General features: G+C 40.2%; 2 protein-coding genes and 1 long non-coding RNA gene across 5 annotated transcripts; all 3 read right to left on the reverse strand.

Annotated features, from left to right (window-relative positions):
- Positions 1-416: 416 nt before the first annotated feature.
- Positions 417-16,053, reverse strand: CBX6 (chromobox 6). The gene is made up of 5 exons (XM_063309391.1): positions 15,661-16,053; positions 15,487-15,530; positions 15,191-15,256; positions 14,976-15,042; positions 417-12,347 (listed from the first exon to the last, which is right to left on the reverse strand). The coding sequence occupies exons 1-5, from the start codon at positions 15,727-15,729 to the stop codon at positions 11,364-11,366; spliced, it is 1,230 nt and encodes a 409-aa protein (XP_063165461.1). The 5' UTR covers positions 15,730-16,053; the 3' UTR covers positions 417-11,363.
- Positions 16,054-23,694: 7,641 nt separating this feature from the next.
- On the reverse strand, positions 23,695-55,016 carry CBX7 (chromobox 7). 2 transcript variants are annotated; one of them, XM_063309412.1, is made up of 6 exons: positions 54,716-55,016; positions 52,732-52,775; positions 34,644-34,709; positions 33,772-33,838; positions 32,740-32,908; positions 23,695-29,317 (listed from the first exon to the last, which is right to left on the reverse strand). In XM_063309412.1, the coding sequence occupies exons 1-6, from the start codon at positions 54,782-54,784 to the stop codon at positions 29,160-29,162; spliced, it is 573 nt and encodes a 190-aa protein (XP_063165482.1). In that variant the 5' UTR covers positions 54,785-55,016; the 3' UTR covers positions 23,695-29,159. The 2 variants fall into 2 exon arrangements, with proteins under 2 accessions (XP_063165482.1, XP_063165481.1); XM_063309411.1 differs by having other exon boundaries at positions 32,740-33,082.
- Positions 55,017-58,655: 3,639 nt separating this feature from the next.
- On the reverse strand, positions 58,656-72,974 carry LOC134500823 (uncharacterized). Of its 2 annotated transcripts, none has more exons than XR_010068296.1 (2): positions 72,885-72,974; positions 58,656-58,835 (listed from the first exon to the last, which is right to left on the reverse strand). It is a non-coding gene; the product is annotated as an uncharacterized LOC134500823 (long non-coding RNA). The 2 variants fall into 2 exon arrangements; XR_010068295.1 differs by lacking the exon at positions 72,885-72,974 and adding an exon at positions 72,459-72,870.
- Between the last annotated feature and the right edge of the window lie 34,544 nt (positions 72,975-107,518).

The following is a 107,518-nucleotide window of genomic DNA, read 5'->3' on the forward strand; positions in this document are numbered from 1 at the left end:
GAGGAGCTTGCTTTTCTCTATAGACATCTGTATGCTTATGACACATATCGGTTCAAACATCACAGTTCTTCAATACTGTTAGATTTAGAATCCATCCAAATCAAAGTAACTTAACAGGTAGTGGATAATGCTATCTTCTTTTAGTGTTCTGAAAACAGTAAGACTTGCAAATGAAGCCAAATAGAAACCAGTTATTGTTTCAAAAGATGGAGGAAGGGGGGGGGAGAAATGCCACTAATTTGAATGAGGTGGCCATAGGCAAAATCATTGTATGCATATTAAAGTACAACACATACAAGGTATTGGCTGTGGCACAGACAGATTTTACTATAATGATAACCAGTGAAATCAAGAGATCAGATCTGTCATTAGTGTGGCAATCCAATATGGTTGAACATAAAATTGAGGCAGAAAACTTGGAATGTAACAATTTATTGGGGTTCTTCTTCTTAATTCCCCATTTCTGGCATTGATACAATACTCAAGAGCAACAGAAAGAACAAAATGTACAAGGATACAAGAATAATTAGCATAACTTCCCCCCACCGCAAACTTGAAGCAACCCCCTTCTCTGATAAAAATGTCAATGGGTGATTCAGTCACCCACTGTATAATGCTTCCCAGTTGTCCACTCTAGACAGTTTAGCCAGTTGAACACTGGATTTTAAAAAGCAACCAAGCAAATGCAAACTCTATATTTAAAAAGTAATTAAGACAAAATAATATTAGATAACATTTGATTTGTGTACAACTGTTTAATTAAATGCATTTTTCCCATAATACAAAATAGTTACCAGATATATAGCTCTTGTTTTTAAAGCCTATTTGTATACCAAGAGGTAAGAATTTAATAAATTTAAACTTTAGCTCACTCTTCAACATAAGGCCTCAACTTTGTAAAAACTAAATGCCCAAGCTTATATAGATGCACTCAAATATCCAAACATTTGTAAGGCCCAAGTGAATACTCCAGATATGTTACAAAACTCTTATGTGTTATCAAGGGCCATAAATTCATTAATTCCCTATGAGATTCTACCATACACCAGCATCAGTTTTGGCAAGATTGAGACCTGGCCTTGGTAAGCCTAACAATGTATACAAAAAAGGAATAAGCACCAATTCTATACCTCCCTGTAATTGTTCATGTGAATATAAGAGATTTTTCTTGAAGAGAACCAAAGGACAACCATACCGTGATATATATATATTTCAAGTGTTTTGGATACAAAATTCTAGGATTTAGGAGGAATAGAGCATAAGGAACTTCACTAGAGCTACTGTTAGCTATATTAATCTCCATGTGGTAGTACTAAGACTATGAAGCAAATCTGATGTACTTAGTTGTCCCCTTGAAAATATTTACATATCTTGCCATCATTTTATACCTGTATTTGTTTCCTCCCATTTTTTGCATTTCAGTTCCTATAAACTCTTGGGTTTAAAATTATTAGGGCTTGCAATGTTTGACTCATTTTCAAAAAAGTATTTTGGAGAACATGAGAGTAAAAACGTAAGCCTCTCCCTGCAACTCTTTAAAGTGCCTGTTCACCACTGAGATGATGTGGCTCCTTTAAAGAACTGCAGACAGGTGCTACACTCCTGCCCTTACATGTTCCAAAGTTCCTCTTTGGAACTGATTCAAAGTGATGCATAGGCCTAAAAACTTCTTTGTTACCAGATTATAAAGGGTATCTGCCTTATTGCTGATAAGGTCCTATAAACACCACAGGACTATCTATCACTACTAACTGCAGCCTGCAAAGGACTGATACAGAAGTGTAATATTTACCTGGCTTGATAGAATAGTGCTAATGCAGCAGAACTGGGGAGTGCTTCCCTGGCATTATCATATATGAAACATGGAGAATTTCCCTATTTTGAACAGTGCCTCAAAACATAACAAAACTGATAACCAAATATAGCTATTTCCAAATGCTGCAAGATTCTAGAATCTCAACAGGCCCTCAGTTGTCTTCACAATAATAAATATTCCCTGCTTCCCTCTTTAATGATGTGGGTCAATTCCTATGAGTCATTCTTATAACTAGGCATGGTTAGTTCTCTGACAGATTCAATCATTGGGGGGTGGGGGAGCATTCTCAGACAAATGGGGGTCCTTTAAAATGACACAAAAAGGTTGCCAACATAATGCAGAGTTTTAAATTATGTGTTTACAATATTTTTAAGTGCTATATAAACCAAGAATCAGGTTTTGCCTGTTGTAGTAAAGATCTGAATGAATCCAATCAAAGAAAACATTTATAATATTCTTCAAAGCAGCTTCACCTCTAAATAATATTTTACTGTCCATTGTGAAGATAAAATTTCTTTTAAAAAACTGTATACTCCTTGGATTTCTCCTACTTCTCTGCCCTGCCTGTTCATATAATACTAAATATGGTCTTTTTCTCCTAGAGTACACTCTTTCTGGTAAGTAAGTAAAACTGTCTTCCACCTTCACAAGCATAGAATGCGATGCCTGTTCAGATGTTCTCTGCAGCCCTTATGGGGCTAGTGCTAGATAAGTGCCACTCTTTAGGAAATTACGAGATTCTGGATCCAGATATCTCCTGGGCATGCTTCTTCCTTGCCAACATTTTAACTATGATACATAGAAGAAATTCAGGTACAATATTTTTTTCTTCTTATCCATCCTACTGAAGAATAAGGAATGCAACTAGGTAGACCACCAAGGAACTTAAGAAGCCAGAAGGATTTCCTGAGAACTGTAGAATTTTTGTATTTAAATGAACAATTGCTGTCACCAAGAACTAAGTAGAGACAATGGCTCTCCAGATGTTGCTGAACTACAACTCTCTGCAGGACTGATAATGAAGATGCTGTAAGTTATAACTGTGCAACCTCTAGAGGACTGCAGTTTCCCTAATGCCATAACTATTACATTTTCATAATATAAAATAACTGAGAGATTACACTGGTTTTGTTCAGCTATTATTTTCCCTTAACAACAATTAAGTCTTATGCTTTTTCAAGGATATTATGTGTGCGCATGTGTACATATGCATACATGGAACACTTATAGGTATGTATGCAAATAAAATTCCACAAACAGTAATTCAGAGTTTGCAGGATGTCTCAGTTATGCAAATTAAGAACAATTGCACATATTTATAATAAAACAGGGTCACTCAGTTTCAAGTTCACAAGAGTTGTTTCAAGTTTCAAGTGGACTCCCTGAACCAGTCCAGAATTGTTCTGAGCTTGAAACAACTGTTTCAAATTCAAATAATAAATTTTAAGCATTAAAGAGCCTGTATTGATTTCAAAATACCACTGGAATGGTCAGAACAACTTTTTCATACTTAAAATATTTTGAATTTGAAACATTGTGTACCATCACTAAAAAGGAAACTGAAAATATGTTATCACTATTAGGACTTCTGCTAAGAACTGATTTTGACTTTTTCCCATCAAGCTTTGCTTATGGTTAACAATCATTTAAAAAAGAAATATAAATAATTCAATATTTTTAGATGCTGAGTATCCCGGCCAATTGTAAAATTCCAAACATGGAGAAGGTTCTGATTCTATGTTAATGTCAAGTCTAGATGCATATATGCAGGATAACTTCATCTACCTTTCAGTTTTAGAAGCTCCTTTGATAAAGTACAGAGAAATAAAAAAATATTCAGGAGGACTCGGTAAAAGGACATAAAAAACGTAGTGGGATAGCACATAGCTTAACAGCAACATATTTTGCATGGAATTGGGGCTTGGGCTCAATCCCAAGCATCACCCATTGAAAGGGGCTAGGAAAGTTCTGTCTCTGAGAGATCATGTCCATAATGAATAGTCAGTTCTCAGCCAGATTGACCAAAGAGCTAATGCAATATAAGGCAGCTCCACGTTTGTCATGTCATTTAACCATTCAGAAGTAACACTGATAAATAATCTTTATGTCAATAAAAAAACAGATCATGCATAGGTCTGAGTAGCTATTGTATCAAGCTGAAAAAAAAAAGCCATGTGGGAAAGAAGAACTTTCCAATCCCAATCTTCACTTGTTAAGATTCTCAATATCTGAGTTAACTGAAAACTAATATTTAATTAGGAAAATATTAAAAGGAAGTATAAATATTCAGAGGTTTTTGTAAGCACTGAGAACAGCTTTCATTACAGCAAGCTCCTTCTCTTCCTCATCCAACTAATTTTAGCTAGAGAAAAAGAAGATCTCAAAAAGAAAACTAAACAGCTTACAAATCACAGCATTCTTTCAGACCACAACTAGGTATTCCTAGTTCTCAATAGTATGGTCATACTACTGGCCCAAGCTGTCTTTGTTAACACAAAGCACGGTGGAGGATTAAGTGGAGGATTATTTATTTATATATACATAGTACATATACTTATATTGAAAAGATCCCAGCTTTGCACCATTAGCAGACAGTCCAAAAAGCAGCAAAGCAAGCAATACTGGAGCATGAATGCACCAGGCAAAACAGTGCAAGACCTTGGGGCAAGAAGCAAGGGGTGAGAATAGAGACATGATGGCTCCTGTAGTGGAACTCTGACCAACTAGAAGTACATTCCAAATCTATTACATTACTTTACCCAAGACCCAACAGGAATCCTACAACTGTTGGATTCCAACATTTTCCAATTTGCTTCACAAACTTAACAATTCCCCAACAGGGGCAATATGTGAATTCTCTTCACTATCTTGTTTTCCCCTCCGTATCAATTACCCAAATCTAGGCTATATAGAAGATGGACAGTAGGGAATGTAGCAAAGGAATCAAATTTCTCCTAAATAGAAAAAGAGAAACATGAATCCTTCTTACATCGAACACTCAGCTCAGATAGTACTCCCCCTTTTTAAATAGAAATTTAAAAATAGATAATATTCTTCTGTAATTTATTTATTTAAGTCAATTTATACGGCCACCCATCTCACAAGCAGCAACTCTGGGCAGCTAACAAAATTTAAAAAATCAATTTAAAAAACAACCAATCACAATAATATACACAGCGTAGAAATCTTCAAATGGGCAAGACTGAGTTAGTGAGCAATAAAGGGAATTATCCTCTTGAGAAGGCTCAACAGAACCTGAAGAGTGGCTTATTGTTGCTATACTTTTATCTTTCACTGCCCACTTCGTGTATCAGGCCAACCAACAGCCTATTAAGGCTATGCAGTGTTTTGGATTTATCACTGGAAGGCATCTGGGAGCACTCAGGAGTATGAATACAGTATCTGTCTGCAATGACATTCTGTGGCTGCATCTTTTCCCAGGATCATGTAATTGCCCTCTGCAGCTGCCACATAATACTGGGAAAGAATACAGCTGCTTTAAGGAGATGCAGGAAGTTCTATGTGCTGCATAGCTGTAGAAGCCATTATATAATATATACCAGCATTCCCTTCCCTAATCTCATGCTCTCCAAATATGTTGAATTACAAGCCTTCTCAGCATTAGGAGTGTAGTCTTACATATCCAGAGGGTATAAGAAAGTTTGATTAGCATGGAGTGAAATAGCAATCTCATTGAGCAAGTTCAACTGGTAAAAAATAGGTGAGAAAGCTTCTCTAACAGTGAACAGATGAAAAATATTTATCTGTAAAATACAGGCACAAATCTGGACACATTAGGGAACGGTATTTTGCTTCCTTGGGAAAGCATCTAGTATTTTTTCTTAAATAGATGCCAATTTTCCATTAGCCCTTGTTGCAGGTTATGAGAAATGAACAATTAAGAGCCAAAACAAAAATGCAAATTTCCATGCAAGAAATAAACATGCAAATTATGAGAATACTATAGCACTACCCATAGAATAGTAGAACACAATCATGTTTCAGTTAAAACAGCTATCCTTCCCCATTCTTGTCCAAAGTATGCCCTATAATATCCAGATCAATGCTGTGATCTGTATCTGTCCATATGACTAATATGGTATTCAACACACTTAGATTACAATAGGAAATTGAATGTAGGCATTACTGTAACACTGCCATGGGGTGGTGTGAATTCTCTCCTAGTACTTGTTCACACTCAACCTCTACAATCAGTACCTCACAGGTGATTTTTATGGATAATAAACATACACAATTACCACCTTGGGAAATTGTGAATTAGATCATACTGCCCTTTTATTATATATCTTCCTTCAATATTTGAATAGGTTATTTGATTTGCAAGGCTACACTTGCTTCTTTCATCTCACTTTCCTTATGACTCAGGGTGAAAATAATCACTGTGGCCCAAGCCATCAGTTAGTTTAGTGCAGCTTTCCACATGTTGTGGCTCTCCAAAATTCTTACCCTCTGTTAACTACTAACTGACTGGGAATTTTGGGAGTTGCAATCCCAACACATTTGGACTGTGCCAATGTTGGGAAAGTTGGTTTAGTATGTGCCCTCTTCAAGAAGGCCCTGAACATATATCTTAACTTAGGAAAGCTATTATACACTTGAAAAAAATCTAGGTTATATGAATATGAAAGATGTAAAGTGAATTTGGTTAGAAAAAGAATTTCTGGTATACCAACCTCAGTATCAATGAACTGACTTATCACTGGAAATTTTGCCAGCTTGTAAGGGTATGTTTCCAAACACACATACTTCTTGCTTGTCAGAGATCCTAGATCTTACTGAAAACCACAAAGCAGCAACATGTCCCATTCAATTCAGTAGGTCATCATGAAGTACAACTGATAACTTGCATGAACAAGTTAATAATAACATGCCACATAGTCCTGCCTGACCAACAGAACAAGGCTGAACTCTGGCTTCATAACTATGGAAGGAGGCATTCTCCCCACTCCTTCAAGTTAAGAGTAACAGAGGGAAGAATTTTTTTTCTAAGATAAGGATTTGCTTCCTCAGTTTAGAAACTGCTTCTCTTCTCACATTCTTTGCCCTTCCTTCCCAATTTAAATTATCTGAATGCCATCCTCTCTACCACTCACAATTCTAAAAAATACTCTTTTCTTTAAGGACCAGCTAATATCACTACATTTGTGCAATTACTGCATTTAATATTTTTAAATCTCTATCCTCCTCTGTCTGTAAAAATCTTGTCTCTTTTTTTAAAAAACTTTTCCTTTTTTCTTTTTTTTCTTTTTTTGCAAAACTAGTCTTCTTTCTTACCCCCCACCCCATCAAACTCTCCTCTCTAATAATAAAAGTGGCCACAAGCATGGCACAGACATAAAGAAAACCCACACATGCAACTCACATGGCATTTTTGCACAGAGTGTATGTATAGAGGGTCTTTTATCCTCTGTCAAACGAGGAGAAATTAATTAAGATTCAAGGTAACAAACAAAGCTCAAATCAAAACACAACAATAGCTCTGTATTACCCTCTAGTGGTTTGACTGCATCATGGAACAAGGTTTCCTTTAACAGAAAAGATCAACACAATTTGCTTTTAGAATGCATGTGCCAAATTAGGAAGGGAAAAACAATCTAAGGCAAGAACAATCTTGCATTCCAGTATTACACACAACTGGTCTCCCCCTGCCCTCAAGGGAGATGATTCTGATGTGAAGAAAATTTTGAGCCCGAGAGCAAGCAAGCAACTAGGCTGGTACAATGCTGACAGTACAGAACCCCCAAGGTTAGTTAGAAGCTGCTAGGAGGCTAGTTATAGTCCAAATAGCAGATATATTTTTGCATCAGACTGACTCAAATCCCTTACAACTCTGTGGACAAGTTACTTTAGTTCACAACCTTAGTCCAGTGCATCTTAAAATAGTCTGCTGGTTGTAATGAGATAGAAGAGATAATAGCAATGCAACCAACAATTAGCACAGCGCCAGATTCTGTTTTACTAGACTGGCTCAACAGCAACCTGCCAAAGATTTCTTACTCAAATGCCACTTTATTAGGTATTTTCAGGTAAGTCTCAAGTAATCAGCACAAGCCAGCAAAGCCAGACACAACTATCAATTGCAAATGTTGCTACTCCAAACAAATTTAAGGATCAATAATCACAGGAAGTGCACAACTTCCACTAACTCAAGAGCTACATCAGATATAGCATGTGACACACAGCAATCCAGAAATGGGAGGGCCAGGTCCCATTTGGGAGGCTGGGCTCAGGAGTAAAGTAGGTGCTGCATTAGTATGCTGAATTTTAAAGCAATTATTTTGTCCCTTAAAACATCTAAAATGAAGGAAAAGGCCCAGATTTTTAGCCCCACAAAAGAGATGCTGGACGGTCACATGCAGCTTTTGTACCACAATTTTTACACTCCTAACTTCTGCTTTCATTTTTACAGTGGCAATTATAGCAATAGAGGAATTGCTACTCAAGCAGCAGATGCTTGTGACAAGTCCTAGAGGTCTCAGCCTTTGGCTTAGCAAATGGAGCCTCTCTCTTGAGTGCTTTACTTGTTATGAGAACAAGAAATTCTTATTTGTTTCCCATGTATCACACTAAAGAACAAAAGTGTGTTGAGGAAACTTTATGTCTTAAGATGCAGTAAACATATACATGTTAGTTTTAAGTAGATATACCTCCTGAGCAAGTGTTTAGTGCATAAAAAGTATGCCCATTATCTTCATGTTAAAACAATCAAAAAAGAAAGGAGAAATTCTTCCTCTTCCTTTCCCTTTCTCCATGCACACACTCCACTGTTTCTACTACCTGGTCATTTTGGATGGAATAAAACCAAACAAAACTTGTGCCCTGTTTGACGCACTTGGCAGAGTTTTACATTAAAATCAGCCAGTTTCTAAAGAACTACTTTTTCATAATACCTCTAGGAAAGGTAAAAGCCTTATTCTATGGAAACTCACAGAAACTAAAGTGATAAGAGACTCCAGGGAACAGGGGAAATCACCCAAGAGAACATGTGCTAAAATATCTGAAGAGTTTCCTACTGAAATTCCTTTTTACAATGACAATCTAATTTGTTTCAAACAGTGGACGAAACAAAATGCCACAAAAATATACCAAACAATCGTAGAACATGATTGACTAGTATTCATCCACCCTTATAATATTTCCTCTTGAAGTTTCATAAAATAATTCTATTTTTCTCTTAAAGTCTTTTTTAATACAAGTCTCCCTGCTCTCTCCCTATTATATATCTCTATCCTCAGCCCAGCCCAGCCCAGCCCACCCACCCACCTTTGAAGCCATTAAAATAAACTCTGATAATGCCTCCTATTCTTCTGAGGCAATGCAATGATATAGCCTCTTACTGATTTCACAAAAAATTACAAACAGCTAATTCCAAAGCATGCATCTGTGGAATTACAGAAAGCCTTGGAGTTATACATCAGTGGGAGGAGCATGGAGGTAATAACCCTGCACACCTTGTAGATTTCACTCATTAAAAAAAATTAAAAGACACAAAAGAGTTGTTATCCATGGCTGGATAATAGCAAATCTTGAATATCTCTTCAATACTGACTGCACTCAAACTGTCACAAACAACACTTAACATCATAAATTTTGCTTTTGATAGGCATCTATATATAGACAATGATATCTAGGATCTGACAGTCCTGACTTCTTCTTACGCAGGGATATAAACAAGTGGAATTCTACAAAGTCCATGAAGAAAAGAGAGGAATGTTAAAAAGAAAACACAGGAAGGAAAGGTGTGAAGAAGTCCTTTCTAATGGAGACACTGAGATTAAAACACTGCTTTTTAAAACCTTAGCAATTGAGGAGTAAATGCCACAGTATTTGCAGCATCAGGCTTCACATGCATTGTTAATAAACTCTAAAAAACAAAACAAAATGAAACAAAAAAACTAAGCAGAATCGTAAAAGATAATTGTTCAGACTGGAATATAGAGAACAGAGATGCCATTAAGTACAAGATTTAGTTATTTCAGTGACAGCATAGCATGCAGTTGAGCCCTTAAGAATCACCTCAAACACATCCTTCCCACCATAGTGTAACAATGTATAAATAGTATGCCAGACAACATTACATATGTACCCACATGTGCCACTAGTAACAAATCAGAGGCATAGTACAGGGGAGGAAAAGCTTGCAACAAAGCTGGAACATATGACAAAATAATTATGAAGTAGAAATTTGAAGAAATTATTTACTCCTGCAGTGAATGTTAGACATCAATATATGGAGTCATAATTATTAACATTTATAGGTGGAGGAGTTGGAGGCAATATAGCAAATGCAACCACATTATTTGCCTTCAAGACAGAGTACTTAGGTTTCAGTTAGAATGAATTAATAAAAGGAAGATATTGCAGGCAGGTGGATGGGAGGGAGAGGCAAGCATACACTAAGCATACATACTATCTCCCAACAAACAAACAAACCAAGATCCAAAAGACACATAATAAATGTTTACAATAGGTTCTTAGCACCTCTGGTTGGCAACTCTACAGGCAATTTGAAATCTTGAGAACTGCAGATATGAATGTTCTTCCATCTCTTTTACTGGGAGAGAAGTAGAAAGAAGGAAAAGCACAAACAAACACCTTTTTCCTACCCCACTAAGATATAACTAAATCTACCAATATAAATAAGAATAGTGGGCCTCATCTCACTACACTTTTCTAAAAGAGTATTAAACTCCATTGCTTTTTGAAATAAGGTTTCAGAAAAAAAAAAACTCATGCATCTCTTATGTAAAGAAGCAGAACAGATGATACAAGGTAAGATTAACAGCTTCATAAGGCTGAAACAGCTCTAGCTTAACAGTAGTAAAAAAAAATACAAAATGTATTACAATCAAGACTAACAGAGATATCGTTCTAGGCTGATGAAAGGGGGAAAATGGGCCTAAGCTGTCTACAAGTGCTACAGAATTACCAAACTTGCACCTCTAATACATGCATAGTGGAAGAGTATTCAGAAGCGCATTGCAGGATTAGGGCACACCCAATCCCTATGAAGTTCTATAGCGGTTTCCCCTAACTATAGTGATATTTTCCTAGGATATTGTCAATCCAAATTATCTTTGTCAAATCACAGATATAAAATAAAGGTGACAAGAATAAAGTGGCAGTTCATGGAATATACTCTCTCTACCTTTGAGTTTGGCCAAAGGCTTACTTTTCTTTTTCTCTGAACATGAGGGGAAAATATACCCTTCACTTAATATGCCCACCATTCTCCCAAGTTCTTATTTATCAGGCTCCAGTCAATAAGATGTAATCTTTGAAGGCCTCCACACACACACAAAAGGAAAATTTATTTCCCAGCATGACTCCTAGCAGCTGTGAATTGGAGAATTTCAAACACATCTATTTCCATTCTTCTATCAACTTAATTTCCAAGCAAAAAGAGAAAGAACAGATGAGAAGGAAGAGAGAAGAAAGCAAGCATTCATACCATGCATGGTCTTGCAGTACAGCCTCCCTGTCCCATCCCCCTCCCCCAAAATTTGTGGAAGAGGAATGCACCTTTTCATTTGCTGCCTCCACCACCACCACCACCACCACCACCACCACCTCCAGCTGCTGCCACTTTTTCAAAATCTTCAGCATTGCAAAATTCCTTGATTGTGACTGTTAATAGATTGCTGGTGACATCAGTAACCACCACATTAGAGCATGGAGACATTTCAGGTCGCCAATCACCGGCCTCCTGCTCTGGGTCAGAAGACAATGGAGATGATGGGATCTGACCTACTCCACTCCCTCTGGAAGGAGACTGCTTACTGGTCACTGCTGACTCAGGTGGAATTGACAGATCGAGGACCTCAGATTCACGCCAGTCAGGAATGGCAGGATTTAGAATCTCAGGAAGCAGCTTTGGTGGGGAATCATCTGGATCAGATGAGGAGTGTGGAGCTGGTGAGGGGCAGTCAGAGGAGCTGGAACTGCGGGCATCATAGGCAGAAGAGCCCATGAGTCCACAAGAAGCACCTTGAGAACCTCCTGCCTCTGTCTTCCCCTCTAACGATGGGGCTGGAACAGATGGCTTGTTATACAGAGGGAAGCTTCCAAATTTCATGTGGCGGATCTGATTACGAAGTGTGCTCTCACTAAACTTCTTGCTCTTACCAATTACCCGATTTCGGGAAGGGATCTTAGGACGTGCCAAGCTTCCTCCCCCATTTGCTGCTTTGCTACTTTTATCAATGACTTTCAGATTGAGAATAATACGACTACGCTTGGGCTCACGAGGCTTCACTTTGCGGTTGATGATGCGTACGGTCTCTGAGAAAGGAGAGACAGGGGGGCGTATGCCAGTGCTCCCACCCACTCCACTGTTCTGTGGATCTGGGCGGGGCAATGGGCGCCGGGACATACGGTGGCATCTTCGGATGTCCTTCTTGAGTCGGTGCACTGCAGCACTGGAGTGCAGTTTCGGTGAGGATGTGCTAGAACCGGGCTTGACAGAAAAATGTACATCCCCAATGTGTAGGGCCTCTGCTTGGGCCCGAGCCTGCAGTGGGTGGGATAAAATGAGAAACATAAAGTCAGATTGGAATAAAATATATTCTATGTACTGAAGTCTAGGCTCCTTAGTGTTGGAAACATAATTCTAAACACAAAGCCTAAAGAGATGAAATGAGGAATGAGTTCTGGATTTCAAATATAGCTTATCTGTAACCCAAAATTAACAAGACAGTTTTGCCTAAGCTCAGTCTAACCTAAATATGATATACCTACAAGTAGGGAAATCCCAAGTGGACTATATTAAATATATTCCCATTTTCACTCTATGAGTTTAAATTATAATTTAGTATACTAGAATAGTTTAGGAACACAGAGTCATGGTTCTATGTTTGCTAGTTAACACTGACACTAGATAGTTAATTTTGAGGCATACATTTGAGCCCTGCAATGTAGTACTAGTTAGTCTGTCCAAATTTAAAATATACAAAGGGAAGGCGTACAAAATTAACAGTTCAAAGGACAATAATTTTCTCTGAGTATATTGCTAGCTAAAGTTATATGCTGACATCACTACAGTTTTCATCCAGACCCTTTTTTTAGACCATCCAAAGAAATGAGTGATCTTGACTACTCACTAGAGAAGAGAGACAGGAGATAGATAGATAGATAGATAGATAGATAGATAGATAGATAGATAGATAGATAGATAGATACACACACACACACACACACACACACACACAACCAACGTACCAATATCTGTTGGAAACATTATCAAATTTGGATAAAGACACTATTAGAAGCAAGATTCAAAGTAAAAATATTTAACCATTAAAATGTAATTTATTTATTTTATACAAAATTATTAGGAATATAGGCAATTTGCTCAAATATAAGATCTGGAAACTGTTTTGATTTCAATAAAGATAAACATATTTAGACTCTCTGATGCATGAATGACTAACAAGCAACCCATAGACAGACTAAATACAACCTTCTAGATACTGTCAATCATTATGATGCTTAGTCACTTGCTAATGAATTGACTCCTGCAGAAACAAACAATGTAATGTAATGCACTTTTCCAGGATTTGCAAAGATGCCATTTCTGGTCCTAAAACATTGTATCACACTGAGCAGCAGTCATTAATCTTTTAGACTGACCTCTACTTAATACTATACTAGAAAAGCCACAGATTATTAGCATATAGAATTAAAATTGTAAAAGCATCTAGTTAATGTTCAAGTTAAATCAATTACCACATCAGTTCTTAGGAATCAAAACACTAATCAAGACTAAGTATTGTTGCAGATCCTGGAAAAATCCATTACATTCTTCACTGAGAAAAGGATTTCAATTTCCCCTCCAAATTATTAGACTGTGGCATCACAATACTAGCTATTCAGGTAAATAAGGATTTTTCCAGTCCTAAAGAAATACAGATACATACTTTTGATACTTAAAATCTGTCTGGCCTATGATAGATCTCTTTCTGAACTAAAAAATACCAACTTTGCAAACCTCCCTTATTTTCCAAGGTTTAGTTTTATACAAGTGTCCCAAATACACATAAGCCTTTTTAATATTAAAAAAGAGTTGAAAGTATATAACAAAAGAGTTTCCCTGCTTTTCAAGTAGCATTCAGTCCCTTACAAATATTGAAAGGGAATTAAAACACAGATACACATAGGTTTTTGTCACTTCTTCTGAAAAAATAAGACATTAGAAAATAGAGGGCTTCTGAGGGTTTTGGATACTAACTGTAGTAGCTTTAAATAGATTGTCTGCTCCTGAAAGTTTATTTTTCAGGCAGACATACATAAAATTACAATCAAAAACTCCAGAATAAATGAAATTTGCAGAGTTGCTATGTATACCCAGACTATTTCACTTCACTGAATTTTTGTCTTAAGAATTCAAATCTCTTAACCTTTCATACAATCCCTGTGAAAGAATCATAAAACATTTGCCTGTTTTTTATTTGAAAAAAAAAATGGTTCACACAACTTTTCTTTCAGTGTGATAGGAACTGAACAGTGTGACAACTTGTGAATGTTCACACATATAGTAAAGACTGTAACTTATGCTGGTCTATGAACATAATAAACCATTGTTTATTTAAATGATTTATAAAACTGCCCATCTTACAGTAGTGATTCTACTGGCATATTATGTCCATGTAGTTTTCTTGGTAACAATACAGAAATTATTTACAACTGCCTCCTTCTGGGACTTTTAAAAATCTGTGATTTTCTGGTGGTCTCCCTTCCAATGATAATTGGGGTGACTTCTTTGCTTTTTTTCAAACAGTAACTCTCACATTCAAAATAAAGTCATTAAAAAAAATCTGAGAAATTAAAAGGGATAACTTATAGCCATTGGTAACAGCTTTTTTTTTTAGCACTGAAGTTTATGATTCAATGAAACAAAGTTCTCTTTTAACATCACACTGACCACAACATTCAACAAGTATACAGTTCTTCAGATTTATCAGTTAGAGACTGCATTCGACCATAATGAAGAAGACCAAAAAGAGAACACCAGACAAGAATACAGTACATGACATTTAATTTCCATCTATTCCTTTCCAATCTTACTTTTTAACATTTAGGTATCAGATAACTGAACCCTGAAAAACCTTAATCACCATCAAGTTATTAAAACAGAAGTTACCTTTAGCAGAAAAGTTTTAGGTTTAGGTCCTCTCTTCTTAGGTCCATAAAGCTCACGCTCACGTTCCCTTGATGAGATGGGGAAAAGAAATTAAACACTTTTTTTAAAAAGCCCAAACGTGAAAAATAACAAGAGACCGTCCTTCTAAAACAAGCATTTTAACAGGAAATAAAGCCACAGCAATTCCTTCTCTGGTTTCCAAGAATCGAACTCACTTTTGCTCAAAGGCTGCAATCAAGCGAGAATCTAGGATGTTCTCCTCGGGTTCCCAAGTACTGTACCTGCAGAGATTCAGAGGGACAGAGCAGGTACAGATAAGGAGAGCTCGAACACCGTGTTCATGTGCACCGAAGAGTTTGCAGGGGAAGGGGGCGGGAGAGGAGAGAGAAAACCACCCACTGTCCCCGTGGGTCTGGTCTCCAAGAGAGGAGGGAGGCAGAACGCCAGCCCAGCCAGGCCCCAGGAGGCGGGAACGGGGCTTCGCGCAGGGAGGCTGGAAGGCAGAACTCACTTGATGGCCCAGCCTTTCCATTTCACCAGGTATTCGATGCGACCCTGCAAAATACGTGGGCGGAAAGGAGGGAGGGTGGGAGCGCGGAAAAGGGGAAAGGAGAAGAAAGGGAGCGGGTTAAAGAGGTGGCAACGGCAGCGACCCCAAGCCAAGCCCCGCCGGCCCGCAACTCACCTTTCGGATCCGCCGCTTGATGATGGATTCGGCCGCAAAGACCCGCTCGCCGACTGCAGACAGCTCCATCTTTGCTCAGCCTCAGCAACAGCAGCACCCACAGCCCATAATAATCCCGCCCGCTCCCTCGCCTTCCCTTTCTCCCTCTCAGGGCTGGCTGAGTGACTGACTGAGGCGGGTTGGCGGCGGCGTTCCCGCGACAGAGGCTAGGGAGATTGAATCGCGCACACGCACGAGGGGCGGGAGCGCGCCGGCGCACGCGTGCATGCCGACTTGGTCTCGCGCGCGCCTGTCGAACGCACGCGAGCAGCAACGCGGCGGGAGGAAAGGGTACGTGACGCGAGCCAAAATCTCCCCCACCCCTCCGTTTCACGTTTCCTGCCGCTTGAGAGTTCGTGCCTCCTTCGTCCAGTCCAACCCGCACTGACGGAGAATGGGGAAAAGCCGGCAGAGCGCAAGCGCGGGCTCTTAAAGGGTCCGCGCTTTTAACTTCAGAGCACAAAAAAGGTGGTGGACGTGCGAAAAGCAAGAATAGGAAAGTACAGCGTGGACTCGCTCGCAGGCGTAATGCTCCCCCCCCCGTAGGTTTTCTGCTAGTCTTTCCATTTTCTCAGCGAGCGCCTGTCATTATTCATAGCTATCATTTCCTGCTCCCTCCTCCTCCGTGCAATGGTGATCTTTTTCCTGTAGCAAAACACGTTCCAGCATTTAAAAAAAAAACTTTTGACATTAATATGTAATACAAATATGGATTAGAAAGCATGAACTACCAGACCTCTGCTTAGAGGCATAGAACTTAGTCAACCTAATTTAGCCAAGACTCAAACCATGTTTTCGATTCTCAGGTTGTCTTGCCGTTCAGACTCCCTGCCGTTAGATGAGGAGGTTGTAGTCCAAAACGTCTATATAATCGAAGAAAGTGGCTTCAGCAAAATGTATAATGAGCCTCAAGGATTTGATTTGACATGCCGTCTGCCGTTTTTATTTGACCTAGACATTCACGTAACTTAAAACTGAACAAGCAAAACAAAGACTTTTTAGAAGCCTGTATCACACATATGCGCAAAAGCTGAAGAGCCTTGCTCATATCATGTTGCTATAATACATTCCCTCCCTCCTAAATAGTAGTACATTGTACACATTCCTCCCCTCCGATCCTACATCTGGGCATTTATTTGCTGTATCTTTATTTACTGGGCATTTATTTGCCTTATAGGCTGTAGTGTGGGAAAACAGGAGAACGGAGAGAACAAAAACAACAAGACAAATGAAGATTTAACATCCATTCATATTACTTTTCTTTTAGTCATCAGTTCATAGTGATTAAACCAGCCAAATGTTTGCTGTTAAATGGCAAATTCTGTGCTTGGACTTACTAGAAACAGAACTGAAAATAAAACAGTGTAAATAATACCTTATATAAATGTGTAGTGAGATCTCATCACAGTGCTGAAGCCACTGTGGTTAGTTTTGAGTACCAAATCTGAAAAAGGATATTACAAAGCTAAAAAAAAAAAAGGGCGGGTGATCAAAATTATTAGGATGCTAGTGCTGCTTCCTTGTTCCATGTATACTTTTAATTTTTTTTAAAAAACCCTACTGTTTGTACTGTATGTGGGTATGTCACTTAGGATTTGAACTGTGGCAACATAGACACTGAGAAATAAAGGGTACAACTTTTAACATGAAGGAAGGTAAGTAAGAGGAACTCTTATATTTCCTTTTCCTTCTTTCCTACCAGTTAAAAGCTGAATCTTGGCACATTTAATTTTAATGGATGCCTTCAACTTCTGCTATTGTTAGGGGAAGAGAACCTATGTTTGGTTTTATAATAGAAGTATACGAAATTCAATGTCAGAGATTCATAACTGGTAAAGGGTATGACTTTTTTACACAATATATAATTAAATTTGGAATGTGCCACCATCAAATACAGCGATAACTACCAATTTAGACAATTTTAAAAGGTAGCTGAACAAATTCATGGACAAGTATATGATTAATGGCTTCTAGTATTGATGGCTATTCGCAGCTTCCGAAATTGTTGAGAGCGTACTTTGTACATCAAATTCTGGAGAGCAAATGAAGGTGGTTATGATGTTCCTCCTCATTCTTGTGAACTTCCTGATCTAATTATCTACAGATTCTTAGATCTAATATGATTATTCGTATGTCTTTAACTCACAAGTGCCTTTTTAAGAAGGTATGTTTGGGGTAATATATGGTAATAAAAATTCAAGCAGCAGTATCTGATCTATCATAGTTGATTCATACATGCACTTGACCAGATCCAGCAAATATCCAGTATTTTCAACCATATGCATCAAACTGGACACATCACATGGTGGATAAATTATCACAAAAGCCCTTTAAAACCCAATAGTGATCCTGTTACATAAACTACCATTTGTAATTCAGAAACTGGCACCTAATACTTAAAAATATTACAGGCTTCTTTATGTACAATTCAATAAAGTGGTTCCTGCCACTTACTTGGAATGCCCACTTTCTTTACGCCATGATTGAAAGGTGAAAGGTCCCCTGTGCAAGCACGGAGTCATATCTGACCCTTTGGGGGGACACCACAGATAGCAATTAAGTGCTCTGATAAGCTTCAAAGATATTTGATTACATTGCCAAAGCAATCAGCACTCTGGAGAGTGCTTGGTGCCTTTTTGTTTGTTTGTTTACGATCAGTAAGTACTAAAAGGGAAGCACAAAAGGAAATTAAACTCACAATCACTGTAGTATGAAACTGAAGAACAGAGCCCGGTCTTAAGGGTCTTCCAGGACCTTTGGAGCCATACATCATCCAGGGGGATGCTGTTCCAGAGGACGGGGGCTGCAACCAAGGCGGCCTTGGTTTTCCATTTACGTACTGCTCCCCACTTCAAAAAGGTTGATAGCATTTTGTCATTTTCCTCAAAGTAATGGAAGAACTTTCCTTTATAGCTTGGCAGTTTTGTTTAATTCTACAGTATAGATCCATCCCTCGTAACTCAGAAAACTCTTTTCTTTGTTGTAATGGACCAACAGTGCATTCAAATTACTTTGATTAGACCAGATTTGATACTTAAATGGCCAATAATGTCCTGAACCCTGATGTAGAAGATCAGTAATTGTTTTCTCCACCCACCCCAAAACACGTCGTTTGTTTGTTCTATATCAACAGGTTTAACATACTACTACAAGGGAAAAGAAGTTGTTATTGAAAAAAGGAAACTGAACATGTTGCCTGTTTCAGAAAAAATATCAAAGAAAAAGATAGTTCAGGTAGTTACAATATAATTAATTGGAGATTAATCCATATATTACAGTCCTAGCTTTAGTAACTTGGAATACAATTACATGTTTTCCTAATCAGAAGATCAGTCTTCCAAAGAAAGGAATAAAAAAGAGAATGCCATATATGAAACTATCCTGTTTTAAAATTTAATTGGTTAGTTTGAAATATATGTTCAAGTACTGTTTGCCTTAATCTCTCCCGTTTTAAAAAATATGTTCTTTAGTCTGCAGAGTTAATCTGAGACCTCATGAGATTTGTAATTATTTTGAAACAAATCTACCATTAAGAAAATGCAATAGCTCCAAGCTATGGCATATGTTTGCATGCCCAACGTCCCAGGTTTAATCCTGCTATTGCCATATATGTTTGGAGAGATTCCTGCCTGCATGTACCTCACATTTTACAAAGATCACTGACAAAACTTAAAGAGGACAAAGATGATGTTGGGAAGATCTCTCGACTGTTCCTCATGAAACTGGGTAAATTTAGCTTGAAGAAGAGATTAAGGGAATCTCATTTCACTGTTGCCTTGAAATACATGAAGAATTGTTAGTGTACATAAAAGATGGAGCAAACTTGTTCACCAGGAAGCAGATTCTGGCTAAACATTAGTGAAAACTTCCAGAGTGTAAGAATTGCTTTACAAAGGAGTGGAATATTTTAACATTTAAGTAGAGGCTGGGCAGCTATCTGTTAGTGAAGTTGTAGTTGCTAGGTTTGTATATTGTGCACAAGATTGGGTGAGATGATTTCTCAAGTCTCTTCCAATTCTGTAGTTCTATTACAAAAATGCTTAGCTGCTTATGAAGCTGTAGTCTCTAATTTGCCACCAGCTGCTATTCAAAATTGTCGTAAGTGCAATGAGGCTTATCTAACTGCTTCAGTGCTGCTTGGCATATTATCCACTTTATTACATTATCCTGTTGTCTCTTCTTGTAAATACCTACATTTAAAGACAACATATTTTTTCTGTCATCATTTAATCAGATAGTCATACCCAAATTTAAGGTGTCCGATCAATGCTTAACCATGTAGATCTAAGGACCATCTATTTAGTCATATGCAGTACTCAAGTAATTTGAGACCATGTTGTATGAATAAGTGATCACCCCAATAAATGCAGAAAATTTTATATTCTTTTGCAGAAGAGGGACACAAGCCATATTAGGGGCAGAAATCTGCTTATTTAATATTACTGCAACCAGTCATGTAAGTTTTCTTGGCTAGGGCTATTTACAGAGTTTGAATGGCCATCTGACAGAGATGCTGGGCAGGTGGTTGAACTAGATGTACTTCAGTGTCATTCCTTCACTCACATCACATAATGAGATGACCTTATCTGAACTACCTGCTAAACTATGGTATAGTTAGGCTTAGTATAACAACTTAAACCAGAGTAGGGATTAAATTGTAGTGGAACATGTTAAAGTTTTATTCACGATTGGTAGAAAATTTACTTACCTCCACCATGTGTCCATTTATCATCTCACATGGATCAGGGAAAAAGGATTAATCTAAGATTAATTTCCCATTCTAATCTTTAAACAGAGATGGAAGATAAGAGAGATCACAAAATGGGGACAGTCCGGCATCTCTCTTCCCCTTGGCTGTCCTCCACAACCATGCTAAGATATGATCACCAACAAGGTGGCTTTATTTTAAATAAAAGGTAAAACATAGCAGAAAGTCAGTTGTCCAGCCACAAGTGTCTGATATACCAGTCAGTGTAGAGAATGATTGTCAAGCTACAGCTATGGTTTTGCTGTGTTAATTAGTATAGAACTAGATCTGCTGAGCATATTAGGTTGAAGAACCAGTTTAGTGTAGTGGTTAAGGTGCTGGATTAGAAACCCAGACCATGAGTTCTCATCTTCCATTAGGCATTCAAGTGGTGACTGGGTGACTTTGGGCCAGTCACTCTCTCAGCCCACCCATCTTACACGGTTGTTGTTGTTGTAGAAAAATAGGAGGAATCATCATGTATGCCACCTTGAGTTGTACAAAACAAAGGCAAAATACTGTATAAATCTTAGAAGTCTCGATTCTGAGGACCTAGTGTCCTCCTTTAATTTTGCCTATTTCCCCAGCATGGACAGCAGAATGCAGAAACACTTGTTGTGTTTTGTTTTGGTTGCCCTCTGTCACTGTGCATCATTTCATTTATTCTGAAACTTGGCCTGCTACAATCTGGCAATTGCATAAAGCATATACTACACCTGAAATCAATGCTCTTTGATACAGTAATTGTTGGCAAAGATACTGATATCTTTCTGTCGAGATGGTACTTTCTGGGGATGTGGCTTCCACTTCGCATGTATCTAAATACTAAGGCAATGGCCTCCCTACAGTTGTAATCAAAATTATTCAACCCACATTGCAAATCAGATTATCAAAATGTACACACTTTCAGCTGTTTGCAATGAACAAATCAAACAAAAGCAGTTGAAATAGCTCAACACAATGAGTGCTTCGAGTGGTATCCCCAAATTCAACTGAAAATGCAACTTATACTGACTTCTCCAGTCTCAAAATTATTCAACCCCTTCATGGCAAGCATCTTCAGTACTTAGTAGAGCACCCTTTTGCTGTTATGACCTGCTGCAAATGAGATGCATAGCCAGACACCAGCTTCTGGCAGTGTTCCTGAGGAATCGTAGCCCATTCCTCATGAGCAATGGCCTTCAGTTCAGTAATATTCTTGGGTTTGCGTGCTGCAACCGCCTTCTTCAAATCCCACATTTTTTCTATGGGGTTCAAGTCAGGTGATGTGACTTTTCAGCGTATGCTTCATTCTTCCTCCTCCAGACATAACACTGATCCGTCGGGCTGAAAAGTTCCAGTTTTGTTTCATCGCTCCACAGAACAGAATCCCAAAACTTCTGTGGCTTATTTATATGATTTTGAGCATATTGGAGCCGGCTTTTCTTGTGCTTTTGGGTCAGTAGTGGTGTATGTCTTGGAGTTCTAGCATGGAAACCTTCTGTGTTTAGTACACTGAAAAGAACACTTTGCCTACAGTTAAGCATGGTGGTGGCTCGGTGATGCTCTGGGGCTGCTTTGCATCCTCTGGCACTGGAAACCTGCAGCATGTGGATGGCAAGATGGATTCATTGAAGTATCAGGAAATCCTAGGAGAAAATGTCATGCCGTCTGTAAGGAAGCTGAAGCTTGGGCGTCACTGGACCTTCCAACAGGACAATGATCCCAAGCATACCTCCAATTCCACTAAGGCTTGGATGCAGAAGTCCTGGATGCAGTGGCCATCAGTCACCTGACTTGAACCCCATAGAAAAAATCTGGTGGAATTTGAAGAAGGCGGTTGCAGCACACAAACCCAAGAATATTACTGAACTGAAGGCCATTGCTCATGAGGAATGGGCTATGATTCCTCAGGAACGCTGCCAGAAGCTGGTGTCTGGCTATGCATCTCATTTGCAGCAGGTCATAACAGCAAAAGGGTGCTCTACTAAGTATTGAAGATGCTTGCCATGAAGGGGTTGAATAATTTTGAGACTGGAGAAGTCAGAATATGTTGCATTTTCAGTTGAATTTGGGGACACCACTTGAAGCATTGGTTGTGTTTTGCTATTTCAGTTGCTTTTGTTTGATTTGTTCATTGCAAACAGCTGAAAGTGTGTACATTTTGACAACCTGATTTGTAATGGGGGTTGAATAATTTCGATTACAACTGTATGTGATAAGAATGTTGGAAGAAGTGTTCTGTGCATGTCTTAGTCTTCTCAAGAGCAGGAATCTGACCTGAACAGTGATGAGTCAAACAGGTATTATAACTAATATAAAGGAGATCTATTTTCAGGAAATACATTATAGGTGTAGGCAAAACCTAGCACCTACCTAGTTACATCCTACTAGGAGAGCTGAAGAGCATGTGCTCTGCATGTGTGCGCCTGGAAAGAAAGGCAGAAGGAAATGACCTCAAATTAATAATCTTTTACACAAACAGCAGGCAGAGGACAGAGTAAACCCCTAACTATCTATGCCCTACTCCTTCTTGTGGTGAGCTGGTCATGAGGTGCTGAAGAGTCAGTGCCCCCCCTCCCCAATTTGGGCTTCTAACAAGGAGTACAAGTCCCAGAATTCCAAGATAGCTTGCTAGAAGAAATACTGGAAATTAGTGCTAACCTAAATAGGAATCACTTTGTTGGGATATTGATATATAGACATGGTGCTCAACTGATTCTTGCACTGTATCATCAGTTAAACCAAAGAGCTCAGTACTGCAAATATTCAGTGTCTCTAGGGAATTGTCTGGAAATCCATGTTAACGTAACCCACTCTACCTTTGTTTTACCCAAAGACTGATATGATGTATTTACCCAAGCATCTTCACAAAAATTCCCAAAACCTCTCAAACTATTCGCAAGCCCACAGTAGTTACCTTTTGCAATTACCATGCCAACCTACCACTTTTCTTTGTTCAATTTCTCCAAGAGCTTGGAACAGTATTCATCTTCATACAGATACACAGAGCAGTGAGAAGACTGTAAATGCCATAGCTGTGTGGGGATTAAAATGTATGTTGCCTCACATCAAAATCTAATACCCTCTTAACACTATGATATATCATATTGTCTGTGCACTATTCCACAGTATGATGAAAAGACTGAATGGCAGTGAGGCAAAATAAATATACATATCCACACCCCAGGTCACAGATGCTACCAGAAAACTGGTCTAGCATAGAACTGTAGACAATGGAGATCAAAGGAAGACACAGAAACAGGATGTTAGCTAAATGTCAGTTCTCATTTAATGCTCTTTGATAGCCTTGTTTGCAACATTTACTACATAAATCATCTAAATAAATAGATGTTGTACAGTCTCTTAACCATCATCAGTACAAAAATAAAGCCACACATTGCATCAATTAAAACTCGCTCTGTCCTCCTTGTTTGTATTACAATCTCTGTTTTGCAGCAAACACTCACTCACAAAAAGGCATTAAAACTGCAATTTATTTTTAAATTTTTGTTCGGAATTTGTTCCCTGAACCCCTCCCTTTCCAATACATTCAGTCAGTCTGTACAAAAAACCCAAGAAGCTCATTCTGTGCAAAGGAAGCTTTTGTGTGCAAAGGTAACTTGGGCACTGGGGTCAGGAAAATATCAACTCAGGTACCATGCCAATAATGAGGAGTCAACCCCTCTCCCAAAATAACACACAGAAAAACAAAGCAACACACCTGGTCTATTTTTCTCCCATCCATCAAATACATTGCCATATCTATCCCAAAGAAAACAAGGTTATAGGAATAAGCAATTAATTCAGGCAGTCATTCTGAGAGATCAAGCAGTGCAAACAACAAGGAAGAACACAGCTCAAACCCCCTTAAATGGGATGTTCTTGGCACTAAAATGTTTTCTAAGTTCAGTAGACAATAATAATGCCCTGTTTTGGTTTTTTAAAAATTTTGATTTCATATTTCCTCCCACACTTTTCCAAAAAAAGTCACCAATTAAAGACTGTAACAGCCATTAAGAAAAAAACTGTTGAACTGTTTATATCCCACAAAATATCCGGATGTAGCCCCACATCCCTAATAAGTTATTAAAGTGCAATTTGTTAGGGAAAGGAGAACTCTGAAAATATGCATTAAAATATACATCATATATACACACATAAATGGAAGAGTGTCACAATGCTGCATTTGACTAGTGTGCACAACGCTGGGGGGAATCTATCAGAAACAACTTATTGCTGATATCTGGAAAGTTTTTTGAGTTCAAGGGGAAGTCTGGAATTGTTCTAGGGAACATTCTCTTCCGTCTAAAATGGGGAACCTACTGTGCAGTTAAGTGTGAAAGGGTAACTGCAATTTATAAAAGAACAGCAACCTGGGGTCTACAATGGCTAAATCTGTGTCTTACTAATGCCATTTATTTCTAAGTACTATGGAAATAAGCATTTACAGTGCAATCTTACATTTAAAAGGAAGCATCACTGTGCTTGCTAGTATTTGCTCCCAGTAAGATGCATAGGACTGCATCCTTGGTATTAACGTTTGTGCATTTTAGACTGGCTTGTCATAATACAAATCTGCAAATCATTTATCAGATGTACAGACACACTACATTATAGGCAAGTACAACCATTGGTGCAAATGTAGTGTTAATCTCTTCACACTAGTGCACAGTTCAAAGTACTATGAATTGGGCCAATTAAAATCTGCATTTTGATATATTAAAACAATTTATTTCCCTTCCTCCAATAAATTCTGTTGATTGTTAAGCTTTAGACTAGGGCAGTGGCCCAATACCTATATGAGTCTGGAAGTACCAATTTATCAGGATTCTTCAAATCTGCTTTAAACTTACACATGGTTAATGTTTAGCTTCAGGAGGCGATGAGAATTTGCCTTTTTCTACTAGATTTTCCATACTAGGGGGCTGTCTCTTCCAAGGAAGTTTCCTATTATTAAAAAGGAAAACCTAGTACATTTCAACATTTTAACAAGTTCATATTTCCTAACATTTCTTAAAAACTGCTATACCCTCTTGTGCAACTGACAGCCCACAACCATCAAGCAAAAATGATTGTATATAGTCATATTACAGCTGCTTCTGTTTTCATCAATATGCACATCAAGGAACATCAACATAACTATACAATAACTTGTAATAGTCTTCATAAATATTATGGTTTTTATCTTTAATCCTTTAGTGGCTTAAGGAAAAGGATAATCTTTTTCACAAGGAACAGCATCTATTAAGGTATTATGTTACTGGAGGATATCAAATTGTACACTTATGTTAGATTTCCTTAATACAAGACTTCATCTCTCTCTTCTTTTACATCTACTCATACCTCTGTTGTTATCTAGCTTAAGAGATTACTTTTCCAAATCATGCTGAAAATACAAACATGAAACATCAAATTATCTTACCTTCTCTTTGGCACAAGGCATTACAGCATATGCACAAATAGCATATATACATATTAGCTGCAGTAAATTAAAACATGGCCCTTTCTCTACATATTCCTTCTCACATAAATTACATGCACATCAAGAAGATGAACAGCTCAACTATCTATGCATATAGGAATTATTAAACAGGAAAAATGTATGGTAATAGGATTAGATCTCAAACTGGACTTGGACTAACTTGGTGACCACTGGACAACTTTAAAAATGTTTGTACTATACTAATCACTTTGGCATTTTTTTTAAATGGGAGAAACTAAAGGATGAAAAATCTACAGCCATAATAATGCTACATTTTGCTGAAGCAATGCATCTAACCCTGAACAGTATAGCAAAATGTTACTAGAAACTGAGGAGAAGCTACAAATTTTCTACATATGTCTTGGAAACCAAGAAAAACTATTGCCAATGTAATGTACTATATAATGATGTAATATGAAATGTATATTCATTAATCATACACATACATATGACAATGCTATTCTGGAAGATCACCTTAAACTCAACTTATACTCAATTTCTCTTTCTGTAAGAAATGATGCATTTTAAGCAATGTAAAATGAATTAAACTGGATCCTCTGCTCTCTCGAATTGAACAGACACCATTCCTTTAACAACTGCATACTTACCAATATTACTGTATTTATTCCTTTAAGTATTTAGATCTATAATTAATTTATGCCATCACTTGAGTTGAAGGAGGTCAGGTCTTAGAAACTCAGTTTCAAACCTCACTCATAACATACAAATGGAACTTGTTTATCATGCTAAGCCATGAATTGTTGACTAAACTCTGGGGAAAGCACAGCTTTCACATTTTTTCTGGGACTCATATTAAGAGCTCAGAAAAATTGGGCTCTTACTATGTTAATGCTGTCTGCAATCTAATGTAGAATAAAGGAGGCCAGAATAGTTCAGAAAGGTGGAAATCAAATATATTCCTTCCCCACTTTCAAGAAGTAAATCTTCCTTTGTCAATGTGAAATAACATGAACTATCCTAATTTATACCTTCTGACCCAATAATGACACCTCTTCCTTTAAGAGTTTAGGGAAAGAAAAAACCACAGCTGTTGCACTGAGCATCAACAGATAGTTCTCTAAATTGGCAAGCAACAATTTTGTCCAGCAGTAAACTACACTTCCAGAATTTGACATCAGGTTGGTAGTAAAAGTCTTGATGGAAGACTAGGCATAGAAGCCTCACATAATTTTAACATTTCCATTTTTATAAATCTCTGAATTAATAAAGAATTTCACCCATCAAAGGGAGAAGCATTTTTTGTGGGTTAAAAAGCTGAGGTCAGTACAAGTTAGTTTTTCTTTCAATGCTTAGTCCTTTTTAAAAAAATAATAAAGCGAGACCTCTTCATTTCAGCTGAACTTAATTCTTCAAAAACTAGGGTTCAGATTGCAGCCCTACCTTCTACCTTTCCATTGTCACTTTCCATAGGAAAATTATTTTCTGGAGTTCATCTGTTCAAGCAAACTTAAAAGAAGCACATATGCACAAGAACATATGCTAAAGCTATACAGTTTATAGGTACAGCAGTTCGTCTAAAACAAAACATTCACAAAGAGGTCCAGCACAAGTTTCAAGGTACTGAAGTGCAAGACAAAGTCCTATGTAACCGCAAGCAGCTTCTCCTGGCAGAGATCTTCATAAAATATTTGTACAGAAAAATATATAGAAGTACCAAAATGAGGAAGAACTCAAAAAGAATAGTGTCCATTGAAGAACAAATTAATAAAATAAGAACTGTCTCATACTCATCTTTCAACCCATTCCTCTGCTCTAGTATTTCTGATCTTGCATTGGATCAGATAGGGCAATATAATCAGTGCCAATATCCCACTTTCGGTCTAAATTCCTAAACAAAACTGGTAACTGTTTTGACTCTATTAAAAAGTCCTTCACTCCATCAACTACTTCCACTTTTAACTCACCTGATACTCCCATACTATAGATGCATGAAGTTAATTTAATAACAATGGTTATGTAATGCGAGTTGAAGCCACAGCATCCATCAGCTTGAATCAGAACAGAATGTTGGTGCAGTGTTCCTCAAACCATTTGAAGCCTAGCAAAATACTGTTTCATACAGAAACAGATACACTCCAAATATCCTTATACATGTGCACATCTTAATACTATCAAATTGACAACCAGATGTCCAATAAGGCTTGCCTAAAACAGAATCTAGTTTTAAAAAAGGTCTTCCAATTATTAACCTATATAAAAAGGTAAATTTACTGGGCAATTCCCTTTTGGTGTGTGTTGAGTATGTAACTGCACAGGGAAGAAGAAATATATATAAGGCTGCTAACTGAAATACCTTAATTATTGGCCTCAATTTTTCATCTACCAAGCTAGTCATATTTTTTCCTCTTGGAGTACGTTCGTGTGTTCCAGGAACTTTTCAGGGATCAACACTGCATATGTGCTAAAGCATATCCACTCCCATGGTTAAATCTACATCCATCTACAACCACGAGCAAGGAAAATACCAGCACAATTCTTTGGTAGCCCAGACCAGAAAGCCAGTGTACCAGTTGTAGTTGTTTCTCTATGTTACAGCATTGGTGGAAGCGCTGTGGACAGCAAGCCCCATCATGAACAGTGCTAGTAAATGAGGAAGCATCAAGAACAGAAAGGCAGACACCCAAAAGAAAGAGGGGACTAATGTTTTTGTATATGCACCTGGAGGGAAGCAGGTCAGGGAAGCGGTCTGACCTACAGAAGTCAACTGAACCTGGAAGAGATTGGGGATACTTATATTTGGCCTCTTTCCTATTTCAGACACTGAGCCCTTAACTTCAAGTGCAGAAGGTATATGCTATAACTGATATAAGAAATTGACACTTTTCCACAATGCACTGTGAATAAATATCTTTGCCAGTGAAAAAAGCTTCAGTTTCCCAGACAGACAAAGCAACGACAAGTAATATATTTACACACTTTTTTTCTATCTATAGTAACAAATGAGGGGGGGAAAGCACAGGTAACCCTCACATTGCCTTATCTTGGTTTTGTGTATTTGAAAGATCTACAGGACAGAAAAGAATGTCAGCGTGACCATCTGTCAAAAAAATAAAAATGCGCTGTAAACATTTTTAAAGGGACTTTTTTTCGCATTGTTTTTTTTAAAAAAAATAATATAATTGAAAGTGTAATGGAACCTGATTGGGAATGCAGGAATAACCCAAACGCAAATATTCCCTTAATGTGGAAAGAAAAGGAGAGTACAAGAAAAGTTAACGAACAGCAGATTCAGAACTGGATGCTCCGGTCTCGGAAGAAGCCCTCTGCCATCTGAGCTTCTCTGAAAGTCACCGTAATGGAGTTTGCTGTGATGTCTGTAACTGTCACTTCATTTGGGGGCAATGCAGGGCTCCAGGAAAAAGGGCCTTCCGCTGTCTCTGGGCCCACTGTGGAAAAGGGAGAGGGCAGAAAAACAAAAGCCTGTGATGGGGAAGAACAAACTGAAGAAAAAAACAACAGGAATCAAAGGTCATGCCTGCTCATGAGACAGATCAACTGTTGCAGGATTGATACACACAACTCCAGGGAAGGGAAGAGATAGCAGGAACATAATCACATGCCTGCACAGAAACAACAAATACATAATTGTGCAAATACTGCTATAATTCCAGCCATTCCAATTAGTACAGGGATGTACTTACATCAGCGCACTGCCAAGACTTTGAAAAGGAGTATTATACAACTGAATTGAGATCCTACATACCTTCTCCCCAATCCACGGATGCACTAGCAAAGTACTTTCACTTACACTGTATTTATACTGTCAAACTAAATACCACAGGGATATTTTCCACAGTCTTCCATTAATACTTAGGATAAGAAAATAGCAATCGCACATGAAGATCTAGAGGAAGGACTGATTATTACTCTTTACAAAACTCTCAAAATGCTTTTCTTCTGAGGGTTAAAGGAAAAGGTATATGAAGCTTGCTGTAGCTTCTCTCCACAGCTACAGCAAACTGAATTTACACTGAGCTCCAGTCTCTAGCCTTCCCCTGCTGGTCTTTATTCAAATGAAAAGAGAAAGGAGAGAAGAGGGAGGTCCTCATTTTGTATTCTTTACCCATATTGCACCTTTCAGTTTCACCTGGGGATAGAATATGGACCTTTTAAATGGATATTTCTGGCTTCTGCATGGATATTTGACATGGGTCTACTCTCACCTAAGATTCCATTTCTATAACTACCCAGAATTCCTTATCCTATCCAATGGCATTCCTTATGCCACCCCTTCCAAACAGAAAGGACAATTAAAAAAAAAGATTTGCATATCTCTGATAGATTGTCAACTATACTTTACAGGAGATGCATTTCCTGTCAATTTTTTGTGATTTAAAAAAAAAAAAAAGCAAAAGCAACAGAGATAGGATTTATCCACCCTCACACCAAATCCCAGCACTGCCCATCTACATATCATGCACCACTGCAATACCTACTACAGCTGTCTTACTTTCTAAAAACTGCAAAAACTAAGGTGCAACTTTCAGCGCCCCCCTCCCCCAAAATATTTACCACTGCTGCAGAGGACTGTGAGGCTATTGCAGGATTGATGCAATTCTTTAGTCAGATGTTTTTAGTATAAGTTCTTGAGTCACAGTAGGTGGCAGTACATAGCAGATCTTGATTGATCTCAGAAATGCTAAGCAGGATCAGATCTAAATGGCACTTGGATGGGAGACCCTGAGGAAATCGCAGAATGGTAGACCAGGCTGGAAGTTGAATAAACGTCCCAGAAGAAAATAATGCCAAGCTTTTTCCATACAGTTGCCAAGAAAAAGCATGGTCAAGGGAGACTTTACCTTTTAGTAAATTCTAAATTTAATACAATTTTAGAAACACACTATCTATGGATATGAAGGCAGACTTTGTAATTTGTGGATGGTACCTGTTGAAGTAATTTAAGATGGGACATGTGTGCATTTGAGTAGAGTTTTTAAGCAAGTCAAATGACAATACCCAGAAAGCTCCTTGTTTCATTATGTAGCCAGAAGAAGTAGAATGAATTATCTAAAGGAAGGAACTCTGCTTCACTCACAGTATAGCACATTATCCTGGCAAACAATCCAGGTCCTGATGTGTATATTCCTTTTGAAATCAGAATTATACACATACAATGGCTTCACTGGGAATTAATATACATCAGCTACTCAGTTGTTTCATACTAAGTATGGAAGTTAATGTAAACATTAATGTAAACTGCCCCAAATATAAAATGTCCTACTAATGAACAGTAAACTTCATATACATCTACAGTACACTAGAAAGTTTGCATGAACCACTTATAGAACTCCTAATTTCTCACAAGCATGAAACCTGTAGTTTAGCAAAAGTGCAGGCCCAACTCTTTCAGCCTGGTGCCCTTCAGATGTGCTGGACATGCTGGCTGGGATATGGGAATTACAGTCCAAACTTCTTGAGGGCAGTTAAGTTGAAGCAAGGCAGTGTAAGTATCTTGGTGTTTACTTCTAGTTTTCTTCAACCCCGAGTTACAATTCTTTAAGTTTTATGGGAAAAGGGAGTAACTGTTATAGTGTATACTAAAAAGATACCAGAAGAGAAGATCAATGTATTTTGGCTGCCTTATTATTAGAAATACTTTAGGTAAGAAGAATATCCAAGACGGCATTGAGAACCCCTACCAAAAGTGCAGCTTGAACCATCTCTAGGAATAAGCATTTGCTCCTGTGGCATCTCTGTTTGGCAAGAACTGCAAGGCTGCTTTACAAATACCACCTGATCCAGCAAGCAACTGCCATCAGTCCCATTGACCTTGTTGACCAGAACTGACTGATGCTTAGAATCAAAGGGCCTAATGCTCAACAATACAGGTAGTCCTCGACTTACAACAGCAATTGGGACTGGAATTTTGGTCACTAACAGATGTGGTCGTAAAGCATGACCACCTCAGTTAGCGATGGCAATCCCTGCAGTCCTAGATGCTGTCGTTAACCGAATCCCACGGGCATTAGGCAAGGCAACTTCCTGCTGGCTTCCCACAACCAAAGTCAGTGGGGAAGCCAGCAAGAAGTTATAAGTCCCAGGAAGGCAGGCAAGTGGTTGCTGCTGAGTGGGGGAAGGAGCAAGGGTGTGCATGGGGGTGTAGGGAAGGCGTGGCAAGGGTGTGCAAGAGGATGTGCGAGGCTCGGGGAGGGTGTGCGAGGGTTGGGAAAGGTGCGTTGAGAGGCTGTGGTGTGGGTCCAGGATGGCGTGCAAAGAGTGTGAGGGGGGTATGCCAGAGGTGCAGGTTGGGGTGTGGGAGGGTGAGGCACCAGTCAGAGAGAGTGTGCAGGGGTGTGCAAGAGATGTGCAAGGGGATGCTGCATGGGGGTGCACAAGTGCAGAGGGGCTGGGAGAGCGTGCTGGGGGGAGATCTGCAACCTTCCTTGCTGGCTTCCCCACTGACTTTCTGGGGAAGCAGGGAGGGAAGGTTGCAAGTGGTGAACACGCAATCACTGGGTGCAGCAACCGGTCCTAAGTGTGAACTGGTTGCCAAGTGCCCAGATTGCAATCACACGGCTGCAGGGGTGCTGGGACTCCGAGGACCAGTTGTAATCACCATTGGTTCAGCACTGTCATAACTTCAAGCAGCTGCTGACCAATTGTCATAGGTCGAGGACTACCTGTAGTTTGGAATTACTCTTTTAGTTCAAGCCGCTGAAGAACTGTGTATGCTTGGGAGGTATGAGTGGCAAATTAAAGACTCCCGTCCCCATTTATATACCCAGATTGCAGCAGTCTAGGAGAAAAACACAAGCTGTCCAGCAAGATGAAGTTGGTATGGCAAAGCTGGGGATACTTCCAGGCTTACCTTCTGTGCTAGCAGGTTGCACTGCATCATCCCAGTCACTGGGTGGCTGCCTGTCCTCAAGGGCCACGGGCTCCTTCAAAAAGAACTCCCGACGACGATTCCGATTCTCCAGGCTCGACATGCGGGTGAACTTCTTCCGTGAAAGGCGCAGGTACTTCTGGTTCTTGCTCTGTTTCCGAAGAGGAAAGGGCAAGACCGCTCCCCCACTCTTCTCAGACAGTTCTGTCTGCCCTCCCTTGGCCCCTGCCAAGTTGTTTCCTCCTCCCCCAAACCTCCGGGACAGAGAAAAGCAGAGTTTCTCTTTCCCTTTGTGGGCACTCCTCAGGTCCATGCTATATAGTCTCTGCAAATGAAGAAAAGCACTCTCAGCTCAAGAAGTCTGTGACGCAGCTAGGTTCACATAAGCCACAACTTGTAAGGCGGTCTTCCTGGACTCTAGGTTCCTGGGCTTCCAACTCCCAAAATGCCACTCAGCCAATACGGCCTTGGTGGACAGACGTTTCATGAGCTCTACATGAGCTTATTTCATGAGCAAAAGAGTGTGAGGGTTTATCTGCACAAGAGCAAAAGCTTCCAGTGGAAAAAGACTATCGTGAGCAGAACATTTAAAATTGCTCTGAACTGTGGGCAAAGCATCTTTTTTTTTTTTTAGCTAAGATGTAATTTTGAAAACTAATTTTCCTCTTACAATGTTTATGGCGAGAGAGAAAAGGAAGGTTAGATATCCCTTAAATATTGCTGGACTACAACTCCTATCTTCCCTAGGTATGCTGGTTGAAAATGAAAGGAGTTAAGAGTCTAATAGTATCTACCAGGAAGAATCTTGTGATGTCTTAATGGACTTGCTTTCAGGAATCACAGTCCATTACACCAGATACTAGAAGATTCTTTGTTGTATTTGCTGCAAAAGACTAGCAGAGGTCTCTCTCCAGCCCATGGTGTCTGGGAATTCAAAACTGGGAGAGGCTGAACTACAGCAGCAATACTGGTATTTAGGAATAGCATCAAAATTTAGTAAATCTGAAATATTACCTGCAGCAACAGGCGCTTAGGTTTCGGACCTCTCTTTCTGTAACCTGAGGCACGCTCTCTTTCTTCCCTAAGGAGACAAAAAATGCCTAGCAGTTGTGTTTGCTGAAACAGCATAAATCCACAAGGTCTTTTGTATAGGTGTTCCTTCACATTACTTACACATACTTCCAAGTAAATGTTGATTCAAGTCTAGATCATATTAAGAAGGATTTCATGTGATTTGAGTTGGTAATTATAGCTATTCATTTCCCCCAGAGTTAGTGCTTAATACAACTGACTGTTACTTGCATTACAACTAACAAAGTGATACTTAAGCATGCACACAAAATACAACACTTTATGGATCCTCCCTTGTCAGCTTCTTAAATAAATTTCGAAGTTCTTTCAAAAAAAACGTTAGCCTTCTTCAATCCGGTGCCCTTCAGATCCCAGAACTGTATTACAGATCCCAGAATTCCCAGCTAACATGGCCAAAACATAGCAAATTGTTAATAACTTGCCTCCTGTGATGAGAATATCAGTCTAGGACAATGTGTTGTACGGGTGCCACTGACTTATTTTTACCTCTGTATCTATCTTGCATCTCATAAATAAAAGCTTGTAAGCTGAAGTACTAATCAGTAATATGATTTGCTTTTATTATATTCCTTAAGTGACAGCTAAACCTTTGGAAGCCTTTTACACTGGGAAACACTAACTACGCTACATCAGGAAATTTTTACTTTAGCTAAGGGTGACATAATTATGACCTCTCCTTGCCTAGGTGAACTGAGATAAACCATTTTAGTCTATACACTCATGCTACACCCCTTTCATGGAGACACCAGAGGCTTGTTTAACCTTTCCAAAAGGAAAAAAAGAAATGTTCTTACTTCTCTTCATAAGCCATCACCAGACGAGGGTCAAGAATGTGCTCCTCGGGCTCCCATGTGCTGTACCTAAGAGAAAAGTTAGAGAAAGCAATCAAAACGTTTTGGGCAAATTTTGGGCTTTTGTTCATATTATCTATATTCTAGCATCCCCCGTTCATTCCATGGAATCCTGAAATAAACAACAAGTACTAAAAGTTTTACACTTCTAAAACGTTTTTCTTTACAACAAATTCCTATTCTTATCCATGAAACGGATCAAGTAAGATTGACCACAAGCAAAGTCAATGGGGAAGCCAGTAGGAAGTTGGAAGTCGTGATCACGTGAGGCCCTCACTTAACGACCCACATGGTCCTTGTTTAACGGCAACTGGGACTGCTGGAATTGCCATCCCTAAGTGATGTGGTCATGTTTTGTTGTGCTTTATGACCTTGTCACTTAGCGACAACATTCCCAGTCCTAATTGCCAATATAACCCAAGGACCTATAGTACATCAACCTTTGCTCAGAGGAAGGCCTTTGCTCAACTTCGTGTTGTGCACCAGTTACGCCCCTTCCTGGATTGGGAAGCTCTCCAGTCAGTCACTCACACCCTAGTCATCTTCCGTATTGACTATTGCAATGCACTCTACGTGGGGCTACCCATGCAGAAGCTACAGCTGGTTCAAAATGCAGCGGTGCAAGCAATTTTGGGTGCCCCAAGGATGGCACATGTAACACTTTTGCTGCGGGAGCTGCATTGGTGCCAATTTGCTTCTGGGTCCAATTCAAGGTGTTATTACCTTTAAAGCCCTACATGGCATGGGTCCAGGTTACCTGAGTGTAATGAACGCCTATTCTAAAACACTATCAGACTCACGAGCAGGAATTCAAAGATATCTTATTTATTAAAGAATAGTATGCAGGATCACAGAGAAAGCTGAGAATGATAAAAGCGCGCCAAATGCAAACTAAAACCCCTCGGTGCAAATGAGATCCCTCCCCCCGTAGAATCTTCCCAAGTTCACAATTCCAGGTGCTCCTAACGGCTTCTGATGGTCTGCGGGAAAAGTCCTTGAACAGAGAACATAACCCAAACACATTCCATTGTAATGAACACAGATACACAGCTTGGTACAAGGTTTCACAGCAGCTCCCTCCCAAACAGAAACGCGTGTCAGCGCCATGGCATGTGAAACATTACGATGTATACTGTACACTGAAACAGTGAACATGACATACTGCCCCCCAAAAGAAAGAAAACACTAAGCAGCAGGCTTCAAAGGGTAAGCAAAGTGGAAACGGCGAACTAAAGCAGAAGCATTAACATGGCGAGCAGACACCCATTCAGGATGAGGAAAGTGTTTCCATCGGACCAGATACTGGAGGGTGCCTCGAATCTTGCGAGAATCAACGACCTCCTTGACCTCAAAGTGCTGTTGGCCGTCAATCATGATCAGAGCAGGAGTGGTGGTGGACAGGCTTGAGCAAGCTGCAATGGAAAACAGGGTGCAAGCGTTTCAAATTGTGAGGCAGGTCCAATTTAACAGTAACTGGATTGATAAGACCAACAATAGGGAAAGGACCAATGAACTTGGGAGCAAGTTTTTTAGAGGGTTGTGGTGACTTCATAAATTTGGTAGATAGATACACCTGATCCCCAATCTTGAAGTCGTGTTGCAAGGAACGATGCTTATCAGCTTGAAACTTGTAAGCAGCCTGGGCATCAGCCAAAGCCTGTTGAATCACCGGCCAGGAATCAGCCAGCTTAACAGCCCAGTCAGAGGCAGAACATGTTTGGGAAGGGGGTTGTGGCAGTTCAGGGATGGGAACAAAGTCGTGACCAGAAACCACACGAAAAGGGGTTTGCCCGGTACTTTGATGGACAGCATTGTTGTAAACCACTTCAGCAAAAGGCAGTAACTCCACCCAATCATCCTTATGGTAGTTAATGTATGCTCTAAGAAATTGTTCAAGAGTGGAGTTTAAAATCTCAGTAGATCTGTCAGTCTCAGGATGGGAAGAGGTGGACAGCGCTTGTTTGGTGCCAATCAATTTTAAAAATGATTTCCAAAACTGGGAAGTAAACTGTGTGCCACAGTCGCTGACCAAACTGGAGGGGCTACCATGGAGACGGTAGATGTGGATGAGAAATAGGCGCGCCAATTGCGGGGCGGACGGGATGGATGCACATGGAATGAAATGTGCCTGTTTGGAAAAAAATCTTTTACAACCCAAATGACAGTTTTCTTCTGACTGGAAGATCCACAATAAAATCCATAGAAATCTCGTCCCAGGGATGGGACGGGCTGGCCACTGGCTGTAGAAGCCCCTGTGGTCCCCCCCTCCCTTACGTTTTGACATTGCACAAACAGGACAGGAAGCCACATAGTCTTTTACATCACGTCTCAAGGTAGGCCACCAGAATTGACAACGAACCAAATGTAATGTTTTGACAAAACCAAAATGCCCAGCAAGTTTATCATCATGGGAACGCTGTAAAATGTCAGCTCTTAAAGTTTCGGGTACATAAAGGCAGTGTTGCACCCATGCCAGACTGTTTTGAAAAGAAACAGTGTCTTTATTAGCTAGCAACCAAGTGTCAGATTTCAGCACCTGGAGAAAGTCCTTCTGTAATTGACAAGGAACTTCCACTTTCCGCTTCCCAGACTGGGCTGGGGGCGGGGTTGCCTGCGCAAGGGTCTGGCTCCAAGTGACAGCAACCAAGCCCAGTTGTGGTTCAGTGAGAACAGTCCCAACCACATATGCCACCTGGTCAAGGTCCTGACGTAAACGTGACAGAGCATCAGCCAGAAAGTTTTTCTTTACCGGAATAAATTTTAACTGGAAGTTAAAGCAACTGAAAAATTGAGCCCAGCGAATCTGTTTAGGACTGAGATGCCGGGGGGTGCGGAGGGCTTCCAAATTCCTGTGATCGGTCCAAACCTCGAAAGGGCATTTAGCGCCTTCCAGGAGGTGATGCCAGGCTTCCAAAGCGGCTTTTACAGCAAATGCCTCCTTTTCCCAAACATGCCACCGGCGTTCGGTTTCAGAAAATTTTCTGGACAGATAAACGGAGGGTTTTAAGTGATTTTCAGAATCTCTCTAACAATATAGTCCCAACTGAGGAGTCAGAAGCATCAATCTGGACCACAAAGGGGCGTTCAGGATCGGGGTGCTGTAGAATAGGCTCAGCAGTGAAGAGGGTTTTTAACTTCTCAAATGCTGCCTGGCATTCAGGCATCCAATTCAGCACTGCCCCAGGGTTTTTTACTTTGTGTGTCTCCCCCAAGCCCTTGGTACGGAGTAAATCAGTGAGGGGCAAAGCAATCTCAGCAAACCCCTGGATAAATTGGCGATAGTAATTACTGAACCCGAGGAAACTTTGCAATTGCCTCCGGGTGCAGGGACATTCCCAACTTAAAATCGCCTGAATCTTTGCAGGGTCCATTTCAATGCCCTTGTCAGACACCCTATAGCCCAGATAGTCAAGTTGGGTCTTGTGAAACTCACATTTGGAAAGTTTGGCATAGAGTTTGGCATTTCTAAGCTTGCTTAACACCTGTTTGAGGGGGCGTTTGTGTTCCTCCTCGGTTTCAGTGTAAATGAGATCATCATCTAAATAAACCAGGACCCCTTTAAACAAATGATCATGTAATACTTCATTAATCAATTGCATGAAGACTCCGGGCGCCCCTGCCAACCCAAAAGGGAGGACTTTGTACTGAAATGAACCCAGTGGGCAATTAAAAGCAGTTTTCCATTCATCGCCAGCTCGTATGCGGATGCGGAAATAGGCTTCACGAAGATTGAGCTTGGAGAAAATCTTGCCCTTAGACAAATGAGCTAACATGTCCTTCATGAGCGGAAGAGGGTACTTGTTGCAAATTGAGACGGAATTTAACCCTCGATAGTCCGTACAGAGTCGAAGCGTGCCATCTTTCTTTTCCCGGAATAGCACAGGGGCCCCAACTGGGGAATTTGCAGGTTCAATAAACCCCCTTGACAGATTTTTGTCAATAAAGTCCCATAATGCCTCAAGCTCCTGCTGAGTCATTGGATAAATTTTTGGCTTGGGCAATTGAGCATTGGGAACCGACTCTATTGCACAGTCAGTTTTCCAATGGGGGGTGGGGTAGCTGATCTGCTTCCATTTCCTAAAAAACGTCTGCAAAGTCTTGGTATCGATCAGGCAAGCCTTCTAGATGTACCAAGTTAGGGTGCGGCGTGGCGATTGCGGCCCTTCCAACCCCCGCATGTGAAGCTCTCTCCGCTGTAGGAGCTTGGTAAAATCCGTCTTTAAAAGTCACAGTTCTGTGTTCCCAGTTTATATATGGGCTTCGATAGGTCAACCAGGGGATCCCCAGAATTACCAAGGGATTGCCAACAGGTGCTACTACGAATTTTAAAGTCTCACGGTGGCTGCCCATTTGCATTGTGACAGTTCCAGTGAAATGGGTTGCCAGCCCCCCCCCCCCACCATTGAACCATCCAACTGTGTGAAGATCAAAGGCTGCTGGAGGGGGAAGCTAGGCAGGTCCAAAGCAGCAACCAGATCAGGGTGAATTGGACACCTGGAACACCCAGAGTCAACTAAAGCCCAGACCTCTGTAGTTTTTGTGCAGGAGCCCAATTTTACTTTTACTGCTAAAGTGGGACAGTCAGCACTCACCATAGCATCCTTGCGCCCATCCTCCACCACCTGCCCGCAGGCGCTCTTCATGGCAGGTGGCTGGCGTTTCGCGCCGGCTCCTTAGAGTCATCTTCAGCCTCTCCCGAGAAGTAGAATACTTCCTCAGTGTTGGCTGCGCCCTTGGCTGCTGTCATCCACCGCAAGGGGGGGCGCGATTTGGCCAGCGGCTTGCCCGCTCAATCTCCAGCCTTGGCTTTTGGGCAATCAGCTGCTCGATGCCCTTCCTTTCTGCATCGGAGACACTGACCCCTCGCATAGCGCTGATCTCTCTCCTCTTCCCAGGCTCTATAGCCTGGCCGGGCAGCAGTTGCAGCACTTCGGGGTCCCCTCATGGTGGCTGGTTTTTCAGGTCTTCTGATTTGCATGAAGGTATGCTGGGTGTGTTCAGCCTTGCCGGCCAGACAGATCCATTCGTACAATGACTCTGGGTCATCCCTACACAATGCCCACCGTAGGACGTCCCGGTTGAGTCCCTCTTTAAACCGTTCTATTAAGGTTGACTGAGACCAGTCGGGGATTTTCCCAACTAAAGCCTTAAACTCCAGGGCGTAATCAGCTACAGACAGTTGGCCCTGGGTAAGATCCTTCAGCGCCTTCTTAGCTCTTGCCTTGGCCAGAGGATCTTCAAAATGCAGCTTTAACGCCCACATGAAGTCCTCGAAATATTCAAGTGCAGGGGAGTCAGCCTCACTTAACTGAACATACCAGTCAGCCGCTCGACCCTTCAACTTGGTGGCAAGGGCAGTTATCTTAGCCTCTTCGGATGGGAAGTATGCTCCAAACTGCCTTGTGTAACTTTTAGCATTAGTTGAAACAAAGATAACTTGGTTGGATCCCCATCAAACTTGACAGAAAAGTCTCTCGCCCCCACTCCTGTTGGAGCGGAATCGGCAGCTGCTTGAGTGGTTGGGCCCCAGGTTACAGTAGTTCTCCCTCTTCGGGGTGGGGACACTGGTGGTTGAGCCCTGTGGGGCGGAGATTCATCCCGGAGCCGTCTCCGGCCCCGCTCTGCCGGCGGTCCGGGTGGGAGGATGGGGGATGGTTGCGTGAAGCTGGGATCTCCTCCGCGCCTCCCCTGACCCCCCAATGACAGAGACAGGTTTCTTAACATGTACTCCATCGATTCTATTTTGGCCTCCACCACTCTTAGCCTTTCAGGGGTTTGAGATTCCTCCCTCCCTCGCGTGTTAGGCTGTCTCTCTGTTGATACCGTGGTAGATTCTACGTCTGGGTCAGTGGGAACCGATACTTCCAGGACGCCTGGGGGTCCCTGGCTGGGGTTCTCCCATTTCATCCCAGGTGATCAACTCTGCGGGCGATTCTCTGGGTGCTGGTTGCTCTGGTTCTCCCGCATCGTCAGATTCCTCCACCTCAGGACTGGAACTCGATTCATCCTGGAAATCTGAAGGTTCTGGGGTGAGGCTCAGTTCTCCGCTCTTGACCGTTGACTCGGGCATCAAGCTAGCCGTCTCCTCAAGTCCCCCGGTTGTGAGCTTGGACTCGGCCATCATTAACTATTTTCCCTCACAAACTAATCTTGGTAGGAGCTAACAGTACAACTTTGGTGATTCTCAGCTTTATGTAATGGTTGCCTATTCTAAAACACTATCAGACTCATGAGCAGGAATTCAAAGATATCTGATTTATTAAAGAATAGTATGCAGGATCACAGAGAAAGCTGAGAATGATAAAAGCGCGCCAAATGCAAACTAAAACCCCTCGGTGCAAATGAGATCCCTCCCCCCGTAGAATCTTCCCAAGTTCACAATCCCAGGTGCTCCTAACGGCTTCTGATGGTCTGCGGGAAAAGTCCTTGAACAGAGAACATAACCCAAACACATTCCATTGTAATGAACACAGATACACAGCTTGGTACAAGGTTTCACAGCAGCTCTCTCCCGAACAGAAACGCGCCTCAGTGCCATGGCATGTGAAACGTTACGATATATACTGTACATTGAAACAGTGAACATGACACTGAGGAACTGTCTCACCCCCTTACATTGACCCATCCCACCCAGTAGGCAGAGAAGGCATGTTGCAGGTCCTGTCCATGAAAGAATGTCGACTGGCGGGTCCCAGGAAGAGAACCTTCTCTGCCGTTGCCCCCACTCTATGGAACACTCTTCCCCCAGAGGTGAGGCAGGCCCCCACTCCCCTGGCCGTCCAGAAAGGGGTGAAGACCTGGTTCTGCCATCTTGCATGGGGCGTGAGGAGGGGCAACCAACCCTGAGGATGGTTAGCACTCTGATGATGCTCCCGTATAGTAATTTAAGAACTTTTTACCATCTATTCCCTTGGGATATATTATGTATTTAAGCTGATTGTTTTTATTGCATGTTTTATTGTTTTATTGTATTTTAATTGGTATTTTATTCTTGCTTTAGTGTAAACTGCCCAGTCGCTCTCCAAGTGAGATGGGTGATGACTAAATTTGAAATATAAATAAACCTTCTCCAATCAAGTACATTATTTCCACCAAATCATCCTACCAAAAAAAAGAATTTTCCTCTACAATTAGAACAAAGCAAAATAGCACCATGAATCCACATGAGCCCACAAATCCTCATCTTCTTAATTGTAAAGCAATGGGGGTGGGGGAGATTTAATAAAATGAAAGTCCTTGGCAGAAAGGTCCATAAGCATGATGCCCCAACAGAAGAAAGAACTATTATATGTGGCCACAGGAGAACATAACCAGAGGACCTTGAAGATAATTCAAATTGCCAAATCATATGAAACCCTAACCGTGGACCCACATGATTTAGGAGCTTTAAAACTGCCAAATTCACTATGAATTAGGTATGAAAACCATCTATAAATGTACCTATGCTGATGGTACAAAAGCTGAAGTTATGCTCTAAATTAAGGATGGGCACATTGTGGCCCAATATGTCATTTAGCCCCAGGATACTTTTTTTTTTTTTTTTTGGCAGCCCCCGACTGCTCTCCAAAATTCACTGATATGATTGCTAAAAATCTATGGTGTAGAAAACACAAGATTGACAATATAATACTTAAAATCGGCTTTATACAGTTTGAAAAGCAAAGGAATAAATCAATGCCACTTCCCAAATGGGAGGAAAATAAATAATAAAAGAATACCAGTCCCACCCATGCATGTGACACGGCCACATCTATTTTGGATCACTACTCCACACCTCCCCTCAAAATATTATGTGCAGTCCACAACTATCAAAAAGGTATTCACTTTGTTGCAAGTGTTTGCACTCATCAACTCCCTTCCAACTACATTTTTGGCCACCAGATATTACAAACATTCTTCAAACACAATCTCAAGTATAATGTACAACTGTAATTTCATTTAGTTGCTACTAGAATACAAGTACCTATAGTCAAAATCCTGAAAAATTAGTCAAAACTGGTAGAAGTCTTCTCTAGCCACTGTTGTTACCAGGACAAACAGAAATGTATTTGATTTAAATTTCACCTTTCCTCAAGGCAGTATGCACAGCACTTCAATTTTTGCACCATATATACCCAGACCGGTCTCAATCCATGACACCAAGTGTTATGGACAAATATAACTGAACGCAATAAAAACTATATATTCTGAGCAGCCACATTGCCAGTGAACTGCAATTTTATCCTGTCTATATTAAGCTTCTGTTTGCAGTCATCTGGGTTATTTTTGATCTCAGACACTGGTTTAGAGCCAGAGTGGGCAACCTGCAACATTTCAGATTTGCTGGATTCCAATGTAATCCCAGCAAATTTGGTCAACAATCAACCACAGTGGGAACTGCAATCTAACTTCTGAAGTGTGATAGGTTCTCAAACCCTTACTGTACTGAAAGGCTTCTACTGGCTTCCCAGAATTTGCTGTTTGTAAGAGAGTTATCTGTATATTCTGCATGTTAATTCCCAGTTTCAGTATTGACATAGGTATGTAGTAAGCAACAGTTACCCACATCATCATCACCCCTCAAAACAACTACAATGACCCCCTACACGTGGTCCACTCAGAAACTGCAGCAGATACAAAATGCAATGGACCACCTACTGGAGTGAGAGCTATCAGTGTCCTGTAACACTGGTTCTATAGGCATTGCATAGGCTTTTGGCTTCTGAAGTCAATTCAAAGTGCTAGTTTTAACCTATCAAACCTTTGATGGCTTGACACCCAGGTATCTATAGGAATGCCTACTTCGGTGAGAAATTATCTGTCTAGTTCAGCGTTTCTCAAGCTTGGCAACTTTAAGATCTTAAAGTTGCCAAGGCTGCAAAACACTAGTCTAATCTGTTTAACCTTAACAGAGATACTGAGTGTCTCCCATGTGAGATCAAGAGAGAGGGGGCTAGAGCATGATATCTTTCAGGGTGTATCTCAGTGCTATGAACAGCTTAATTCCAGAGACCTGAATAGCATCCTCCCTAACAGTTTTTTGGACAGAGTTAAAATAGAGCTCTCCAACAGAACTTTTAATCAATAAGAAGCATCCAAAAGCTGTTTATTAGATGCCAGATATGCAGTAACGGTATTTTCTGTTTTCTTAATGGATTTTATGCTTCAGCTTTTTGGAAACTACCAGCAGTTCTTGTTGAGCTGGCAGTATGTAATACTGTAAATAAATAAAATTCTTCCCAAACACACCAATAAATTTCAGCTCTTCAGACACTTAACCCCATAGTCAAGACCTTGCTTAGTGCAGAAGCTCATAGACATGATCTAGCTAGATTAGCTGCTTTACTGCAGACAAGAATGAAGTCACACACAGAGAGAAATCAAAGCATGTATGTCTAGAGTTTAAATTCTAGGCCTTTTTGAATCAACAAAATTTGTAATTCTCTTCACAGCCTTAAAACTGGGAGGTCCTTGCTCAGTGTGATACAACTGTCCTATCTGGCCTGCTGGTTCTTGGCTCACCAGTTCATTCCTTAGAGGAAGGCTGTGGTCCAACTGTACAACACCACAAAGCATTTAATTTGAGATACAGAATTAAGCATCTTAGGCTTCTGAAAATGCATAGACAGGTGTACCTCAGTAAGCAGAAATGAGCTGAAATCAGAAGCATTGCCTATATTAAAGGATCTTAATTCATTCCATGCCTGGACCAGGCAAAGATAATGTAAAAATGACATCGTTTAATTTATACAGCTTCTCCTAACCCATAATGTCCATATTGTCAAAAGTAACATAGAAACAGTTCTAGGAATAAAAATTATTACTACTAAGACACCTAACGAGTTTGCCATGATATGTACTTTACGCACTATCTATGGAAAGTTATTCCATCGGGGTAAGAGAGATGGTAGAAATTATTCTAAAAATCAACACCTTAGAACCAAGATATTTGGTTCTACTCATCTGGACATGAATAAGACACTGATTTCTGCTCTGCTTACAGATGGAAAGTTAGCAATACTAGGAAGATAGCGTTTGCATACTACTACTATTCCAAACCATTACTTAAAGAGATGGTCAGACTATACTTGCATTTCATTGGCATCTGATCCCAGAAGAGCATATTAAACTGTGCTTGAGGAACATACACTTCTCCCCAGCCTGCCAAATTTGCTCTGGAAAACACTAGAGAGCATATATGGAAGGAAAACAGTACGAAGGAGAAAAGAGAAGAGGCAATTCCACTGCATATTAGATGAAAACCAGTGTTTACAGATGTTCACATCTATAGCCATGGGAATGGTGTATGTGTACACATCTGAAACTAATGCTTCATCTGATTCTCATCCACAAAAATACAACAAACTCTGCTGATAATTATACTGTATTCTGTAGCAATCTCCAGAGGGGTGTGGGTATATCTATGTGTGGTTAGAACTATAATGTCACTTTGGCTCAGAAATTATCCATCTCTCTTTTCTCTTGATAATTCTAGAAAGCGTGGTCTTAATTTTAGGATGAAGATGTTGATTGGTACAGTCGATAATCAATTTACTGAAATACATTTGACATTTCATCTACAATCATAAACATACTAATAAATAAATTCTATGACCATGTAAGAATTTATTTCTGGGTCAGTTAAACGTAAGGTTGCACTTTTAATAAGATGAGGGGATAAAATGCAAAATTATATCACCCTATATACTCTGGGCCTGTGTATTAGGAACTCAATAGCAATAGATTAAATGGACCATGAAATAGGAAAATTTCAATTTCCAACCCAATTAATTATTTGATACTATCAAAAATATACAGTATCAAGGTAAAGATAACAGTCTAGGATGATCGAGAAAATTGATATATTCTACAAATAGAAAAATAATTTGGAAATTGATTCATGAGAAAGTAATTGAATCTATTTGTACAATGCCTATATTATTCAGCCCATGGATAGCTTCAAATATTAGCATCACGAAAGAAGAACACGTTACCCTTTCTCAACAAAAGGATCATAAACAAGGATTCCCATATTCATGAGTTTAATAACGATCACAAAATGACTCCTTCAACTCCCGCATAAGATTGCTGAAATGAGGAAGCTAAGGGGATAAGCAAAAGCATATTTGAGAAAAAATTGTGAGCTCTGTTCAATTTTGGTTTTCAAGTAACTTCCTGGCTTCTTTTGCATCAAGCTTAATTTGGTAACTGTTGAGATTTCTATTAGAAACAAGAACAATCCTATAATTTCTTTGATTCTGTCTACTCATCTTACCTGTTGTCTTTCTCTTCTATTTTCCTCAGCCTTGCCAAGAACATTTTTCTGGATCATCATTTGCAGACATCATACCTGCAAAGTGTTTGAATTTCTGCCTACTGAACGTCATCTCAGTCTTCAATTGATCCAAAATTGACCAGATCTTCTTATAACAGTATCCTGATCCATAATTCAAATCTATTTTCTTTCTCTCATTTTTCAGTGTCCAGCCTTCAAAGCCATACATTACCAATATAAAGAACATAGTTTTATTATTCTGATCTTTGTCATAATAATATCCCCACTATTCATGGCCTTATCAAAGTTTATCATTGCTTTACTCCATAGGATTAATCTTCAGTTCTTCATCTTTATTCATTATTGAGCTTAAGAAAACAAACCTATCTATCACCATCATTTCTTTATCTCAACTGTAAGTTCACTAACTATATTTACATTATAGTAAATCCTCATTTTAAAGGTTCTTGGTTTAGCAGGATTTTGGATATATTAGACTAATTTTTCCTCCAAATACCTCCCTGAAATAATGGACTAAATCACAAGAGTCCCTCTTGTGGGGGAAGATAGGCGGTGGCAAAATTTGATAAATAAATAAATTGTATCTGAAATAATCTGGATGACTAATGTAAATTATGCCATTTGTGTCAATTTACATCATTTGCATAATAAATTACCCAAATGACATTATTTACATGATTTAATGCAAACATAAATCAACACCAATGATGTAAATCCAGATTTAATGACATTTGGGTTTAACCTAATGCCCTTTCCAAATGGCTCATTAAACCCAGGATTTACTGTACTTTTGTGTTCTTAATATTTAACTAGACTTATTTTTCATGTTTACTATAATAAGCTCTTCTATATTTTCAGCTAACAAAGTGGTATTACCTGCATAACCCAAATTGTTAGTGTTTTGGCCTAATATTTTGATTCTGGCCATTCTCTCTTCCAATGCCTATGGAGACAATATGCATCTTTGTTTCACTCCCTTTCCTATCCTGAAGTACTCTTTTTTCAAATCCAGTTTTTACAATAGCTTATTGTTCATTGTAAAATTCCGCAGAAAAATAATCATGAATTCTGGCACATCGGTTAGCCTTGATATTCTCCACAGTGCGGCATGAGCTATAGAATCAAAGGCCTTTCTTGCTTTGTTATCTAACCTATTTCAGTTATCTGATCTCATGTCCATCTGTCCTTTCTGAAATCTGCTTGTCATTTGGAATTTCTCCCTCTATATGTGGCCCTGTTTGACTTTGTAACAGCTTCTGCAAAACTTTGCTTGCATGAGGAAATAGCACAATGGTTTGGTAATTTGCCTATTCTCTTGCATCTCCCCTTTTCAGTACAGGTATATGCACTGATCTTTTCCAATCTTTAGGTCACACAGTCTTATTTTACAGTTGTTGGCAGAGCTGTTAGCATTGTTTCTCTCCTACAATAACAAATCAATGGTTATTTCATCTGTACAAATTGCTTTCTAATCTGGCAGCCAGTCTACTATCAACCGTACCTCACTTTCTAGTGTAGCCAGTGCTTGAATATATTCTTTTTGTTCAGACATTTCTGTCATTCTGTAATCCCATTTGTTAAGGATTCAGTTTAGTCTTCTGTGATTACTTGAGTAGTCTACCCAAGATATATCAGTACATTTTCCTGTGAGTTCTCTGAACTTCTTAAAAATACCTTTTATTTTCCTTATCTTGATATTTTTATTTGTTGACTTCCTTGATTGAGATGTTTTCCCCTATCCTTTCTTGCTTGATGCTGGAAGTCTTTGTTTAGTCAACATATTTCCTTCTTGTTGCCCATGGCTTTCATACTGTCTTTCTTCGGCTATCAGAATAGTTTGTCTTGGAAGCCACCTGAATCTCTTCCACTCTGAGATTTTAGTATTTTCTTTTATTTTTCACAGTATCTCTTTCTCAGGTTCTTTCAGATAAATATACTGAATCTGTTCCTTGTACCTATCTTACAGTCAGACTTTATGTCATCCAGGTCCAATTTTGTTGGCACACTTATCCTCTTTAACTTTGTAGGTTTATCCTGTATAGTAAAGGTAAAGGTTTCCCTTGACATTAAGTCCAGTCGTGTCCCACTCTAGGGGGCGGCGCTCATCTCTGTTTCAAAGCCGAAGAGCCGGCGTTTGTCCGTAGACACTTCCGTGGTCATGTGGCCAGCATGACTAAACAGAACGCCGTTACCTGCCCACCGAAGCGGTACCTATTAATCTACTCACATTGGCATGTTTTCGAACTGCTAGGTTGGCAGGAGCTGGAACTAGCAACGGGAGCTCACCCCGTCACACGGATTCAAACCGCCAACCTTCCGATCGGCAAGCTCAGCAGCTCAGCGGTTTAACCCGCAGCGCCACCACGTCCCTTTTTATCCTGTGTATTTGATACCAATTATTCCTGGTCTCTCCCACAATCTGTACCTGGAAGTGTCCTGGCTGCCTGAACTGCACTTCTCCATCTTTTGTTTCTTATTATATAGTTGATTTGATTCTGATGTGTTTATCTAGTGATGTCCAGGTATATAGTCTATGTTTATGTTGCTTGATACAGGTATTAGCAATGCAAGAAATTCCTTCTGAAACCTACTGATCTATCTCCTGCAATATATTTACCCAACATTTCCTGTGATTCCAGATTTCTAATTTTTTCCCAATTTTTGCATTTAAATCACCCATTAGTTGCAAGTCCTTTCCTGATGTTAGTATCTTTTGCACTACTGCATCTATAATAGTCACAGACTTTTGTGTAACACTGATATTCATTGTATAACCACTAATTGTAATAGATGTGATCCTCTCTTTTATTGGGCTTTGTTCCAGCATGTACTGCTCAGAGTCCCTCTTTGGAGGGACATGGGAGGTAGCATAAATATGAGAAATAAATAAATAAATAAATAGTATGGACGTTTCCTTTGTATGGCCTCAAACCCTGAAAGTATATCATGTTACCTAGACCACCTGAATTCATTTAGACCTGAAACATCCTGTTTAGTATGCTTCATTTCTGCTTTGACAATTTCCCTGGTTCATGCATCTCACATTCCATATTACAACTGTGTGTCTTTGAAAATAAACAATGATTCTTTTAGCATTGGCCACATCATCTCTTCCAGATGTGCCCATGAAAGATTGACATTTTTTCCCCAATAGTTAAAGGAGTACTTTCTGACTGGGGCGGGGAGGGTGATGCGACCCATAGATAATTCAGTGTTTCAACCAAGGTCATATAGTTTTCTTGGCAACAAGACAGAACTGGTTTGCTGTTGCCTTCTTCCATATTTGATTTTGGACTTACTTCTCCTAAACGGCTGGCTTCTCTAGCACCTGCAAAGCTTCATCTGCCCTCCCCCTACTGGGGATCTTTCTTAGCTTTCCTTCTCTAGTTTTGACCTTACCAGCAAAGGTAACTCTATCACAAGCTCCAGCATCCACAGGTGTCACTTTCAAGGCCACTGAAGCTACTGAGTCCTCCCATAATACTGAGAAGGTAATCCCCGGGGAAAATAATCCTTTACCCCCAGATATTTTGATCTCCAATTCCCATTAATCCTAGCCAGCCTGGCCAATGGCAAGGAGCTCCTGGATTTGCAAAATAAATTTCAGGGCTTTAGATTGTCTACTCTCTGATGTAGGTTCAAATTCCAATCCTGGGCAATCTTAAGCAGGTTCTTTTCTTCGTGAATGTTTTGCTAAACTGGATGGTGGAAAATTACGTTATGAAATAAAATAGTCCAGCTCATTGCCTGTGATATGAAATAGAAAAATAACAAGTTTTTCACATGTCTGACTAGAAAACAAATACAGCAAGAAAATAGTTTTACCTGCCTTGAGGCTGAGGGAAGGAGATATGATGTTAAGTCAATACATTTACTTTAAAAGATGCATTTCAGGTCCTGCTCCTAGGAGAAGGACAAGGTTAAAAATAGTTGCATCTCCAGCTTCATTTTCGTTAATTTATATTCTGTTTCCATTATTAGCCCAGCCTTTTAAAAGCCCTTTTCCCTCACCTCTCCTTTTGTGCCAATGTCCACAATGAAAAGTGATTAAACCCAAAAATGCCATTTGAACAAATGCTGATTTTGTTTTCTTCCTTTCTGCTGCAGAAGATTTTGGCACCACTTTTAATCAGTGAATGAAGAGCAAGCTAAGAATTCCTGGGAAGAAAGGGGGGGGGGAAATCTTAGATGAGAATTTTTAATAAATGTCCTATGGGTGTTGCCCATTCCTCTGCAGTTCAGCTTCTTGCTTGACTGCGGTAAGAAAACACTGCATATGGGAAAACAGTGCACTTCGCCACACAAGACAAACACACACACCACCACCACACAAACAGAAAGGGCCAGACTGCAGCAGAACTGCAGACCACGCATTCTGGAAAATGCAAGTCATATGATCTCTCCTCTCCTTCCCCCTCCCTTCTTCTAACTCAAGTTGTAAACAAGCTTGCAGCTGACTCAGAGCTATAACCAAATTCTTGGCTCTTGGCTCTGATGGGTGGGGCATGAAGGCAAGTTTTCAGAGAGGCACACAAATGACACTGGGGCGGGGGGGCGGGGAGGAGAGGGAAGAGTCAAAAGAAACAGCCAACAATTCTTGATCTGCGGCCATTTGCCTCCTATCTCACAGAGAAAGTGGACTAATTGGGAAGGATTAGTGAATAAAATACTGTAGATATTTGCAGGTACCATCAGAAATTAATTCCATCCTAGAATTAATCTAGAATAGAGCCTAGAACAAGGATGCTGTGCATTTTTAATGTCCAAAGACCTGTGTCAAAAAAAAAAAAACCTGGGCAAAGGGAAAACAAACTGTAATCTGCAAGATCATTTCTAACAAAAATCAATGGTTGGCTTTTAAGCTAACTTCTAATTGATTTTGATAGGTCCAAATAGCCATCTCAGTTATGTTTTTTTTTCCCCCAGAACCAGAAAAGCTAAGAAACCCTAACCTATCCTTATTGGGAGTTTATTTCATTGAAGTGAAGAGGAAGGAAAAGCAAGTACAGCAAAAGATGCTGTGGTGGGTTTTTTGCTGCTTTCTGAAACTCTAAAATTCAGAAATATTTCTGAAATAGTGGAATAATAATATGGACTAAGAAATAATAGCATGATCTTCTCCTCTTCAGAGTACTATCTCTATAATGAACAAATTAAACCAAATTTCAGTCTGATATTTAAAGGGGGCCTGAGAATTCTGAGATCTGTAGTCCCACCACAGGTGATGGGTGCTGTGTTGGAGAAACCTTGTTTAACCAGTTGTGGGTACCTCCATGATTAAGCTCAGCAAACACTATTAATACTGATAACAGAGAATATAGTTTGGATATCTTCCTTTCTGGCTCAAGAACTGATGCGTATGCCTCAGAATTCAAACTCCAGGATTAGCAGGAAGCCAGTAATATCCTGGGAGATGATTTGCCTACAGCTATATTCAGCAGTGATCTCAGAGCAAGATTTGGGGACCAAAATCCAGGCTCCTGAGCAGCAGAAAAGTTTCTAAACACAGAAGGTCTTGTTTACTTCAAAATGTGATAACTATCACATGTTTCACCAATAAAATTGTGCCATCTAGATCTAAAATCACTTAATTGTGCCAATCACTGGCATTTAGCCCATTTTAACTTCTACTGAAATATGCAAGTTGTTATTATAACTACAATATAATCCATAGCGATAGAATAATGAAGATGTCCCTATGGCTTGGATTAACAGGAATACCTCCTCTACACACAAATGATTTTATTGCTTCACACTATTGCATACTGCAACGTAGACTACTACTCTGCCCTGCTGAAATGCAATTACATCTTGGAAAGCACTACATTGCTAGAAACACCAAGTAAACATCTTGCAGCTGCTTAAGCAATGAAGTTACCTGAATGAAGGTTATACACTTCTTATTTTAGGAAGAAATAATGTGGCTGAGTCTGTGCCATTCGAGTTAGGAAGAAAAAGGCATTGTGTTGCCAGACATCTAAGATCAAACTAAAGTTGGCCATTGACCAACTTGCCAGGGATACATATGCACCAGGGTTCCTCAACCTTGGCAACTGTAAGCTGTGCGGACTTCAACTCCCAGAATTCCCCCACCAGCAAATCAAAGCTGGCTGGGGAATTCTGGGAGTTGAAGTCCGCACAGCTTACAGTTGCCAAGGTTAAGGAATCCTGCATATATACACAGGCTTCTGGTAAGCTGCACTGAGATCCCCATCTCATTTCTACAGCAGTTTTTGATCAGTTAAATAGAGGCTTTTCTAAACTGTGCAGAGACCCCTGCTGTTCTCCATATCACACACTAATAAGTGGACCTGCTTCTCTTCTCTTCCCCACTCCCTGCCAATGCCCACTAACAGCAACCTCAAGTCATGGATGGCTCACAAGCAACTATTTATTGTTCAACTAGCAAAATCATAATATGCTCCTTACTCATTCCACTTGGACCCCATACTATCTCAAAGAACTTAATAGCCCTTTTTATAGGATTACTCCAATTATAACCTTTTATTTTAAAAATATATGTTTCATTTGGGATAGAAGACTTCTACTCTTGAATTATTTTCCACAATACTGTAAGAAAAGGCATTTTCTTAAAAAAAGGACATATAAAAACATTATTACTTAGTTCAAAGGATCAGCTTGGGAAAGCATAAGTAGAGTGATACTTCTCTTGAAGCTGGGGCCAACAGGAAAAAAAATAAACATAAGACAGATCATGGATACAAATGCATAATTTCAAATATAATCCAAACTTACTTGGGGGGCCATCCTTTCCATTTCACCAGATATTCCACTTTACCCTATAGAAAGAGAAGGGAAGTAAAATCAACAGTTTCATCAAGCCCCACAAAAACAATTAGATCTATAAAATATTTTCTCTAACAAAAAATAAACCAGCATCCTTCAACTTGCCCATTTCTCTGCATTTATAATCTAAACCTCTCCAGACACTGAGCTGCAATTCCTGGGCTTGCCCTAACCCATCTATACATGATTAAGAAGGAATGCTTAGAAATTGGGAGAAAAAACTCTGCCTGCCAGATAGGATGAATGGTGTGAGCACCTTGCTACTTTCATCCCTTCGCCTGCAAGTGCTTCTGGTACATCACACAGGCTCTCTGCTTACAGCATACTACAATATAACTAATTAGGTGTCCTGATAATCTTATACAATGGTCTGAACACTGGGCTGCATGAATGCTTCTCAGCCAGATTTATCTAAGGAAGTGCAGATAATTGCCTGAAAATTACAAGATTCTCAGCCTCCTCCCCATCTATACACACGCACGCATTGGTTCACAGAACAGAATGCCAGCCTACTCCTTACTTCCCATCAACTGAACAAAAGAGATCATGTATACCTTTTCTCCATGATCAGTGGGCCCACCATGATGTGATGGTTTCATCTCCCACCACAACGGAAGGCCAGCAGCACAGATTGGTTTTTTTTTTTAGCAAACCAGTATTATGAGGCAATAAAAGCTTTGAGCTAATATAGGATCTGACATTACTTGCTAGTTTTGCAAGGCTGTCTCCCAAACCTGGTACATAGGTTCTGTACCCAGGCTATGAAGATACCAGATCTGCAATAGCTTCATCTTTACAGCCAAATCACAAATCAAAAGCATTATCTCCATTTTCTCAATAGCCTATCTTGCCAATATGAGGTGTCCTCATATGATGTGGAGGCTCAGAAGCACTTAGTAAACTGTTGAGTAAATTCTCCTCTCCTAAAATTACTGATATTGTGCTTCATATTACAAAAAAATCCATACATTATTTTTTTAAAAGGATGTAGATAGTCTTGCAATCTTCAACTCATACAAAAACCTGAAATTTTTCACATCAAAGAAACTGACTGATTAGCACAATTACCTCTCAAAGGCAGATAAATCATGCAGACAACTGTGAATATTTATGGCCTAAATAACTTGATAAAGATTAAACAAAATCCCAAGTAATCATATTTAGGTCATCTTGGAACCATCTCAAATTTCAATAAAGCTGTTGGAAATAGCTAACCTTCTTCCAAGAGATACAATCCCAATTTCTCTGTTCATCAGGATACCTTCTCTATGACTACAGAGCAAAAACATGGGAAGCAAGAAAACGATCCAACCTAGGGGCAGAGTTTTTAAAAATATGACATCCACCCATTTTGACATATTTGTTCTTCCTGTAGCAGAAACGTGTGCCCTACTCTAACACTCCCACTCTGCAGCACTCCTAAACTTGCAATCCAAGACACATTAGTTACTTGTCTGGAGGTGAGAGCCATTAAACTCAAGACATTTACACATGAGTAGTCAGACCTAGCCCTGCGCTGGGGGAGCGCTGCAACGCTTGTCCACATTCCAACAGGGATATCACCACGTGATAAACGTGCAACAACCATCATTTCTCTGCACTCTTGCGAGTCAACCTTCTCTTGGGCTTCACTGCCGCCCCCTGCCGGCAGGAAAATGAAAAGTTCCGCCACGCCCCCCTACTCGCACTACGGCGTGTGTACAAACTGGGGGGCAGAGGATGATGTACTCTCGCTTCGCTTGCCGTACCGCGCGGTGTTTTTTGCCGTTTGGAGAGAGCAGAGGCGCTGCCGCTACGATAACTGTTCGTGGTTAAAGGTCCCAAGAGAAGGCTTAGCAATGGAAGAAATCCTGCCTTCCAGATTCTTCCTCCTAAATGTCGTTTGTAGCCCTGCGGAATAAACGCGAACTCGGCGCAGGAAAACAGAACCCACCTTTCTTACGCGCTTCTTCCTGATGCTCTCCACAGCAAACACCTGCTCCCCAATTGCGGAAAGCTCCATACAGGGAGGAAGGAGGGGGCGGCGAAGGCAGCGGCTGCTCACAGATTGAGCGGAGTATCCAACTGCTTGCCGGCTACCGCTGTTTGTTTTTGCAGTTCTCGCCCTTACTTACTCCGGCCCCCCCTCCAGAGCTCAATCACGCCGCCGCTAACGTTCCATTTTAGAACCTGCGTAACATTTTCCCAAGCGCGCGCGAGAGAAGAGCGAGCCCCCGCCCTCCCGTTCTGGCGAGCGCTAGTTTGTCGGAAGAGCCGGGCGCACGAAAGCCGCTCCTGCTTTAGACCTGCTTGAGCGGCGGGCTCCACCCACAAGGAACCTGCGCGAGCGTGAGATTAAGTCCCGGTTCGCACCGCAGGCCTAACACAAAGGCCAGCCTTGGACTGGGGAGGGAGAGCTGGGCTCTTTTTTCTTCCTCCAGGGAAGGGAAAGGGGCTCGAATTAAGCAATCAGAAGAGGGGGAATTGGCGAAAAAGGCCTCGTTCTTGTTCGCGGCTGGTGCTTTATCCGCTGATGTTCGGAGATCAGCCCCGGAGCGATGGCATCACGGTTCTCACAAAAAGGGCGGCGCGGCTGCGGTTTTTGTGCACATATTCACCTGGGAGTATGGCTTATTGCACTGAGTTAGTCTTACTTTTGAGGAAGCATGCGTAGGATCACCCTGCAAAAAACAGTTGCATCAGACAAGCGCCTATTCATGGAACCCTGTGGTTCTTCTAAGTGAATGGGCATTTTCATAAGCTCGCCTCTGTCTCAAACTGCATTTTGTTCTTTGCTCTGTGGAGAAGAGGGATAGCGAATCACCCATTCCTTAAGCTGGACCTCATTCCGACATCTATATAATTTCCTTCAGCGGGGGGTGGGGGGGAGTTTCTAGAACAGCAATCTACAGAATTGAACTCAAAGGGAACATCGGCTGTCAAGTTGGAGCTGCAAAAAAAAAAAAGCATCCTGCAGTGCATCAACTCCGTTAACTCCTATTTGAAATCGCATTTCTTCATTTTACTCCTTCCATAACGTGTTCTTGCACGACTTTTCTGCAGCTACGGACAGGCAGAACTTCACTATGTACGTGTTCTCACATTGTTGGGGAAATCTGAACAGCGCAGTCTTGTGTAGGTTTACTCGGAAATAAGTTCCATTAGATTCAAAGAATTTACTCCGGACGTGAAAGCGATTGCTCCTAAATGCGTGTAAGCGTCGGGAAATTTGCCTGCCCTATCAGTATTTTTCACATTCGTCATAACCTTAGGTGAAAAATGTGGGTGAAAAATAAAATGCAGTTTCTGATAGTTCTGCAGTGGGCGATTATTGTCATGAGACTGCCTATCAAATGTTTTGAGAAGACGGACCGTTTTTTTGTTTTTTAAAAAAGCTTGCAATAAACGCTTAAACGCACCCTCCCCTCATGTTTACAAAGTCGGAACTTTCGTTTTCACCATACCCTTTTGCGTGTTCTTATTGGCCCGTTGCTACCGGGAGACCTGCCTTCCGAACCCTTCATTGGTCTGAAGCTACGTTTGTTTCGTTTCTTTACGCTGTAATTGGTCACGGGCTAATTATTTCGGTTTAATTGAAAAATCCTCGACAGATGAACTCAGGTCCGGCGCCACGGTCAAGGAAGATGACGAATGTCTCCTGGCTGGAAGAAGTGTGTTCTCTCCTGCCTAAATGAGGCAATAATAAGATCTTCTCTGAAGAAACCCTCGTTGACCGGGGACTATGTGCAATTACAGTCCAGCCTGAAATATTTTGCTGCTTTGAAATCTGTCGTTCATAAATTACAGTGGCTGAGTTTACACACCACACATTAAGACGCTACCAAGCAAACTAGTTGTGGCTTAATGTGATCTGTGAATCCAACCACAGGACTGTGCCACTTGGGTCAGAAGGTGTATTGTTCAAGGCTGAACAAAATGTTCTTAGGTTTTTCTTCTGAACACAGACTCAGACAAAAGACTTGCCTCTAGGAGGGAGATTCTGGTTGTTACTGGTAACACTGAATCTTCTTTCTGCCCCCAACCTTGAAGCCATTCTGCTTCCCCCAGCCAACTTCTCCTGCTTCCTCTTTCCATCCTCAAAAAGAACTGTAGTTATTCTAAAAGTCCATTTTGCTCAACTTTGAATCCATACATCTGGTGAAGTGTATTGGGACAGATTTTATGTGAAAATAAACGTGTTAGTTTAACACATGTCCCAAGACTCCTGTGCTTGTTTCTTGCAATAAATCAACATGGCAATCTCCTTTGGGAATTTAAATGTTTTTAAATTGTCCATGGTTGAAGGATGCTCTGGAGGGGAGGGGAGAATTCAAATAATACTATGTTGTGTGGTTGAATTCTCATAATCTAAAAACAAAACAAAACCCAAAACCTATGCCGGATTGATGTTGACCAATCAACTGTATATAGAAAATGGCAAGCAAGACACAAATGCCATAGCTTAATGTGCTACATAGGAAGGATATGGGTAGGGATATGGGAGGATTGTTAATAATTTATTCAAAGAGATGCATCCACATGGAATTCCCATGATGGATTCAGCACCAAGCATCCTGGGGTAGCTGCTAGAGTTCAAGCAGCATATCAAGGCATACCATTGTTTGTTCTGGAAAATAATCCATTCAACCCAGTACTTTCAACAGAGCCAAATAGCTGGATTTTATTTTTCCCAAATGCCCTTAAACCTTGCGTTATGTAAAATATGTAGACTGCATTTGCATGACTGTGTTGGTTGTTTGACTGACTGATTGATTGATTGATTATGTGCCATCAAGTCATTTTCGATACCTAGCAACCACATAGTTAGATTTTCTCTTTGACAATCTATCCCTAACCTGGCCTTTCAGGTCTTCCAACAGTGCACTCATCACCACTCTGAGTCCATCCACCTTGCTGCTTGTCGTCCACGTCTCTTTCCTTCCACCTTTCCTGGCATTAAAGCCTTTTCCAGGGAGCTAGGTCTTTGCATACTGTGTCCAAAGTAGGATCATTTGAGCCTGGTTATTTGTGCCTCGAGTGAGAACTCATAAATTATCAGTGACCTTGCAGTGTTAGGGTGGCTACTTTATTTACTTTGTACAGTTCTCTGGACATTGGCATTCTAGAAGATGCAACTTTTCCAAGTCTTTTGATATGAAGAAGGTCCCCAGAATATACAGAAGGAGCTCTCTAGCTTCTTGTCCCACATCTGTTTTTATGCTTCTATTTCTGTGCAATGATTTCTACATCCTGGAAGAGGGTAGGTTGAATAATAGATGACTGTTTGGTTCAACATACAACCAGCTGAAAGTTTAGATCTTATTTATTAGGGCTGTGCAAACTTCAAAACTGGCTTGAAAGATCTTGACCTACAAGCATCGTACTTCTCACTTATTCCTTAAAACAGTCACCTCTTTTTTTGCACAAGCCTGAAAGAAGATGCCACTGCTTTCAGTGTCGCATTATAGATGTCCTCCCTTAATGATTTGATTAATTAAAGCAGTGGCTTCTTTTTTAGGCTCCTGCAGAAGCCTGAAAAAAATTGAACTGCTTTTGAACTGCAGAGAGGGGTTGTCCTTGTGCGCATGTGAGGTCTGAAGCATTTCTTCCAAATCATTTTGAAACCATGCATAACTCTAGTATTTAGTATGCTGTTCTTAAGTGATAAGATTTGTAACTTAACTAATAAGGTTTCTAAGTCATAATTATGGCTTGACATGTTATGTGAGCCCACCCAGTTGTGGTTTATTCAATAAGCCAGGGTTAAACAACCTATGGCTTAGTGTGATGTATTAATCAAGTCATAAGATTATTTATCCACTTATTTATCATATTTATAGACCGCTGAATCCCTGAGGACTCTTGGTGATTTGGAAGATACAATTCCTGAAAAATCATGATTGAGTCCTTTATTCCCTTGCCCGCTAGATGGTACTTTGTCCCTTTGGCAGGGAAGCAGCAGCTCTCTCTCATGTTTGTTCTGATAGTGGCTGCTCTGGTTTGTGCAGAAGCTTCCAGTGGCGGCGCCATTTGCTCACATCCAGATGCCATCCATGCACATTAGTGTATATCATCTGGAGGGGGAGGAGAAGAAGAAGGGAAAGTGATTGTCATTTTGACTTTTCATATTGGGTGCAGAAAACTCTGTAAATAGAACACAGCCAGAGCTCTGAAGAGAAGAACTATGTGTCCCTGGCAGAAAGCACTTCAGGCTTATACAAAGACATCAAGTGAATTTATGCTGCAATTCCAGGCTACTCCTTGCATGGCTGTTCCTGCAGTTCCCTTACAAAGGCTATAGAATACCAACAGGGGAATACCTGTGTAGCCTGTATCTAGCCTAACCACTGTTTTGAACTTTTAAAATAAATAATGATTCCTTCAGGTCAAGATTGACTCCCGGTGACTTCATAAATGCTTAGAGTATTTTTAGCAACAACAGGGAGATGGTTTGCCTGTGCCCTGTTTGGGGATGTTTTTCAAGTCTGCCTTGCATTTGGTATTTCTTGGAGGCCTCTCAGCCAAATACTAACCAGGCTCAATCTGGCTTAGCTTCCAAGCCCGGATGTGGTCACATAGGTGCAAGCATCTTTTAGAAAGCAGCAAAATCAGATATAGAGGAGATGAGCAGTGCAGCTTTCAAAGTATGAAATACAAAAAAAAAATTGAATATGTGTTCGTAAGATAGTTTGTGATTGCTATGACTATTAATATGATCAGACTCCAGCAGGGTTTAAAAGCTAGCAGCAGGATGCCCAGGGCCTGCTCATATCAGGATGACTTTAGAAAAAATACAAATGAAGGTACTATCAAGCTGGGGCTTATGACAGTTGCACAAACACATTCCTCACAGCGAGCTATATCCAAGGTTGAATGAAGAGATTCCTGGAAACACAGCAGGGCTTCCTTCACTCTCCCTGTCCCTGGACCTATTCAGGCCTAAATATGTTCTAGAGCAGTGTTTCTCAGCCTTAGCAACTTAAAGATGGGTGGATTTCAACTCCTAGAATTCCCTAGCCAGCTATGCTGGCTGGGGAATTTTGGGAGTTGGAGTCCACCCATCTTAAAGTTGCCAAGGTTGAGAAACACTTCTCTAGAAGGACTATAACTCCTCCAGAGGACATTTCAAGCACAACCATTCATGGATGCATTAACCAGGATTAAAATTCCAATCTGCAGGCAGAACATCATCATTCAACATGAAGGACAAATTGAATATAACCAAACAATCAGAGTAACGATACAAAAATAGTCACATTAACTAAACATACACACATACACACACACCAATTGGGTGCAGTTTGCTTTGGTTTAGCTTATTGTTACATAACACATTTAATGTTATGTATGAATCTAGTTTCTGTGGCTTGCAAAAAAAGTCTAAAACAAATAATAGATAGTGTGATATGTGAGTCCAATATACAGTTTTGAGAAAACGCAACACTGCTGAACTCAGAACTGCATTTTATATGAAGATGCCTGGGCTGCCTGAGGCAAAATAATAATAATAAAATTTGTCGGTTGTAATGATGATGTAAAAAAAAAAATGAGTAGATTATTCTGCAAAGGAAATTCCCATCTCTTGCTATGAGACAGACCTTTGCAACCAGCCGCTCTGCTTACAACACAGTTTTGCAAATCGTATTTGCCAAGTTCCCCATTGGCGGTTTGTTGCTATTTATTCACCATACAATTTAGCCATTCTTCCCCAAGCAACCCCAGAGCACCCTCCATGTGATCTCCGCTCCACATGCTCAGAGGACAAGACCTTCACTTCAATAGGATCATTGTTTTCTTTGAACTTGCATGTGTTTGGTGGGGGGCATGGGATGTTGGGTATGTTGTCATTTACACAATTATTAAATATTGCATAAATATTTATTTATTTATTTATTTATTCATTCCATTTGTATCTCCCCCAATCCAGGGACTCTCAGCAGCAGCAACAGCACTCAAGTGGCATTCTTGCGGCTTCTACTAGGTGCTCGTGGTCTAACATCCACCTTTTCTCTGAAATTAGAAAATACTCTGTTTTATCAGCCAGGATATCTGCACCTTCCTTCAATTCCGTTTTCTCTGTTACGATGGATATAGATTTTCAACTACATTCAGCATATTCTTTATTTAATACATGTTTATATTGCTTCCTATGCAAATACATCTCAAAGTGGTTTTCAAACTATAGAATGCAACAATACAAACAATTGATTGGAGGAATATATTCAATAAAATGTATGTAGCAAAAAGGGGGGCAGGAGGAAAGAGAAGCAAAAGACACATTCGTGTTTGCACCCCATTCATGTGGGGAAGTCCTGGTGAAGAGACAGGTCTTTAGCAGGTGCCTAAGTAATAGGAGAGAGCCAGTTTGGTGTTGTGGTTAAGGCCCCAGGCTAGAAACCAGGAGACTATGAGTTCTAGTCCTGCATTAGGCATGAAAGCCAGCTGGGTGACCTTGGGCCAGTCACTCCCTCTCAGCCCTAGGAAGGAGGAAATGGCAGATCACTTCTGAAAAACCTTGCCAAGAAAACTGCAAGGACTTCCAGGCAGTCTCCAAGAATCGGACATGACTGAACGGATTAAAAAAAAAGTAATAAGAAACCACTCACAAGTTTCAGGAAGGCGTTTATTCCAGAGTGTAGGTGCCCCAGTGGACTAGACCCACCAGTACCAGATACAGTAGTTCTCTGTGATTGTCGTAGAAGAGTAGGGCACGTAAAAAAGGGGCGGGGCTTCAATCGTGCAGTCAGATTTACCATCTTTAATTTTTTGATACTTCCTTCCCCCTACTGATGCCTCTGGACTAAGTGGACGGACAGAAAGCCTGAGAGGAAGGGTTCGCTCGTAGTCTTTTCATCTGTCTCAGAGCTGGAGCTAAATGACTCTTCAGATACTACATCCATTTCCTGATTTTTGGCAGCCCTCTCTGCTTACTGTTTTTGATTCTGATCCTTTTTTCTTCCATTAGTCCCATCTTGAGTCTCTTGACCTCTAGACCAACAAATGTATGGGTGGACGACGGGGGTAGGAAAAGGAAGGATTGAACAGTGCATTAGTAATGGGTTGGGACATGAAAATATTCCATCTGCATGTGTGGGACGGCTTTTTGTTTTGTTTAGGAAGCAATTAGGTCTAAAGACATTGCCATATTCTGGGCCATGTGTATCTTTCTCTCTGTGTCTATGTATAAATATAAAGTGTAAGTATAAAACCAGATTTTTTACGATATTTTATCACAATCAACAGGTCATGTCTTTTTCCTCCATGTGCTGACATGTCTCAGGGAGGATGCTTGATTGTATCCTGTGACTTTTAAGCAAAACTGCAGGTGTTTGTGAAAGACAGAGTTAGTCAAGGTAGAAAGAAAAGGAAAACAGATTTTTATAATGAAAAAAATGGAGTTGGGTGCCAAATGGATTTATTCATCAACATTGTCAGGCAGAAGAATAGAAATCATTATGTCTTCTGCATGGAAAAACATGTCTATCTACATGGTTCTTTATAAATCAGATAATGCTATAGCATTAAAACCATTATGGAGATGGGTCTTTGCAGAAAAAGAAACCAAAAATAAAGTGTGCAGTTAATTAATATTTCATTAAGTCCAACAAAAATACAATAAATAGTGCAAGCTTTTGAGGTTCAAGAATTTTTCCCCAGGCAAGTTGTTTTTAAAAAAAGAGGGGGAAAGAAAAAAAAAAACTATGATTTTAAAGCTATGTCTGCATAGGGAGCCTTCAGATATGCATTCTGGGTCTTAACCAAGTGGTATTAGATTGTGATAAAAAAAAATGCTGGGAAAAACAGCAAACAAACGAAATTAAAAGAATGCTCTAAGAACACCTAATGCTAGATTTCAGCCTGGTAAGTTTTTGATCATAATCCTGAGAAAACCATTTTAAGGATCCAGAAAGGAGGATCAAGTGTAATGAAGAATAGTAAAACTGCATCAATCAAAATAAGACTTTCAAGATTCTAACAGGCCCTAGTTCATTAGCATAACTGATGAAGCCCATTGTTGGACTGGAGTGTGCTCCTCTAATTTGCATCTTTAATCACTTTCCTAGTTGAGTGTACTGGTTATGGTATTTGTCTCAGTCTGGGTAGTTTCAGGTTCAGACCTACCCACAGCCTCCCGGGGTTTTGTTTTTTTTTGTGGGGGAGAAAATGAAAGAAGCAAATCCCTGTAAGCCACCTTGAGTTCCTGGAGGAAAGTTAAAATGTAAATCAACCAACCGAACGAACGAACGAATGAATGAATGAATGAATGAATGAATGATTCATAGATGCATGCAGTGCAGGTGAAACTGCACTGGTTGGCTGTGGAGCTATTGTAGATTTTCCATAAGCCATGCTAGATTCCAGTAGAACAGAACCTGCATTTAATACAGTATGGCCCATAGAAAGTGGGTGAAAACATTATACTCTTGAACTCAAGTAAAATCTTGACATTTGCAAGTGAATTTGGCTTTGGATGACATACATATTCCTCATTTCTACTGCATGTAGGTGGCCTTAGTATAAACTTCCTCTCAGAGTGTTACACAGATTTTTATTCTGAGACCTGAATTTTTCCTTTGTTTTTTGCCACAATTTTTAAACAGTAGATTTAATGCTTCTTTTTTCCATCTGCCTAGTGTATTGAAATAGCTGACACAGTAGATTTTTCTGGAACAGACATTGCTCTTAACAGCTTTTGGTTAGCTGTCTTGATCCTGCAATTCTAATTGACCTCCAAACTTTTATTAAAGAAACCCAGTCTAGGTACTGCAACGGATGGTCACCTTTTTCTCTCTCTGTTTCTGTTAGCATGTCAGGGCCTTCATCTAGCTAGAGAACGGCCATAGGTTACAAATCAAGCACAGACACCCCAAAATCCAAACAGAATCTGATTTGAAACAGATTATAAGACATATTTCAAAGAGCTACAGCAGGGCTGTTCAGCAGCATCTTCGTTCAGATAACTCGCTGCTCAGACTGAGAAGTTGACTCAGGGCCTTGCAAATAGAACTAGGCACAGATGGCCTTTCAAAATTCTCCACCAAACTTTCAGGCAGAGAAATTGGGTGGATGATTTCTTTGAATTTCTTCAACAATTTCTCAAGGGCAGGAATGCCATTTGTTGCAGTAAAGCAGCGAAATCACCACTCCTAATATCCCTCACTATTACCCAGGCTGGGTGGGGGCTGCTGTTGTGAACTGAGATTGAACAACTTCTAGACCAGCCTTTCTCAACTTTTTGACCCTGGAGGAACCCTTGAAATATTCTTCAGGCCTCGGGAACCCCTGCACATTCAGGCTCAAATATAGGCTGGAAGTTGCAAAATTATTATATTTGTTTTATGTGTAGGCCTGTCTATATTCATTAACCGCGTTCTTAAACTGAAAATACAGAATGAAACTTACCTCTTTAATGTGAAGTTACCCAAATTTGAAATAATTTTTTAAATAAATCATGATCTCCCAGGGAACCCCTAGTGACCTCTTGCAGAACCCTAGGGTTCCATTGAACCCTGGTTGAGAAATCCTGATTTAGAGGGCCACAGATTTTTAATGTAGTTTTTTTATCTTAAAAATCTTCTTTCTTGTATGCAGCCAAATAGCCACTTTCAGGACTTAAGTTAGAAAGCTATGAATCCATGCACATAGGCATTGTGTAGTAGTCCACTAACGCTACATATTAGAACATCTCCATTGGTGGTAAACTAGCCTTACTATATCTTTCTGGCCAAGTCTAATTTCAGACCTACTGCCATCCCTCATTTGGGCAAGACATTGGCCAATGTGTGGGTCGCCAGAAGTTGTTCAACTCTATAACTCACCAGACCTAGCTACCATGGCCAACAGAAAGAGATATGGAAAGTGAGTTCAACATGTGAAGGACAGCATGTTGCTGATCTAGAAAAATATGATTGATCATAGGCAGCAGACAACTGGGGACATGTGTAAAGCCTGGAGAAATTTGGTATGGATGCAGCATAATAGAACAGAGGTTTACCAACTAGACTGGTATTGACTATTATAATGTATATGATAACTCCTTAGTTTTGATATGGCACTGCAGTGCCCCCTAGAACATCTGTTAAATTGACATCATACTGAGAGACCTGAATATATGGAGTTTAGCTTTTGTTTCTCAAACGAATCTCTCCCATATAATGTCATCTAAACAAAAACAGAACTAGTAGAAACCAGATTTCTGGTTTGCTCTTTAGATCCAGGATAACATAGATATTCACTTATTCCTCCCTTTCCTTCTATAAAACTGAATGTAAGTACTCAGGGAGAAAGGAGGAAGAGGAGGCAGCAGTCTATCAATGAACATCCATGCAAGAGTCCTAGAATAAGGATGTACACAAAATAGAAAGTGTGTTCTGCCAAGTTCTTCTGGATTGGCTAGGGTTCAGCAGAAACAAAACCTGGAAGATTTTTGTGTTTGGGATTTTGACCATAATAAAACCCTACAGGAGTCTCACTGTGATTTTATGAGGAATGTAGGGCAAGGCTGATGTGCATTGCCTTCCCTCTCCCCTCTTCTGCTCAGCAGCTTTCAGTACTCTACACCATATCTCACAGCTCACCTGCCCCCTTGATCTTCTCTTTCCTTCCCTCCCCTGCTGTCAGCCCTTTGAGGTACAGAAGGCTAAGTCAAGAAACAGACACTGCAGGGATTTCAGAAATGTTACTTTTTTTGTTATAGGGTCTGTTACAGAAACTTGAAAACCTGCCCCAAAACAACACTGCCTCTTTTTAAGGAGTTGAAGTTTAAGGCAGGGCTGTTCGCTTTCTCATGCTTTCTACTTTCCATTTTACATCCCAACCCCAGTTGATCTCTCTCCACCTATCATTTCTGCAATGAATATATGCTGAAACCCAAGAGTTTATTCAAAGAATAACAATTGTCAAAAAGGCAACAGTTGTATCCTGGAGGCAATTAGCTGAGATAATCTCACTTTTGCTCTGTGGTGTGCAATTCTGCCTTATGAAAATGTAAGATCTCCAGAAGTAGTTTTGTCTAGAGGCGGCAACAAAATACATCCCAAAGAAAGAGAAAACCAAAAAGGCAAAATGGCTGTCTGCTGAGACACTAGAAGTAGCCCAAGAAAGAAGGAAAGTAAAAGGCAACCGTGATAGGGGGTAGTAAAGGTAAAGGTTTCCCTTGACGTAAAGTCCAGTCGTGTCCGACTCTAGGGGGCGGTGCTCATCTCCGTTTCTAAGCCTTAGAGCCGGCGTTGTCCATAGGACACTTCCGGGTCATGTGGCCAGCATGACTCACGGAACGCCGTTACCTTCCCGCCGAAGCGGTACCTATTGATCTACTCACATTTGCATGTTTTCGAACTGCTAGGTGAGCAGGAGCTGGGACGAGCAACGGGAGCTCACCCCACCGTGCGGTTTCGAACCGCCGACCTTCCGATCGACAGCTCAGCGGTTTAACCCGCAGCGCCACCACGTCCCTGATAGGGGGAGATATGCCCAATTAAATGCAAAATTCCAGAGGTTAGCCAGAAGAGATAAGGAATTATTTTTAAACAAGCAATGCGCGGAAGTGGAAGAAGACAATAGAATAGGAAGGACAAGAGACCTCTTCCAGAAAATTAGAAACATTGGAGGTAAATTCCAGGCCAAAATGGGTATGATCAAAAACAAAGATGGCAAGGACCTAACAGAAGAAGAGATCAAGAAAAGGTGGCAAGAATATATGGAAGACCTGTATAGGAAGGATAACAATATTGGGGATAGCTTTGACAATGTGGTCAGTGAGCTAGAGCCAGACATCCTGAAGAGTGAGGTTGAACGGGCCTTGAGAAGCATTGCTAATAACAAGGCAGCAGGAGATGATGGCATCCCAGCTGAACTGTTCAAAATCTTGCGAGATGATGCTGTCAAGGTAATGCATGCTATATGCCAGCAAATTTGGAAAACACAAGAATGGCCATCAGATTGGAAAAAATCAACTTATATCCCCATACCAAAAAAGGGAAACACTAAAGAATGTTCAAACTATCGAACAGTGGCACTCATTTCACATGCCAGTAAGGTAATGCTCAAGATCCTGCAAGGTAGACTTCAGCAATTCATGGAGCGAGAATTGCCAGATGTACAAGCTGGGTTTAGAAAAGGCAGAGGAACTAGGGACCAAATTGCCAATATCCACTGGATAATGGAAAAAGCCAGGGAGTTTCAGAAAAAACATCTATTTCTGTTTTATTGACTATTCTAAAGCCTTTGACTGTGTGGACCATAACAAATTGTGGCAAGTTGTTAGTGGTATGGGGATGCCAAGTCATCTTGTCTGTCTCCTGAGGAATCTGTATAACGACCAAGTAGCAACAGTAAGAACAGACCACAGAACAACGGACTGGTTTAAGATTGGGAAAGGAGTACGGCAGGGCTGTATACTCTCACCCTACCTATTCAACTTGTATGCAGAACACATCATGCGACAAGCTGGCCTTGAGGAATCCAAGGCTGGAGTTAAAATCTCTGGAAGAAACATTAACAATCTCAGATATGCAGATGATACCACTTTGATGGCTGAAAGCGAAGAGGAACTGAGGAGCCTTATGATGAAGGTGAAAGAAGAAAGTGCAAAAGCTGGCTTGCAGCTAAACCTCAAAAAAACCAAGATTATGGCAACCAGCTTGATTGATAACTGGCAAATAGAGGGAGAAAACGTAGAAGCAGTGAAAGACTTTGTATTCCTAGGTGCGAAGATTACTGCAGATGCTGACTGCAGTCAGGAAATCAGAAGACACTTAATCCTTGGGAGAAGAGCAATGACAAATCTCGATAAAATAGTTAAGAGCAGAGACATCACACTGACAACAAAGGTCCGCATAGTTAAAGCAATGGTGTTCCCTGTAGTAACATATGGCTGCGAGAGCTGGACCATAAGGAAGGCTGAGAGAAGGAAGATCGATGCTTTTGAACTGTGGTGTTGGAGGAAAATTCTGAGAGTGCCTTGGACTGCAAGAAGATCAAACCAGTCCATCCTCCAGGAAATCAAGCCAGACTGCTCACTGGAGGGAATGATATCAAAGGCAAAGCTGAAATACTTTGGCCACATAATGAGAAGACAGGACACCCTGGAAGAGATGCTGATGCTAGGGAGAGTGGAGGGCAAAAGGAAGAGGGGCTGACCAAGGGCAAGGTGGATGGATGATATTCTAGAGGTGGCGGACTCATCCCTGGGGGAGCTGGGGGTGTTGACGACCGACAGGAAGCTCTGGCATGGGCTGGTCCATGAAGTCACGAAGAGTCGGAAGCGACTAAACGAATAAACAACAAAAATTCTCCATCCTACCAATTCCTAATGTTCGGTTGACAGTGAATTAGGACCTTTTTCTGTCTCTGCTCACATGCAAATTTGCTGCATGAGATACTGTTTGAAATTAATTTGTGGGAGCAATTCAACTTGATTGTATAGACAAATGCAGCTCTTTCTGGAAGAAAGCCATAGCAAATGATCTCTCATTTTACAACCTGTCAGCCAAAGGACTCCTAGTGATGGGACTGGAGCAAGCTGTTTATCAGGTAAAGCAACATTTTTAAAAATAATTTTATTAAAGTTTACAGTTACAAAGATAAAAGACTAATAGAAACTGAAAAAATGAAAAAATGGGAATAGAAAGTGCAGAAAAGAAAATATAAAGAAAAAGAGAAAAGAAGGAAACAAAAAGAATATAGTAAAGAAAAAGAAAAGAAATATATAAAGAAATGACTTCCAACTTCATCACAAGTACAAACATTTTCAGTAACTTATCACCTTCTCTAAGCATACAACAAAAGATCTCTTCTTACAGTATCTCATCTCTTACCGAATTATCAAATTCTTAAAGCCTCATCTTTCAGTCCTAGTCAGCAAAAGTCCATTAAGGGTTAATAGAAACAACAACATATATATTTTAACCTTAATCAGATAAGCCAACTTTATATTCCTTCCCTTTACTTTAACACCGTAACTTGTTAGTTTCTCTAAAAATTCAACAACAACAACAAAATATCTTTTTCCAAATCTTTAAAGCTTTGTGTCCTGTTCAGACTATGTAACCAGGCAGAGTAATATCAAAAATATTATTTATTAATTTACTATTTACAATAATAAGTCCTTGATATATGAAGACTTGGGTTCAATGAGCCCAACTGGCCACAACAAGGCAGCGAAACAGGACTTTTAACTGGAACTGTGGGCTGGATGAGACTGGAATGCAATGTGTTGACGAAACTGAAGGCAACAGGTCTTGAACTGGAACTTTGAAGCAGAATAGAAACTGGGAACAAGGCTGGACTTGACTAGAAACTCTGGTCTGGGTTGAAAACTTGAAGCAAGACTAGAACTCAGAGCAAGGCTAGACTCAGTGGAGAGTCCTGGACTAGGCTGGATCCTCTGGACTGGAGACTTGGAGCAAGGCTGGAAACTGGAAAGAAGACTGGATTTGGCTGGAAGCCCCGGACTAGGCTGGATTCGCCAGACTGAGAAATTGGAGCAAGGCTTGGAACTCGAAACAAGGCTGTGCTCAGCTGAAAGCCCCGGACTGGGCTGGAACTCAGATCCTGAACAAGATAGGTGTGAAATTCCCAAACATGGCTGAGCGTATGAAGCGCAGTTGCACAGGACTGATGACAAACGGCAGCGCTGGAGTGTCAAGGCACGGCTACACTGCTGAGGGGATCGCAGAGTTTCAAGGCTGGATGCAAGACGGAGGCTGCTGGGCACGGCTGATGCAGATTCCTCGGATTTCAATCCCTCCTCAGAGTGGAGCAAAGGTGCTGATTCCTCTTCGGCAACAGACGCTGTCTCCAACGCAGGTAAGGACTCTTCTTCTGAAGCTGCAGGCTTGGAGGATCGGTTGTCTCCGGCAGCTCGCCCTTCGTGTGGCTGCCTTTTATTCTGATCTTTGGCGCACTTGGACTCGTCTGTACCCAATTGGGCTACCTTCTCCTTCGCACGCTTTTCAGCTCGTCGTTGGTGCGCGCTGATTGGGGGATTCAAATCCTCCTCCAAATCTTGGCCAATCAGTGCCTGGGATTCTTCCCATGCTGCTGACTCATCCTGGAGTTTTGTTTTCCCGGTTTCAGCCGGGTAAGTTTCCAATTCCTCCTATGACTCGGAAATAGTTTCACTTTCCGAGTCAGAGGCAGGCTTGGTTCTGACACCTTGTGATTCGGTCCTGGTCAGCAAAAATCCATTAAGGGTTACCAGAAACAACAACATATATATTTTAACCATCAAATAAACCAGCTTTATATTCCTTCCCTTTGATTTTCCCAGCCTTGATCTTTAATCCCTTTGAATAGTGTCCCAGAACTTGATTTCTTTTCATTTTGAAATTGTTTTTTTGTTTTTTGTTTTTTCTCAGAAAACCTTTGTTTTTTCTCAGAAAATCCTTCAAAACTTTAACAAGCCTCTTTTGTAAATCCAAAATAAGAAAATTATCTAAGTCACTCTTCTGGTTTGTTATTTGTATATCCCTTTTAATTATTAAGACATCAGCCAGTTTCATTTGTATAGCTAGTGTAACATCATTTTTAAATCCACATTCGAGTCAGCCTCAGTCTTTTCCAGTAAAACTTGTTCCTCTTCTATAACCTCTTTTAAATCCAGTTTATCTATGATAGCAGACAAGATTAACTTCTGAGCCTGTTCCCAAATATCCTTGAATTCATCCAAAGTTAAAGTATTTTGCTCCATTGTATATTAATAAGTTGAATTTAAGTGTTCTTCTTCTTTAATTATAATCTTTAGTTCTTTCTGGTTCCCTCTAATGTACAACCTTCAAAATCCCATCTTATTATTTTTTCCCCTAAACAACAGCATTTTCCCATGGAAAGATTTCTTATAATTAATTTCAAACTTATTTCAAATCCCACTGGACCCTTAGTCCATTTATAACTTTCTGAAATCAAGATTATAATCACCCTTTTGATGTTTATTTCCCCCACCCCAATTTTTTTAAAGTCATTAATCTTGCATTTAAAACTTCTTTCTCCAAGGGTTGAAGGAGACTTACCCAGTGCATGTTGTAAAACTTGCAGATCTGAAAGTTCTTAATAGTTAAAAAGCAGTTCCAAAAGTGATTAAGGAATGAGGCTCGTCTGAGCTTTTTGTCCAAATAGGCTACTTTGGTGGAACTCCCTTGACTCCAAGCCGCTTCACTCATGAGCTGACTGCAAAAACCTCCGTTCCTGCCGTCTACTTGTGAGGAGCAGCTGTCCAGAGTGCATGTGGGCGATCTCACGCTCTCTCCTTTTTTCCAGAGAGATTAAAAGCGGCCAGAATTTGCCTTCTGGTCGCTGATCTCTGCTGCAACGCCATTCCTGCTCCTTCAAGGATGTTCGGCTCACCATGTCCTCACCAGAAGACCCTAAAGCAACATGTTTTAGTATCAAGCAACTGATTCCTTTAAATAAATCTAGATCAAGTTGTTGAAACTGCACTGTAAAAGCAGCAATCTTTATAGCAATATTTAACTCTCATTTTCAAGAATAAGAAAATTAAACTTAAAAAAAAATCTAATGTACACTTTTGGTAAACAGAATTAGGCAGCTAGCATGATAAATCTTCCAGCATTATATCAAGTCCCATAGGGGGGTTTGTTTGTTCATTTTCATAACAACCATGTTGCCTGTTAGTCAGCATTGACTGTGATTTCAATGATAACAAGTATTTTCCTGAGTTAGAAAACCAACTGTTCAGGACACTTTATACTACTGAGTGGCTATATTATTCTTTGGAGAATCTACTGAAGCTAATCTTGTTAGTTTGCCATATTTTGATCAGTATTACCTCTAGAAATACCAGCACCATCAATCATGGTATATTTAGTTTTGATTGCAACTAGCAAAGTTAAATCCCTTCCAGGCAAACTGTGGGGTACAATAACAGTATTAATTCATTATATTTATTAGACCTGATCCAGCTCCCAATAAGCTTAGGAAAAAATACGAAGAGCTTAGACCATCTATCACAGTTGAGACTCTGCCTTTCAGACAAGTGAATATGCCTGAAATGGAAGCTGCATAAATGTCAGGCAATACCATTTGAAACTCTTTGTTCTGTTGCTATTAAGAAACTTTCTAGCTGGTCTCACACTTCCTTTCTTTGGTGAACTGTAATAGCTTCTGCTGCCCAACAAATATCTTTCAGGTTCTGCATTTGGTGTGCTGCCGGCTCTAGTCCAAGGTGGCGCATTAGAATATCCTTCAGTTTTAATGCTCTTATTAGAGCAAACCTTTTGGCATTCTCTCCAATTTATTTCCCAAAAGTTGAGTCAAAAGTTAATAATAAGAGGGAGGACACACAATTGCTAAAAGTAAAATATTTGATTGCAATATACAAATTTGAGATGAGTTCTTTTAAAAAGTAAAGATACTTGGCCAGACAGTAACTGGATTTACACAACACACAGCCTGTCATTACACAGCCTCATAAACTGCATACCTGCCAACTTATAAGGATCAAAAATAGGCTTATATTTTACTGAATGTACCATACATTTTATTTACCTATCTATTTTTGCTCATCCAAGATGCAATCCCCAGCATACATTGTGATCCTGGAGTCTTAGAGGAGTAGATCCAAAAGAACAAGAAACTAGTAATCAGGCCAAATCCATTTTTGGTATAATAGAGGCAGACCTCCCCTAAATCCAAACAAAAACCCAAATCTAATCAAAGGGTGAGAACTAACTGCCTACCATTTACTGAAAATCTCAATAGAACATGAGGAACTAAATGTTGCTTGTTTCCACCCCCCTCCTATTGGAACAGCAATCCTCCTGCAATCAGAGAACCCCAACCCTTGTGGACCTCAGAAAAGCCATTTGGAGCTGGTTGTTCAGGAAGCTTTAGAGGGCGAAATGTAGATGGCCCCATATAGGTGGCATTTGTTGTGTTAGGGCAGCATTTTCATAGTGCATCAGTTGCAATGTCTTTTTATTCTGCCATTTAGCAGCTATGATTGAAGTGGCCTACAGGCTTAAGTCATAAACAAACTAAGTAATAAGTAACAGGCCTAAGTAATAAACAAACAATAGCAATAAACAAACAAACAATAAAGTTAGTTTCATGATAGATTTGCTTGGATTTCTATTTAGGCAGATTGCAAGAGAATAAGAACTTACCATTAAAGCCTCTCTTCATTATCAGAAAACTCCTGAAGTGGTGTAAAAAGTAGTGTTTGCAAACAATCTCTCTCTTTGATATCAAAGAACACCTGCAGTGGAGTAATAAGCACGGTTATAAAATAACAGCCTTTGATTTCACTCCTCTGTTGCCTAAACATAACCACCTCTCAGAGCCTTGAACATATCACACTTTCTGTGCCTTCTAGCCAGTAATGCCATCTACTTCTTTCTCTCTTTCTGAGCTGGACATTCTGATACATATTTCATGCATTTTACATATATTTTGTGTGATATTTGTACTGAGATCTGAAGTGCATTTGTTGCTCCACTCTAAACCTGAGATCCTATTTATTGAATATGATTTGTTAAATTTGAACAAATTAACTGGTTGGGTTCACATAACATGTAAAGCCAAACTCAAATATACCCCATTTTGGCTTGTGTAGTGGCTGTCTGTCTCTCTCTTTTTCCCTACCTAGCTATTTACTTGCTTACTTACTCTTTCCGGAAAATACAACTCCGTGCATATTATAGTATTTTTAGCATAGTATTTTTATTTACAGTGCATTTACATCTAAGTTCAGTACAAGCGAAATAAAAATATAACAGACCACTATCAACAATATAACAATTTATAACATTTCCAAATCCCTGTACAATGTTAATTTAAAATCACTAATAAATATTGCCACTGCAAAGAAAGGTTATTCCTACTTCATAAAAATCCTGAAGAAAGAACATTTTAGGAGCCTTTTTAACCTCGGGATCAGAATCCAAACACAGTTCAAAGAGCAGTTGATTTTGAAGAATAGGAGCTAGATGAGAAAAAGATCTAAAATGTAAAGTGGCCATTCTGATAGGAAAAAAAACCCTAACCAAACCTGATTTTATGAATGAGACAAGCTCAAAGGAACATTAATAGTAATAAAGTTATTCAAATAACTAGGTGTTCCTGTACAAATGGCTCAGAAGATCATCACCCAAAATTTAAACTGGTTACAGGTAACTACCAGGATCAATGTTACCAGATTGCCAAAAGATTTATGGACATATAGTCGCTTTGTCATGGTAGGATTTAATCTGATCTTGTTTCTCCCATACAGTTCCTAACAGCCCTCAAGAACTTCTACATCTATGGCTTGGTTTGGGGTGGAAAAGAGTCATCCACATAGAGATCACACCAAGCTGACAGATGACCTTCCCTACTGATTTTCTGCAGAAGTTGCATAGATTGTGAACTTAAAAGCAGGAAACTTTTTATTGATCTATAAGCCAGTTTCAGAGCTTTTCTAGCTGAACAAGGATATAAATATTTTAAATAAAGTAATGAGAGTAAAATTCAGATTTTGATTCTGCCCACAGTCTCCATAGTCTACCTAAATCTTCCCACGCTTCGCCTTTGCTCTGAGTTTTCTTTTTCCTTTTGGGTCAGAAACCTAAAAAGAATACAAACAAAAAGACTGTAAATAAATAAAAATATCCATTCCTCAATAGAACTTGCTCTGAGCAGGGAATTGGCCTACAGGACCTCTAAGTACTCCAATCCTATGATTCTATGAAACACTGCACTTAGGAGCATGAGAGGATAAATATAGTATGTTCATCAACACTTTTTTGTAATTGTATTGTGGTTTTAAAAATGGTGTCACGTGCATAAGCAATAAGTATCAAACTTATCTGTGTGTGTGTGTGCCCGTGTACGCACCTTGGAGGCAGTGTTGACTCCTGGTGACTGCTTTGACTAACTCCTGCAGTTTTCTTGGCAAGGTTTTTTGGAAGTGGTTTGCCCTTGTCTCCTTCCTAGGGCTGAGACAGAGTGACTGGCCCAAGGTCACCCAGCTGGCTTTGTGCCTAAGGCAGGACACTCAGTCTCCTGGTTTCTGGCCTGGTGCCTTAAACACACAGTACACCAAACTGGCACTCTTATCATATTATGAGGCTTCTTAATAATACTGATAGTCATTCTTCAGGAACTCAGTTTTCTATTGATAAGGGTGTCTGCCGGGTGGCATCAAGAGTCAAGATAGTGCTGAGATTGTGTAGTTGAGGCTGCCATCTTGACTGTTTTGACCCCCTCTCCTGTGATGCCCCTGTCTATTGAGCTCTTCAATTCAGTTTCAGTATAGGGGCTGGTAATTTGATACTGTACAGCTACTCTCAACACAGCGCTAAATAGCTGCCTGTTAAGCCTTCAAGCATAGGCCTGCCACAGGCCTTCTAGGCAGGGGAAGAAAGCAGGGAGGGTGGAGGGTGTGGATTGTGCTAAAGGGAAGAGTTCACTGCTAATATAACAATGATAACACAAGCAATAATCCAACCCTTCAGTGTCTTTAACATAAGCCAAAAGCCAGTAAACACTTTCTGATAATAACCTTGAGAAATCAAGAACAGGTTGGTACAGACAGAGGGATTTTTTCTGGCAACAGCGGGCAGGGGGGTTACACATGAACCCCCTGCTTTCTTGTTAGAAGGAAATCTTTAATATGCATTGTTCTGAGAAACAAAACAGAAGGTCCTTGGCCTTTCTCCTATTATTTGGCCTTTTTTTTTTCCTTTTGTTTTCTCTAATTGTTCTTGTAAGCCTCTGTGTGTTTGTGCTTGAAAGACCTGACAATGCCCATGGCAGTTTCTCAACACACTTCCTGTGTTTTGGCATGCAGAAAGCGTGGTCCCTAGGCCTCACTTCCCGTTGCAGAGACACTTTCTGGAACAACAGAAGATGATGATGAAGAAGAAGGCTGGCTGGCTGTGTTGAGAGGGAAGAATAGGTTACATCATCAGAATGGCAGGAGCTCTTGTTTGGCCTTGATTGTCTTCAGGAGAGGAGGGGGAAGAAAGAGAAAGCTGGTGTCAGGGGGAGTAAAACAGGAGTGACTCAGTACCAAAAAGCAGCACATTTTTGAGAGCTGACTCACCAGCTCTTAGGAAAAAATTCCGATCACATATTTTCCCAGAGAGGTAAACAAGGTCATCGCGTTCAGCAAGATCCTGTTTACCTGAGAATGGACATGTTTTTCAAAGCGATAAGAATACTCATAAAACCTGATTATGAGTCAGTATAATAGAGGTGTTGTATTTTACCTGGGGAATCAAAAGTTTAGTTCTCTGTCAGATACATTGTATTTACTTTTTCATAAAGAGCCAGTAACACTTGTTTCAGCCAAATTCAGAAAGTAAACGTAAATGCAACATGGACTACAAGTTTTTTTTTTCAGTACACACACACCTCATCTCATTCTCTTCTGCATGAATGAGGACAAGGAATAAATGTGGTTTATGAGTAGCAATTTCAGCCTTACATGTGAACAGGACCTGGTTTTGCAGATACAGTTTTTAAGCTATTCTTGGGGCCTAACTAGACATAACAAGATAGTTGGGATAATGCTCCTCCTGCTTTTTAGAATACAAAATGAAAAAAAAAACCCACTCTCTCACACACATACTTTTATATGTAAACAGGACAGCCTTATTACTACTGCCCTCTTACATCTGCCTGAAGTTAGTAATGAACAACAGGGAATAAAATATTATATGATGGCTGTCTGCCCTCATATCCCACTTGACACTGCTAACAAGCTTTGCAAATGAAATATGGGCACCTCAAAATACTGTACTAATAAGAGAAGATTTATTGGGAATTACATAAGAATTTACCTGCCACACAAAATAACTGGGAATTTTCCTTTTAAATACCCATAAATTGAATGATTTCATGGATGTCTTATAATGTGGAATGCTTCAGTAAAGCAAGTTTCTCAAGCTGTTGTCCTCCTTTTTATACTGATAAGGAATTCTGGAAACTGTAGTTAATTACATTCATAGGACACAAGGGTGGGGAAAATTGCTTTACTGAAACATTCCTCTGTACAAGACCTGCGTTCAAATAAGTTGGATATATTCTCACATAACACTAAGTGAGGATGTATTAAACTATGGTTGAACAAGCCAGCGGGCTCTTCCAAATGATGGTCTTTCTGTCTCTCCATCCTTCTGAATTCAGTTTAAAATATATCTGCAAATCCTTAGGGGTGTTTTGATTATTTACATGTATGCCCAGATCTCACGATGCTGTAAACACAATTGTGTGTGTGCACATGTATATTTTCATGAGCCTACAGTGATCTCACTGATCTCATCTAATCAGCACTTACTCTTTTTGGCCAATAGCTGAGCAAAAGAACTGCCAGCCAGTCTGTGTTCACTTGCTGACCAGTAATGAATGAATTGTCCCACTACTTTAAATGCATCACACCTACAAAAATAAAGTAGGATAAACTACTAGCTTTTATCCATGTTTCTATGCTTGCCATTGTAGCAAGCATTATCTAATGTTGGTCTTCTGGCAATTTGCATTTGAGTTCATGCCAGAAAGCTGCTAGGAGCTGGGAGAGGCAAGGATCCCCTCCAATGACAGCATAGACCATTGTTTCTCAACCTTATCAACTTCAGGGTGTGAGGACTTCAACTCCCAGAATTCCCCAGCCAGTGAAATGTTTTCAGCTTAAAGTTGACAAGGTTGAGAAACACTGGCATAGACTGTGCCTTCAAGAACAACATAGAGATACATTGTCCTTTCTCAAGCTGTACTTCCCTGTCCGTTGATATAATGCCACTAGCACAGAAATACATTGAAACGGTAAGCCCTCAGTGAGGATATTGCTTCATAAACAGGTACCTCATTTCATTCCATGGTTTGGGCCTGCCTCTTTATCTGCAGTGTCCCAGTGGTGATCTTTGACCTGAGTAATCAGGGCTTGTTTGGTCAATTCCTGGTTTATTTTCTCCATGCCATTGCTTGTATTCAGAAGACATTTAAGGAACACAAAACCCAATGAGGAATAAGTCAAGAAATAACCAGAACACTGAGTTCAGACATAACGTCAACTCATAAATTAAAAAATAGAGTTCATAAAAGATCAGCAAACCAAAGATTCAAACTGTAATTTATTATCAAAAATAAGTCTTACCTCCTTTTTATGGAATGGATTTATATCTTAGGCTAAGCCAAAACTGAACAAAACAGTTTACAGATTAGTGTTATTCATCAACCGGGCCACAGCGTCCTCTGATTGCAATTTGACTGATGCTTTTGTTCGGGCAGCAGCATGCCATGTTTCCTTTGCATTTATACACAAAGGGATTATATATGAGCTATGAAAATCTGGATAAACATTAGAAGGCAGCAAAGAGAAAGAGACAACTCTTTGCTACCATCTTACGGCTGTCCAGATTTTTGCAGTCCATATATGGTAGTCCTTATTTTCTACTTTTATGGCAGCTGACAGTCACTTTGCCCTTGCCAAATTCTTTTACCAAAAAAATATGTCCAGAGTTTTAATGATCAAACGGATTGCCACATGATTCATCAACATCTAATCCAGACACTGACTGGGTGTTTTTTCCTGATAACAAGACTTGCCTCTCCTATAGCTCTGGCCCCCCTTGTTGGTGTATATCCTGTCCTTGTCCTTCAGCTCTGACTGGAGCGGGAAATTGTAGAGTGACTTCACATTCCTGGCATTTTTGGCAGACAGTCAGAGACCTAACTATAGCTAAGTGGCATTGTGGGGGACAGTGTGGCACACCACAGCACTAACTAGATGTACCTGGAAAAAAACCTTGCCCTTGAGTGACCAGTCACGACTGTATGAGCCATTATTGCCCCCCTCAAAATGTGATTCCAGCTGAAAGGGCTGTAGAGTTGTTGATATGTGAACTGTTTTCATATGCACAGGGTCCACAATGTGTAACTGATTTTTTCTTGTTTTTTGATTGAGGAAATATGTTATTTCCACTTCACAAGTATGAAATTAGAGCTGAAAAAGAACAATTAAGTATGCCCAGTCTTGGTGAGAATTTAATGTTCATCTTCAAACCCAGCAAGAACCACTATTTTTGCACTGCCTGATTCTGAATAATGCTAAAAGAGTTACTGTAGCTTCAGATGTCCTCAGATCTATATCTATTCATTTATGTACATTCAACAAGTAGAGAGCCATTTTATCAATTGTTCACTGAGAACAAGTTTCTAAACTAGACCTTATACTAATAAGCTGGGTCTATTTGTATTTAAGTGAAATAGATACAGTGTGAGAATGAAATGATCTGGTCCAATAAATGATACATCTTAAGAGGTTTCTGTAAGGACGAGCTCTCAGAAGAACAGGGTTAAACTGATTTTGGATGCCTACAAGTCCACAACATGATGACTTGCACCAGGGACATCAACATACACTCTACATTGTGAAAAATAGAAAAAGATTTCCTGCTACCCTGAGGATAGTCAATTCTCTATTTCAGCCATGGGAGAAACACCAAAGAGCATGAACTGAGAATTAAAGTCTGAATTTACAGTAAACTCTAAGGTATTTGGTTTGGTTTTAGCTTTGGAGGCTCTTTGATCCCAGCCAACTGTGATTTATTCAATAAACTATGCTTAAACAAACCATGACTTAGCACAATATGGAAACCAGAATTAAAATGAACTGATTATGTTTGCATTGGTCACTGAAATAGTACATGTTCTACATCCAGAAGATTCCAGTAGTCTTTAGGTCTAATCATTGCCCTTTCCTGCTAAAAGGATCAGAGCAGTTGATGAGAAAAAAATGAAAACTTGAAATGCTGTTGCCAATCAGAGAAGACAATATTCTGTAAAATGGATGCAAATAATCTGGCCAGCTTTCCCCAATCTTGGTACTGCTCAAGACATGTAGACCAACTCTTCGAACTCTTGGGAATGGTTATGGTAGCTAGGGGATCTGGGAGTTTATACATCTGAAATATGCCAGAATTGGAGAAGGTTGCCAAGATTGGTACCAGGCAGTTTCTTATCTTACACATGGTTAGACTCAGTCTGGTTTAAAGCATTTTCATATGTGAATGTTTATATTGCTTATGAGCCCCAGGCCCAATTTTTACAAGAATATGTAATTGTAAGGCAACATAGGTGGGAAACATTTGTAATGTGAATAAGCATTCTGGCTAATGTAGATTGCATGTCTCATTCATTTATATGAATTATGTTAAAACCTACAGTTGCAAATAAATGTAAATGAATGAATGTTAAAAAGATTGCATGTCTGGTTTTAGACATTAGAAAATATGCTTATATTCAGCTGAAGTAAGTAAGAGGTAAAGATTCCTAAGAGATAAGCTCACCTTCTGGTGATTTCATGTCCCTGGGGTTTTCTGGGCAACAATGTAGAAAAGGTTAGGATCTTCTGGGATTTCGTTACTTCCCAACCTAGCCTTCAAGCCTAGTATTTCCTGATGGTCTGCCCTCGAGATCTAAGTTTGATACTGCCAAAGTCAGCTAATTTAAGAATCAAGAGCCAAATTACATACAGTCCTGGATCATAATATACCTTAGGGCTACCAGATCTAGGCTGTAAAAATCTGGATGACTACTAGATGGCAGGAAAGAGTTAGCTTTTTTAATATCTCTTTATTGCCATTTGATAGTCATTTGGATTTTTTGCAGACCCAGCCTGGTATCTATTATGCTGTCTTCAGCATTGTAAACAAGAAGAGGCTGAGTGCAGCTGGAATAGTGACACAAAATGGGCAAATATTAAAACATGTAAGGTCCTCTTAGTCAGAGGCTGAGTATGTATTTTATTTTTATCCCACCTTTATTATCTTTATAAATAACTCAAGGTGGGGAACATACTAATACTCCTTCCTCCTCCTATTTTCCCCACAACAACAACCCTGTGAGGTGAGTTGGGCTGAGAGAGAGGGACTGGCCCAAGGTCATCCAGCCAGCTTTCATGCCTAAGGTGGGACTAGAACTCACAGCCCCTAGCTTCTAGCCCAGCACCTTAACCACTAGACCAAACTGGCTCTATGATGACTGAGTGTGAGTACAGGCACAGTTTAGATTCTTAATGTGAGGACAAGTAGAATGCTTGATCATAATTTCTTTTATTGGTAGCCTGATGCAGTAAAACACTTTTAGCCATGCTGCTAACAATGGAGAATATAAAAACAGCAGAATTTGGGAAGTTAGAAACAATTTCCTTAAAACAGGAATAGAGAGCATCTGAACCTTCAGATATTAGATGCCAGATGACATGGTTTTCAGGGATGATGGGAGTTGCAAAGCCAGTGAAATGTGAAGAATCAAAGATCTGCCCCTATATCATTCACAATGCAACCCCCCCAATCAATTTTAATAACTTGTGCTCATTTCTAGGGGGGGGGTCATAGCATGTTGAGACTCCCCCAATAGAAGAAATAGCTTGTTATAAAGCTCCATCTTTCTGGGGAAAGAGAGGAACACAGAGTCTGCAAAACAATCCAGATCCTTAGGGACGTATTTTAGGAATATTCTAAATAGGAACACCCGTCGCGGTTGTCTAACAATATTAACTAGCTAGCACAACAAAGTTGGTATGCAAATTCTAAAAGTAATTATCCATGGGATTCTAACATGCATGAATTCCATTGTATTCTTTCTTAGAATAACTCTCTTTAAATATGGAAAGAAAAATAATTGTCTCAATAATTTGACATTGAGGATACAAGTAAAGTGTATATTGATTCCTTTCAGTTTTGAGAATACAGAAAGGGTTATTTCTATCAAACATTAATTAAATATTAATGTTTGCATGGATTTGGCTTTTTGATCTATTTAAGATTTCCCTGATGCCTGTATCATTACTTATGAGAAGTTTTTTTTAACAGTATCATTACCAATAAAATACATAATGCTGATATTTTCCACTCCAAAGTAGTTATGGTGAAGAAATATATTTATAGCAATGCTGATGGATGACTGTATTTATCTATTAGTGTGTTCCTATTTAGCATGCCAAAACCACAGCAAAAACCTTACTATCTCTTTTCCAGTTTCGATCCAAACTGGTGTTTTATGCCTAAGATTATAATGTAACTAATACACTTAGATAATCATTAAAGAAGCCTGCAATTTGGGGGGAGGAACATTTTTGTAATACTGCATTGCGACATAAAATAAACTGGTGTCAAGGGACTTGGATGGTTTAAGGCTGCTGGAAGTTGCTAAGCAACAGCATTCTGTTCACAGGCTGATGGATTGATCAATTTCCTTGATGGTGGTGTTGTTGCAGAGCTAAGAATGTGCTTGATGGAATAGGTGATCATTTATTAGCAGCTGGAACCTTGTCTGTAAACAAATAATTCCAAATATCAGTACTTTGCTCTAGAGAGCATTTCTCTTGAATAGGCCAATGTTTCTCAACCTTGGCAACTTGAAGATGTGTGGACTTCAACTCCTAGAATTCCCCGGCCAGCTTGCTTCTGGGAGCTGAAGTCCACACATCTTTAAGTTGCCAAGGTTGAAAAACACTGGAATAGGCAACATGTCTGCAAGAGGGTTTTTCTCCCCATACGTGTATCCAAGAGTGCCTTTGTTCTTCTTTAGGGTCAGTTGTCTCATTCTGAACTGCATCTTGAAGAGGGCAGGAAAATTGACACCAGAGATTTAGACTTGGCTCTTCACAATTCTGCTGGGCCACATCAATAAGAGCACTTTCAGCCCTCTTAAAAGTGTAGATGTAACAGTGTTATGTGGCTAAACAAAACGATGCAGCTCTGCAGCATAAACCAAAAGCAAACAACAACAACTCCTCTTGAGCAATCCTTCTAGAATGGACAAATAAATAATTTTAAAAGGGAAATGATGTTTTCTGTTGCTCATTCTAGAACTTCCTCTTTTAGACACCTCTTGCTTCCTCTTCCCCATCTGTGATTTTAGTAACTTTTTGAATGAAATGCAGATGCCTGAAATCTTACTATTTTTTAAATGTGTAGAAAACTACATGCTGAAAAAGAACTAAATTATGTTTTCATCCGGTTGCAGGTCTGTGCATTTGCAGAGAGGAACATAGCAGAAAAATAAAAGCAGGATTTTATATAGTCATGTAGGGAGTATGATTCATAAGGAACTGAAAATATGATTTTGTAAATCTTCACTCAGAAAATGCTCATGATGTTTTAAGAGCACTCCCTAACTGCATACAGCTTTGGTGCTGATTGATTGCTGGGTCTCTTATCTTCCCTACAAAAGACACATTCTTCAAAATGCAGTCCAATTAAAGATGATGCTAAAAATGTACAAAAATCAAAGGACTTGAATTACACTGGGACCCATTGATTCTAAAAAGTGTGCCGGCTGATTACCCCAGATTTTTTCCTAATTCCTCTCCTGTTGGTTATATCAGGAAGAAGGAATTTTCCGATACCATCTGTGGCAGTGGTTTTTAACCTTGGCAACTTTAAGATGTGTGAACTTCAACTCCCAGAATTCCCCAGCCAGCTTGTTTAGAGTTGAATTCTGGGAGTTAAAGTCCACACTTCTTGAAGTTGCTAAGGCTGAGAACACTGGTCTATATAGGGTGGCATAGGTGAGGGTTCCAGACTGGGCTCCTCTCAGGAGAATGAAGCAGATCTAAAGATGATTCCAACATTTACCCAATCTTTTTGTGTGCAAGTATGGAAGTAGGAGTTGGGTCCTTTGTCCAAGATTGCAGCAACTGCAGTCTTGTGCCTTATCCCATTTTCATTTTTCATTTTGCATTTTATAATTGAGTTGTAAATCTTCATTGTTCCCCTTACCTTCATAGGCTCTGTTGAACCTTCTATACCTGAGAAAGAGGAACACTCTTGTTGTATGTCTAAATCAATATTTGCAGTGCTTGCACTGCTTGGTGTGGGTTCTATCAAACTGTTTTTCTTGAATTTAAATAATTATCCTATCTCTGTTTAATGTCTTGTCAAGAATTTCCTTTTCTTCTATGAGACTTAAGAATATGTTTTTCCTCTGTTGCATTTTCAGGGGTTTTTTGGAGGGGTGGAATAATATTGAAATGTGCCATTTTTTCCTTTGTGTAATCTTACACAATTTTTCTGATCACTTTATCCAACTATGATTCTGAAAGTAAATGGGTGAAGGTATTCAGCTACATAGCTTAGCTGATTTTATCAAGCCACAAAAATAGTCCAAGGCATTTTGATGGCTTGAGGAAGGGGGAAAAAAAGATTCCACATAAAGAAGCTGATGAGATCAATGGCTGAATTTTACTTTAGCATCTTCTAATACATATGAGGCAACAAGGTGCTTAAGAGTCTAGCACTGGTTGAATTAAGTTTGATTCTTGAACAGAGAGGGACATGATAGAACTCAAGAAAAGCAGCTGAACTGCCCCTTGTTTTCTCCTCTACAAAACCTTCAAAAGCATCTGAAAAATTGAACCCAAGTTAAGAAGTCAGAATAAATAGGATTTAGTTTTTGTTTCCCCAAAAACCTATTCTATGTAAGCCCATTTATATCAAGGGCAAGGCAGAATTGAGAAAACAAGAATATGCCCTTATAATTCCACCAAGGCTCATTTGGTGGGTTTGTTGTTGTTTATTCATTCAGTCGCTTCTGACTCTTCATGACTTCATGGACCAGCCCACGCCAGAACTTCCTGTCAGTCATCAACACCCCCAGCTCCTCCAGGGATGAGTCCGTCACCTCTAGAATATCATCCATCCACCTTGCCCTTGGTCAGCCCCTCTTCCTTTTGCCTTCCACTCTCCCTAGCATCAGCATCTTCTCCAGGCTGTCCTGTCTTCTCATTATGTGGCCAAAGTATTTCAGTTTTGCCTTTAATATCATTCCCTCCAGTGAGCAGTCTGGCTTGATTTCCTGGAGGATGGACTGGTTTGATCTTCTTGCAGTCCAAGGCACTCTCAGAATTTTCCTCCAACACCACAGTTCAAAAACATCGATCTTCCTTCGCTCAGCCTTCCCTATGGTCCAGCTCTCGCAGCCATATGTTACTACGGGGAACACCATTGCTTTAACTATGCGGACCTTTGTTGTCAGCGTGATATCTCTGCTCTTAACTATTTTATCGAGATTTGTCATTGCTCTTCTCCCAAGGATTAAGCGTCTTCTGATTTCCTGACTGCAGTCAGCATCTGCAGTAATCTTCAGACCTAGAAATACAAAGTCTTTCACTGCTTCTACATTTTCTCCCTCTATTTGCCAGTTATCAATCAAGCTGGTTGCCATAATCTTGGTTTTTTTGAGGTTTAGCTGCAGGCAAGCTTTTGCACTTTCTTCTTTCACCTTCATCATAAGGCTCCTCAGTTCTTCTTCGCTTTCAGCCATCAAAGTGGTATCATCTGCATATCTGAGATTGTTAATGTTTCTTCCAGAGATTTTAACTCCAGCCTTGGATTCCTAAAGCCCAGCACGTCGCATGATGTGTTCTGCATACAAGTTGAATAGGTAGGGTGAGAGTATACAACCCTGCTGTACTCCTTTCCCAATCTTAAACCAGTCCATTGTTCCGTGGTCTGTTCTTACCATTGCTACTTGGTCGTTATACAGATTCCTCAGGAGGCAGACAAGATGACTTGGTATCCCCATACCACTAAGAACTTGCCACAATTTGTTGTGGTCCACACAGTCAAAGTCTTTAGAATAGTCAATAAAACAGAAATAGATGTTTTTCTGACACTCCCTGGCTTTTTCCATTATCCAGCAGATACTGGCAATTTGGTCCCTAGTTCCTCTGCCTTTCGTAAACCCAGCTTGTACATCTGGCAATTCTCACTCCATGAATTGCTGAAGTCTACCTTGCAGGATCTTGAGCATTACCTTACTGCCATGTGAAATAAGTGCCACTGTTCGATAGTTTGAACATTCTTTAGTGTTTCCCTTTTTTGGTATGGGGATATAAGCTGATTTTTTCCAATCGGATGGCCATTCTTGTGTTTTCCAAATTTGCTGGCATATAGCATGCATTACCATGACAGCATCATCTTGCAAGATTTTGAACAGTTCAGCTGGGATGCCCTCATCTCCTGCTGCCTTGTTATTAGCAATGCTTCTCAAGGCCCATTCAACCTCACTCTTCAGGATGTCTGGCTCTAACTCACTGACCACATTGTCAAAGCTATCCCCGATATTGTTATCCTTCCTATACAGGTCTTCCATATATTCCAGGGGTCCCCAAACTCTTCAGCTCATTGACCCCTTCATGAAGTTTCAGATTGTTCATTGATGCCAAAACATTTATTATATGAAAATAATTTAATAAATACTACTTCAACTACTCCTACTATTAATGACAACTAAAGAGCACTTTTCATGGTCGCTGACCATTTAATCCTGGGTAACACTGTCTCACCACTAGCCACTTCACCTTCAGGACTAGGGACTGATGCGAAGCTCTTAGACAAACTAAAAGATCAATTGACACCAACTGGCCTTCCATCATTTATTGACCACCTATTGACTCCCAGACATTTACTGACCCCCTTTTGACACCCCCCCCCAGCCATTTATTGATCCCTTGGATAGTCCCATCAACACCTGGGGGTTGATCTTGACCACTTTGGGGAACCCTGCCATAGACCATATGGTACTGATGATAGGAACAAAATTAGTAGATATTGTTATTTATTTATTACAGTTTTATCCTATGAACAAGGACATCAGAAAAAGTCAAGGTGGCAGCTACAATTGCACAAAGATCTACCTCTTTTTATATGTGTCCCCTGTTTACAAAGAATCCTCACATTTTATCCTGTAACAATCTTGTGAGGTAAATTAGGCTATGAGATAGTGACTAATCTAGAGTCACTCAGTGAGCTTCAGTTGTAATTCCCATAGATTCCCTGGACTGGGTGTTTCCTTTTATGGTATAAGCCTGATTTCTGTGGGTTTCCTCTTTCTTCTGAACTGTTTTTTTTTTTCTGTATCAGTAATGGCTTTTCATGTTGCTAAAATTAAATATTAGCTAGTACACTTATGCCATGACAGTGTTGCAATTTTCACTGATTTAGTTATTTGCTTTTCTGCAATATAAAGACAATAGCGCATAGAAATTGCTTGGGTTGAAATTTCCTCTTTCAGTTCTGCAATCTCTTATACTGATTCAGGCCTAAGCAAATAAGAACAATCAGGGGCAGGGGAGGCAGTCATGGAGAAGTTTGGTAGGAAGAAGGGTGTTCTGAATGCATAAGAGAGACATCAAAGGAACTCTGTCAGATTCCCAGTCAGGGAATCTTCTTTGCAGACCTTTTGCCCTTTGACAATGTCTGATAGGATTCATATTTATTGTTCTATTTTTTTCTTCCTGGACTTAAGATATAAGGCAATTAAATTTGGGGACTTTTTAGAGGGGAAACTATCCATGATAAAGATTCACTGAACAAGTATACAGACAAAGGCAATGTTCCACAAAGCAAAATTGACTTCTGATAACTACATGGATACCTTTATATTGTTTTCTTGGCACTTTTCTTTACAGAATTCATTTGCCATTGGCTTCTTCTGGAACATTATTTCAATGTCCTAGTCTAGTCTGTTGATATTCTAGAGGTGACGGACTTGTCCCTGGGGGAGCTGGGGGTGTTGACGACCAACAGGAAGCTCTGGCGTGGGCTGGTCCATGAAGTCACGAAGAGTCGGAAGCGACTGAATGAATAAACAACAACAGTCTAGTCTATAGCAGTTACCTGTAACAAACCACAATGGTATCAAAAGAACACCATGGGTGTGTCATTATGCAAACACTGCAATTATGCACTGTGTCCTAATGTCTAATGCAAGGGCATAAGTCACAGCATTTGTACGATGATATCACCAGGCAAATATCATTTGTCCCCTCCTTGCCCCCAGTGCAGTTGCCCATGGTCTACAGTTTGGGGATTTTCTGGTTTGCTATGTAAGTGGTAAACAAGTCTAACTCAGCATGCCTTTTTGGAGAAAAGCCAAAGTTAGCTAAATATTACTGTATAACCTGAGCAGGAGCTTCAGTGCTATTCTTATGACACTCCCCATGCTCTATTCCCGCATTCCCTGGAAACCCATGGATCTTGCTTAATTACACACAGGGTGGAGAAATTGGTGGAGTTTTAGATGACACTGGCTGGCCAGGACTCTGACTCTCCATTTTTTAACAAGAGCAGTAATAAAATTATGGGCCATCACCATTCCCATCAATTTAACTTATGCGGCTGAACTGGAAAAAGTTGAGGATTTCCCAGAACAGATATGTATGTGAATTACTGTGGCTAGTAATAATGTGGTAGTTTTCAATGACTGGAGGAGGTTTTTTGGGGAGAAAAAGAACTGTTTAGCCAGTAATCATTTATACTTCTGCATAGGTACAAGTTAGTGTGGAGAAACTATAGTAGCACAACATAGCAAGGAGTTCCTACTCGAGCCTTACAATCAATACAAAAGATGTGACACCAGCTGGCTGGCTTTCTCCCCAGCTCAACCTCCAGTTACACAGCCTAGTGTTGAGAGACTTGATTCTGCTGTGGAATACCTCTAGTCCAGTTCTGATGCTTTGCCTCATGGCCAATGCCTACTTCCTATTTCTCCCCTAACTCCTTCATGGCTGCTACCTCCTGTCAAAAAAAAGAACTCAGTGCCAGCTCAAACTGCATGTGATGATTTCTAGAATGGCAATAAAGTAATGGCTTCTAGGCATTATACAGTTGTCGTCATGTGATAAAATGCAGACAAATACCTAAAGGTAAAGGTAAAGGTTTCCCTTGACATGAAGTCCAGTCGTGTCTGACTCTAGGGGGCAGTGCTCATCTCTGTTTCAAAGACGAAGAGCCGGCGTTTGTCCGTAGACACTTCCGAGGTCATGTGGCTGGCATGACTACATGGAATGCCGTTACCTGCCCACCGAAGTGGTACCTATTAATCTACTCACATTTGCATGTTTTTGAACTGCTAGGTTGGCAGGAGCTGGGACTAGCAATGGGAGCTCACCCCGTCACGCAGATTTGAACCACCAACCTTCCGATCGGCAAGCTCAGCAGCTCAGCAGTTTAACCCGCAGCGCCACCATGTCCCTCATTATACAGTTGTTGTCACGTGATAAAATGCAGACAAATACCTAAAAGCACAATATAAATCCAACACAACAAAAAATATAGATGCAAATGCAAAACAAACAATACAAAGCCAATCTGATAACATTAAGAGTAGATTAAGAGCTAAAACCAGCCAAAAGATAAAATGTCAGGTAATTTTTCTCTCCTGCATGTGCAAATATATTTTAAATCTAAAACTTCATCCAGGCTTCAGTCATCACTGAATGTGTTTTCAACTTCCAAACTGATGATTCCACCAATTTTTGGGCTACAGGGGAGCTACACAGTATATGATTAATGTTAATGTTACATTATCTGACAATGGAGCCACTTTTCCTAGCCTTGGATCTAGGGCTCACTTTGCACAATTAATATGTGGAAATAAAAGTTCCTGCCTTTCAGGTTTGAAATGAAAAGCCTCCGTGGTGCCCATTTGTTCTTTTAGTGATGCATTCATCACTTAAAAAAAAACAACCCCAAAAGGTACTCCAATCCCCCTTGGAATTAGCAGTGGTAAGGGAGAAAAAATGATAGAGAAGCCTTGTCAAGGAGAAAATGGCTAAATCCCTTCAGGTGCTCCTGTTCTTGGAGTACAATGGAAAGTACATAATTAGACTACTGTACTGTTCTTACCCTTCACAGCTCAGCCAAGGAAGGTTTTCTGTGCCAGAATTGAAGATGGCCAATTTCAACCCCTGAGAAAGACTGGATTTATTGTTCATCTGTGACATCTCTGTCAGGATGTTTTGGTGAAATTTCCGTAACAAGATATTTCAAGGAGTAGTTCTTGACTATCGTGGCTCTGTCATGTACAGAATTTATTATTCAAGTAAGTGTATGCATTTTTAATTTGGGCATGTATTTAAATCAGTGTTTTTCAACTTTGGCAACTTTAAAATGGGTGGACTTCAACTCCCAGAGTTCCCCAGCCAGTGTCAATATTCTTGACTGTCCTGCTTCTTCAAAGTCCAACTTTTGCTTCTATAGAGTGTCACAAGAATACCATGGCTTGCACGAATCTGATTTTTGTAGGTATAGACACATCATGGCACATGAACATCTTTTTCAAGGACTTCATGGCTGCTCTACCAAGTGCTAGTCTGAGGCATATTTCTTGACTGCTTGCTCCTTTATTGTTGATAGTTGCTCCTATGAGGCAGATGCTATCCACCACTTTGATACCTTCATTGTCAATTCTAAGGTTGATTGTTCTATCTGTTGTCATTAGTTTGGTCTTCTTTATATTTAATTTTAGTCCCATTTTCACTGTGCACCTTGACTTTTATTACTTGAGCTTGCAAATCCTTTGCATTTTTGGCTATCAGGGTAGTGTCATCAGCATAGCACAGGTTATTGATGTTTCTTCCTCCAATTTTAAAACCATGCTCATCTTCTTCCAGTCCAGCTTCCTTCAATATATATTCAGCATATAGGTTGAATAAATAAGGGAGGGAGCATACAGCCTTGTCGCACTCGTTTGCCAACCTGGAGCCATTCTGTTTTACCATGTTCTGCCCATACTGTGGCTTCCTGACCTGTATATAAGTTTCTCATGAGAACAGTGAGATGTTCTGGGATTCCCTAATTACAGATTAGGATATCTAAATGCTGATTTTGGCTAATTTGAATTCTGGCATCCATGTCTATTCTTTGATACATCCATTTTGTCTGTGATACATCCTGTACATTTGAAATCAATAAATCCTAACCTGGGAATAGCAATGAGAACTATGCCAAAACATTCATTAATCTGGAAGGCATGCTCATAAGTTGTAATTCACTATTGTTACAAACATTGCTTTAGGTTTTCCAGTACAGAGTTTATTTAGGTTAAAATGTTTTGCCTGTGGTGATGAGGTTTATGGGACATCAGGGATCCCTTGCTCTTCCGCTCCTCCTCCTCTCCATGCAGAGAGTTTTTGTTGTTTTATTAGCTATTTTCTTGATTAATGGAAAAATCTGCACATGTAATGGGGAAGGAAGGTATTCTTTCTCTCTCAATAATTAGTAAAACAAACACTTTCCATTATAACAAGGAAGCACACTCTTTCCATGTAAATCATACTACATCCAGCTTTAAAGGGATAGCTCACACTTTTGCACAGCTCTGTTCCCATCTCCTCTCAGAAATCATCTGATAGTCTGTTGTACTGATGCAGTTCATGGGGCACCCTTTTCGCATGGCCAATTGTTCATTGATTGAGTCTAGCCACCATTGAACACTCTGAGCATTCTGCCTCCATTCCCAGATAGTTTCAATATAAACATTGCACTTTACTTCGGAGATAAGTCAGCACGATAGATAGAGAGAAGTCCTCTAGCAATTTCAAAGGTGTTTTTTTAAAGCAGCCAGTAAAACATAATGTATTTTCCTTTATGCATTTTCTGTGTCTTTTTTTGCTAAGCATATTCTGGGTTGTTAGCCTTTCTTACCCTCATTTTATTATCCAATCTTTGTGACTAAGAGACAGCAGCCTTCCTGGTGTCTGATGGATGCTTTGAACTAAAAGCTCCATCAGCCCCAGTTGGCATGTTCAATTGAGTACTAGAATTCTGATCCAAAACATCTGGAGGGCACTAGGCTGGAGAAGACTGGCTTATAGCTACTAAAATGGCAGAAATTCATATCTCTATATTTATCTCATGAGTCCACTTCATTGCAGTTTATAAAGTACTGACCATTTGTTGTCGGGGTTATGATGTTTTATCAGCCAGGGAACCATCATGCTCTTTTGCATATGTGATGGATGTGCCATCCCAGGATGACATGCCTGCCCTTTGCAAAGATTGCAGACATTGCATACTATTGAGAAAGTCTGGTAGGTAGTGCTGGAGAGAAGCCAATGGTTGTGTTGCACATTGGTACCAATGGCATGAAAGAAATTAATTGGCCAGTCCTAGATGTCAAATTTAGATTGATGGATAGGATATTAAGATCCATGACTGCCAAGGGGCCTTTCTCAGAAATGCTACTTGTGCAGAGCTAATTAGGCAGAGTGAGCAGTTTCAATGCATGGATGAGTTGATGGTGCCAGGAGGAGTGTTTAAATTTGTGAAGCATTGGATACCTTTCTAGCCAAACAACAAAATGGATAGGCTGCACTTGAACCAGGAAGGTACATTAGAGCAACCAGCTTTTAACTGATTCCAATGGAAAAAGCCAACAGACTGCAGAGAGTATCTAGTTGGAAAAATCATGCATGGAGGATGAGTGTGAAAGGGACAGTGTCAATCTAGGAAATGATATACATAGTCAAGAAAGCCAGGCACATTGATAAACCCACAAAACACCCAAGGGTAACATTGCATAGGTACTTATATGCAAAATGATCCAAGCCAAAGTGAGAACGCTAGATGTTAGAAGGAAATATAGATATAACAAGCATGACAGAAACCTGGTGAAATGGATATGAACAGTGGGATACAGTTTGCTCTGGGCATAGGCTCTCCAGAAGAGTCAAGGAAAGGGCATGCTGAGGGCACAGAGTCTCATAAGGCAGAACTTATAAATGGAGCAAACTGTTCCACTGAATCACCACAGACATCTATATCAGTCCCTTAAAGCAAGTTAGTATGCTATCACCAAGTAGCAAAAGTTGACCTACAAGTAGAAAATAAAATTAGAAAGGAACCTAAAAAAATAATAGCAGTAATGGGCAACCCCCATTGCCCTCAGCCTGGAAAATGCACATTCTGGACATGACTTCTTATAGAATTTTAACATGAAATCACTGATCTTTTCATAAAAATATGCAATTTCTAACCTTGGCCTATGTTCCCAAGGACTGCAAAATAGTCCATTTGACCTGAAATTTTAAAAAGGGACTTTGCAAAGGTAAACCTTATCTCACTAACTTTCTAGAATTTTTTGAGGGTGTCAGCAGGCATGTAGACAAGGATGATCCTATAGATATTTGTATACTTGGATTTTCAAAAAGCATTTGAAAAGGTATGTCCTCACCAAAGTTTCCTGAGCAAATTCAGCTGCCGTGTGATACGAAACTAGGTACTCTTGTGGATTAGTGACAGGTTTTAAAACAGATAGTAGAAATGAGTACTGTAGGCCAATCTTTACTGGCAAGCTATGCATTGTAAGGTCCCCAAGGGATCATGCTGGGACTGTGTATAAATGACCTGGAATTAGGATAGAGCAGTGAAGATAATACAAAACTGTTCAGGGTGGTAAAGTCAGGAAGGTTTATGAAGAGTTCCAGAAGGATCTGTCCAAACTAGGTGAGTGAGTTTCAAAATGGGAAATGCAATTCTGGGTAAAAAAATATAAAGTTGGCACCAAAAAAATTCCACATTTTATTGTATACATTAACGGAAACTAGCAGGGACTGAGCAGGAGTCATGGTGAGCAGCTTGATAAAAATGTAATACCAACGTGCAGCTGTTGTAAAAGAAAACAAAAAGGAGGGCAGGCATATTCATGCTTGGAGGCATTAGGAAGGGAACTGAAAATAGAATGACCAATAGAGTTACTGTAGTCCTCATTTAGTGACCACAATTGCAACCAGCAACTTGGTCATTAAACAAGGTGGTTGCTAAGTGAAACCAGGACTATGCTTATGATCGTACTTCAGCTTTTCTTTACTTTATAGACCTGCAAAGGTTGTAAATGCAAGGATTGGTCATAAAGCTTAATCACCTCATAACTGTGAGCGGTCACTAAATGAGGCAGCCACTAAAGAACTACTTGTATAATAATGCTTTTATAAAATCTAGGTAGCCATACTTATAATATTGTATGCATTTCTGGTCATCACACAGCCAGAAAAGGTGTAACAAGGGCAACCAAAAGCATTGGGTGGCTTAGCAGAACATTACAGGGAAAGATTTCAGGAACTGGAATGAAGCAGGATAAGGGGAGACATAATAGAGTTATAGAAAATCATACATTATTCCTTCTCTCTCACTGTTAGAATCTGAGATCATCCACAGAATGTAAATGCAAGGAAATTCTGAACCAACACAAGGAAAAACTTTTTCACAGTGCATTATTCAGCTGTGGAATTGACTGCCAACAGTTGTATGACCATGGGAACCAATTTTATAGAATCATAGGATCCTAGATTGGAAGGTGTCTTAGAGGTCATCTAGTCCACCTCCTTTGCTCTGTGCAGGATGTACTAGAGCATCTCTGACAGATAACCATCCAGCCTCTGTTGCAAGGCCTCCAGCGAAAGACAACTCAACACTTCTTGTGGCAGCCTGTTTCAAGGGCTGCCAGCTTATACAGCCAGGAAGTTCCTTCCGATGTCTGGCCTGAACCTACTTCCCTGTAATTATTCCATGAATTTGGTTCTATCCTTTGTGGCAGTAGAAGATAAATCCACTCCCTCTTCTGTGTGATCACCCTTCAGACATTTGAAGCTGATATCCTCTCTTTCCTTACCCATCTCTTTTGTAGGCAAATTTGGATGGTTTGAAGTTGGAGAGATTTGCAGAGGATCAGGCTATCAGTGGCTAATAATACTGATGGCTGTTTGCTACTCTCCAAATCACTGACAGCATCCCTTAAATACAGTTTGTTGGGAAACAAAAATGGAAGGAGGGTCCAGTTTAGGATTGAGAGCACCCTGAATGCACCTAGTTGGCCACTCTGAGACACAGAAAGCTGAACTAAATGGGCCTTTGCCCTGATCCATGGGGCTCTTCTTACATTTGTATGTCAGCCAATTGTCTTATTGAATTAAACAGGGTTAAATGAACCATAGTTTAGCATAAAGGTATCCAACTGAAGCCTCAAGGCCTACGCAGCCCTCAAAAGCCTTGAGTGGAATAGCTGCAGAGATCCCCAACTCTGATCCCCATAATTTTTAATGTGACATAGGAAAGTGATGAAACATATGACTGGAGATTAGTCATATTGGTAATCACATTAACTACATTAAAATTTAAGTAAATATAAATTGCTTATATGAAAGCAAATCTTTTCATGCTTGCCTTGACTAAACTCACAAAGTCCAAATTTGGCCCTCAGCCTGAAAAAGATTAAGCAGCCCTGGCTTAGCATGATGCGAGAACTTTTTCTACATATGTATCTATGTTTGTTTGTTTAGCCATTTATATACTCCCTAATCCTCTAGAGTGTGTTTTTTTCCTTCTTTAGAAAACAAATGACCATGCACTTGACAGAAAGCTTCTTGATTCTTGTGGCAATGGGGAATGTTTAACCATAAACAATGCATTAATTTCTTCTTTGGCAATTGAGCATTATCTTTGGTATTTCCCCAACAAATCAGGAAATGTATCACTACACACACCACCCCACATGTACACATTGTAACTTCACATTGGCGTATGAAAAACAGCTCTGAGGTTCCAGGAATTCAAGTGCTCTTTCGAATACCAGATTCTATGTAGTGGTTGAATAGGTAGACTATGCTGGAAAAAAATTATTCCAGTATCTTGTGTTGAATTAATTGGATAGAATATTGTCTGACCAATTTAGGATATTATACCCTGGAAAAATTCATGGATTTGTAGCATAATAAATTGTTTGCAGATGATTACTGATGGATTGTAAACATTTGATGTTGTTTTAGTCAAATGAGACCTGATTGACCCTTTTCAAAGTAAACATACATAAGAAATAATTCAACCCATTGGGGTATCCGCAAGGACAGTAAAAAAAGTCAAGATGGCAACATTGATCTCATGGTTGTGGCAGCCATCTTGATTTTGTTTACCCCCCCACCCCTTTGTGGATGCCCCTAAAATCTGCCCTATGTAGTTCAGTGTTCTGCTCCCATGGGGTATCTATGGGAACTCCACATGCATATTGAAATGATTCAACTACTTTGGCACGATCCAAATTTCAACAGTGGAGACATTGCTGCTAGTCAGGTTCTGTGATGGAACGTGAGGGTGACCTTGGAAGATGGGGGGCTGGGTTGGAGAGAGATGCTGCCTAGGGAACAATCAGATAAAAGAGAAAGGAGCCCACAACACAGTAACGGCCAGAGAAAGAAACTTAGGAAGGACCTGCCTTCCTAAACGGTAAATAGGGAAACTTGCTAGATTCTGTTAATGTAGCTCAAGTAGAATTAGCTCAACTAGTCATGTTTCCTGCCTGGTTTACCAGGGAGGGCTGACGGGCTCAAAATGTAAATGCAGAGTTAGCAAGTGGTTACAACAGCTTGAAGTACACCCTGTTTCTCTATAACTTTGGACAAACTTCCTCAAATACAGAACAAACATTTGAAATTAAATAATTATTAACTATCAGTGCCATAGCAATCAGTGGGCTACCAGATATCCATGCCTAAGAACTTCCAAATCCTTATCTGAAGGGGGAATTATCCAGTTGGGTATGTACTGTAAACTCCTGCTCATTTAGGGCTCCCAATGAGAGCTTCCAACCCGAAGAATGAATTCCAAGATCTTCTGGACTAAACTTACAGCTACCCTTTATTTATCTGAAAAGAGATGGTGGAGGAAGTACAGCTTCTAATACAGTGGCCTGCCACCATATCGTCTTATTTGTCCCTGAAATTTACAGTATTTAAAAACTGAACATATATTGCAGTTGTTCATTCATTAACCCCATATAATCGCAGGTGCATTGACTACTTTCCTGAATACTGTCTCCAATTTTTCCATGGATAATTAGCTGCTGAGTAGACCATGACCACTTTTTCTCTTTAAAAAAACTGTCTATGAATTTCCAGTGTTCCACTTCAGGCAGAAATGATTTTTTTAAAAAAAGAAAAGACTTCCACCCTCCATATGTATTGGACTTTTAACTCCCTTAAAGCTTTCAGTAAATAGAACTCCTCTTAGGTACCAGACTAACATTTAGGTAGGAGCTAAGTAGAATCAGGAGGAACAAAAATAAGTCTTGATCTCTACAGAAACGTAAGTTGCTGCTTGCACAGAATTATAAATCAGGATTTTTTAAAATTATGATTTGGTGAACACATCAGGAACAAGGCAATCAGTCTTGCTAAGTAATCATGGGCTGCTCAGCTGATTTCTGCTTTCCTTTTTCCATTCTTCTGCCAGTTCCCAGAAGAAATGGGCAGAGCATAGAAACCACTAGGAATATGTCAGAAATTAGTCAGAATTCTACTTCTGAAAAAATGAAAACTATGTTAAAACAGGCCAGGATTCATAAACCACTGAAAATCGTGGTATTGTAGTTGTTGCCAAAATATAAACTATCACTTCTTTCTTGGAATGGTTTTATGTACCATTCTACACCAAAAACAATCAAGGTGCATTATGGCTTAGTATTATGGCAATATGCTATGGCAGTGTTTCTCAACCTTAGCAACATGCTGGCTGGGGAATTCTGGGAATTGAAGTCCAGACATCTTAAAGTTGCTAAGATTGAGAAACATTGTGCTAAGAGTTCAGGCAGAGCAAAGAATGGGTAGCAACAAATGACAAGGAAAACTGACACAAAACTGGCCAGAAAAAAATTACAATTCATCTCCGTACGTCAAGCCATTGATAAGTCTTTGGACAAAGACTTCAAAAGCCCTAACACTGAACCATGTTCAGGATGAATCTGGACAAACAAAACAATAGAATTATCGTGACTCAGAATTATCCAACTGCTTATAATGTAACTGTTTGCCAAAAGGCAGTCTGCTGTAGACAAAAGGGGTCATTGTGACTGCTGTGAACTTTATGGCAAGGTTTCTCAATTCTGTTATTTTTCTCACCAGAGGGCTGGATTGGTCATTCAAAAGTGTCTTGAGGATGATGATTCTAGTAATCCACTGGGACTTTCCTGTCTATCCATCAGATGGGGTAGGGGCAGAGAAAGGTGTGTCTCTTTCCTACTTCACTGTGGGAGAGCCATATTAATCCATGGTGGCAAAAGATCAGAAGGAGTCTGATAGCACCTTTTCCAACTAACACATTTTGTTAAAAGGCATAAGCTTTTTCTAGACTGGTGTAGGATTTAAATTGGGATGAGGCTGGGGGGTGGGGGGAAGGAAGGGGAGGACAGACTGATTATACAGATGCAGTTTCCAAGGACTCCACAGATGCAGTTAAAACAGATTACATGTATGTTAACTGTTATCAGTTAACAATTGTAATATGTTAAAAGACCTTTGTGTTTGTCAAGACCTTCTGAGATTGCCTGAAACCTCTTGATATTTGTGAGTTCTCCAATCTCTCAATTAATGGTGCTGTTAAGTCCTGTTTATCCAAAAATTGTCACTTGGAGGTCTGCTATAGAGTGTCCTGGGAGGCTGAAATGCTTTGATATTACTTTGTCCTTGTCTTGAGACCTGATATAAAACTTGTGTCCATTAATACTTTTGTGCAAAATTTGTCCCATTTGTCCTATGTAGAGTCCAGAGGGGCATTGCTGGCCAATGATAGCATATATCCCGCTAGAGGAAGAGCAGGTAACGGCCCCTCTTGTCTTGTGTGTGTACTTGTTGGGGCCTGTAATGATGCTGTTGGTGTAGATGTGGGGTGACTGATGTCTCTGTCTTCCTTTTTGTTCCCCTCCAGGTTTCCCTTCTTTGCCGTCGTTGCTCTTTTCTCTTGTGCTGTTTTCATGGGTGTTTTTTGTATTGTTTTTTGCTCTCAAATGTTTTTAACAATTGTAAACTGCCCAGAGTTGCTGGGAGTTGGACAGCATATAAATTATTATTATTATTATTATTATTATTATTATTAAAGTAGACATCTGGGTTTGGTGCAGGGTGGTTCTCATGTTAGCATTAATTGCTATTAATAACACATTATTAATAACAATTCTTATTAAGTACAGTCCATACTAGACAATGACACTGTACTTTCTCAGGCACTTGAGGCTTGAAACCTTTGACTGGTCCAAAATGCATGTGCTAACCAGAGATAGCAGATTCAGCAATATGTCACCGAGGCTAGACTGCCTGCATTGGTTATATCAGTTTGTTCCACATCCAATTCAAAATGCTGGCGATTATCTTTAAAGCTCTACATGGCTCAGTTTCCAAGTACTTACTAAACCATCTTTCCTGACAAGATTCAGCATGCACTGGGTTCTCCAAGGGAAGAGGGTTCTCACCCTGTGTGAAATGGGAGGAGGTTTTCAGAGGAGACCACCACAGTGGTTTCCTTCACAATCTGGAATGCCTTGTCTCCTCTGAAAAAGTGACAAGATGAAATCGGATTCCTGTATATTTAAGAAGGATGTGGAAAAGGGAATGTCAGGAATTCACTATCAAGACACATCAAGAAATGTTGCTACCTAAGATGAATGATAAGATGTTGCCTCCACCATTCCACAGCAGCTTAGGTAACTGAACATTTTATTTGTTTCTTTCTATCTTAATCACATCTGTTGTTATTCAGTCGTTAAGTCATGTCTGACCCTTCGTGACCCCATGGACCATAGCACACCAGGCCTTCCTGTCCTCCACTGTCTCCTGGAGTTTACTCAGATTCACGATGATTGTGTCGGTGATGCTATCTAACCACCTCATTCTATGCCATCCCCTTCTCCTTTTGCCTTCAGTCTTTCCCAGCATCAGGATCTTCTCCAGTGAGTCCTCTCTTCGCATTAGGTGGCCAAAGTATTTGAACTTCCCAAAGCAATTATTATAACATCCATACAGAACAATCCAAGTAAAACTATGGCAACAATTGTGCATTGGAAAAGCTCTATTTTTAATACTTTCCAGAATACCTTCTATAAAGGAGCAAAACTAATTTTGTGTGGGAGACCATTTTAGAGTGCCTGGGGTGCAATGGAAAAATAGCACCTCCTATCCTTGACTCCCCTCCCTTAATGGAGATGGGGAACTATTAATAGCTTTTCCCAGGAGGAGACCTGGACAGGTTGGCTTCTTGCAGGGGGGTGCCCCCTCCTGTATTTCAATCTTTATTTAACATTGAGTGTGAGATGTGGCTCTCATCAAATTTAAGGGCAGCAGGAGAAGCTCAGAGGCACAAGGCAGGTCATACCACACACACAACTGTCTGATCCAATACTTCACTGCTGCCTGCCCCGCCTTGCACTATCCATCCCCCGAGGTAGCTGCCTCAATGCTGCACAGGGAATGAAGGTTCTGTATTCACTCGTCTACATGGTATGTGGCTCTGTCTGGTCTTCTGTTAATTAAAAGTATTCACCCAAATGATCTGTATGTCCACAGTCTACATCTTGGATGTCTACATCTTTGTCAGCCCTTAGAGGTAGTCCAGACAAGAAGCACCAACCGCAAGTACTAACACTACCTGTATTGTAAGGTTACAGTATCAGAATCTTGCAAGTCTGAAAGTACAGCTCTCCCCCATCACCTTTATAGTCCAGGAAACTAGGCAGGGTCCCTTCTGAGACGTTTCTCATTCTCCCACTGCTTCTACAGACTCAGCTGCCTCTTATCTGACCGTTGCCTAGTCTGCTGCTGCTGCTGTTCCTGTCTCTTAAGGACATTCTCACAGACCATTACAATCTTGGATAAGATGCATGATTATGTATAAGACAGTGAAGGGTAATTAGAATAGATAATATCCTGTATTCACATATTTCATCATGAGATAAAGTTTTTAGAGACAGTATAGTTTAAAAAGTGCAATGCAGCAAGGTATTTCATGAAGTTCTTCATTTAGGGGAATAAACTCCATTGATTGCTCTGTTTCATATACAGTATGTGTGGATTGTTTTGCATCTGGGATCATGTACACTCAAACACCTCAGAAATGTGTGAGCTGTGGAGATATTAAATTCCTTTGAAGTGAGGAACAAGCTAAAATAACAATCCCATTAGTTCAAAAGCTTACTACCAGATTTTATCAGTGATCTCTCCACTGCAGAGATCATTGATAAAACTGGTTGGAAACAAAATATTAGCAGACATGGCAAAGTGGAAAACCCAGTCCCTAAGCATTCCCTTGCTAGTTAGCTGCAATTTGAATGTAATAGCAAAATAATCTCCGCAAAGGATCGTTACCTTGTCGTGGTGCTGGAGCTTGAGCACCTCAATGATGCCATGAGCTAAACCGTGAAGGGCCACCCAAGACGGGAAGGTCATGACAGAGAGGTCAGACTAAATGCGATCCCTGGGGAAGGTAATGGCAACCCACCCCAGTATTCTTGCCGTGAAAACTAAATGGATCAGTACAACCAGAGATATGTCGGTATACCATCGGAAGATGAGACACCCAGGTCGGAAGATGGTCAAAATGCTACTGGGGAGGAACAGAGGATGAGCTCAACTAGCCCCAGTCGTGATGACGCAGCTAGCTCAAAGCCGAAAGGACGGTTAGCGGCCGACGGTGCTGGTGGTGAACGGCGAATCCGATGTTCTAAGGATCAACACACCATTGGAACCTGGAATGTAAGATCTATGAGCCAGGGCAAATTGGATGTAGTTATTGGTGAGATGTCAAGATTAAAGATAGACATTCTGGGCGTCAGTGAACTGAAATGGACTGGAATGGGCCACTTCACATCAAATGACCACCAGATCTACTACTGTGGACAAGAGGACCACAGAAGAAATGGAGTAGCCTTCATAATTAATAGTAAAGTGGCTAAAGCAGTGCTTGGATACAACCCCAAAAACGACAGAATGATCTCAACTCGAATTCAGGGCAAGCCATCTAACATCACAGTGATCCAAATATACGCCCCAACCACAAATGCTGAAGAAGCTGAAGTAGAGCAGTTCTATGAGGATCTGCAGCACCTACTGGACAACACGCCTAAAAGAGATGTTATTTTCATCACAGGAGACTGGAATGCTAAGGTGGGCAGTCAAATGACACCTCGAATTACAGGTAAGTATGGCCTGGGAGAACAAAACGAAGCAGGACATAGGCTGATAGAATTTTGCCAAGACAATTCACTCTGCATAACAAACACTCTCTTCCAACAACCTAAGAGACGGCTTTACACATGGACTTCACCAGATGGACAACACCGAAATCAGATTGATTACATCCTTTGCAGCCAAAGGTGGCGGACATCTGTACAGTCGGTAAAAACTAGGCCTGGAGCTGACTGTAGTTCAGACCATGAACTTCTTCTTGCACAATTTAGGATCAGACTAAAGAGATTAGGGAAGACCCACAGATCAGCTAGATATGAGCTCACGAATATTCCTCAGGAATATGCAGTGGAGGTGAAGAATAGATTTAAGGGACTGGACTTAGTAGATAGGGTCCCGGAAGAACTCTGGACAGAAGTTGGCAGCATTGTTCAGGAGGCGGCAACAAAATACATCCCAAAGAAAGAGAAAACCAAGAAGGCAAAATGGCTGTCTGCTGAGACACTAGAAGTAGCCCAAGAAAGAAGGAAAGCAAAAGGCAACAGCGATAGGGGGAGATATGCCCAATTAAATGCAAAATTCCAGAGGTTAGCCAGAAGAGATAAGGAATTATTTTTAAACAAGCAATGCGCGGAAGTGGAAGAAGACAATAGAATAGGAAGGACAAGAGACCTCTTCCAGAAAATTAGAAACATTGGAGGTAAATTCCAGGCCAAAATGGGTATGATCAAAAACAAAGATGGCAAGGACCTAACAGAAGAAGAAGAGATCAAGAAAAGGTGGCAAGAATATACAGAAGACCTGTATAGGAAGGATAACAATATCGGGGATAGCTTTGACGGTGTGGTCAGTGAGCTAGAGCCAGACATCCTGAAGAGTGAGGTTGAGTGGGCCTTAAGAAGCATTGCTAATAACAAGGCAGCAGGAGACGACGGCATCCCAGCTGAACTGTTCAAAATCTTGCAAGATGATGCTGTCAAGGTAATGCATGCTATATGCCAGCAAATTTGGAAAACACAAGAATGGCCATCAGATTGGAAAAAATCAACTTATATCCCCATACCAAAAAAGGGGAACACTAAAGAATGTTCAAACTATCGAACAGTGGCACTCATTTCACATGCCAGTAAGGTAATGCTCAAGATCCTGCAAGGTAGACTTCAGCAGTTCATGGAGCGAGAATTGCCAGATGTACAGGCTGGGTTTAGAAAAGGCAGAGGAACTAGAGACCAAATTGCCAATATCCGCTGGATAATGGAAAAAGCCAGGGAGTTTCAGAAAAACATCTATTTCTGTTTTATTGACTATTCTAAAGCCTTTGACTGTGTGGACCATAACAAATTGTGGCAAGTTCTTAGTGGTATGGGGATACCAAGTCATCTTGTATGCCTCCTGAAGAATCTGTATAACGACCAAGTAGCAACAGTAAGAACAGACCACGGAACAACGGACTGGTTTAAGATTGGGAAAGGAGTACGGCAGGGCTGTATACTCTCACCCTACCTATTCAACTTGTATGCAGAACACATCATGCGACAAGCTGGTCTTGAGGAATCCAAGGCTGGAGTTAAAATCTCTGGAAGAAACATTAACAATCTCAGATATGCAGATGATACCACTTTGATGGCTGAAAGTGAAGAGGAACTGAGGAGCCTTATGATGAAGGTGAAAGAAGAAAGTGCAAAAGCTGGCTTGCAGCTAAACCTCAAAAAAACCAAGATTATGGCAACCAGCTTGATTGATAACTGGCAAATAGAGGGAGAAAATGTAGAGGCAGTGAAAGACTTTGTATTCCTAGGTGCAAAGATTACTGCAGATGCTGACTGCAGTCAGGAAATCAGAAGACGCTTAATCCTTGGGAGAAGAGCAATGACAAATCTCGATAAAATAGTTAAGAGCAGAGACATCACACTGACAACAAAGGCCCGCATAGTTAAAGCAATGGTGTTCCCTGTAGTAACATATGGCTGCGAGAGCTGGACCATAAGGAAGGCTGAGCGAAGGAAGATCGATGCTTTTGAACTGTGGTGTTGGAGGAAAATTCTGAGAGTGCCTTGGACTGCAAGAAGATCAAACCAGTCCATCCTCCAGGAAATAAAGCCAGACTGCTCACTTGAGGGAATGATATTAAAGGCAAAACTGAAATACTTTGGCCACATAATGAGAAGACAGGACAGCCTGGAGAAGATGCTGATGCTAGGGAGAGTGGAAGGCAAAAGGAAGAGGGGCCGACCAAGGGCAAGATGGATGGATGATATTCTAGAGGTGACGGACTCGTCCCTGGGGGAGCTGGGGATGTTGACGACCGACAGGAAGCTCTGGCGTGGGCTGGTCCATGAAGTCACGAAGAGTCGGAAGCGACTAAACGAATAAACAACAACAACAAGCAAAATAATATAACGTTTTTATGGAGCTTTCTTTATATGTGCAAGTGCAACCAATATATACTAGGAGACAAAAGTTTGCCTAAGTTGATTGGGTGCCGTTTGTGGCTGAAGTAAGAACTGAAGCATTTAATAGCTTATGTGCTTGAGCAGAATATGTAACACCCCTACAATGTGGACTAAGATCTTGATATGTGCAGCCAAGTACATGTATTTAGAACTCTCATTTAATCTCTTCATATAGGATACTGTTTCAGTGGTACAAAATGAAACACTAACTCCCTCTCAACCCCTCACAAATGTGCACATAGAGAGTAGTTGCAGGGCATGGGACTTACAGTTGTGTACTAAAATTCATAATGCTACAGTAAGAGTATCCAGATTCCATTTATAGGGTGAATTTATGGAAAACACTTCAATTTCCTTGCAGAATTTATTTGCAACTTTTCTGGATTAAAAAAAAGTTTTATTTCAATTTAAATAGTTTGGGAAAGTCTACTTATAGATCCATAGATTTTTTAAAAAGCATATTTTAATAAATAAAATGACAGTCTCAGAATAAAGATCCCCAGCATTCTACAAGGATCTGCTTATAGGTTCTGCAGCTGCTTCTAGATATTGGAACTTTGGCCTCATGGTGAAATTGCAACCACACAAATGTTAAGGCCTTTTGATCATGAACAGTGTTAGGAGAGTTACAAAAAAACAGCATGTTGCACAAATGCCATCTAATCAGATCATTTTGAACAATTATATCTCATAAAGTTAATTTTCAAAATTACTTACTGGAAAAATTCCAGAAAGATAGCCATGTTAGGGCTGCTCACATACAGTATGTATTCATCGTTTAGTAGCTGATGAGTCAATTATCAACTGTTTCCACTTAAAAATATTAGGCTGGATCCAGGCCAAGATAGTTGATCTTTATTTTCATTGAAATCAGTAAAACAAATTAGCCATGGCTAAGTCCCATTGAGTTCAAAAGAATATAGTTCAATGATAACTTAATCAGGACCCAACCAATTGTGTTTTAGGTTTATGACAACATTTAATATGTGATGGCCATTCCTCGTTATGTCATGCATCCCCTGATATTGGAGTCATATTAAAGGAAAGGACTGTTACTCAGTGTCACAGCGTATCTTTTGCAGGTCTGAGCTTCCATCCTTGGTTTTGGAGTGTTGTCTAACCAGTTTGTTTTGGTTTATTGAAACTGAATTTATATTTTTCTGCTCTTCCTGGGCTTCTTTCTGAGGCTTGTCACAGTGAAGTCCTGGGCACTGGGACTGTGCATCCACTCTGGGCAGCCTGTGGGCTCTGCCTCCTGTATTTCTTCTGGCAGGAGGCTGCCTCATGATGGGGGGCCAGTGCAAGGTGCAGCTTAGAGTAATAACACTTTTATGAAACTGCAAAAGTGTATCCAGTTCCCTTATAGTTAAGTGGGAAGGAGGGGAAATAACCACAATACCCAGTCTTCTGTGCTTGCAAGTGGGGACAAGAGAGAATGGGACTGGATTGGCTTTGTTTAATGAGACATGTCAGCATGCTTCAGCAAAGTATTGCAGTTTGTTTGCAAACAAGAGTGGGGTAAGAGAAGAGAACCTGGAACCAGTTGTTGGAACTGGTTGTTGCCCAGATTAGAAACACCCCTGCTTGGTGCCTCATGGAAGGGCTGCACTGGCAAAGCCAGTATGGAGACTATGAGATGTTTTTGGATGTTTGAGACCACTCTGCTGATAGGCCCAATCAGGTGAACAGTGGGAAATGAGTATGGGAAGTATGTTGTCTCAGGCATCTGGACAGGACCTGATGAGCCAGATAAACTAAAGATTGGCTTAAGTATAGAGCAGCTTCATATCATGACATACAACTTGAGTCCTTTTTTGCAACGAAAGAAGAAAGAACACAGCTGATAGTTGTACCATAGAAAATCACTGCGAACTTCCCCATTTCATTTAGTATGAGTCATTTAGGCAATATATGTATTGGGATGTCAGACTGCTTGAAGTACAATAGACAAAAACCCTACAAACAAACAAACAAACAAACAGGGTAGAAGTTAGCAAAGCAAATTCTGACTTCTCTCCACCTTCATGCGCAAAACCAAAAGTCCATTTTAAAAAATCTCCTTAAAATTTCAGATTTATTTTTCAACCTCAGACCAATACTGCAAACCCAATGTTGGGCAAGGGAAGAGAAATAAGATCCAGTAGTGAAGCTTTTTATAAAGAAAAGAAGATTCCAGTTGAGCTAATGGGGCAGTGTCTTAAACAGGGCAATACCACTGATACCTTTCCATATGCTAATTGCATTCTGGCATTGGCTGGCATACAGATGCCAGTATATGCAACTACTTCCTTTACATAGAGGGAAGAGACACAACATGGACTTCTGAACTCAGATGAGCTGCGCTTGTCTAGACAATGACTAAGGCAAATGCACTTGCTGTTTGCGGGGCTCTAAATAGTTTAAACAGCAAAGAAGGAGACAGATTCTCAGGACTTTCAAATATATCATGGCAAGGACTAAAATGAAAAAAGTGGCCTCTGACCTGAGAGCTGCAATGAAAAAGATTTTGCAATAATGAAGATATAGTAGGCTGAGGAATGCCATGGATTGTCATTTCAATTTAGAGGGGTGTTGCGTGAGGTTGTCTAGAGTTGGAGTATGCAGTTGTAACTTGTTCCATGGCTTTTGAGTGTGAGGCAGGGTCTGCACTTAAAAAGTAGCGTACTAACTTTGATTTGGTTTCATCACATTTAGACTTAATTTAAAGATACAGTTTATGGAATTATTCTCTAGCTATGTATTTAAGAATTTTTTCTTCTATTGTGTGAAAAATTATAGTTTGGTAGTAACTTTGGGGTCTTCTCTAGAGTTCCTTGCAACTTATCCTTGATGATAACTTTAATAACAGAAGGTAAGTTTCCCTGAAGACAGTTTACTCACTCTGCTATTGGCCTTCCTATTTCAAGCAAGTCTGCAAGAGTAGGTATATTTTATAGCAGACTCAGTTTATGAGAGATGTCAATAAAGTCCAGCAAGGTGGGCCAGTGAATGTGCTGTGCTTTTTGGCATATCCCATACCCTCCTGCTGCACAATGTGCAAGATGTCTCCCTTGTTGGAATTATCAGGGATCAACTCAGCATTGTCTCATAAGGGGGTCGCCCTAACAAATTGCATCTCTATTGTGCTTGTGGGATGTCACGTGGATCACCTGATTTCCACTTCCTCCTCCTTCATGGGCTTGGGGATTAACAGTCTCCATTACCTTGTGGGCAGACATGCAAGCAGGGGGGTTGCAGAATGCAGCTCCTCGCCCTTTCTGTTCCACATAGAAGGTGTCTACAGAGAACCTGTGATGACTAAGTGCTTTCTACTATGAACCTACCTGTATCCAATTCTACTGGATAAAAGTAAGCTATCTCTATTTTTCTTCATCTAACTACTTTGTGAAGACTGAATTTATTTCTGGATGTAATTAAGCTTAATGTGCAAGTTCCTTTTTTGGTTCATGCTTCTACTCTGAAAGATTGTTCTTAGCTGCTTGGAGTTCTTTTATTAACCTTTAAAAACTCCATCATCCCTTTTGCCACATTGCTTAACAATTCAAGGAGTTGTAATTCAGTACACCTGGAAAGC

The sequence above is a fragment of the Candoia aspera genome, chromosome 7 (genome assembly GCF_035149785.1).
Source record: "Candoia aspera isolate rCanAsp1 chromosome 7, rCanAsp1.hap2, whole genome shotgun sequence".
In the NCBI taxonomy this organism is placed as follows: domain Eukaryota; kingdom Metazoa; phylum Chordata; class Lepidosauria; order Squamata; family Boidae; genus Candoia; species Candoia aspera.

Bases quoted from the DNA above. Each gene is read 5' to 3' on its own strand.
- CBX6 (XM_063309391.1), bottom strand. From the start codon at position 15,729: ATGGAGCTGTCTGCAGTCGGCGAGCGGGTCTTTGCGGCCGAATCCATC. The intron at 15,531-15,660 runs GTGAGTTGCGGG...CGTATTTTGCAG, and splicing joins TCAAGCGGCGGATCCGAAAG to GGTCGCATCGAATACCTGGT. The intron at 15,257-15,486 runs GTGAGTTCTGCC...GAATCTCTGCAG, and splicing joins TGGAAAGGCTGGGCCATCAA to GTACAGTACTTGGGAACCCG.
- CBX7 (XM_063309411.1), bottom strand. From the start codon at position 54,784: ATGGAGCTTTCCGCAATTGGGGAGCAGGTGTTTGCTGTGGAGAGCATC. The intron at 33,839-34,643 runs GTAAGAACATTT...TTGTCTCCTTAG, and splicing joins GTGATGGCTTATGAAGAGAA to GGAAGAAAGAGAGCGTGCCT. The intron at 33,083-33,771 runs GTAATATTTCAG...CTTCATTTGCAG, and splicing joins CTAAGCGCCTGTTGCTGCAG to AGACTATATAGCATGGACCT.